This window comes from Equus caballus, chromosome 5, assembly GCF_041296265.1.
Source record: "Equus caballus isolate H_3958 breed thoroughbred chromosome 5, TB-T2T, whole genome shotgun sequence".
In the NCBI taxonomy this organism is placed as follows: domain Eukaryota; kingdom Metazoa; phylum Chordata; class Mammalia; order Perissodactyla; family Equidae; genus Equus; species Equus caballus.
In genome coordinates, this window is record NC_091688.1 from 54,335,094 (window position 1) to 54,478,126 (window position 143,033).

Genomic DNA, 143,033 nt, shown 5'->3' on the forward strand with positions numbered 1-143,033 from the left:
CCTTGCCCTAGAGCTGCAAGGTACAAAGTCTTGCCGTTTTTGCTCAAGGGGAGACAGGCCCAAATGCGTCTGGCTTCCAGCTTTTTGGGAAGATAAGAAACAACTCGCTCTCCACAGTGCTCTTAATTCCTACTGGGAACATCTCTTACAAAGGCCTGTGAAACGCTGTTTCTTCCCAGCCCTTGTCTCACTGAATTAGAACATCTGCTCTAGCATGTTCTGCATTGCAGTAGAGCTGCAAGGCACAAAGTCCTGCCTTGGTTCCTCAAGTGGAGAAAGGCCACAAAGCGTCTGGCTTCCAGCTCTTTGGGAAGCTAAGGAACAACTCGCTCTCCACAGTGCTCTTACAGCCTCCCAGGAACATCTCTTATAAAGGCCTGTAAAACGCAGTTTCATTCCAGCCCTGATCTCGCTGAAGTAGAAATTCTGCTCTGCTGTGTCCTACCTTGCCCTAGAGCTGCAAGGCATAAAGTCCTGCCTTGTTACCTAAAGGGGAGACTGGCCACAAACCGTCTGGCTTCGAGCTCTTTGGAAAGCTAAGAAAGAACACACTGTCCACAGTGCTCTTACAGCCTCCCGGGAACCTATCTTACAAATGCATGTGAAACGCAGTTTCTTCCCAGGCATGATCTCGCTGTATTAGAACTTCTGCTCTGCTGTGTCCTACATTGTACTACAGCTGCAAGGTCCAATGTCCTGCCTTGTTTCCTCAAGGGAAGACAGGCCCCAAATCTCTGGCCTCCAGCTCTTTGGGAAGCTATGAAAAAACTCGCTCTCCATAGTGCTCTTACAGCCTCCCGGGAACCTATCTGACAAAGGCCTTTGAAACGCAGATCCTTCCCAGCCCTGATCTCGCTGAAGTAGAACTTCTGCTCAAGCATGTTCTGCATTGCAGTTGAGCAGCAAGGCACAAACATCTGCCTTTTTTCCTCAAGGGAAGACAGTCCCCAAAGCGTCTGGATTCCAGGTTTTTGGGAAGCTAAGACACAACTCTTTCTCCACAGTGCTCCGAATTCCTACTGGGAATATCTCTTAAAAAAACCTGTGAACGCAGTTTCTTCCCAGCCCTGATCTCGCTGAAGTAGAACTCCTGATCTTGCATGTTCTGCATTGCAGTAGAGCTGCAAGGCACAAAGCCCTGCCTTGCTTCCTCAAGGAGAGACAGGCCCCCAAAGTGTCTGGCTTCCAGCTCTTTGGGAAGCTAAGAAACAACTCGCTCTCCACAGTGCTCTTACTTCCTGCTGGGAACATCTCTTACAAAGGTCTGTGAAATGCAGTTTCTTCCCAGCCCTGATCTTGCTGAAGTAGAACTTCTGCTCTGCCAGGTGATGCATTGCCCTAGAGCTGCAAGGCACAAAGTCCTGCCTTGGTTCCTCAAGGGGAGACTGGCCCCAAAGCATCTGGCCTCCAGTCCATGGGGAACCTACAAAAAAACTCGCTCTCCAGAGTGCTCTTACAGCCTCCCGTAACCTCTCTGACAAAGCCCTGTGAAACGCAGTTTCTTCCCAGCCCTGATCTCGCTGAAGTAGAACTTCTGCTCTAACATGCTCTGCATTGCAGTAGAGCTGCAAGGCACAAAGTCCTACCCTGCTTCCTCAAGGGGAGACAGGCCCCAATGCTTCTGGCTCCAGCTCTTTGGGCAGCTAAGAAACAACTCGCTCTCCACAGTGCTCTTACAGCCTACAGGGAACATGTCTTACAAAGGCCTGTGAAACGCAGTTTCTTCTCAGCCCTGATCTCGCTGAAGTAGAAGTTCTTCTCTAGCATGTTCTGCATTGCAGTAGAGCTGCAAGGCACAAAGACCTGCCTTGGTTCCTCAAGGGGAGACAGGCCCCAATGCCTCTGGTTTCCAGCTCTTTGGGAAGCTAAGAAACAACTAGCTCTCTGGAGTGCTCTTTCAGACTCCCGCAAACATCTCTTACAAAGGCCTGTGAAACTCAGTTTCCTCAGAGCCCTGATCTCGCTGATGTAGAACTTCTGCTCGGCTGTGTCCAACATTGCCCTAGAGCAGCAAGGCATAAAGTCCTGCCTTGTTTCCTTAAGGTCAGACTGGCCCAAAAGTGTCTAGCTTCCAGCTCTTTGGAAACGTAAGAAACAACACGCTCTGCACTGTGCTCTTACAGCTTCCCGAGAAACTATCATACATAGGCCTGTGAAACGCAGTTTCTTCCCAGCCCTGATCACACTGATGTAGAACTTCTGCTCTGCCATGTCCTACATTGCCCTACAGCTGCAAGGCACAAAGTCCTGCCTTGTTTCCTCAAGGAAAGACAGGCCCCAAAGCATCTGGCCTCCTGCTCTTTGGGAAGCAATGAAAAAACTCGCTCTGCACAGCGCTCTTACAGCCTCCCGGGAACCTATCTGACAAAGCCCTGTGAAACGCAGTTTCTTCCCAGCACTAATCTCATTGAAGTAGAACTTCTGCTCTGCTGTGTCCCCCATTGCCCTAGAGGTTCAAGTCAGAAACTCCTGCCTTGTTCCTCAAAGGGAGACAGGCTCCAAAGCGTCTGCCTGCCAGCTCTTTGGGAAGGTAAGAAACAACTCGCTCTCCACGGTACTCTTACTTACTACTAGGAGCATCTCTTACAAAGGCCTGTGAAAAGCAATTTCTTCCCAGCACTGACCTCGGTGAAGTAGAACTTCTGCTCTAGCATGTTCTGCATTGCAGTAGAGCTGCAAGGCAGAAAGTCCTGCCCTGCTTCCTCAAGGGGAGACAGGCCTCAAAGCGTCTCGCTTCCAGCTCTTTGGAAAGCTAAGAAACAACTGGCTCTCCACAGTGCTCTTACAGCCTCCCGGGAACCTATCTTACAAAGGCCTGTGAAACGCAGTTTCTTCCCAGCCCTGATCTTGCTGAAGTAGAATTTTTGCACTGCTGTGTACTACCTTGCCCTAGAGCTGCAAGGTACAAAGTCTTGCCGTTTTTGCTCAAGGGGAGACAGGCCCAAATGCGTCTGGCTTCCAGCTTTTTGGGAAGATAAGAAACAACTCGCTCTCCACAGTGCTCTTAATTCCTACTGGGAACATCTCTTACAAAGGCCTGTGAAACGCTGTTTCTTCCCAGCCCTTGTCTCACTGAATTAGAACATCTGCTCTAGCATGTTCTGCATTGCAGTAGAGCTGCAAGGCACAAAGTCCTGCCTTGGTTCCTCAAGTGGAGAAAGGCCACAAAGCGTCTGGCTTCCAGCTCTTTGGGAAGCTAAGGAACAACTCGCTCTCCACAGTGCTCTTACAGCCTCCCAGGAACATCTCTTATAAAGGCCTGTAAAACGCAGTTTCATTCCAGCCCTGATCTCGCTGAAGTAGAAATTCTGCTCTGCTGTGTCCTACCTTGCCCTAGAGCTGCAAGGCATAAAGTCCTGCCTTGTTACCTAAAGGGGAGACTGGCCACAAACCGTCTGGCTTCGAGCTCTTTGGAAAGCTAAGAAAGAACACACTGTCCACAGTGCTCTTACAGCCTCCCGGGAACCTATCTTACAAATGCATGTGAAACGCAGTTTCTTCCCAGGCATGATCTCGCTGTATTAGAACTTCTGCTCTGCTGTGTCCTACATTGTACTACAGCTGCAAGGTCCAATGTCCTGCCTTGTTTCCTCAAGGGAAGACAGGCCCCAAATCTCTGGCCTCCAGCTCTTTGGGAAGCTATGAAAAAACTCGCTCTCCATAGTGCTCTTACAGCCTCCCGGGAACCTATCTGACAAAGGCCTTTGAAACGCAGATCCTTCCCAGCCCTGATCTCGCTGAAGTAGAACTTCTGCTCAAGCATGTTCTGCATTGCAGTTGAGCAGCAAGGCACAAACATCTGCCTTTTTTCCTCAAGGGAAGACAGTCCCCAAAGCGTCTGGATTCCAGGTTTTTGGGAAGCTAAGACACAACTCTTTCTCCACAGTGCTCCGAATTCCTACTGGGAATATCTCTTAAAAAAACCTGTGAACGCAGTTTCTTCCCAGCCCTGATCTCGCTGAAGTAGAACTCCTGATCTTGCATGTTCTGCATTGCAGTAGAGCTGCAAGGCACAAAGCCCTGCCTTGCTTCCTCAAGGAGAGACAGGCCCCCAAAGTGTCTGGCTTCCAGCTCTTTGGGAAGCTAAGAAACAACTCGCTCTCCACAGTGCTCTTACTTCCTGCTGGGAACATCTCTTACAAAGGTCTGTGAAATGCAGTTTCTTCCCAGCCCTGATCTTGCTGAAGTAGAACTTCTGCTCTGCCAGGTGATGCATTGCCCTAGAGCTGCAAGGCACAAAGTCCTGCCTTGGTTCCTCAAGGGGAGACTGGCCCCAAAGCATCTGGCCTCCAGTCCATGGGGAACCTACAAAAAAACTCGCTCTCCAGAGTGCTCTTACAGCCTCCCGTAACCTCTCTGACAAAGCCCTGTGAAACGCAGTTTCTTCCCAGCCCTGATCTCGCTGAAGTAGAACTTCTGCTCTAACATGCTCTGCATTGCAGTAGAGCTGCAAGGCACAAAGTCCTACCCTGCTTCCTCAAGGGGAGACAGGCCCCATTGCTTCTGGCTCCAGCTCTTTGGGCAGCTAAGAAACAACTCGCTCTCCACAGTGCTCTTACAGCCTACAGGGAACATGTCTTACAAAGGCCTGTGAAACGCAGTTTCTTCTCAGCCCTGATCTCGCTGAAGTAGAAGTTCTTCTCTAGCATGTTCTGCATTGCAGTAGAGCTGCAAGGCACAAAGACCTGCCTTGGTTCCTCAAGGGGAGACAGGCCCCAATGCCTCTGGTTTCCAGCTCTTTGGGAAGCTAAGAAACAACTAGCTCTCTGGAGTGCTCTTTCAGACTCCCGCAAACATCTCTTACAAAGGCCTGTGAAACTCAGTTTCCTCAGAGCCCTGATCTCGCTGATGTAGAACTTCTGCTCGGCTGTGTCCAACATTGCCCTAGAGCAGCAAGGCATAAAGTCCTGCCTTGTTTCCTTAAGGTCAGACTGGCCCAAAAGTGTCTAGCTTCCAGCTCTTTGGAAACGTAAGAAACAACACGCTCTGCACTGTGCTCTTACAGCTTCCCGAGAAACTATCATACATAGGCCTGTGAAACGCAGTTTCTTCCCAGCCCTGATCACACTGATGTAGAACTTCTGCTCTGCCATGTCCTACATTGCCCTACAGCTGCAAGGCACAAAGTCCTGCCTTGTTTCCTCAAGGAAAGACAGGCCCCAAAGCATCTGGCCTCCTGCTCTTTGGGAAGCAATGAAAAAACTCGCTCTGCACAGCGCTCTTACAGCCTCCCGGGAACCTATCTGACAAAGCCCTGTGAAACGCAGTTTCTTCCCAGCACTAATCTCATTGAAGTAGAACTTCTGCTCTGCTGTGTCCCCCATTGCCCTAGAGGTTCAAGTCAGAAACTCCTGCCTTGTTCCTCAAAGGGAGACAGGCTCCAAAGCGTCTGCCTGCCAGCTCTTTGGGAAGGTAAGAAACAACTCGCTCTCCACGGTACTCTTACTTACTACTAGGAGCATCTCTTACAAAGGCCTGTGAAAAGCAATTTCTTCCCAGCACTGACCTCGGTGAAGTAGAACTTCTGCTCTAGCATGTTCTGCATTGCAGTAGAGCTGCAAGGCAGAAAGTCCTGCCCTGCTTCCTCAAGGGGAGACAGGCCTCAAAGCGTCTCGCTTCCAGCTCTTTGGAAAGCTAAGAAACAACTGGCTCTCCACAGTGCTCTTACAGCCTCCCGGGAACCTATCTTACAAAGGCCTGTGAAACGCAGTTTCTTCCCAGCCCTGATCTTGCTGAAGTAGAATTTTTGCACTGCTGTGTACTACCTTGCCCTAGAGCTGCAAGGTACAAAGTCTTGCCGTTTTTGCTCAAGGGGAGACAGGCCCAAATGCGTCTGGCTTCCAGCTTTTTGGGAAGATAAGAAACAACTCGCTCTCCACAGTGCTCTTAATTCCTACTGGGAACATCTCTTACAAAGGCCTGTGAAACGCTGTTTCTTCCCAGCCCTTGTCTCACTGAATTAGAACATCTGCTCTAGCATGTTCTGCATTGCAGTAGAGCTGCAAGGCACAAAGTCCTGCCTTGGTTCCTCAAGTGGAGAAAGGCCACAAAGCGTCTGGCTTCCAGCTCTTTGGGAAGCTAAGGAACAACTCGCTCTCCACAGTGCTCTTACAGCCTCCCAGGAACATCTCTTATAAAGGCCTGTAAAACGCAGTTTCATTCCAGCCCTGATCTCGCTGAAGTAGAAATTCTGCTCTGCTGTGTCCTACCTTGCCCTAGAGCTGCAAGGCATAAAGTCCTGCCTTGTTACCTAAAGGGGAGACTGGCCACAAACCGTCTGGCTTCGAGCTCTTTGGAAAGCTAAGAAAGAACACACTGTCCACAGTGCTCTTACAGCCTCCCGGGAACCTATCTTACAAATGCATGTGAAACGCAGTTTCTTCCCAGGCATGATCTCGCTGTATTAGAACTTCTGCTCTGCTGTGTCCTACATTGTACTACAGCTGCAAGGTCCAATGTCCTGCCTTGTTTCCTCAAGGGAAGACAGGCCCCAAATCTCTGGCCTCCAGCTCTTTGGGAAGCTATGAAAAAACTCGCTCTCCATAGTGCTCTTACAGCCTCCCGGGAACCTATCTGACAAAGGCCTTTGAAACGCAGATCCTTCCCAGCCCTGATCTCGCTGAAGTAGAACTTCTGCTCAAGCATGTTCTGCATTGCAGTTGAGCAGCAAGGCACAAACATCTGCCTTTTTTCCTCAAGGGAAGACAGTCCCCAAAGCGTCTGGATTCCAGGTTTTTGGGAAGCTAAGACACAACTCTTTCTCCACAGTGCTCCGAATTCCTACTGGGAATATCTCTTAAAAAAACCTGTGAACGCAGTTTCTTCCCAGCCCTGATCTCGCTGAAGTAGAACTCCTGATCTTGCATGTTCTGCATTGCAGTAGAGCTGCAAGGCACAAAGCCCTGCCTTGCTTCCTCAAGGAGAGACAGGCCCCCAAAGTGTCTGGCTTCCAGCTCTTTGGGAAGCTAAGAAACAACTCGCTCTCCACAGTGCTCTTACTTCCTGCTGGGAACATCTCTTACAAAGGTCTGTGAAATGCAGTTTCTTCCCAGCCCTGATCTTGCTGAAGTAGAACTTCTGCTCTGCCAGGTGATGCATTGCCCTAGAGCTGCAAGGCACAAAGTCCTGCCTTGGTTCCTCAAGGGGAGACTGGCCCCAAAGCATCTGGCCTCCAGTCCATGGGGAACCTACAAAAAAACTCGCTCTCCAGAGTGCTCTTACAGCCTCCCGTAACCTCTCTGACAAAGCCCTGTGAAACGCAGTTTCTTCCCAGCCCTGATCTCGCTGAAGTAGAACTTCTGCTCTAACATGCTCTGCATTGCAGTAGAGCTGCAAGGCACAAAGTCCTACCCTGCTTCCTCAAGGGGAGACAGGCCCCATTGCTTCTGGCTCCAGCTCTTTGGGCAGCTAAGAAACAACTCGCTCTCCACAGTGCTCTTACAGCCTACAGGGAACATGTCTTACAAAGGCCTGTGAAACGCAGTTTCTTCTCAGCCCTGATCTCGCTGAAGTAGAAGTTCTTCTCTAGCATGTTCTGCATTGCAGTAGAGCTGCAAGGCACAAAGACCTGCCTTGGTTCCTCAAGGGGAGACAGGCCCCAATGCCTCTGGTTTCCAGCTCTTTGGGAAGCTAAGAAACAACTAGCTCTCTGGAGTGCTCTTTCAGACTCCCGCAAACATCTCTTACAAAGGCCTGTGAAACTCAGTTTCCTCAGAGCCCTGATCTCGCTGATGTAGAACTTCTGCTCGGCTGTGTCCAACATTGCCCTAGAGCAGCAAGGCATAAAGTCCTGCCTTGTTTCCTTAAGGTCAGACTGGCCCAAAAGTGTCTAGCTTCCAGCTCTTTGGAAACGTAAGAAACAACACGCTCTGCACTGTGCTCTTACAGCTTCCCGAGAAACTATCATACATAGGCCTGTGAAACGCAGTTTCTTCCCAGCCCTGATCACACTGATGTAGAACTTCTGCTCTGCCATGTCCTACATTGCCCTACAGCTGCAAGGCACAAAGTCCTGCCTTGTTTCCTCAAGGAAAGACAGGCCCCAAAGCATCTGGCCTCCTGCTCTTTGGGAAGCAATGAAAAAACTCGCTCTGCACAGCGCTCTTACAGCCTCCCGGGAACCTATCTGACAAAGCCCTGTGAAACGCAGTTTCTTCCCAGCACTAATCTCATTGAAGTAGAACTTCTGCTCTGCTGTGTCCCCCATTGCCCTAGAGGTTCAAGTCAGAAACTCCTGCCTTGTTCCTCAAAGGGAGACAGGCTCCAAAGCGTCTGCCTGCCAGCTCTTTGGGAAGGTAAGAAACAACTCGCTCTCCACGGTACTCTTACTTACTACTAGGAGCATCTCTTACAAAGGCCTGTGAAAAGCAATTTCTTCCCAGCACTGACCTCGGTGAAGTAGAACTTCTGCTCTAGCATGTTCTGCATTGCAGTAGAGCTGCAAGGCAGAAAGTCCTGCCCTGCTTCCTCAAGGGGAGACAGGCCTCAAAGCGTCTCGCTTCCAGCTCTTTGGAAAGCTAAGAAACAACTGGCTCTCCACAGTGCTCTTACAGCCTCCCGGGAACCTATCTTACAAAGGCCTGTGAAACGCAGTTTCTTCCCAGCCCTGATCTTGCTGAAGTAGAATTTTTGCACTGCTGTGTACTACCTTGCCCTAGAGCTGCAAGGTACAAAGTCTTGCCGTTTTTGCTCAAGGGGAGACAGGCCCAAATGCGTCTGGCTTCCAGCTTTTTGGGAAGATAAGAAACAACTCGCTCTCCACAGTGCTCTTAATTCCTACTGGGAACATCTCTTACAAAGGCCTGTGAAACGCTGTTTCTTCCCAGCCCTTGTCTCACTGAATTAGAACATCTGCTCTAGCATGTTCTGCATTGCAGTAGAGCTGCAAGGCACAAAGTCCTGCCTTGGTTCCTCAAGTGGAGAAAGGCCACAAAGCGTCTGGCTTCCAGCTCTTTGGGAAGCTAAGGAACAACTCGCTCTCCACAGTGCTCTTACAGCCTCCCAGGAACATCTCTTATAAAGGCCTGTAAAACGCAGTTTCATTCCAGCCCTGATCTCGCTGAAGTAGAAATTCTGCTCTGCTGTGTCCTACCTTGCCCTAGAGCTGCAAGGCATAAAGTCCTGCCTTGTTACCTAAAGGGGAGACTGGCCACAAACCGTCTGGCTTCGAGCTCTTTGGAAAGCTAAGAAAGAACACACTGTCCACAGTGCTCTTACAGCCTCCCGGGAACCTATCTTACAAATGCATGTGAAACGCAGTTTCTTCCCAGGCATGATCTCGCTGTATTAGAACTTCTGCTCTGCTGTGTCCTACATTGTACTACAGCTGCAAGGTCCAATGTCCTGCCTTGTTTCCTCAAGGGAAGACAGGCCCCAAATCTCTGGCCTCCAGCTCTTTGGGAAGCTATGAAAAAACTCGCTCTCCATAGTGCTCTTACAGCCTCCCGGGAACCTATCTGACAAAGGCCTTTGAAACGCAGATCCTTCCCAGCCCTGATCTCGCTGAAGTAGAACTTCTGCTCAAGCATGTTCTGCATTGCAGTTGAGCAGCAAGGCACAAACATCTGCCTTTTTTCCTCAAGGGAAGACAGTCCCCAAAGCGTCTGGATTCCAGGTTTTTGGGAAGCTAAGACACAACTCTTTCTCCACAGTGCTCCGAATTCCTACTGGGAATATCTCTTAAAAAAACCTGTGAACGCAGTTTCTTCCCAGCCCTGATCTCGCTGAAGTAGAACTCCTGATCTTGCATGTTCTGCATTGCAGTAGAGCTGCAAGGCACAAAGCCCTGCCTTGCTTCCTCAAGGAGAGACAGGCCCCCAAAGTGTCTGGCTTCCAGCTCTTTGGGAAGCTAAGAAACAACTCGCTCTCCACAGTGCTCTTACTTCCTGCTGGGAACATCTCTTACAAAGGTCTGTGAAATGCAGTTTCTTCCCAGCCCTGATCTTGCTGAAGTAGAACTTCTGCTCTGCCAGGTGATGCATTGCCCTAGAGCTGCAAGGCACAAAGTCCTGCCTTGGTTCCTCAAGGGGAGACTGGCCCCAAAGCATCTGGCCTCCAGTCCATGGGGAACCTACAAAAAAACTCGCTCTCCAGAGTGCTCTTACAGCCTCCCGTAACCTCTCTGACAAAGCCCTGTGAAACGCAGTTTCTTCCCAGCCCTGATCTCGCTGAAGTAGAACTTCTGCTCTAACATGCTCTGCATTGCAGTAGAGCTGCAAGGCACAAAGTCCTACCCTGCTTCCTCAAGGGGAGACAGGCCCCATTGCTTCTGGCTCCAGCTCTTTGGGCAGCTAAGAAACAACTCGCTCTCCACAGTGCTCTTACAGCCTACAGGGAACATGTCTTACAAAGGCCTGTGAAACGCAGTTTCTTCTCAGCCCTGATCTCGCTGAAGTAGAAGTTCTTCTCTAGCATGTTCTGCATTGCAGTAGAGCTGCAAGGCACAAAGACCTGCCTTGGTTCCTCAAGGGGAGACAGGCCCCAATGCCTCTGGTTTCCAGCTCTTTGGGAAGCTAAGAAACAACTAGCTCTCTGGAGTGCTCTTTCAGACTCCCGCAAACATCTCTTACAAAGGCCTGTGAAACTCAGTTTCCTCAGAGCCCTGATCTCGCTGATGTAGAACTTCTGCTCGGCTGTGTCCAACATTGCCCTAGAGCAGCAAGGCATAAAGTCCTGCCTTGTTTCCTTAAGGTCAGACTGGCCCAAAAGTGTCTAGCTTCCAGCTCTTTGGAAACGTAAGAAACAACACGCTCTGCACTGTGCTCTTACAGCTTCCCGAGAAACTATCATACATAGGCCTGTGAAACGCAGTTTCTTCCCAGCCCTGATCACACTGATGTAGAACTTCTGCTCTGCCATGTCCTACATTGCCCTACAGCTGCAAGGCACAAAGTCCTGCCTTGTTTCCTCAAGGAAAGACAGGCCCCAAAGCATCTGGCCTCCTGCTCTTTGGGAAGCAATGAAAAAACTCGCTCTGCACAGCGCTCTTACAGCCTCCCGGGAACCTATCTGACAAAGCCCTGTGAAACGCAGTTTCTTCCCAGCACTAATCTCATTGAAGTAGAACTTCTGCTCTGCTGTGTCCCCCATTGCCCTAGAGGTTCAAGTCAGAAACTCCTGCCTTGTTCCTCAAAGGGAGACAGGCTCCAAAGCGTCTGCCTGCCAGCTCTTTGGGAAGGTAAGAAACAACTCGCTCTCCACGGTACTCTTACTTACTACTAGGAGCATCTCTTACAAAGGCCTGTGAAAAGCAATTTCTTCCCAGCACTGACCTCGGTGAAGTAGAACTTCTGCTCTAGCATGTTCTGCATTGCAGTAGAGCTGCAAGGCAGAAAGTCCTGCCCTGCTTCCTCAAGGGGAGACAGGCCTCAAAGCGTCTCGCTTCCAGCTCTTTGGAAAGCTAAGAAACAACTGGCTCTCCACAGTGCTCTTACAGCCTCCCGGGAACCTATCTTACAAAGGCCTGTGAAACGCAGTTTCTTCCCAGCCCTGATCTTGCTGAAGTAGAATTTTTGCACTGCTGTGTACTACCTTGCCCTAGAGCTGCAAGGTACAAAGTCTTGCCGTTTTTGCTCAAGGGGAGACAGGCCCAAATGCGTCTGGCTTCCAGCTTTTTGGGAAGATAAGAAACAACTCGCTCTCCACAGTGCTCTTAATTCCTACTGGGAACATCTCTTACAAAGGCCTGTGAAACGCTGTTTCTTCCCAGCCCTTGTCTCACTGAATTAGAACATCTGCTCTAGCATGTTCTGCATTGCAGTAGAGCTGCAAGGCACAAAGTCCTGCCTTGGTTCCTCAAGTGGAGAAAGGCCACAAAGCGTCTGGCTTCCAGCTCTTTGGGAAGCTAAGGAACAACTCGCTCTCCACAGTGCTCTTACAGCCTCCCAGGAACATCTCTTATAAAGGCCTGTAAAACGCAGTTTCATTCCAGCCCTGATCTCGCTGAAGTAGAAATTCTGCTCTGCTGTGTCCTACCTTGCCCTAGAGCTGCAAGGCATAAAGTCCTGCCTTGTTACCTAAAGGGGAGACTGGCCACAAACCGTCTGGCTTCGAGCTCTTTGGAAAGCTAAGAAAGAACACACTGTCCACAGTGCTCTTACAGCCTCCCGGGAACCTATCTTACAAATGCATGTGAAACGCAGTTTCTTCCCAGGCATGATCTCGCTGTATTAGAACTTCTGCTCTGCTGTGTCCTACATTGTACTACAGCTGCAAGGTCCAATGTCCTGCCTTGTTTCCTCAAGGGAAGACAGGCCCCAAATCTCTGGCCTCCAGCTCTTTGGGAAGCTATGAAAAAACTCGCTCTCCATAGTGCTCTTACAGCCTCCCGGGAACCTATCTGACAAAGGCCTTTGAAACGCAGATCCTTCCCAGCCCTGATCTCGCTGAAGTAGAACTTCTGCTCAAGCATGTTCTGCATTGCAGTTGAGCAGCAAGGCACAAACATCTGCCTTTTTTCCTCAAGGGAAGACAGTCCCCAAAGCGTCTGGATTCCAGGTTTTTGGGAAGCTAAGACACAACTCTTTCTCCACAGTGCTCCGAATTCCTACTGGGAATATCTCTTAAAAAAACCTGTGAACGCAGTTTCTTCCCAGCCCTGATCTCGCTGAAGTAGAACTCCTGATCTTGCATGTTCTGCATTGCAGTAGAGCTGCAAGGCACAAAGCCCTGCCTTGCTTCCTCAAGGAGAGACAGGCCCCCAAAGTGTCTGGCTTCCAGCTCTTTGGGAAGCTAAGAAACAACTCGCTCTCCACAGTGCTCTTACTTCCTGCTGGGAACATCTCTTACAAAGGTCTGTGAAATGCAGTTTCTTCCCAGCCCTGATCTTGCTGAAGTAGAACTTCTGCTCTGCCAGGTGATGCATTGCCCTAGAGCTGCAAGGCACAAAGTCCTGCCTTGGTTCCTCAAGGGGAGACTGGCCCCAAAGCATCTGGCCTCCAGTCCATGGGGAACCTACAAAAAAACTCGCTCTCCAGAGTGCTCTTACAGCCTCCCGTAACCTCTCTGACAAAGCCCTGTGAAACGCAGTTTCTTCCCAGCCCTGATCTCGCTGAAGTAGAACTTCTGCTCTAACATGCTCTGCATTGCAGTAGAGCTGCAAGGCACAAAGTCCTACCCTGCTTCCTCAAGGGGAGACAGGCCCCATTGCTTCTGGCTCCAGCTCTTTGGGCAGCTAAGAAACAACTCGCTCTCCACAGTGCTCTTACAGCCTACAGGGAACATGTCTTACAAAGGCCTGTGAAACGCAGTTTCTTCTCAGCCCTGATCTCGCTGAAGTAGAAGTTCTTCTCTAGCATGTTCTGCATTGCAGTAGAGCTGCAAGGCACAAAGACCTGCCTTGGTTCCTCAAGGGGAGACAGGCCCCAATGCCTCTGGTTTCCAGCTCTTTGGGAAGCTAAGAAACAACTAGCTCTCTGGAGTGCTCTTTCAGACTCCCGCAAACATCTCTTACAAAGGCCTGTGAAACTCAGTTTCCTCAGAGCCCTGATCTCGCTGATGTAGAACTTCTGCTCGGCTGTGTCCAACATTGCCCTAGAGCAGCAAGGCATAAAGTCCTGCCTTGTTTCCTTAAGGTCAGACTGGCCCAAAAGTGTCTAGCTTCCAGCTCTTTGGAAACGTAAGAAACAACACGCTCTGCACTGTGCTCTTACAGCTTCCCGAGAAACTATCATACATAGGCCTGTGAAACGCAGTTTCTTCCCAGCCCTGATCACACTGAGGTAGAACTTCGGCTCTGCCATGTCCTACATTGCCCTACAGCTGCAAGGCACAAAGTCCTGCCTTGTTTCCTCAAGGAAAGACAGGCCCCAAAGCATCTGGCCTCCTGCTCTTTGGGAAGCAATGAAAAAACTCGCTCTGCACAGCGCTCTTACAGCCTCCCGGGAACCTATCTGACAAAGCCCTGTGAAACGCAGTTTCTTCCCAGCACTAATCTCGTTGAAGTAGAACTTCGGCTCTGCTGTGTCCCCCATTGCCCTAGAGGTTCAAGTCAGAAACTCCTGCCTTGTTCCTCAAAGGGAGACAGGCTCCAAAGCGTCTGCCTGCCAGCTCTTTGGGAAGGTAAGAAACAACTCGCTCTCCACGGTACTCTTACTTACTACTAGGAGCATCTCTTACAAAGGCCTGTGAAAAGCAATTTCTTCCCAGCACTGACCTCGGTGAAGTAGAACTTCTGCTCTAGCATGTTCTGCATTGCAGTAGAGCTGCAAGGCAGAAAGTCCTGCCCTGCTTCCTCAAGGGGAGACAGGCCTCAAAGCGTCTCGCTTCCAGCTCTTTGGAAAGCTAAGAAACAACTGGCTCTCCACAGTGCTCTTACAGCCTCCCAGGAACCTATCTTACAAAGGCCTGTGAAACGCAGTTTCTTCCCAGCCCTGATCTCGCTGAAGTAGAATTTTTGCACTGCTGTGTACTACCTTGCCCTAGAGCTGCAAGGTACAAAGTCTTGCCGTTTTTGCTCAAGGGGAGACAGGCCCAAATGCGTCTGGCTTCCAGCTTTTTGGGAAGATAAGAAACAACTCGCTCTCCACAGTGCTCTTAATTCCTACTGGGAACATCTCTTACAAAGGCCTGTGAAACGCTGTTTCTTCCCAGCCCTTGTCTCACTGAATTAGAACATCTGCTCTAGCATGTTCTGCATTGCAGTAGAGCTGCAAGGCACAAAGTCCTGCCTTGGTTCCTCAAGTGGAGAAAGGCCACAAAGCGTCTGGCTTCCAGCTCTTTGGGAAGCTAAGGAACAACTCGCTCTCCACAGTGCTCTTACAGCCTCCCAGGAACATCTCTTATAAAGGCCTGTAAAACGCAGTTTCATTCCAGCCCTGATCTCGCTGAAGTAGAAATTCTGCTCTGCTGTGTCCTTCCTTGCCCTAGAGCTGCAAGGCATAAAGTCCTGCCTTGTTACCTAAAGGGGAGACTGGCCACAAACCGTCTGGCTTCGAGCTCTTTGGAAAGCTAAGAAAGAACACACTGTCCACAGTGCTCTTACAGCCTCCCGGGAACCTATCTTACAAATGCATGTGAAACGCAGTTTCTTCCCAGGCATGATCTCGCTGTATTAGAACTTCTGCTCTGCTGTGTCCTACATTGTACTACAGCTGCAAGGTCCAATGTCCTGCCTTGTTTCCTCAAGGGAAGACAGGCCCCAAATCTCTGGCCTCCAGCTCTTTGGGAAGCTATGAAAAAACTCGCTCTCCATAGTGCTCTTACAGCCTCCCGGGAACCTATCTGACAAAGGCCTTTGAAACGCAGATCCTTCCCAGCCCTGATCTCGCTGAAGTAGAACTTCTGCTCAAGCATGTTCTGCATTGCAGTTGAGCAGCAAGGCACAAAGATCTGCCTTTTTTCCTCAAGGGAAGACAGTCCCCAAAGCGTCTGGATTCCAGGTTTTTGGGAAGCTAAGACACAACTCTTTCTCCACAGTGCTCCGAATTCCTACTGGGAATATCTCTTAAAAAAACCTGTGAACGCAGTTTCTTCCCAGCCCTGATCTCGCTGAAGTAGAACTCCTGATCTTGCATGTTCTGCATTGCAGTAGAGCTGCAAGGCACAAAGCCCTGCCTTGCTTCCTCAAGGAGAGACAGGCCCCCAAAGTGTCTGGCTTCCAGCTCTTTGGGAAGCTAAGAAACAACTCGCTCTCCACAGTGCTCTTACTTCCTGCTGGGAACATCTCTTACAAAGGTCTGTGAAATGCAGTTTCTTCCCAGCCCTGATCTTGCTGAAGTAGAACTTCTGCTCTGCCAGGTGATGCATTGCCCTAGAGCTGCAAGGCACAAAGTCCTGCCTTGGTTCCTCAAGGGGAGACTGGCCCCAAAGCATCTGGCCTCCAGTCCATGGGGAACCTACAAAAAAACTCGCTCTCCAGAGTGCTCTTACAGCCTCCCGTAACCTCTCTGACAAAGCCCTGTGAAACGCAGTTTCTTCCCAGCCCTGATCTCGCTGAAGTAGAACTTCTGCTCTAACATGCTCTGCATTGCAGTAGAGCTGCAAGGCACAAAGTCCTACCCTGCTTCCTCAAGGGGAGACAGGCCCCATTGCTTCTGGCTCCAGCTCTTTGGGCAGCTAAGAAACAACTCGCTCTCCACAGTGCTCTTACAGCCTACAGGGAACATGTCTTACAAAGGCCTGTGAAACGCAGTTTCTTCTCAGCCCTGATCTCGCTGAAGTAGAAGTTCTTCTCTAGCATGTTCTGCATTGCAGTAGAGCTGCAAGGCACAAAGACCTGCCTTGGTTCCTCAAGGGGAGACAGGCCCCAATGCCTCTGGTTTCCAGCTCTTTGGGAAGCTAAGAAACAACTAGCTCTCTGGAGTGCTCTTTCAGACTCCCGCAAACATCTCTTACAAAGGCCTGTGAAACTCAGTTTCCTCAGAGCCCTGATCTCGCTGATGTAGAACTTCTGCTCGGCTGTGTCCAACATTGCCCTAGAGCAGCAAGGCATAAAGTCCTGCCTTGTTTCCTTAAGGTCAGACTGGCCCAAAAGTGTCTAGCTTCCAGCTCTTTGGAAACGTAAGAAACAACACGCTCTGCACTGTGCTCTTACAGCTTCCCGAGAAACTATCATACATAGGCCTGTGAAACGCAGTTTCTTCCCAGCCCTGATCACACTGATGTAGAACTTCTGCTCTGCCATGTCCTACATTGCCCTACAGCTGCAAGGCACAAAGTCCTGCCTTGTTTCCTCAAGGAAAGACAGGCCCCAAAGCATCTGGCCTCCTGCTCTTTGGGAAGCAATGAAAAAACTCGCTCTGCACAGCGCTCTTACAGCCTCCCGGGAACCTATCTGACAAAGCCCTGTGAAACGCAGTTTCTTCCCAGCACTAATCTCATTGAAGTAGAACTTCTGCTCTGCTGTGTCCCCCATTGCCCTAGAGGTTCAAGTCAGAAACTCCTGCCTTGTTCCTCAAAGGGAGACAGGCTCCAAAGCGTCTGCCTGCCAGCTCTTTGGGAAGGTAAGAAACAACTCGCTCTCCACGGTACTCTTACTTACTACTAGGAGCATCTCTTACAAAGGCCTGTGAAAAGCAATTTCTTCCCAGCACTGACCTCGGTGAAGTAGAACTTCTGCTCTAGCATGTTCTGCATTGCAGTAGAGCTGCAAGGCAGAAAGTCCTGCCCTGCTTCCTCAAGGGGAGACAGGCCTCAAAGCGTCTCGCTTCCAGCTCTTTGGAAAGCTAAGAAACAACTGGCTCTCCACAGTGCTCTTACAGCCTCCCGGGAACCTATCTTACAAAGGCCTGTGAAACGCAGTTTCTTCCCAGCCCTGATCTTGCTGAAGTAGAATTTTTGCACTGCTGTGTACTACCTTGCCCTAGAGCTGCAAGGTACAAAGTCTTGCCGTTTTTGCTCAAGGGGAGACAGGCCCAAATGCGTCTGGCTTCCAGCTTTTTGGGAAGATAAGAAACAACTCGCTCTCCACAGTGCTCTTAATTCCTACTGGGAACATCTCTTACAAAGGCCTGTGAAACGCTGTTTCTTCCCAGCCCTTGTCTCACTGAATTAGAACATCTGCTCTAGCATGTTCTGCATTGCAGTAGAGCTGCAAGGCACAAAGTCCTGCCTTGGTTCCTCAAGTGGAGAAAGGCCACAAAGCGTCTGGCTTCCAGCTCTTTGGGAAGCTAAGGAACAACTCGCTCTCCACAGTGCTCTTACAGCCTCCCAGGAACATCTCTTATAAAGGCCTGTAAAACGCAGTTTCATTCCAGCCCTGATCTCGCTGAAGTAGAAATTCTGCTCTGCTGTGTCCTACCTTGCCCTAGAGCTGCAAGGCATAAAGTCCTGCCTTGTTACCTAAAGGGGAGACTGGCCACAAACCGTCTGGCTTCGAGCTCTTTGGAAAGCTAAGAAAGAACACACTGTCCACAGTGCTCTTACAGCCTCCCGGGAACCTATCTTACAAATGCATGTGAAACGCAGTTTCTTCCCAGGCATGATCTCGCTGTATTAGAACTTCTGCTCTGCTGTGTCCTACATTGTACTACAGCTGCAAGGTCCAATGTCCTGCCTTGTTTCCTCAAGGGAAGACAGGCCCCAAATCTCTGGCCTCCAGCTCTTTGGGAAGCTATGAAAAAACTCGCTCTCCATAGTGCTCTTACAGCCTCCCGGGAACCTATCTGACAAAGGCCTTTGAAACGCAGATCCTTCCCAGCCCTGATCTCGCTGAAGTAGAACTTCTGCTCAAGCATGTTCTGCATTGCAGTTGAGCAGCAAGGCACAAACATCTGCCTTTTTTCCTCAAGGGAAGACAGTCCCCAAAGCGTCTGGATTCCAGGTTTTTGGGAAGCTAAGACACAACTCTTTCTCCACAGTGCTCCGAATTCCTACTGGGAATATCTCTTAAAAAAACCTGTGAACGCAGTTTCTTCCCAGCCCTGATCTCGCTGAAGTAGAACTCCTGATCTTGCATGTTCTGCATTGCAGTAGAGCTGCAAGGCACAAAGCCCTGCCTTGCTTCCTCAAGGAGAGACAGGCCCCCAAAGTGTCTGGCTTCCAGCTCTTTGGGAAGCTAAGAAACAACTCGCTCTCCACAGTGCTCTTACTTCCTGCTGGGAACATCTCTTACAAAGGTCTGTGAAATGCAGTTTCTTCCCAGCCCTGATCTTGCTGAAGTAGAACTTCTGCTCTGCCAGGTGATGCATTGCCCTAGAGCTGCAAGGCACAAAGTCCTGCCTTGGTTCCTCAAGGGGAGACTGGCCCCAAAGCATCTGGCCTCCAGTCCATGGGGAACCTACAAAAAAACTCGCTCTCCAGAGTGCTCTTACAGCCTCCCGTAACCTCTCTGACAAAGCCCTGTGAAACGCAGTTTCTTCCCAGCCCTGATCTCGCTGAAGTAGAACTTCTGCTCTAACATGCTCTGCATTGCAGTAGAGCTGCAAGGCACAAAGTCCTACCCTGCTTCCTCAAGGGGAGACAGGCCCCATTGCTTCTGGCTCCAGCTCTTTGGGCAGCTAAGAAACAACTCGCTCTCCACAGTGCTCTTACAGCCTACAGGGAACATGTCTTACAAAGGCCTGTGAAACGCAGTTTCTTCTCAGCCCTGATCTCGCTGAAGTAGAAGTTCTTCTCTAGCATGTTCTGCATTGCAGTAGAGCTGCAAGGCACAAAGACCTGCCTTGGTTCCTCAAGGGGAGACAGGCCCCAATGCCTCTGGTTTCCAGCTCTTTGGGAAGCTAAGAAACAACTAGCTCTCTGGAGTGCTCTTTCAGACTCCCGCAAACATCTCTTACAAAGGCCTGTGAAACTCAGTTTCCTCAGAGCCCTGATCTCGCTGATGTAGAACTTCTGCTCGGCTGTGTCCAACATTGCCCTAGAGCAGCAAGGCATAAAGTCCTGCCTTGTTTCCTTAAGGTCAGACTGGCCCAAAAGTGTCTAGCTTCCAGCTCTTTGGAAACGTAAGAAACAACACGCTCTGCACTGTGCTCTTACAGCTTCCCGAGAAACTATCATACATAGGCCTGTGAAACGCAGTTTCTTCCCAGCCCTGATCACACTGAGGTAGAACTTCGGCTCTGCCATGTCCTACATTGCCCTACAGCTGCAAGGCACAAAGTCCTGCCTTGTTTCCTCAAGGAAAGACAGGCCCCAAAGCATCTGGCCTCCTGCTCTTTGGGAAGCAATGAAAAAACTCGCTCTGCACAGCGCTCTTACAGCCTCCCGGGAACCTATCTGACAAAGCCCTGTGAAACGCAGTTTCTTCCCAGCACTAATCTCGTTGAAGTAGAACTTCGGCTCTGCTGTGTCCCCCATTGCCCTAGAGGTTCAAGTCAGAAACTCCTGCCTTGTTCCTCAAAGGGAGACAGGCTCCAAAGCGTCTGCCTGCCAGCTCTTTGGGAAGGTAAGAAACAACTCGCTCTCCACGGTACTCTTACTTACTACTAGGAGCATCTCTTACAAAGGCCTGTGAAAAGCAATTTCTTCCCAGCACTGACCTCGGTGAAGTAGAACTTCTGCTCTAGCATGTTCTGCATTGCAGTAGAGCTGCAAGGCAGAAAGTCCTGCCCTGCTTCCTCAAGGGGAGACAGGCCTCAAAGCGTCTCGCTTCCAGCTCTTTGGAAAGCTAAGAAACAACTGGCTCTCCACAGTGCTCTTACAGCCTCCCAGGAACCTATCTTACAAAGGCCTGTGAAACGCAGTTTCTTCCCAGCCCTGATCTCGCTGAAGTAGAATTTTTGCACTGCTGTGTACTACCTTGCCCTAGAGCTGCAAGGTACAAAGTCTTGCCGTTTTTGCTCAAGGGGAGACAGGCCCAAATGCGTCTGGCTTCCAGCTTTTTGGGAAGATAAGAAACAACTCGCTCTCCACAGTGCTCTTAATTCCTACTGGGAACATCTCTTACAAAGGCCTGTGAAACGCTGTTTCTTCCCAGCCCTTGTCTCACTGAATTAGAACATCTGCTCTAGCATGTTCTGCATTGCAGTAGAGCTGCAAGGCACAAAGTCCTGCCTTGGTTCCTCAAGTGGAGAAAGGCCACAAAGCGTCTGGCTTCCAGCTCTTTGGGAAGCTAAGGAACAACTCGCTCTCCACAGTGCTCTTACAGCCTCCCAGGAACATCTCTTATAAAGGCCTGTAAAACGCAGTTTCATTCCAGCCCTGATCTCGCTGAAGTAGAAATTCTGCTCTGCTGTGTCCTACCTTGCCCTAGAGCTGCAAGGCATAAAGTCCTGCCTTGTTACCTAAAGGGGAGACTGGCCACAAACCGTCTGGCTTCGAGCTCTTTGGAAAGCTAAGAAAGAACACACTGTCCACAGTGCTCTTACAGCCTCCCGGGAACCTATCTTACAAATGCATGTGAAACGCAGTTTCTTCCCAGGCATGATCTCGCTGTATTAGAACTTCTGCTCTGCTGTGTCCTACATTGTACTACAGCTGCAAGGTCCAATGTCCTGCCTTGTTTCCTCAAGGGAAGACAGGCCCCAAATCTCTGGCCTCCAGCTCTTTGGGAAGCTATGAAAAAACTCGCTCTCCATAGTGCTCTTACAGCCTCCCGGGAACCTATCTGACAAAGGCCTTTGAAACGCAGATCCTTCCCAGCCCTGATCTCGCTGAAGTAGAACTTCTGCTCAAGCATGTTCTGCATTGCAGTTGAGCAGCAAGGCACAAACATCTGCCTTTTTTCCTCAAGGGAAGACAGTCCCCAAAGCGTCTGGATTCCAGGTTTTTGGGAAGCTAAGACACAACTCTTTCTCCACAGTGCTCCGAATTCCTACTGGGAATATCTCTTAAAAAAACCTGTGAACGCAGTTTCTTCCCAGCCCTGATCTCGCTGAAGTAGAACTCCTGATCTTGCATGTTCTGCATTGCAGTAGAGCTGCAAGGCACAAAGCCCTGCCTTGCTTCCTCAAGGAGAGACAGGCCCCCAAAGTGTCTGGCTTCCAGCTCTTTGGGAAGCTAAGAAACAACTCGCTCTCCACAGTGCTCTTACTTCCTGCTGGGAACATCTCTTACAAAGGTCTGTGAAATGCAGTTTCTTCCCAGCCCTGATCTTGCTGAAGTAGAACTTCTGCTCTGCCAGGTGATGCATTGCCCTAGAGCTGCAAGGCACAAAGTCCTGCCTTGGTTCCTCAAGGGGAGACTGGCCCCAAAGCATCTGGCCTCCAGTCCATGGGGAACCTACAAAAAAACTCGCTCTCCAGAGTGCTCTTACAGCCTCCCGTAACCTCTCTGACAAAGCCCTGTGAAACGCAGTTTCTTCCCAGCCCTGATCTCGCTGAAGTAGAACTTCTGCTCTAACATGCTCTGCATTGCAGTAGAGCTGCAAGGCACAAAGTCCTACCCTGCTTCCTCAAGGGGAGACAGGCCCCATTGCTTCTGGCTCCAGCTCTTTGGGCAGCTAAGAAACAACTCGCTCTCCACAGTGCTCTTACAGCCTACAGGGAACATGTCTTACAAAGGCCTGTGAAACGCAGTTTCTTCTCAGCCCTGATCTCGCTGAAGTAGAAGTTCTTCTCTAGCATGTTCTGCATTGCAGTAGAGCTGCAAGGCACAAAGACCTGCCTTGGTTCCTCAAGGGGAGACAGGCCCCAATGCCTCTGGTTTCCAGCTCTTTGGGAAGCTAAGAAACAACTAGCTCTCTGGAGTGCTCTTTCAGACTCCCGCAAACATCTCTTACAAAGGCCTGTGAAACTCAGTTTCCTCAGAGCCCTGATCTCGCTGATGTAGAACTTCTGCTCGGCTGTGTCCAACATTGCCCTAGAGCAGCAAGGCATAAAGTCCTGCCTTGTTTCCTTAAGGTCAGACTGGCCCAAAAGTGTCTAGCTTCCAGCTCTTTGGAAACGTAAGAAACAACACGCTCTGCACTGTGCTCTTACAGCTTCCCGAGAAACTATCATACATAGGCCTGTGAAACGCAGTTTCTTCCCAGCCCTGATCACACTGAGGTAGAACTTCGGCTCTGCCATGTCCTACATTGCCCTACAGCTGCAAGGCACAAAGTCCTGCCTTGTTTCCTCAAGGAAAGACAGGCCCCAAAGCATCTGGCCTCCTGCTCTTTGGGAAGCAATGAAAAAACTCGCTCTGCACAGCGCTCTTACAGCCTCCCGGGAACCTATCTGACAAAGCCCTGTGAAACGCAGTTTCTTCCCAGCACTAATCTCGTTGAAGTAGAACTTCGGCTCTGCTGTGTCCCCCATTGCCCTAGAGGTTCAAGTCAGAAACTCCTGCCTTGTTCCTCAAAGGGAGACAGGCTCCAAAGCGTCTGCCTGCCAGCTCTTTGGGAAGGTAAGAAACAACTCGCTCTCCACGGTACTCTTACTTACTACTAGGAGCATCTCTTACAAAGGCCTGTGAAAAGCAATTTCTTCCCAGCACTGACCTCGGTGAAGTAGAACTTCTGCTCTAGCATGTTCTGCATTGCAGTAGAGCTGCAAGGCAGAAAGTCCTGCCCTGCTTCCTCAAGGGGAGACAGGCCTCAAAGCGTCTCGCTTCCAGCTCTTTGGAAAGCTAAGAAACAACTGGCTCTCCACAGTGCTCTTACAGCCTCCCGGGAACCTATCTTACAAAGGCCTGTGAAACGCAGTTTCTTCCCAGCCCTGATCTCGCTGAAGTAGAATTTTTGCACTGCTGTGTACTACCTTGCCCTAGAGCTGCAAGGTACAAAGTCTTGCCGTTTTTGCTCAAGGGGAGACAGGCCCAAATGCGTCTGGCTTCCAGCTTTTTGGGAAGATAAGAAACAACTCGCTCTCCACAGTGCTCATAATTCCTACTGGGAACATCTCTTACAAAGGCCTGTGAAACGCTATTTCTTCCCAGCCCTTGTCTCACTGAATTAGAACATCTGCTCTAGCATGTTCTGCATTGCAGTAGAGCTGCAAGGCACAAAGTCCTGCCTTGGTTCCTCAAGTGGAGAAAGGCCACAAAGCGTCTGGCTTCCAGCTCTTTGGGAAGCTAAGGAACAACTCGCTCTCCACAGTGCTCTTACAGCCTCCCAGGAACATCTCTTATAAAGGCCTGTAAAACGCAGTTTCATTCCAGCCCTGATCTCGCTGAAGTAGAAATTCTGCTCTGCTGTGTCCTACCTTGCCCTAGAGCTGCAAGGCATAAAGTCCCGCCTTGTTACCTAAAGGGGAGACTGGCCACAAACCGTCTGGCTTCGAGCTCTTTGGAAAGCTAAGAAAGAACACACTGTCCACAGTGCTCTTACAGCCTCCCGGGAACCTATCTTACAAATGCATGTGAAACGCAGTTTCTTCCCAGGCATGATCTCGCTGTATTAGAACTTCTGCTCTGCTGTGTCCTACATTGTACTACAGCTGCAAGGTCCAATGTCCTGCCTTGTTTCCTCAAGGGAAGACAGGCCCCAAATCTCTGGCCTCCAGCTCTTTGGGAAGCTATGAAAAAACTCGCTCTCCATAGTGCTCTTACAGCCTCCCGGGAACCTATCTGACAAAGGCCTTTGAAACGCAGATCCTTCCCAGCCCTGATCTCGCTGAAGTAGAACTTCTGCTCAAGCATGTTCTGCATTGCAGTTGAGCAGCAGGGCACAAACATCTGCCTTTTTTCCTCAAGGGAAGACAGACCCCAAAGCGTCTGGATTCCAGGCTTTTGGGAAGCTAAGACACAACTCTTTCTCCACAGTGCTCCTAATTCCTACTGGGAATATCTCTTAAAAAAACCTGTGAACGCAGTTTCTTCCCAGCCCTGATCTCGCTGAAGTAGAACTCCTGATCTTGCATGTTCTGCATTGCAGTAGAGCTGCAAGGCACAAAGCCCTGCCTTGCTTCCTCAAGGAGAGACAGGCCCCCAAAGTGTCTGGCTTCCAGCTCTTTGGGAAGCTAAGAAACAACTCGCTCTCCACAGTGCTCTTACTTCCTGCTGGGAACATCTCTTACAAAGGTCTGTGAAATGCAGTTTCTTCCCAGCCCTGATCTTGCTGAAGTAGAACTTCTGCTCTGCCAGGTGATGCATTGCCCTAGAGCTGCAAGGCACAAAGTCCTGCCTTGGTTCCTCAAGGGGAGACTGGCCCCAAAGCATCTGGCCTCCAGTCCATGGGGAACCTACAAAAAAACTCGCTCTCCAGAGTGCTCTTACAGCCTCCCGTAACCTCTCTGACAAAGCCCTGTGAAACGCAGTTTCTTCCCAGCCCTGATCTCGCTGAAGTAGAACTTCTGCTCTAGCATGTTCTGCATTGCAGTAGAGCTGCAAGGCAGAAAGTCCTGCCCTGCTTCCTCAAGGGGAGACAGGCCTCAAAGCGTCTCGCTTCCAGCTCTTTGGAAAGCTAAGAAACAACTGGCTCTCCACAGTGCTCTTACAGCCTCCCGGGAACCTATCTTACAAAGGCCTGTGAAACGCAGTTTCTTCCCAGCCCTGATCTTGCTGAAGTAGAATTTTTGCACTGCTGTGTACTACCTTGCCCTAGAGCTGCGAGGTACAAAGTCTTGCCGTTTTTGCTCAAGGGGAGACAGGCCCAAATGCGTCTGGCTTCCAGCTTTTTGGGAAGATAAGAAACAACTCGCTCTCCACAGTGCTCTTAATTCCTACTGGGAACATCTCTTACAAAGGCCTGTGAAACGCTGTTTCTTCCCAGCCCTTGTCTCACTGAATTAGAACATCTGCTCTAGCATGTTCTGCATTGCAGTAGAGCTGCAAGGCACAAAGTCCTGCCTTGGTTCCTCAAGTGGAGAAAGGCCACAAAGCGTCTGGCTTCCAGCTCTTTGGGAAGCTAAGGAACAACTCGCTCTCCACAGTGCTCTTACAGCCTCCCAGGAACATCTCTTATAAAGGCCTGTAAAACGCAGTTTCATTCCAGCCCTGATCTCGCTGAAGTAGAAATTCTGCTCTGCTGTGTCCTTCCTTGCCCTAGAGCTGCAAGGCATAAAGTCCTGCCTTGTTACCTAAAGGGGAGACTGGCCACAAACCGTCTGGCTTCGAGCTCTTTGGAAAGCTAAGAAAGAACACACTGTCCACAGTGCTCTTACAGCCTCCCGGGAACCTATCTTACAAATGCATGTGAAACGCAGTTTCTTCCCAGGCATGATCTCGCTGTATTAGAACTTCTGCTCTGCTGTGTCCTACATTGTACTACAGCTGCAAGGTCCAATGTCCTGCCTTGTTTCCTCAAGGGAAGACAGGCCCCAAATCTCTGGCCTCCAGCTCTTTGGGAAGCTATGAAAAAACTCGCTCTCCATAGTGCTCTTACAGCCTCCCGGGAACCTATCTGACAAAGGCCTTTGAAACGCAGATCCTTCCCAGCCCTGATCTCGCTGAAGTAGAACTTCTGCTCAAGCATGTTCTGCATTGCAGTTGAGCAGCAAGGCACAAACATCTGCCTTTTTTCCTCAAGGGAAGACAGTCCCCAAAGCGTCTGGATTCCAGGTTTTTGGGAAGCTAAGACACAACTCTTTCTCCACAGTGCTCCGAATTCCTACTGGGAATATCTCTTAAAAAAACCTGTGAACGCAGTTTCTTCCCAGCCCTGATCTCGCTGAAGTAGAACTCCTGATCTTGCATGTTCTGCATTGCAGTAGAGCTGCAAGGCACAAAGCCCTGCCTTGCTTCCTCAAGGAGAGACAGGCCCCCAAAGTGTCTGGCTTCCAGCTCTTTGGGAAGCTAAGAAACAACTCGCTCTCCACAGTGCTCTTACTTCCTGCTGGGAACATCTCTTACAAAGGTCTGTGAAATGCAGTTTCTTCCCAGCCCTGATCTTGCTGAAGTAGAACTTCTGCTCTGCCAGGTGATGCATTGCCCTAGAGCTGCAAGGCACAAAGTCCTGCCTTGGTTCCTCAAGGGGAGACTGGCCCCAAAGCATCTGGCCTCCAGTCCATGGGGAACCTACAAAAAAACTCGCTCTCCAGAGTGCTCTTACAGCCTCCCGTAACCTCTCTGACAAAGCCCTGTGAAACGCAGTTTCTTCCCAGCCCTGATCTCGCTGAAGTAGAACTTCTGCTCTAACATGCTCTGCATTGCAGTAGAGCTGCAAGGCACAAAGTCCTACCCTGCTTCCTCAAGGGGAGACAGGCCCCAATGCTTCTGGCTCCAGCTCTTTGGGCAGCTAAGAAACAACTCGCTCTCCACAGTGCTCTTACAGCCTACAGGGAACATGTCTTACAAAGGCCTGTGAAACGCAGTTTCTTCTCAGCCCTGATCTCGCTGAAGTAGAAGTTCTTCTCTAGCATGTTCTGCATTGCAGTAGAGCTGCAAGGCACAAAGACCTGCCTTGGTTCCTCAAGGGGAGACAGGCCCCAATGCCTCTGGTTTCCAGCTCTTTGGGAAGCTAAGAAACAACTAGCTCTCTGGAGTGCTCTTTCAGACTCCCGCAAACATCTCTTACAAAGGCCTGTGAAACTCAGTTTCCTCAGAGCCCTGATCTCGCTGATGTAGAACTTCTGCTCGGCTGTGTCCAACATTGCCCTAGAGCAGCAAGGCATAAAGTCCTGCCTTGTTTCCTTAAGGTCAGACTGGCCCAAAAGTGTCTAGCTTCCAGCTCTTTGGAAACGTAAGAAACAACACGCTCTGCACTGTGCTCTTACAGCTTCCCGAGAAACTATCATACATAGGCCTGTGAAACGCAGTTTCTTCCCAGCCCTGATCACACTGATGTAGAACTTCTGCTCTGCCATGTCCTACATTGCCCTACAGCTGCAAGGCACAAAGTCCTGCCTTGTTTCCTCAAGGAAAGACAGGCCCCAAAGCATCTGGCCTCCTGCTCTTTGGGAAGCAATGAAAAAACTCGCTCTGCACAGCGCTCTTACAGCCTCCCGGGAACCTATCTGACAAAGCCCTGTGAAACGCAGTTTCTTCCCAGCACTAATCTCGTTGAAGTAGAACTTCGGCTCTGCTGTGTCCCCCATTGCCCTAGAGGTTCAAGTCAGAAACTCCTGCCTTGTTCCTCAAAGGGAGACAGGCTCCAAAGCGTCTGCCTGCCAGCTCTTTGGGAAGGTAAGAAACAACTCGCTCTCCACGGTACTCTTACTTACTACTAGGAGCATCTCTTACAAAGGCCTGTGAAAAGCAATTTCTTCCCAGCACTGACCTCGGTGAAGTAGAACTTCTGCTCTAGCATGTTCTGCATTGCAGTAGAGCTGCAAGGCAGAAAGTCCTGCCCTGCTTCCTCAAGGGGAGACAGGCCTCAAAGCGTCTCGCTTCCAGCTCTTTGGAAAGCTAAGAAACAACTGGCTCTCCACAGTGCTCTTACAGCCTCCCGGGAACCTATCTTACAAAGGCCTGTGAAACGCAGTTTCTTCCCAGCCCTGATCTCGCTGAAGTAGAATTTTTGCACTGCTGTGTACTACCTTGCCCTAGAGCTGCAAGGTACAAAGTCTTGCCGTTTTTGCTCAAGGGGAGACAGGCCCAAATGCGTCTGGCTTCCAGCTTTTTGGGAAGATAAGAAACAACTCGCTCTCCACAGTGCTCTTAATTCCTACTGGGAACATCTCTTACAAAGGCCTGTGAAACGCTGTTTCTTCCCAGCCCTTGTCTCACTGAATTAGAACATCTGCTCTAGCATGTTCTGCATTGCAGTAGAGCTGCAAGGCACAAAGTCCTGCCTTGGTTCCTCAAGTGGAGAAAGGCCACAAAGCGTCTGGCTTCCAGCTCTTTGGGAAGCTAAGGAACAACTCGCTCTCCACAGTGCTCTTACAGCCTCCCAGGAACATCTCTTATAAAGGCCTGTAAAACGCAGTTTCATTCCAGCCCTGATCTCGCTGAAGTAGAAATTCTGCTCTGCTGTGTCCTTCCTTGCCCTAGAGCTGCAAGGCATAAAGTCCTGCCTTGTTACCTAAAGGGGAGACTGGCCACAAACCGTCTGGCTTCGAGCTCTTTGGAAAGCTAAGAAAGAACACACTGTCCACAGTGCTCTTACAGCCTCCCGGGAACCTATCTTACAAATGCATGTGAAACGCAGTTTCTTCCCAGGCATGATCTCGCTGTATTAGAACTTCTGCTCTGCTGTGTCCTACATTGTACTACAGCTGCAAGGTCCAATGTCCTGCCTTGTTTCCTCAAGGGAAGACAGGCCCCAAATCTCTGGCCTCCAGCTCTTTGGGAAGCTATGAAAAAACTCGCTCTCCATAGTGCTCTTACAGCCTCCCGGTAACCTATCTGACAAAGGCCTTTGAAACGCAGATCCTTCCCAGCCCTGATCTCGCTGAAGTAGAACTTCTGCTCAAGCATGTTCTGCATTGCAGTTGAGCAGCAAGGCACAAACATCTGCCTTTTTTCCTCAAGGGAAGACAGTCCCCAAAGCGTCTGGATTCCAGGTTTTTGGGAAGCTAAGACACAACTCTTTCTCCACAGTGCTCCGAATTCCTACTGGGAATATCTCTTAAAAAAACCTGTGAACGCAGTTTCTTCCCAGCCCTGATCTCGCTGAAGTAGAACTCCTGATCTTGCATGTTCTGCATTGCAGTAGAGCTGCAAGGCACAAAGCCCTGCCTTGCTTCCTCAAGGAGAGACAGGCCCCCAAAGTGTCTGGCTTCCAGCTCTTTGGGAAGCTAAGAAACAACTCGCTCTCCACAGTGCTCTTACTTCCTGCTGGGAACATCTCTTACAAAGGTCTGTGAAATGCAGTTTCTTCCCAGCCCTGATCTTGCTGAAGTAGAACTTCTGCTCTGCCAGGTGATGCATTGCCCTAGAGCTGCAAGGCACAAAGTCCTGCCTTGGTTCCTCAAGGGGAGACTGGCCCCAAAGCATCTGGCCTCCAGTCCATGGGGAACCTACAAAAAAACTCGCTCTCCAGAGTGCTCTTACAGCCTCCCGTAACCTCTCTGACAAAGCCCTGTGAAACGCAGTTTCTTCCCAGCCCTGATCTCGCTGAAGTAGAACTTCTGCTCTAACATGCTCTGCATTGCAGTAGAGCTGCAAGGCACAAAGTCCTACCCTGCTTCCTCAAGGGGAGACAGGCCCCAATGCTTCTGGCTCCAGCTCTTTGGGCAGCTAAGAAACAACTCGCTCTCCACAGTGCTCTTACAGCCTACAGGGAACATGTCTTACAAAGGCCTGTGAAACGCAGTTTCTTCTCAGCCCTGATCTCGCTGAAGTAGAAGTTCTTCTCTAGCATGTTCTGCATTGCAGTAGAGCTGCAAGGCACAAAGACCTGCCTTGGTTCCTCAAGGGGAGACAGGCCCCAATGCCTCTGGTTTCCAGCTCTTTGGGAAGCTAAGAAACAACTAGCTCTCTGGAGTGCTCTTTCAGACTCCCGCAAACATCTCTTACAAAGGCCTGTGAAACTCAGTTTCCTCAGAGCCCTGATCTCGCTGATGTAGAACTTCTGCTCGGCTGTGTCCAACATTGCCCTAGAGCAGCAAGGCATAAAGTCCTGCCTTGTTTCCTTAAGGTCAGACTGGCCCAAAAGTGTCTAGCTTCCAGCTCTTTGGAAACGTAAGAAACAACACGCTCTGCACTGTGCTCTTACAGCTTCCCGAGAAACTATCATACATAGGCCTGTGAAACGCAGTTTCTTCCCAGCCCTGATCACACTGATGTAGAACTTCTGCTCTGCCATGTCCTACATTGCCCTACAGCTGCAAGGCACAAAGTCCTGCCTTGTTTCCTCAAGGAAAGACAGGCCCCAAAGCATCTGGCCTCCTGCTCTTTGGGAAGCAATGAAAAAACTCGCTCTGCGCAGCGCTCTTACAGCCTCCCGGGAACCTATCTGACAAAGCCCTGTGAAACGCAGTTTCTTCCCAGCACTAATCTCGTTGAAGTAGAACTTCTGCTCTGCTGTGTCCCCCATTGCCCTAAAGGTTCAAGTCAGAAACTCCTGCCTTGTTCCTCAAAGGGAGACAGGCTCCAAAGCGTCTGCCTGCCAGCTCTTTGGGAAGGTAAGAAACAACTCGCTCTCCACGGTACTCTTACTTACTACTAGGAGCATCTCTTACAAAGGCCTGTGAAAAGCAATTTCTTCCCAGCACTGACCTCGGTGAAGTAGAACTTCTGCTCTAGCATGTTCTGCATTGCAGTAGAGCTGCAAGGCAGAAAGTCCTGCCCTGCTTCCTCAAGGGGAGACAGGCCTCAAAGCGTCTCGCTTCCAGCTCTTTGGAAAGCTAAGAAACAACTGGCTCTCCACAGTGCTCTTACAGCCTCCCGGGAACCTATCTTACAAAGGCCTGTGAAATGCAGTTTCTTCCCAGCCCTGATCTCGCTGAAGTAGAATTTTTGCACTGCTGTGTACTACCTTGCCCTAGAGCTGCAAGGTACAAAGTCTTGCCGTTTTTGCTCAAGGGGAGACAGGCCCAAATGCGTCTGGCTTCCAGCTTTTTGGGAAGATAAGAAACAACTCGCTCTCCACAGTGCTCTTAATTCCTACTGGGAACATCTCTTACAAAGGCCTGTGAAACGCTGTTTCTTCCCAGCCCTTGTCTCACTGAATTAGAACATCTGCTCTAGCATGTTCTGCATTGCAGTAGAGCTGCAAGGCACAAAGTCCTGCCTTGGTTCCTCAAGTGGAGAAAGGCCACAAAGCGTCTGGCTTCCAGCTCTTTGGGAAGCTAAGGAACAACTCGCTCTCCACAGTGCTCTTACAGCCTCCCAGGAACATCTCTTATAAAGGCCTGTAAAACGCAGTTTCATTCCAGCCCTGATCTCGCTGAAGTAGAAATTCTGCTCTGCTGTGTCCTACCTTGCCCTAGAGCTGCAAGGCATAAAGTCCCGCCTTGTTACCTAAAGGGGAGACTGGCCACAAACCGTCTGGCTTCGAGCTCTTTGGAAAGCTAAGAAAGAACACACTGTCCACAGTGCTCTTACAGCCTCCCGGGAACCTATCTTACAAATGCATGTGAAACGCAGTTTCTTCCCAGGCATGATCTCGCTGTATTAGAACTTCTGCTCTGCTGTGTCCTACATTGTACTACAGCTGCAAGGTCCAATGTCCTGCCTTGTTTCCTCAAGGGAAGACAGGCCCCAAATCTCTGGCCTCCAGCTCTTTGGGAAGCTATGAAAAAACTCGCTCTCCATAGTGCTCTTACAGCCTCCCGGGAACCTATCTGACAAAGGCCTTTGAAACGCAGATCCTTCCCAGCCCTGATCTCGCTGAAGTAGAACTTCTGCTCAAGCATGTTCTGCATTGCAGTTGAGCAGCAAGGCACAAACATCTGCCTTTTTTCCTCAAGGGAAGACAGACCCCAAAGCGTCTGGATTCCAGGCTTTTGGGAAGCTAAGACACAACTCTTTCTCCACAGTGCTCCTAATTCCTACTGGGAATATCTCTTTAAAAAACCTGTGAACGCAGTTTCTTCCCAGCCCTGATCTCGCTGAAGTAGAACTCCTGATCTTGCATGTTCTGCATTGCAGTAGAGCTGCAAGGCACAAAGCCCTGCCTTGCTTCCTCAAGGAGAGACAGGCCCCCAAAGTGTCTGGCTTCCAGCTCTTTGGGAAGCTAAGAAACAACTCGCTCTCCACAGTGCTCTTACTTCCTGCTGGGAACATCTCTTACAAAGGTCTGTGAAATGCAGTTTCTTCCCAGCCCTGATCTTGCTGAAGTAGAACTTCTGCTCTGCCAGGTGATGCATTGCCCTAGAGCTGCAAGGCACAAAGTCCTGCCTTGGTTCCTCAAGGGGAGACGGGCCCCAAAGCATCTGGCCTCCAGTCCATGGGGAACCTACAAAAAAACTCGCTCTCCAGAGTGCTCTTACAGCCTCCCGTAACCTCTCTGACAAAGCCCTGTGAAACGCAGTTTCTTCCCAGCCCTGATCTCGCTGAAGTAGAACTTCTGCTCTAGCATGTTCTGCATTGCAGTAGAGCTGCAAGGAAGAAAGTCCTGCCCTGCTTCCTCAAGGGGAGACAGGCCTCAAAGCGTCTCGCTTCCAGCTCTTTGGAAAGCTAAGAAACAACTGGCTCTCCACAGTGCTCTTACAGCCTCCCGGGAACCTATCTTACAAAGGCCTGTGAAACGCAGTTTCTTCCCAGCCCTGATCTTGCTGAAGTAGAATTTTTGCACTGCTGTGTACTACCTTGCCCTAGAGCTGTGAGGTACAAAGTCTTGCCGTTTTTGCTCAAGGGGAGACAGGCCCAAATGCGTCTGGCTTCCAGCTTTTTGGGAAGATAAGAAACAACTCGCTCTCCACAGTGCTCTTAATTCCTACTGGGAACATCTCTTACAAAGGCCTGTGAAACGCTGTTTCTTCCCAGCCCTTGTCTCACTGAATTAGAACATCTGCTCTAGCATGTTCTGCATTGCAGTAGAGCTGCAAGGCACAAAGTCCTGCCTTGGTTCCTCAAGTGGAGAAAGGCCACAAAGCGTCTGGCTTCCAGCTCTTTGGGAAGCTAAGGAACAACTCGCTCTCCACAGTGCTCTTACAGCCTCCCAGGAACATCTCTTATAAAGGCCTGTAAAACGCAGTTTCATTCCAGCCCTGATCTCGCTGAAGTAGAAATTCTGCTCTGCTGTGTCCTTCCTTGCCCTAGAGCTGCAAGGCATAAAGTCCTGCCTTGTTACCTAAAGGGGAGACTGGCCACAAACCGTCTGGCTTCGAGCTCTTTGGAAAGCTAAGAAAGAACACACTGTCCACAGTGCTCTTACAGCCTCCCGGGAACCTATCTTACAAATGCATGTGAAACGCAGTTTCTTCCCAGGCATGATCTCGCTGTATTAGAACTTCTGCTCTGCTGTGTCCTACATTGTACTACAGCTGCAAGGTCCAATGTCCTGCCTTGTTTCCTCAAGGGAAGACAGGCCCCAAATCTCTGGCCTCCAGCTCTTTGGGAAGCTATGAAAAAACTCGCTCTCCATAGTGCTCTTACAGCCTCCCGGGAACCTATCTGACAAAGGCCTTTGAAACGCAGATCCTTCCCAGCCCTGATCTCGCTGAAGTAGAACTTCTGCTCAAGCATGTTCTGCATTGCAGTTGAGCAGCAAGGCACAAACATCTGCCTTTTTTCCTCAAGGGAAGACAGTCCCCAAAGCGTCTGGATTCCAGGTTTTTGGGAAGCTAAGACACAACTCTTTCTCCACAGTGCTCCGAATTCCTACTGGGAATATCTCTTAAAAAAACCTGTGAACGCAGTTTCTTCCCAGCCCTGATCTCGCTGAAGTAGAACTCCTGATCTTGCATGTTCTGCATTGCAGTAGAGCTGCAAGGCACAAAGCCCTGCCTTGCTTCCTCAAGGAGAGACAGGCCCCCAAAGTGTCTGGCTTCCAGCTCTTTGGGAAGCTAAGAAACAACTCGCTCTCCACAGTGCTCTTACTTCCTGCTGGGAACATCTCTTACAAAGGTCTGTGAAATGCAGTTTCTTCCCAGCCCTGATCTTGCTGAAGTAGAACTTCTGCTCTGCCAGGTGATGCATTGCCCTAGAGCTGCAAGGCACAAAGTCCTGCCTTGGTTCCTCAAGGGGAGACGGGCCCCAAAGCATCTGGCCTCCAGTCCATGGGGAACCTACAAAAAAACTCGCTCTCCAGAGTGCTCTTACAGCCTCCCGTAACCTCTCTGACAAAGCCCTGTGAAACGCAGTTTCTTCCCAGCCCTGATCTCGCTGAAGTAGAACTTCTGCTCTAACATGCTCTGCATTGCAGTAGAGCTGCAAGGCACAAAGTCCTACCCTGCTTCCTCAAGGGGAGACAGGCCCCAATGCTTCTGGCTCCAGCTCTTTGGGCAGCTAAGAAACAACTCGCTCTCCACAGTGCTCTTACAGCCTACAGGGAACATGTCTTACAAAGGCCTGTGAAACGCAGTTTCTTCTCAGCCCTGATCTCGCTGAAGTAGAAGTTCTTCTCTAGCATGTTCTGCATTGCAGTAGAGCTGCAAGGCACAAAGACCTGCCTTGGTTCCTCAAGGGGAGACAGGCCCCAATGCCTCTGGTTTCCAGCTCTTTGGGAAGCTAAGAAACAACTAGCTCTCTGGAGTGCTCTTTCAGACTCCCGCAAACATCTCTTACAAAGGCCTGTGAAACTCAGTTTCCTCAGAGCCCTGATCTCGCTGATGTAGAACTTCTGCTCGGCTGTGTCCAACATTGCCCTAGAGCAGCAAGGCATAAAGTCCTGCCTTGTTTCCTTAAGGTCAGACTGGCCCAAAAGTGTCTAGCTTCCAGCTCTTTGGAAACGTAAGAAACAACACGCTCTGCACTGTGCTCTTACAGCTTCCCGAGAAACTATCATACATAGGCCTGTGAAACGCAGTTTCTTCCCAGCCCTGATCACACTGATGTAGAACTTCTGCTCTGCCATGTCCTACATTGCCCTACAGCTGCAAGGCACAAAGTCCTGCCTTGTTTCCTCAAGGAAAGACAGGCCCCAAAGCATCTGGCCTCCTGCTCTTTGGGAAGCAATGAAAAAACTCGCTCTGCGCAGCGCTCTTACAGCCTCCCGGGAACCTATCTGACAAAGCCCTGTGAAACGCAGTTTCTTCCCAGCACTAATCTCGTTGAAGTAGAACTTCTGCTCTGCTGTGTCCCCCATTGCCCTAGAGGTTCAAGTCAGAAACTCCTGCCTTGTTCCTCAAAGGGAGACAGGCTCCAAAGCGTCTGCCTGCCAGCTCTTTGGGAAGGTAAGAAACAACTCGCTCTCCACGGTACTCTTACTTACTACTAGGAGCATCTCTTACAAAGGCCTGTGAAAAGCAATTTCTTCCCAGCACTGACCTCGGTGAAGTAGAACTTCTGCTCTAGCATGTTCTGCATTGCAGTAGAGCTGCAAGGCAGAAAGTCCTGCCCTGCTTCCTCAAGGGGAGACAGGCCTCAAAGCGTCTCGCTTCCAGCTCTTTGGAAAGCTAAGAAACAACTGGCTCTCCACAGTGCTCTTACAGCCTCCCGGGAACCTATCTTACAAAGGCCTGTGAAATGCAGTTTCTTCCCAGCCCTGATCTCGCTGAAGTAGAATTTTTGCACTGCTGTGTACTACCTTGCCCTAGAGCTGCAAGGTACAAAGTCTTGCCGTTTTTGCTCAAGGGGAGACAGGCCCAAATGCGTCTGGCTTCCAGCTTTTTGGGAAGATAAGAAACAACTCGCTCTCCACAGTGCTCTTAATTCCTACTGGGAACATCTCTTACAAAGGCCTGTGAAACGCTGTTTCTTCCCAGCCCTTGTCTCACTGAATTAGAACATCTGCTCTAGCATGTTCTGCATTGCAGTAGAGCTGCAAGGCACAAAGTCCTGCCTTGGTTCCTCAAGTGGAGAAAGGCCACAAAGCGTCTGGCTTCCAGCTCTTTGGGAAGCTAAGGAACAACTCGCTCTCCACAGTGCTCTTACAGCCTCCCAGGAACATCTCTTATAAAGGCCTGTAAAACGCAGTTTCATTCCAGCCCTGATCTCGCTGAAGTAGAAATTCTGCTCTGCTGTGTCCTACCTTGCCCTAGAGCTGCAAGGCATAAAGTCCTGCCTTGTTACCTAAAGGGGAGACTGGCCACAAACCGTCTGGCTTCGAGCTCTTTGGAAAGCTAAGAAAGAACACACTGTCCACAGTGCTCTTACAGCCTCCCGGGAACCTATCTTACAAATGCATGTGAAACGCAGTTTCTTCCCAGCCCTGATCTCGCTGAAGTAGAACTTCTGCTCTAACATGCTCTGCATTGCAGTAGAGCTGCAAGGCACAAAGTCCTACCCTGCTTCCTCAAGGGGAGACAGGCCCCATTGCTTCTGGCTCCAGCTCTTTGGGCAGCTAAGAAACAACTCGCTCTCCACAGTGCTCTTACAGCCTACAGGGAACATGTCTTACAAAGGCCTGTGAAACGCAGTTTCTTCTCAGCCCTGATCTCGCTGAAGTAGAAGTTCTTCTCTAGCATGTTCTGCATTGCAGTAGAGCTGCAAGGCACAAAGACCTGCCTTGGTTCCTCAAGGGGAGACAGGCCCCAATGCCTCTGGTTTCCAGCTCTTTGGGAAGCTAAGAAACAACTAGCTCTCTGGAGTGCTCTTTCAGACTCCCGCAAACATCTCTTACAAAGGCCTGTGAAACTCAGTTTCCTCAGAGCCCTGATCTCGCTGATGTAGAACTTCTGCTCGGCTGTGTCCAACATTGCCCTAGAGCAGCAAGGCATAAAGTCCTGCCTTGTTTCCTTAAGGTCAGACTGGCCCAAAAGTGTCTAGCTTCCAGCTCTTTGGAAACGTAAGAAACAACACGCTCTGCACTGTGCTCTTACAGCTTCCCGAGAAACTATCATACATAGGCCTGTGAAACGCAGTTTCTTCCCAGCCCTGATCACACTGAGGTAGAACTTCGGCTCTGCCATGTCCTACATTGCCCTACAGCTGCAAGGCACAAAGTCCTGCCTTGTTTCCTCAAGGAAAGACAGGCCCCAAAGCATCTGGCCTCCTGCTCTTTGGGAAGCAATGAAAAAACTCGCTCTGCACAGCGCTCTTACAGCCTCCCGGGAACCTATCTGACAAAGCCCTGTGAAACGCAGTTTCTTCCCAGCACTAATCTCATTGAAGTAGAACTTCTGCTCTGCTGTGTCCCCCATTGCCCTAGAGGTTCAAGTCAGAAACTCCTGCCTTGTTCCTCAAAGGGAGACAGGCTCCAAAGCGTCTGCCTGCCAGCTCTTTGGGAAGGTAAGAAACAACTCGCTCTCCACGGTACTCTTACTTACTACTAGGAGCATCTCTTACAAAGGCCTGTGAAAAGCAATTTCTTCCCAGCACTGACCTCGGTGAAGTAGAACTTCTGCTCTAGCATGTTCTGCATTGCAGTAGAGCTGCAAGGCAGAAAGTCCTGCCCTGCTTCCTCAAGGGGAGACAGGCCTCAAAGCGTCTCGCTTCCAGCTCTTTGGAAAGCTAAGAAACAACTGGCTCTCCACAGTGCTCTTACAGCCTCCCGGGAACCTATCTTACAAAGGCCTGTGAAATGCAGTTTCTTCCCAGCCCTGATCTCGCTGAAGTAGAATTTTTGCACTGCTGTGTACTACCTTGCCCTAGAGCTGCAAGGTACAAAGTCTTGCCGTTTTTGCTCAAGGGGAGACAGGCCCAAATGCGTCTGGCTTCCAGCTTTTTGGGAAGATAAGAAACAACTCGCTCTCCACAGTGCTCTTAATTCCTACTGGGAACATCTCTTACAAAGGCCTGTGAAACGCTGTTTCTTCCCAGCCCTTGTCTCACTGAATTAGAACATCTGCTCTAGCATGTTCTGCATTGCAGTAGAGCTGCAAGGCACAAAGTCCTGCCTTGGTTCCTCAAGTGGAGAAAGGCCACAAAGCGTCTGGCTTCCAGCTCTTTGGGAAGCTAAGGAACAACTCGCTCTCCACAGTGCTCTTACAGCCTCCCAGGAACATCTCTTATAAAGGCCTGTAAAACGCAGTTTCATTCCAGCCCTGATCTCGCTGAAGTAGAAATTCTGCTCTGCTGTGTCCTACCTTGCCCTAGAGCTGCAAGGCATAAAGTCCTGCCTTGTTACCTAAAGGGGAGACTGGCCACAAACCGTCTGGCTTCGAGCTCTTTGGAAAGCTAAGAAAGAACACACTGTCCACAGTGCTCTTACAGCCTCCCGGGAACCTATCTTACAAATGCATGTGAAACGCAGTTTCTTCCCAGCCCTGATCTCGCTGAAGTAGAACTTCTGCTCTAACATGCTCTGCATTGCAGTAGAGCTGCAAGGCACAAAGTCCTACCCTGCTTCCTCAAGGGGAGACAGGCCCCATTGCTTCTGGCTCCAGCTCTTTGGGCAGCTAAGAAACAACTCGCTCTCCACAGTGCTCTTACAGCCTACAGGGAACATGTCTTACAAAGGCCTGTGAAACGCAGTTTCTTCTCAGCCCTGATCTCGCTGAAGTAGAAGTTCTTCTCTAGCATGTTCTGCATTGCAGTAGAGCTGCAAGGCACAAAGACCTGCCTTGGTTCCTCAAGGGGAGACAGGCCCCAATGCCTCTGGTTTCCAGCTCTTTGGGAAGCTAAGAAACAACTAGCTCTCTGGAGTGCTCTTTCAGACTCCCGCAAACATCTCTTACAAAGGCCTGTGAAACTCAGTTTCCTCAGAGCCCTGATCTCGCTGATGTAGAACTTCTGCTCGGCTGTGTCCAACATTGCCCTAGAGCAGCAAGGCATAAAGTCCTGCCTTGTTTCCTTAAGGTCAGACTGGCCCAAAAGTGTCTAGCTTCCAGCTCTTTGGAAACGTAAGAAACAACACGCTCTGCACTGTGCTCTTACAGCTTCCCGAGAAACTATCATACATAGGCCTGTGAAACGCAGTTTCTTCCCAGCCCTGATCACACTGAGGTAGAACTTCGGCTCTGCCATGTCCTACATTGCCCTACAGCTGCAAGGCACAAAGTCCTGCCTTGTTTCCTCAAGGAAAGACAGGCCCCAAAGCATCTGGCCTCCTGCTCTTTGGGAAGCAATGAAAAAACTCGCTCTGCACAGCGCTCTTACAGCCTCCCGGGAACCTATCTGACAAAGCCCTGTGAAACGCAGTTTCTTCCCAGCACTAATCTCATTGAAGTAGAACTTCTGCTCTGCTGTGTCCCCCATTGCCCTAGAGGTTCAAGTCAGAAACTCCTGCCTTGTTCCTCAAAGGGAGACAGGCTCCAAAGCGTCTGCCTGCCAGCTCTTTGGGAAGGTAAGAAACAACTCGCTCTCCACGGTACTCTTACTTACTACTAGGAGCATCTCTTACAAAGGCCTGTGAAAAGCAATTTCTTCCCAGCACTGACCTCGGTGAAGTAGAACTTCTGCTCTAGCATGTTCTGCATTGCAGTAGAGCTGCAAGGCAGAAAGTCCTGCCCTGCTTCCTCAAGGGGAGACAGGCCTCAAAGCGTCTCGCTTCCAGCTCTTTGGAAAGCTAAGAAACAACTGGCTCTCCACAGTGCTCTTACAGCCTCCCGGGAACCTATCTTACAAAGGCCTGTGAAATGCAGTTTCTTCCCAGCCCTGATCTCGCTGAAGTAGAATTTTTGCACTGCTGTGTACTACCTTGCCCTAGAGCTGCAAGGTACAAAGTCTTGCCGTTTTTGCTCAAGGGGAGACAGGCCCAAATGCGTCTGGCTTCCAGCTTTTTGGGAAGATAAGAAACAACTCGCTCTCCACAGTGCTCTTAATTCCTACTGGGAACATCTCTTACAAAGGCCTGTGAAACGCTGTTTCTTCCCAGCCCTTGTCTCACTGAATTAGAACATCTGCTCTAGCATGTTCTGCATTGCAGTAGAGCTGCAAGGCACAAAGTCCTGCCTTGGTTCCTCAAGTGGAGAAAGGCCACAAAGCGTCTGGCTTCCAGCTCTTTGGGAAGCTAAGGAACAACTCGCTCTCCACAGTGCTCTTACAGCCTCCCAGGAACATCTCTTATAAAGGCCTGTAAAACGCAGTTTCATTCCAGCCCTGATCTCGCTGAAGTAGAAATTCTGCTCTGCTGTGTCCTACCTTGCCCTAGAGCTGCAAGGCATAAAGTCCCGCCTTGTTACCTAAAGGGGAGACTGGCCACAAACCGTCTGGCTTCAAGCTCTTTGGAAAGCTAAGAAAGAACACACTGTCCACAGTGCTCTTACAGCCTCCCGGGAACCTATCTTACAAATGCATGTGAAACGCAGTTTCTTCCCAGGCATGATCTCGCTGTATTAGAACTTCTGCTCTGCTGTGTCCTACATTGTACTACAGCTGCAAGGTCCAATGTCCTGCCTTGTTTCCTCAAGGGAAGACAGGCCCCAAATCTCTGGCCTCCAGCTCTTTGGGAAGCTATGAAAAAACTCGCTCTCCATAGTGCTCTTACAGCCTCCCGGGAACCTATCTGACAAAGGCCTTTGAAACGCAGATCCTTCCCAGCCCTGATCTCGCTGAAGTAGAACTTCTGCTCAAGCATGTTCTGCATTGCAGTTGAGCAGCAAGGCACAAACATCTGCCTTTTTTCCTCAAGGGAAGACAGACCCCAAAGCGTCTGGATTCCAGGCTTTTGGGAAGCTAAGACACAACTCTTTCTCCACAGTGCTCCTAATTCCTACTGGGAATATCTCTTTAAAAAACCTGTGAACGCAGTTTCTTCCCAGCCCTGATCTCGCTGAAGTAGAACTCCTGATCTTGCATGTTCTGCATTGCAGTAGAGCTGCAAGGCACAAAGCCCTGCCTTGCTTCCTCAAGGAGAGACAGGCCCCCAAAGTGTCTGGCTTCCAGCTCTTTGGGAAGCTAAGAAACAACTCGCTCTCCACAGTGCTCTTACTTCCTGCTGGGAACATCTCTTACAAAGGTCTGTGAAATGCAGTTTCTTCCCAGCCCTGATCTTGCTGAAGTAGAACTTCTGCTCTGCCAGGTGATGCATTGCCCTAGAGCTGCAAGGCACAAAGTCCTGCCTTGGTTCCTCAAGGGGAGACGGGCCCCAAAGCATCTGGCCTCCAGTCCATGGGGAACCTACAAAAAAACTCGCTCTCCAGAGTGCTCTTACAGCCTCCCGTAACCTCTCTGACAAAGCCCTGTGAAACGCAGTTTCTTCCCAGCCCTGATCTCGCTGAAGTAGAACTTCTGCTCTAGCATGTTCTGCATTGCAGTAGAGCTGCAAGGCAGAAAGTCCTGCCCTGCTTCCTCAAGGGGAGACAGGCCTCAAAGCGTCTCGCTTCCAGCTCTTTGGAAAGCTAAGAAACAACTGGCTCTCCACAGTGCTCTTACAGCCTCCCGGGAACCTATCTTACAAAGGCCTGTGAAACGCAGTTTCTTCCCAGCCCTGATCTTGCTGAAGTAGAATTTTTGCACTGCTGTGTACTACCTTGCCCTAGAGCTGCGAGGTACAAAGTCTTGCCGTTTTTGCTCAAGGGGAGACAGGCCCAAATGCGTCTGGCTTCCAGCTTTTTGGGAAGATAAGAAACAACTCGCTCTCCACAGTGCTCTTAATTCCTACTGGGAACATCTCTTACAAAGGCCTGTGAAACGCTGTTTCTTCCCAGCCCTTGTCTCACTGAATTAGAACATCTGCTCTAGCATGTTCTGCATTGCAGTAGAGCTGCAAGGCACAAAGTCCTGCCTTGGTTCCTCAAGTGGAGAAAGGCCACAAAGCGTCTGGCTTCCAGCTCTTTGGGAAGCTAAGGAACAACTCGCTCTCCACAGTGCTCTTACAGCCTCCCAGGAACATCTCTTATAAAGGCCTGTAAAACGCAGTTTCATTCCAGCCCTGATCTCGCTGAAGTAGAAATTCTGCTCTGCTGTGTCCTACCTTGCCCTAGAGCTGCAAGGCATAAAGTCCTGCCTTGTTACCTAAAGGGGAGACTGGCCACAAACCGTCTGGCTTCGAGCTCTTTGGAAAGCTAAGAAAGAACACACTGTCCACAGTGCTCTTACAGCCTCCCGGGAACCTATCTTACAAATGCATGTGAAACGCAGTTTCTTCCCAGGCATGATCTCGCTGTATTAGAACTTCTGCTCTGCTGTGTCCTACATTGTACTACAGCTGCAAGGTCCAATGTCCTGCCTTGTTTCCTCAAGGGAAGACAGGCCCCAAATCTCTGGCCTCCAGCTCTTTGGGAAGCTATGAAAAAACTCGCTCTCCATAGTGCTCTTACAGCCTCCCGGGAACCTATCTGACAAAGGCCTTTGAAACGCAGATCCTTCCCAGCCCTGATCTCGCTGAAGTAGAACTTCTGCTCAAGCATGTTCTGCATTGCAGTTGAGCAGCAAGGCACAAAGATCTGCCTTTTTTCCTCAAGGGAAGACAGTCCCCAAAGCGTCTGGATTCCAGGTTTTTGGGAAGCTAAGACACAACTCTTTCTCCACAGTGCTCCGAATTCCTACTGGGAATATCTCTTAAAAAAACCTGTGAACGCAGTTTCTTCCCAGCCCTGATCTCGCTGAAGTAGAACTCCTGATCTTGCATGTTCTGCATTGCAGTAGAGCTGCAAGGCACAAAGCCCTGCCTTGCTTCCTCAAGGAGAGACAGGCCCCCAAAGTGTCTGGCTTCCAGCTCTTTGGGAAGCTAAGAAACAACTCGCTCTCCACAGTGCTCTTACTTCCTGCTGGGAACATCTCTTACAAAGGTCTGTGAAATGCAGTTTCTTCCCAGCCCTGATCTTGCTGAAGTAGAACTTCTGCTCTGCCAGGTGATGCATTGCCCTAGAGCTGCAAGGCACAAAGTCCTGCCTTGGTTCCTCAAGGGGAGACTGGCCCCAAAGCATCTGGCCTCCAGTCCATGGGGAACCTACAAAAAAACTCGCTCTCCAGAGTGCTCTTACAGCCTCCCGTAACCTCTCTGACAAAGCCCTGTGAAACGCAGTTTCTTCCCAGCCCTGATCTCGCTGAAGTAGAACTTCTGCTCTAACATGCTCTGCATTGCAGTAGAGCTGCAAGGCACAAAGTCCTACCCTGCTTCCTCAAGGGGAGACAGGCCCCAATGCTTCTGGCTCCAGCTCTTTGGGCAGCTAAGAAACAACTCGCTCTCCACAGTGCTCTTACAGCCTACAGGGAACATGTCTTACAAAGGCCTGTGAAACGCAGTTTCTTCTCAGCCCTGATCTCGCTGAAGTAGAAGTTCTTCTCTAGCATGTTCTGCATTGCAGTAGAGCTGCAAGGCACAAAGACCTGCCTTGGTTCCTCAAGGGGAGACAGGCCCCAATGCCTCTGGTTTCCAGCTCTTTGGGAAGCTAAGAAACAACTAGCTCTCTGGAGTGCTCTTTCAGACTCCCGCAAACATCTCTTACAAAGGCCTGTGAAACTCAGTTTCCTCAGAGCCCTGATCTCGCTGATGTAGAACTTCTGCTCGGCTGTGTCCAACATTGCCCTAGAGCAGCAAGGCATAAAGTCCTGCCTTGTTTCCTTAAGGTCAGACTGGCCCAAAAGTGTCTAGCTTCCAGCTCTTTGGAAACGTAAGAAACAACACGCTCTGCACTGTGCTCTTACAGCTTCCCGAGAAACTATCATACATAGGCCTGTGAAACGCAGTTTCTTCCCAGCCCTGATCACACTGATGTAGAACTTCTGCTCTGCCATGTCCTACATTGCCCTACAGCTGCAAGGCACAAAGTCCTGCCTTGTTTCCTCAAGGAAAGACAGGCCCCAAAGCATCTGGCCTCCTGCTCTTTGGGAAGCAATGAAAAAACTCGCTCTGCGCAGCGCTCTTACAGCCTCCCGGGAACCTATCTGACAAAGCCCTGTGAAACGCAGTTTCTTCCCAGCACTAATCTCGTTGAAGTAGAACTTCTGCTCTGCTGTGTCCCCCATTGCCCTAGAGGTTCAAGTCAGAAACTCCTGCCTTGTTCCTCAAAGGGAGACAGGCTCCAAAGCGTCTGCCTGCCAGCTCTTTGGGAAGGTAAGAAACAACTCGCTCTCCACGGTACTCTTACTTACTACTAGGAGCATCTCTTACAAAGGCCTGTGAAAAGCAATTTCTTCCCAGCACTGACCTCGGTGAAGTAGAACTTCTGCTCTAGCATGTTCTGCATTGCAGTAGAGCTGCAAGGCAGAAAGTCCTGCCCTGCTTCCTCAAGGGGAGACAGGCCTCAAAGCGTCTCGCTTCCAGCTCTTTGGAAAGCTAAGAAACAACTGGCTCTCCACAGTGCTCTTACAGCCTCCCGGGAACCTATCTTACAAAGGCCTGTGAAATGCAGTTTCTTCCCAGCCCTGATCTCGCTGAAGTAGAATTTTTGCACTGCTGTGTACTACCTTGCCCTAGAGCTGCAAGGTACAAAGTCTTGCCGTTTTTGCTCAAGGGGAGACAGGCCCAAATGCGTCTGGCTTCCAGCTTTTTGGGAAGATAAGAAACAACTCGCTCTCCACAGTGCTCTTAATTCCTACTGGGAACATCTCTTACAAAGGCCTGTGAAACGCTGTTTCTTCCCAGCCCTTGTCTCACTGAATTAGAACATCTGCTCTAGCATGTTCTGCATTGCAGTAGAGCTGCAAGGCACAAAGTCCTGCCTTGGTTCCTCAAGTGGAGAAAGGCCACAAAGCGTCTGGCTTCCAGCTCTTTGGGAAGCTAAGGAACAACTCGCTCTCCACAGTGCTCTTACAGCCTCCCAGGAACATCTCTTATAAAGGCCTGTAAAACGCAGTTTCATTCCAGCCCTGATCTCGCTGAAGTAGAAATTCTGCTCTGCTGTGTCCTACCTTGCCCTAGAGCTGCAAGGCATAAAGTCCTGCCTTGTTACCTAAAGGGGAGACTGGCCACAAACCGTCTGGCTTCGAGCTCTTTGGAAAGCTAAGAAAGAACACACTGTCCACAGTGCTCTTACAGCCTCCCGGGAACCTATCTTACAAATGCATGTGAAACGCAGTTTCTTCCCAGGCATGATCTCGCTGTATTAGAACTTCTGCTCTGCTGTGTCCTACATTGTACTACAGCTGCAAGGTCCAATGTCCTGCCTTGTTTCCTCAAGGGAAGACAGGCCCCAAATCTCTGGCCTCCAGCTCTTTGGGAAGCTATGAAAAAACTCGCTCTCCATAGTGCTCTTACAGCCTCCCGGGAACCTATCTGACAAAGGCCTTTGAAACGCAGATCCTTCCCAGCCCTGATCTCGCTGAAGTAGAACTTCTGCTCAAGCATGTTCTGCATTGCAGTTGAGCAGCAAGGCACAAACATCTGCCTTTTTTCCTCAAGGGAAGACAGACCCCAAAGCGTCTGGATTCCAGGCTTTTGGGAAGCTAAGACACAACTCTTTCTCCACAGTGCTCCTAATTCCTACTGGGAATATCTCTTTAAAAAACCTGTGAACGCAGTTTCTTCCCAGCCCTGATCTCGCTGAAGTAGAACTCCTGATCTTGCATGTTCTGCATTGCAGTAGAGCTGCAAGGCACAAAGCCCTGCCTTGCTTCCTCAAGGAGAGACAGGCCCCCAAAGTGTCTGGCTTCCAGCTCTTTGGGAAGCTAAGAAACAACTCGCTCTCCACAGTGCTCTTACTTCCTGCTGGGAACATCTCTTACAAAGGTCTGTGAAATGCAGTTTCTTCCCAGCCCTGATCTTGCTGAAGTAGAACTTCTGCTCTGCCAGGTGATGCATTGCCCTAGAGCTGCAAGGCACAAAGTCCTGCCTTGGTTCCTCAAGGGGAGACGGGCCCCAAAGCATCTGGCCTCCAGTCCATGGGGAACCTACAAAAAAACTCGCTCTCCAGAGTGCTCTTACAGCCTCCCGTAACCTCTCTGACAAAGCCCTGTGAAACGCAGTTTCTTCCCAGCCCTGATCTCGCTGAAGTAGAACTTCTGCTCTAGCATGTTCTGCATTGCAGTAGAGCTGCAAGGCAGAAAGTCCTGCCCTGCTTCCTCAAGGGGAGACAGGCCTCAAAGCGTCTCGCTTCCAGCTCTTTGGAAAGCTAAGAAACAACTGGCTCTCCACAGTGCTCTTACAGCCTCCCGGGAACCTATCTTACAAAGGCCTGTGAAACGCAGTTTCTTCCCAGCCCTGATCTTGCTGAAGTAGAATTTTTGCACTGCTGTGTACTACCTTGCCCTAGAGCTGCGAGGTACAAAGTCTTGCCGTTTTTGCTCAAGGGGAGACAGGCCCAAATGCGTCTGGCTTCCAGCTTTTTGGGAAGATAAGAAACAACTCGCTCTCCACAGTGCTCTTAATTCCTACTGGGAACATCTCTTACAAAGGCCTGTGAAACGCTGTTTCTTCCCAGCCCTTGTCTCACTGAATTAGAACATCTGCTCTAGCATGTTCTGCATTGCAGTAGAGCTGCAAGGCACAAAGTCCTGCCTTGGTTCCTCAAGTGGAGAAAGGCCACAAAGCGTCTGGCTTCCAGCTCTTTGGGAAGCTAAGGAACAACTCGCTCTCCACAGTGCTCTTACAGCCTCCCAGGAACATCTCTTATAAAGGCCTGTAAAACGCAGTTTCATTCCAGCCCTGATCTCGCTGAAGTAGAAATTCTGCTCTGCTGTGTCCTTCCTTGCCCTAGAGCTGCAAGGCATAAAGTCCTGCCTTGTTACCTAAAGGGGAGACTGGCCACAAACCGTCTGGCTTCGAGCTCTTTGGAAAGCTAAGAAAGAACACACTGTCCACAGTGCTCTTACAGCCTCCCGGGAACCTATCTTACAAATGCATGTGAAACGCAGTTTCTTCCCAGGCATGATCTCGCTGTATTAGAACTTCTGCTCTGCTGTGTCCTACATTGTACTACAGCTGCAAGGTCCAATGTCCTGCCTTGTTTCCTCAAGGGAAGACAGGCCCCAAATCTCTGGCCTCCAGCTCTTTGGGAAGCTATGAAAAAACTCGCTCTCCATAGTGCTCTTACAGCCTCCCGGGAACCTATCTGACAAAGGCCTTTGAAACGCAGATCCTTCCCAGCCCTGATCTCGCTGAAGTAGAACTTCTGCTCAAGCATGTTCTGCATTGCAGTTGAGCAGCAAGGCACAAACATCTGCCTTTTTTCCTCAAGGGAAGACAGTCCCCAAAGCGTCTGGATTCCAGGTTTTTGGGAAGCTAAGACACAACTCTTTCTCCACAGTGCTCCGAATTCCTACTGGGAATATCTCTTAAAAAAACCTGTGAACGCAGTTTCTTCCCAGCCCTGATCTCGCTGAAGTAGAACTCCTGATCTTGCATGTTCTGCATTGCAGTAGAGCTGCAAGGCACAAAGCCCTGCCTTGCTTCCTCAAGGAGAGACAGGCCCCCAAAGTGTCTGGCTTCCAGCTCTTTGGGAAGCTAAGAAACAACTCGCTCTCCACAGTGCTCTTACTTCCTGCTGGGAACATCTCTTACAAAGGTCTGTGAAATGCAGTTTCTTCCCAGCCCTGATCTTGCTGAAGTAGAACTTCTGCTCTGCCAGGTGATGCATTGCCCTAGAGCTGCAAGGCACAAAGTCCTGCCTTGGTTCCTCAAGGGGAGACGGGCCCCAAAGCATCTGGCCTCCAGTCCATGGGGAACCTACAAAAAAACTCGCTCTCCAGAGTGCTCTTACAGCCTCCCGTAACCTCTCTGACAAAGCCCTGTGAAACGCAGTTTCTTCCCAGCCCTGATCTCGCTGAAGTAGAACTTCTGCTCTAACATGCTCTGCATTGCAGTAGAGCTGCAAGGCACAAAGTCCTACCCTGCTTCCTCAAGGGGAGACAGGCCCCAATGCTTCTGGCTCCAGCTCTTTGGGCAGCTAAGAAACAACTCGCTCTCCACAGTGCTCTTACAGCCTACAGGGAACATGTCTTACAAAGGCCTGTGAAACGCAGTTTCTTCTCAGCCCTGATCTCGCTGAAGTAGAAGTTCTTCTCTAGCATGTTCTGCATTGCAGTAGAGCTGCAAGGCACAAAGACCTGCCTTGGTTCCTCAAGGGGAGACAGGCCCCAATGCCTCTGGTTTCCAGCTCTTTGGGAAGCTAAGAAACAACTAGCTCTCTGGAGTGCTCTTTCAGACTCCCGCAAACATCTCTTACAAAGGCCTGTGAAACTCAGTTTCCTCAGAGCCCTGATCTCGCTGATGTAGAACTTCTGCTCGGCTGTGTCCAACATTGCCCTAGAGCAGCAAGGCATAAAGTCCTGCCTTGTTTCCTTAAGGTCAGACTGGCCCAAAAGTGTCTAGCTTCCAGCTCTTTGGAAACGTAAGAAACAACACGCTCTGCACTGTGCTCTTACAGCTTCCCGAGAAACTATCATACATAGGCCTGTGAAACGCAGTTTCTTCCCAGCCCTGATCACACTGATGTAGAACTTCTGCTCTGCCATGTCCTACATTGCCCTACAGCTGCAAGGCACAAAGTCCTGCCTTGTTTCCTCAAGGAAAGACAGGCCCCAAAGCATCTGGCCTCCTGCTCTTTGGGAAGCAATGAAAAAACTCGCTCTGCGCAGCGCTCTTACAGCCTCCCGGGAACCTATCTGACAAAGCCCTGTGAAACGCAGTTTCTTCCCAGCACTAATCTCGTTGAAGTAGAACTTCTGCTCTGCTGTGTCCCCCATTGCCCTAGAGGTTCAAGTCAGAAACTCCTGCCTTGTTCCTCAAAGGGAGACAGGCTCCAAAGCGTCTGCCTGCCAGCTCTTTGGGAAGGTAAGAAACAACTCGCTCTCCACGGTACTCTTACTTACTACTAGGAGCATCTCTTACAAAGGCCTGTGAAAAGCAATTTCTTCCCAGCACTGACCTCGGTGAAGTAGAACTTCTGCTCTAGCATGTTCTGCATTGCAGTAGAGCTGCAAGGCAGAAAGTCCTGCCCTGCTTCCTCAAGGGGAGACAGGCCTCAAAGCGTCTCGCTTCCAGCTCTTTGGAAAGCTAAGAAACAACTGGCTCTCCACAGTGCTCTTACAGCCTCCCGGGAACCTATCTTACAAAGGCCTGTGAAATGCAGTTTCTTCCCAGCCCTGATCTCGCTGAAGTAGAATTTTTGCACTGCTGTGTACTACCTTGCCCTAGAGCTGCAAGGTACAAAGTCTTGCCGTTTTTGCTCAAGGGGAGACAGGCCCAAATGCGTCTGGCTTCCAGCTTTTTGGGAAGATAAGAAACAACTCGCTCTCCACAGTGCTCTTAATTCCTACTGGGAACATCTCTTACAAAGGCCTGTGAAACGCTGTTTCTTCCCAGCCCTTGTCTCACTGAATTAGAACATCTGCTCTAGCATGTTCTGCATTGCAGTAGAGCTGCAAGGCACAAAGTCCTGCCTTGGTTCCTCAAGTGGAGAAAGGCCACAAAGCGTCTGGCTTCCAGCTCTTTGGGAAGCTAAGGAACAACTCGCTCTCCACAGTGCTCTTACAGCCTCCCAGGAACATCTCTTATAAAGGCCTGTAAAACGCAGTTTCATTCCAGCCCTGATCTCGCTGAAGTAGAAATTCTGCTCTGCTGTGTCCTACCTTGCCCTAGAGCTGCAAGGCATAAAGTCCCGCCTTGTTACCTAAAGGGGAGACTGGCCACAAACCGTCTGGCTTCGAGCTCTTTGGAAAGCTAAGAAAGAACACACTGTCCACAGTGCTCTTACAGCCTCCCGGGAACCTATCTTACAAATGCATGTGAAACGCAGTTTCTTCCCAGCCCTGATCTCGCTGAAGTAGAACTTCTGCTCTAACATGCTCTGCATTGCAGTAGAGCTGCAAGGCACAAAGTCCTACCCTGCTTCCTCAAGGGGAGACAGGCCCCATTGCTTCTGGCTCCAGCTCTTTGGGCAGCTAAGAAACAACTCGCTCTCCACAGTGCTCTTACAGCCTACAGGGAACATGTCTTACAAAGGCCTGTGAAACGCAGTTTCTTCTCAGCCCTGATCTCGCTGAAGTAGAAGTTCTTCTCTAGCATGTTCTGCATTGCAGTAGAGCTGCAAGGCACAAAGACCTGCCTTGGTTCCTCAAGGGGAGACAGGCCCCAATGCCTCTGGTTTCCAGCTCTTTGGGAAGCTAAGAAACAACTAGCTCTCTGGAGTGCTCTTTCAGACTCCCGCAAACATCTCTTACAAAGGCCTGTGAAACTCAGTTTCCTCAGAGCCCTGATCTCGCTGATGTAGAACTTCTGCTCGGCTGTGTCCAACATTGCCCTAGAGCAGCAAGGCATAAAGTCCTGCCTTGTTTCCTTAAGGTCAGACTGGCCCAAAAGTGTCTAGCTTCCAGCTCTTTGGAAACGTAAGAAACAACACGCTCTGCACTGTGCTCTTACAGCTTCCCGAGAAACTATCATACATAGGCCTGTGAAACGCAGTTTCTTCCCAGCCCTGATCACACTGATGTAGAACTTCTGCTCTGCCATGTCCTACATTGCCCTACAGCTGCAAGGCACAAAGTCCTGCCTTGTTTCCTCAAGGAAAGACAGGCCCCAAAGCATCTGGCCTCCTGCTCTTTGGGAAGCAATGAAAAAACTCGCTCTGCACAGCGCTCTTACAGCCTCCCGGGAACCTATCTGACAAAGCCCTGTGAAACGCAGTTTCTTCCCAGCACTAATCTCATTGAAGTAGAACTTCTGCTCTGCTGTGTCCCCCATTGCCCTAGAGGTTCAAGTCAGAAACTCCTGCCTTGTTCCTCAAAGGGAGACAGGCTCCAAAGCGTCTGCCTGCCAGCTCTTTGGGAAGGTAAGAAACAACTCGCTCTCCACGGTACTCTTACTTACTACTAGGAGCATCTCTTACAAAGGCCTGTGAAAAGCAATTTCTTCCCAGCACTGACCTCGGTGAAGTAGAACTTCTGCTCTAGCATGTTCTGCATTGCAGTAGAGCTGCAAGGCAGAAAGTCCTGCCCTGCTTCCTCAAGGGGAGACAGGCCTCAAAGCGTCTCGCTTCCAGCTCTTTGGAAAGCTAAGAAACAACTGGCTCTCCACAGTGCTCTTACAGCCTCCCGGGAACCTATCTTACAAAGGCCTGTGAAATGCAGTTTCTTCCCAGCCCTGATCTCGCTGAAGTAGAATTTTTGCACTGCTGTGTACTACCTTGCCCTAGAGCTGCAAGGTACAAAGTCTTGCCGTTTTTGCTCAAGGGGAGACAGGCCCAAATGCGTCTGGCTTCCAGCTTTTTGGGAAGATAAGAAACAACTCGCTCTCCACAGTGCTCTTAATTCCTACTGGGAACATCTCTTACAAAGGCCTGTGAAACGCTGTTTCTTCCCAGCCCTTGTCTCACTGAATTAGAACATCTGCTCTAGCATGTTCTGCATTGCAGTAGAGCTGCAAGGCACAAAGTCCTGCCTTGGTTCCTCAAGTGGAGAAAGGCCACAAAGCGTCTGGCTTCCAGCTCTTTGGGAAGCTAAGGAACAACTCGCTCTCCACAGTGCTCTTACAGCCTCCCAGGAACATCTCTTATAAAGGCCTGTAAAACGCAGTTTCATTCCAGCCCTGATCTCGCTGAAGTAGAAATTCTGCTCTGCTGTGTCCTACCTTGCCCTAGAGCTGCAAGGCATAAAGTCCCGCCTTGTTACCTAAAGGGGAGACTGGCCACAAACCGTCTGGCTTCGAGCTCTTTGGAAAGCTAAGAAAGAACACACTGTCCACAGTGCTCTTACAGCCTCCCGGGAACCTATCTTACAAATGCATGTGAAACGCAGTTTCTTCCCAGCCCTGATCTCGGTGAAGTAGAACTTCTGCTCTAACATGCTCTGCATTGCAGTAGAGCTGCAAGGCACAAAGTCCTACCCTGCTTCCTCAAGGGGAGACAGGCCCCATTGCTTCTGGCTCCAGCTCTTTGGGCAGCTAAGAAACAACTCGCTCTCCACAGTGCTCTTACAGCCTACAGGGAACATGTCTTACAAAGGCCTGTGAAACGCAGTTTCTTCTCAGCCCTGATCTCGCTGAAGTAGAAGTTCTTCTCTAGCATGTTCTGCATTGCAGTAGAGCTGCAAGGCACAAAGACCTGCCTTGGTTCCTCAAGGGGAGACAGGCCCCAATGCCTCTGGTTTCCAGCTCTTTGGGAAGCTAAGAAACAACTAGCTCTCTGGAGTGCTCTTTCAGACTCCCGCAAACATCTCTTACAAAGGCCTGTGAAACTCAGTTTCCTCAGAGCCCTGATCTCGCTGATGTAGAACTTCTGCTCGGCTGTGTCCAACATTGCCCTAGAGCAGCAAGGCATAAAGTCCTGCCTTGTTTCCTTAAGGTCAGACTGGCCCAAAAGTGTCTAGCTTCCAGCTCTTTGGAAACGTAAGAAACAACACGCTCTGCACTGTGCTCTTACAGCTTCCCGAGAAACTATCATACATAGGCCTGTGAAACGCAGTTTCTTCCCAGCCCTGATCACACTGAGGTAGAACTTCGGCTCTGCCATGTCCTACATTGCCCTACAGCTGCAAGGCACAAAGTCCTGCCTTGTTTCCTCAAGGAAAGACAGGCCCCAAAGCATCTGGCCTCCTGCTCTTTGGGAAGCAATGAAAAAACTCGCTCTGCACAGCGCTCTTACAGCCTCCCGGGAACCTATCTGACAAAGCCCTGTGAAACGCAGTTTCTTCCCAGCACTAATCTCATTGAAGTAGAACTTCTGCTCTGCTGTGTCCCCCATTGCCCTAGAGGTTCAAGTCAGAAACTCCTGCCTTGTTCCTCAAAGGGAGACAGGCTCCAAAGCGTCTGCCTGCCAGCTCTTTGGGAAGGTAAGAAACAACTCGCTCTCCACGGTACTCTTACTTACTACTAGGAGCATCTCTTACAAAGGCCTGTGAAAAGCAATTTCTTCCCAGCACTGACCTCGGTGAAGTAGAACTTCTGCTCTAGCATGTTCTGCATTGCAGTAGAGCTGCAAGGCAGAAAGTCCTGCCCTGCTTCCTCAAGGGGAGACAGGCCTCAAAGCGTCTCGCTTCCAGCTCTTTGGAAAGCTAAGAAACAACTGGCTCTCCACAGTGCTCTTACAGCCTCCCGGGAACCTATCTTACAAAGGCCTGTGAAATGCAGTTTCTTCCCAGCCCTGATCTCGCTGAAGTAGAATTTTTGCACTGCTGTGTACTACCTTGCCCTAGAGCTGCAAGGTACAAAGTCTTGCCGTTTTTGCTCAAGGGGAGACAGGCCCAAATGCGTCTGGCTTCCAGCTTTTTGGGAAGATAAGAAACAACTCGCTCTCCACAGTGCTCTTAATTCCTACTGGGAACATCTCTTACAAAGGCCTGTGAAACGCTGTTTCTTCCCAGCCCTTGTCTCACTGAATTAGAACATCTGCTCTAGCATGTTCTGCATTGCAGTAGAGCTGCAAGGCACAAAGTCCTGCCTTGGTTCCTCAAGTGGAGAAAGGCCACAAAGCGTCTGGCTTCCAGCTCTTTGGGAAGCTAAGGAACAACTCGCTCTCCACAGTGCTCTTACAGCCTCCCAGGAACATCTCTTATAAAGGCCTGTAAAACGCAGTTTCATTCCAGCCCTGATCTCGCTGAAGTAGAAATTCTGCTCTGCTGTGTCCTACCTTGCCCTAGAGCTGCAAGGCATAAAGTCCCGCCTTGTTACCTAAAGGGGAGACTGGCCACAAACCGTCTGGCTTCAAGCTCTTTGGAAAGCTAAGAAAGAACACACTGTCCACAGTGCTCTTACAGCCTCCCGGGAACCTATCTTACAAATGCATGTGAAACGCAGTTTCTTCCCAGGCATGATCTCGCTGTATTAGAACTTCTGCTCTGCTGTGTCCTACATTGTACTACAGCTGCAAGGTCCAATGTCCTGCCTTGTTTCCTCAAGGGAAGACAGGCCCCAAATCTCTGGCCTCCAGCTCTTTGGGAAGCTATGAAAAAACTCGCTCTCCATAGTGCTCTTACAGCCTCCCGGGAACCTATCTGACAAAGGCCTTTGAAACGCAGATCCTTCCCAGCCCTGATCTCGCTGAAGTAGAACTTCTGCTCAAGCATGTTCTGCATTGCAGTTGAGCAGCAAGGCACAAACATCTGCCTTTTTTCCTCAAGGGAAGACAGACCCCAAAGCGTCTGGATTCCAGGCTTTTGGGAAGCTAAGACACAACTCTTTCTCCACAGTGCTCCTAATTCCTACTGGGAATATCTCTTTAAAAAACCTGTGAACGCAGTTTCTTCCCAGCCCTGATCTCGCTGAAGTAGAACTCCTGATCTTGCATGTTCTGCATTGCAGTAGAGCTGCAAGGCACAAAGCCCTGCCTTGCTTCCTCAAGGAGAGACAGGCCCCCAAAGTGTCTGGCTTCCAGCTCTTTGGGAAGCTAAGAAACAACTCGCTCTCCACAGTGCTCTTACTTCCTGCTGGGAACATCTCTTACAAAGGTCTGTGAAATGCAGTTTCTTCCCAGCCCTGATCTTGCTGAAGTAGAACTTCTGCTCTGCCAGGTGATGCATTGCCCTAGAGCTGCAAGGCACAAAGTCCTGCCTTGGTTCCTCAAGGGGAGACGGGCCCCAAAGCATCTGGCCTCCAGTCCATGGGGAACCTACAAAAAAACTCGCTCTCCAGAGTGCTCTTACAGCCTCCCGTAACCTCTCTGACAAAGCCCTGTGAAACGCAGTTTCTTCCCAGCCCTGATCTCGCTGAAGTAGAACTTCTGCTCTAGCATGTTCTGCATTGCAGTAGAGCTGCAAGGCAGAAAGTCCTGCCCTGCTTCCTCAAGGGGAGACAGGCCTCAAAGCGTCTCGCTTCCAGCTCTTTGGAAAGCTAAGAAACAACTGGCTCTCCACAGTGCTCTTACAGCCTCCCGGGAACCTATCTTACAAAGGCCTGTGAAACGCAGTTTCTTCCCAGCCCTGATCTTGCTGAAGTAGAATTTTTGCACTGCTGTGTACTACCTTGCCCTAGAGCTGCGAGGTACAAAGTCTTGCCGTTTTTGCTCAAGGGGAGACAGGCCCAAATGCGTCTGGCTTCCAGCTTTTTGGGAAGATAAGAAACAACTCGCTCTCCACAGTGCTCTTAATTCCTACTGGGAACATCTCTTACAAAGGCCTGTGAAACGCTGTTTCTTCCCAGCCCTTGTCTCACTGAATTAGAACATCTGCTCTAGCATGTTCTGCATTGCAGTAGAGCTGCAAGGCACAAAGTCCTGCCTTGGTTCCTCAAGTGGAGAAAGGCCACAAAGCGTCTGGCTTCCAGCTCTTTGGGAAGCTAAGGAACAACTCGCTCTCCACAGTGCTCTTACAGCCTCCCAGGAACATCTCTTATAAAGGCCTGTAAAACGCAGTTTCATTCCAGCCCTGATCTCGCTGAAGTAGAAATTCTGCTCTGCTGTGTCCTACCTTGCCCTAGAGCTGCAAGGCATAAAGTCCTGCCTTGTTACCTAAAGGGGAGACTGGCCACAAACCGTCTGGCTTCGAGCTCTTTGGAAAGCTAAGAAAGAACACACTGTCCACAGTGCTCTTACAGCCTCCCGGGAACCTATCTTACAAATGCATGTGAAACGCAGTTTCTTCCCAGGCATGATCTCGCTGTATTAGAACTTCTGCTCTGCTGTGTCCTACATTGTACTACAGCTGCAAGGTCCAATGTCCTGCCTTGTTTCCTCAAGGGAAGACAGGCCCCAAATCTCTGGCCTCCAGCTCTTTGGGAAGCTATGAAAAAACTCGCTCTCCATAGTGCTCTTACAGCCTCCCGGGAACCTATCTGACAAAGGCCTTTGAAACGCAGATCCTTCCCAGCCCTGATCTCGCTGAAGTAGAACTTCTGCTCAAGCATGTTCTGCATTGCAGTTGAGCAGCAAGGCACAAACATCTGCCTTTTTTCCTCAAGGGAAGACAGTCCCCAAAGCGTCTGGATTCCAGGTTTTTGGGAAGCTAAGACACAACTCTTTCTCCACAGTGCTCCGAATTCCTACTGGGAATATCTCTTAAAAAAACCTGTGAACGCAGTTTCTTCCCAGCCCTGATCTCGCTGAAGTAGAACTCCTGATCTTGCATGTTCTGCATTGCAGTAGAGCTGCAAGGCACAAAGCCCTGCCTTGCTTCCTCAAGGAGAGACAGGCCCCCAAAGTGTCTGGCTTCCAGCTCTTTGGGAAGCTAAGAAACAACTCGCTCTCCACAGTGCTCTTACTTCCTGCTGGGAACATCTCTTACAAAGGTCTGTGAAATGCAGTTTCTTCCCAGCCCTGATCTTGCTGAAGTAGAACTTCTGCTCTGCCAGGTGATGCATTGCCCTAGAGCTGCAAGGCACAAAGTCCTGCCTTGGTTCCTCAAGGGGAGACTGGCCCCAAAGCATCTGGCCTCCAGTCCATGGGGAACCTACAAAAAAACTCGCTCTCCAGAGTGCTCTTACAGCCTCCCGTAACCTCTCTGACAAAGCCCTGTGAAACGAAGTTTCTTCCCAGCCCTGATCTCGCTGAAGTAGAACTTCTGCTCTAACATGCTCTGCATTGCAGTAGAGCTGCAAGGCACAAAGTCCTACCCTGCTTCCTCAAGGGGAGACAGGCCCCAATGCTTCTGGCTCCAGCTCTTTGGGCAGCTAAGAAACAACTCGCTCTCCACAGTGCTCTTACAGCCTACAGGGAACATGTCTTACAAAGGCCTGTGAAACGCAGTTTCTTCTCAGCCCTGATCTCGCTGAAGTAGAAGTTCTTCTCTAGCATGTTCTGCATTGCAGTAGAGCTGCAAGGCACAAAGACCTGCCTTGGTTCCTCAAGGGGAGACAGGCCCCAATGCCTCTGGTTTCCAGCTCTTTGGGAAGCTAAGAAACAACTAGCTCTCTGGAGTGCTCTTTCAGACTCCCGCAAACATCTCTTACAAAGGCCTGTGAAACTCAGTTTCCTCAGAGCCCTGATCTCGCTGATGTAGAACTTCTGCTCGGCTGTGTCCAACATTGCCCTAGAGCAGCAAGGCATAAAGTCCTGCCTTGTTTCCTTAAGGTCAGACTGGCCCAAAAGTGTCTAGCTTCCAGCTCTTTGGAAACGTAAGAAACAACACGCTCTGCACTGTGCTCTTACAGCTTCCCGAGAAACTATCATACATAGGCCTGTGAAACGCAGTTTCTTCCCAGCCCTGATCACACTGATGTAGAACTTCTGCTCTGCCATGTCCTACATTGCCCTACAGCTGCAAGGCACAAAGTCCTGCCTTGTTTCCTCAAGGAAAGACAGGCCCCAAAGCATCTGGCCTCCTGCTCTTTGGGAAGCAATGAAAAAACTCGCTCTGCGCAGCGCTCTTACAGCCTCCCGGGAACCTATCTGACAAAGCCCTGTGAAACGCAGTTTCTTCCCAGCACTAATCTCGTTGAAGTAGAACTTCTGCTCTGCTGTGTCCCCCATTGCCCTAGAGGTTCAAGTCAGAAACTCCTGCCTTGTTCCTCAAAGGGAGACAGGCTCCAAAGCGTCTGCCTGCCAGCTCTTTGGGAAGGTAAGAAACAACTCGCTCTCCACGGTACTCTTACTTACTACTAGGAGCATCTCTTACAAAGGCCTGTGAAAAGCAATTTCTTCCCAGCACTGACCTCGGTGAAGTAGAACTTCTGCTCTAGCATGTTCTGCATTGCAGTAGAGCTGCAAGGCAGAAAGTCCTGCCCTGCTTCCTCAAGGGGAGACAGGCCTCAAAGCGTCTCGCTTCCAGCTCTTTGGAAAGCTAAGAAACAACTGGCTCTCCACAGTGCTCTTACAGCCTCCCGGGAACCTATCTTACAAAGGCCTGTGAAATGCAGTTTCTTCCCAGCCCTGATCTCGCTGAAGTAGAATTTTTGCACTGCTGTGTACTACCTTGCCCTAGAGCTGCAAGGTACAAAGTCTTGCCGTTTTTGCTCAAGGGGAGACAGGCCCAAATGCGTCTGGCTTCCAGCTTTTTGGGAAGATAAGAAACAACTCGCTCTCCACAGTGCTCTTAATTCCTACTGGGAACATCTCTTACAAAGGCCTGTGAAACGCTGTTTCTTCCCAGCCCTTGTCTCACTGAATTAGAACATCTGCTCTAGCATGTTCTGCATTGCAGTAGAGCTGCAAGGCACAAAGTCCTGCCTTGGTTCCTCAAGTGGAGAAAGGCCACAAAGCGTCTGGCTTCCAGCTCTTTGGGAAGCTAAGGAACAACTCGCTCTCCACAGTGCTCTTACAGCCTCCCAGGAACATCTCTTATAAAGGCCTGTAAAACGCAGTTTCATTCCAGCCCTGATCTCGCTGAAGTAGAAATTCTGCTCTGCTGTGTCCTACCTTGCCCTAGAGCTGCAAGGCATAAAGTCCCGCCTTGTTACCTAAAGGGGAGACTGGCCACAAACCGTCTGGCTTCGAGCTCTTTGGAAAGCTAAGAAAGAACACACTGTCCACAGTGCTCTTACAGCCTCCCGGGAACCTATCTTACAAATGCATGTGAAACGCAGTTTCTTCCCAGCCCTGATCTCGCTGAAGTAGAACTTCTGCTCTAACATGCTCTGCATTGCAGTAGAGCTGCAAGGCACAAAGTCCTACCCTGCTTCCTCAAGGGGAGACAGGCCCCATTGCTTCTGGCTCCAGCTCTTTGGGCAGCTAAGAAACAACTCGCTCTCCACAGTGCTCTTACAGCCTACAGGGAACATGTCTTACAAAGGCCTGTGAAACGCAGTTTCTTCTCAGCCCTGATCTCGCTGAAGTAGAAGTTCTTCTCTAGCATGTTCTGCATTGCAGTAGAGCTGCAAGGCACAAAGACCTGCCTTGGTTCCTCAAGGGGAGACAGGCCCCAATGCCTCTGGTTTCCAGCTCTTTGGGAAGCTAAGAAACAACTAGCTCTCTGGAGTGCTCTTTCAGACTCCCGCAAACATCTCTTACAAAGGCCTGTGAAACTCAGTTTCCTCAGAGCCCTGATCTCGCTGATGTAGAACTTCTGCTCGGCTGTGTCCAACATTGCCCTAGAGCAGCAAGGCATAAAGTCCTGCCTTGTTTCCTTAAGGTCAGACTGGCCCAAAAGTGTCTAGCTTCCAGCTCTTTGGAAACGTAAGAAACAACACGCTCTGCACTGTGCTCTTACAGCTTCCCGAGAAACTATCATACATAGGCCTGTGAAACGCAGTTTCTTCCCAGCACTGATCACACTGAGGTAGAACTTCGGCTCTGCCATGTCCTACATTGCCCTACAGCTGCAAGGCACAAAGTCCTGCCTTGTTTCCTCAAGGAAAGACAGGCCCCAAAGCATCTGGCCTCCTGCTCTTTGGGAAGCAATGAAAAAACTCGCTCTGCACAGCGCTCTTACAGCCTCCCGGGAACCTATCTGACAAAGCCCTGTGAAACGCAGTTTCTTCCCAGCACTAATCTCGTTGAAGTAGAACTTCGGCTCTGCTGTGTCCCCCATTGCCCTAGAGGTTCAAGTCAGAAACTCCTGCCTTGTTCCTCAAAGGGAGACAGGCTCCAAAGCGTCTGCCTGCCAGCTCTTTGGGAAGGTAAGAAACAACTCGCTCTCCACGGTACTCTTACTTACTACTAGGAGCATCTCTTACAAAGGCCTGTGAAAAGCAATTTCTTCCCAGCACTGACCTCGGTGAAGTAGAACTTCTGCTCTAGCATGTTCTGCATTGCAGTAGAGCTGCAAGGCAGAAAGTCCTGCCCTGCTTCCTCAAGGGGAGACAGGCCTCAAAGCGTCTCGCTTCCAGCTCTTTGGAAAGCTAAGAAACAACTGGCTCTCCACAGTGCTCTTACAGCCTCCCGGGAACCTATCTTACAAAGGCCTGTGAAATGCAGTTTCTTCCCAGCCCTGATCTCGCTGAAGTAGAATTTTTGCACTGCTGTGTACTACCTTGCCCTAGAGCTGCAAGGTACAAAGTCTTGCCGTTTTTGCTCAAGGGGAGACAGGCCCAAATGCGTCTGGCTTCCAGCTTTTTGGGAAGATAAGAAACAACTCGCTCTCCACAGTGCTCTTAATTCCTACTGGGAACATCTCTTACAAAGGCCTGTGAAACGCTGTTTCTTCCCAGCCCTTGTCTCACTGAATTAGAACATCTGCTCTAGCATGTTCTGCATTGCAGTAGAGCTGCAAGGCACAAAGTCCTGCCTTGGTTCCTCAAGTGGAGAAAGGCCACAAAGCGTCTGGCTTCCAGCTCTTTGGGAAGCTAAGGAACAACTCGCTCTCCACAGTGCTCTTACAGCCTCCCAGGAACATCTCTTATAAAGGCCTGTAAAACGCAGTTTCATTCCAGCCCTGATCTCGCTGAAGTAGAAATTCTGCTCTGCTGTGTCCTACCTTGCCCTAGAGCTGCAAGGCATAAAGTCCCGCCTTGTTACCTAAAGGGGAGACTGGCCACAAACCGTCTGGCTTCGAGCTCTTTGGAAAGCTAAGAAAGAACACACTGTCCACAGTGCTCTTACAGCCTCCCGGGAACCTATCTTACAAATGCATGTGAAACGCAGTTTCTTCCCAGCCCTGATCTCGCTGAAGTAGAACTTCTGCTCTAACATGCTCTGCATTGCAGTAGAGCTGCAAGGCACAAAGTCCTACCCTGCTTCCTCAAGGGGAGACAGGCCCCATTGCTTCTGGCTCCAGCTCTTTGGGCAGCTAAGAAACAACTCGCTCTCCACAGTGCTCTTACAGCCTACAGGGAACATGTCTTACAAAGGCCTGTGAAACGCAGTTTCTTCTCAGCCCTGATCTCGCTGAAGTAGAAGTTCTTCTCTAGCATGTTCTGCATTGCAGTAGAGCTGCAAGGCACAAAGACCTGCCTTGGTTCCTCAAGGGGAGACAGGCCCCAATGCCTCTGGTTTCCAGCTCTTTGGGAAGCTAAGAAACAACTAGCTCTCTGGAGTGCTCTTTCAGACTCCCGCAAACATCTCTTACAAAGGCCTGTGAAACTCAGTTTCCTCAGAGCCCTGATCTCGCTGATGTAGAACTTCTGCTCGGCTGTGTCCAACATTGCCCTAGAGCAGCAAGGCATAAAGTCCTGCCTTGTTTCCTTAAGGTCAGACTGGCCCAAAAGTGTCTAGCTTCCAGCTCTTTGGAAACGTAAGAAACAACACGCTCTGCACTGTGCTCTTACAGCTTCCCGAGAAACTATCATACATAGGCCTGTGAAACGCAGTTTCTTCCCAGCCCTGATCACACTGAGGTAGAACTTCGGCTCTGCCATGTCCTACATTGCCCTACAGCTGCAAGGCACAAAGTCCTGCCTTGTTTCCTCAAGGAAAGACAGGCCCCAAAGCATCTGGCCTCCTGCTCTTTGGGAAGCAATGAAAAAACTCGCTCTGCACAGCGCTCTTACAGCCTCCCGGGAACCTATCTGACAAAGCCCTGTGAAACGCAGTTTCTTCCCAGCACTAATCTCGTTGAAGTAGAACTTCGGCTCTGCTGTGTCCCCCATTGCCCTAGAGGTTCAAGTCAGAAACTCCTGCCTTGTTCCTCAAAGGGAGACAGGCTCCAAAGCGTCTGCCTGCCAGCTCTTTGGGAAGGTAAGAAACAACTCGCTCTCCACGGTACTCTTACTTACTACTAGGAGCATCTCTTACAAAGGCCTGTGAAAAGCAATTTCTTCCCAGCACTGACCTCGGTGAAGTAGAACTTCTGCTCTAGCATGTTCTGCATTGCAGTAGAGCTGCAAGGCAGAAAGTCCTGCCCTGCTTCCTCAAGGGGAGACAGGCCTCAAAGCGTCTCGCTTCCAGCTCTTTGGAAAGCTAAGAAACAACTGGCTCTCCACAGTGCTCTTACAGCCTCCCGGGAACCTATCTTACAAAGGCCTGTGAAACGCAGTTTCTTCCCAGCCCTGATCTCGCTGAAGTAGAATTTTTGCACTGCTGTGTACTACCTTGCCCTAGAGCTGCAAGGTACAAAGTCTTGCCGTTTTTGCTCAAGGGGAGACAGGCCCAAATGCGTCTGGCTTCCAGCTTTTTGGGAAGATAAGAAACAACTCGCTCTCCACAGTGCTCTTAATTCCTACTGGGAACATCTCTTACAAAGGCCTGTGAAACGCTGTTTCTTCCCAGCCCTTGTCTCACTGAATTAGAACGTCTGCTCTAGCATGTTCTGCATTGCAGTAGAGCTGCAAGGCACAAAGTCCTGCCTTGGTTCCTCAAGTGGAGAAAGGCCACAAAGCGTCTGGCTTCCAGCTCTTTGGGAAGCTAAGGAACAACTCGCTCTCCACAGTGCTCTTACAGCCTCCCAGGAACATCTCTTATAAAGGCCTGTAAAACGCAGTTTCATTCCAGCCCTGATCTCGCTGAAGTAGAAATTCTGCTCTGCTGTGTCCTACCTTGCCCTAGAGCTGCAAGGCATAAAGTCCCGCCTTGTTACCTAAAGGGGAGACTGGCCACAAACCGTCTGGCTTCGAGCTCTTTGGAAAGCTAAGAAAGAACACACTGTCCACAGTGCTCTTACAGCCTCCCGGGAACCTATCTTACAAATGCATGTGAAACGCAGTTTCTTCCCAGGCATGATCTCGCTGTATTAGAACTTCTGCTCTGCTGTGTCCTACATTGTACTACAGCTGCAAGGTCCAATGTCCTGCCTTGTTTCCTCAAGGGAAGACAGGCCCCAAATCTCTGGCCTCCAGCTCTTTGGGAAGCTATAAAATAACTCGCTCTCCATAGTGCTCTTACAGCCTCCCGGGAACCTATCTGACAAAGGCCTTTGAAACGCAGATCCTTCCCAGCCCTGATCTCGCTGAAGTAGAACTTCTGCTCAAGCATGTTCTGCATTGCAGTTGAGCAGCAAGGCACAAACATCTGCCTTTTTTCCTCAAGGGAAGACAGACCCCAAAGCGTCTGGATTCCAGGCTTTTGGGAAGCTAAGACACAACTCTTTCTCCACAGTGCTCCTAATTCCTACTGGGAATATCTCTTAAAAAAACCTGTGAACGCAGTTTCTTCCCAGCCCTGATCTCGCTGAAGTAGAACTCCTGATCTTGCATGTTCTGCATTGCAGTAGAGCTGCAAGGCACAAAGCCCTGCCTTGCTTCCTCAAGGAGAGACAGGCCCCCAAAGTGTCTGGCTTCCAGCTCTTTGGGAAGCTAAGAAACAACTCGCTCTCCACAGTGCTCTTACTTCCTGCTGGGAACATCTCTTACAAAGGTCTGTGAAATGCAGTTTCTTCCCAGCCCTGATCTTGCTGAAGTAGAACTTCTGCTCTGCCAGGTGATGCATTGCCCTAGAGCTGCAAGGCACAAAGTCCTGCCTTGGTTCCTCAAGGGGAGACTGGCCCCAAAGCATCTGGCCTCCAGTCCATGGGGAACCTACAAAAAAACTCGCTCTCCAGAGTGCTCTTACAGCCTCCCGTAACCTCTCTGACAAAGCCCTGTGAAACGCAGTTTCTTCCCAGCCCTGATCTCGCTGAAGTAGAACTTCTGCTCTAGCATGTTCTGCATTGCAGTAGAGCTGCAAGGCAGAAAGTCCTGCCCTGCTTCCTCAAGGGGAGACAGGCCTCAAAGCGTCTCGCTTCCAGCTCTTTGGAAAGCTAAGAAACAACTGGCTCTCCACAGTGCTCTTACAGCCTCCCGGGAACCTATCTTACAAAGGCCTGTGAAACGCAGTTTCTTCCCAGCCCTGATCTTGCTGAAGTAGAATTTTTGCACTGCTGTGTACTACCTTGCCCTAGAGCTGCGAGGTACAAAGTCTTGCCGTTTTTGCTCAAGGGGAGACAGGCCCAAATGCGTCTGGCTTCCAGCTTTTTGGGAAGATAAGAAACAACTCGCTCTCCACAGTGCTCTTAATTCCTACTGGGAACATCTCTTACAAAGGCCTGTGAAACGCTGTTTCTTCCCAGCCCTTGTCTCACTGAATTAGAACATCTGCTCTAGCATGTTCTGCATTGCAGTAGAGCTGCAAGGCACAAAGTCCTGCCTTGGTTCCTCAAGTGGAGAAAGGCCACAAAGCGTCTGGCTTCCAGCTCTTTGGGAAGCTAAGGAACAACTCGCTCTCCACAGTGCTCTTACAGCCTCCCAGGAACATCTCTTATAAAGGCCTGTAAAACGCAGTTTCATTCCAGCCCTGATCTCGCTGAAGTAGAAATTCTGCTCTGCTGTGTCCTTCCTTGCCCTAGAGCTGCAAGGCATAAAGTCCTGCCTTGTTACCTAAAGGGGAGACTGGCCACAAACCGTCTGGCTTCGAGCTCTTTGGAAAGCTAAGAAAGAACACACTGTCCACAGTGCTCTTACAGCCTCCCGGGAACCTATCTTACAAATGCATGTGAAACGCAGTTTCTTCCCAGGCATGATCTCGCTGTATTAGAACTTCTGCTCTGCTGTGTCCTACATTGTACTACAGCTGCAAGGTCCAATGTCCTGCCTTGTTTCCTCAAGGGAAGACAGGCCCCAAATCTCTGGCCTCCAGCTCTTTGGGAAGCTATGAAAAAACTCGCTCTCCATAGTGCTCTTACAGCCTCCCGGGAACCTATCTGACAAAGGCCTTTGAAACGCAGATCCTTCCCAGCCCTGATCTCGCTGAAGTAGAACTTCTGCTCAAGCATGTTCTGCATTGCAGTTGAGCAGCAAGGCACAAACATCTGCCTTTTTTCCTCAAGGGAAGACAGTCCCCAAAGCGTCTGGATTCCAGGTTTTTGGGAAGCTAAGACACAACTCTTTCTCCACAGTGCTCCGAATTCCTACTGGGAATATCTCTTAAAAAAACCTGTGAACGCAGTTTCTTCCCAGCCCTGATCTCGCTGAAGTAGAACTCCTGATCTTGCATGTTCTGCATTGCAGTAGAGCTGCAAGGCACAAAGCCCTGCCTTGCTTCCTCAAGGAGAGACAGGCCCCCAAAGTGTCTGGCTTCCAGCTCTTTGGGAAGCTAAGAAACAACTCGCTCTCCACAGTGCTCTTACTTCCTGCTGGGAACATCTCTTACAAAGGTCTGTGAAATGCAGTTTCTTCCCAGCCCTGATCTTGCTGAAGTAGAACTTCTGCTCTGCCAGGTGATGCATTGCCCTAGAGCTGCAAGGCACAAAGTCCTGCCTTGGTTCCTCAAGGGGAGACTGGCCCCAAAGCATCTGGCCTCCAGTCCATGGGGAACCTACAAAAAAACTCGCTCTCCAGAGTGCTCTTACAGCCTCCCGTAACCTCTCTGACAAAGCCCTGTGAAACGCAGTTTCTTCCCAGCCCTGATCTCGCTGAAGTAGAACTTCTGCTCTAACATGCTCTGCATTGCAGTAGAGCTGCAAGGCACAAAGTCCTACCCTGCTTCCTCAAGGGGAGACAGGCCCCAATGCTTCTGGCTCCAGCTCTTTGGGCAGCTAAGAAACAACTCGCTCTCCACAGTGCTCTTACAGCCTACAGGGAACATGTCTTACAAAGGCCTGTGAAACGCAGTTTCTTCTCAGCCCTGATCTCGCTGAAGTAGAAGTTCTTCTCTAGCATGTTCTGCATTGCAGTAGAGCTGCAAGGCACAAAGACCTGCCTTGGTTCCTCAAGGGGAGACAGGCCCCAATGCCTCTGGTTTCCAGCTCTTTGGGAAGCTAAGAAACAACTAGCTCTCTGGAGTGCTCTTTCAGACTCCCGCAAACATCTCTTACAAAGGCCTGTGAAACTCAGTTTCCTCAGAGCCCTGATCTCACTGATGTAGAACTTCTGCTCGGCTGTGTCCAACATTGCCCTAGAGCAGCAAGGCATAAAGTCCTGCCTTGTTTCCTTAAGGTCAGACTGGCCCAAAAGTGTCTAGCTTCCAGCTCTTTGGAAACGTAAGAAACAACACGCTCTGCACTGTGCTCTTACAGCTTCCCGAGAAACTATCATACATAGGCCTGTGAAACGCAGTTTCTTCCCAGCCCTGATCACACTGATGTAGAACTTCTGCTCTGCCATGTCCTACATTGCCCTACAGCTGCAAGGCACAAAGTCCTGCCTTGTTTCCTCAAGGAAAGACAGGCCCCAAAGCATCTGGCCTCCTGCTCTTTGGGAAGCAATGAAAAAACTCGCTCTGCACAGCGCTCTTACAGCCTCCCGGGAACCTATCTGACAAAGCCCTGTGAAACGCAGTTTCTTCCCAGCACTAATCTCGTTGAAGTAGAACTTCGGCTCTGCTGTGTCCCCCATTGCCCTAGAGGTTCAAGTCAGAAACTCCTGCCTTGTTCCTCAAAGGGAGACAGGCTCCAAAGCGTCTGCCTGCCAGCTCTTTGGGAAGGTAAGAAACAACTCGCTCTCCACGGTACTCTTACTTACTACTAGGAGCATCTCTTACAAAGGCCTGTGAAAAGCAATTTCTTCCCAGCACTGACCTCGGTGAAGTAGAACTTCTGCTCTAGCATGTTCTGCATTGCAGTAGAGCTGCAAGGCAGAAAGTCCTGCCCTGCTTCCTCAAGGGGAGACAGGCCTCAAAGCGTCTCGCTTCCAGCTCTTTGGAAAGCTAAGAAACAACTGGCTCTCCACAGTGCTCTTACAGCCTCCCGGGAACCTATCTTACAAAGGCCTGTGAAATGCAGTTTCTTCCCAGCCCTGATCTCGCTGAAGTAGAATTTTTGCACTGCTGTGTACTACCTTGCCCTAGAGCTGCAAGGTACAAAGTCTTGCCGTTTTTGCTCAAGGGGAGACAGGCCCAAATGCGTCTGGCTTCCAGCTTTTTGGGAAGATAAGAAACAACTCGCTCTCCACAGTGCTCTTAATTCCTACTGGGAACATCTCTTACAAAGGCCTGTGAAACGCTGTTTCTTCCCAGCCCTTGTCTCACTGAATTAGAACATCTGCTCTAGCATGTTCTGCATTGCAGTAGAGCTGCAAGGCACAAAGTCCTGCCTTGGTTCCTCAAGTGGAGAAAGGCCACAAAGCGTCTGGCTTCCAGCTCTTTGGGAAGCTAAGGAACAACTCGCTCTCCACAGTGCTCTTACAGCCTCCCAGGAACATCTCTTATAAAGGCCTGTAAAACGCAGTTTCATTCCAGCCCTGATCTCGCTGAAGTAGAAATTCTGCTCTGCTGTGTCCTACCTTGCCCTAGAGCTGCAAGGCATAAAGTCCCGCCTTGTTACCTAAAGGGGAGACTGGCCACAAACCGTCTGGCTTCGAGCTCTTTGGAAAGCTAAGAAAGAACACACTGTCCACAGTGCTCTTACAGCCTCCCGGGAACCTATCTTACAAATGCATGTGAAACGCAGTTTCTTCCCAGCCCTGATCTCGCTGAAGTAGAACTTCTGCTCTAACATGCTCTGCATTGCAGTAGAGCTGCAAGGCACAAAGTCCTACCCTGCTTCCTCAAGGGGAGACAGGCCCCATTGCTTCTGGCTCCAGCTCTTTGGGCAGCTAAGAAACAACTCGCTCTCCACAGTGCTCTTACAGCCTACAGGGAACATGTCTTACAAAGGCCTGTGAAACGCAGTTTCTTCTCAGCCCTGATCTCGCTGAAGTAGAAGTTCTTCTCTAGCATGTTCTGCATTGCAGTAGAGCTGCAAGGCACAAAGACCTGCCTTGGTTCCTCAAGGGGAGACAGGCCCCAATGCCTCTGGTTTCCAGCTCTTTGGGAAGCTAAGAAACAACTAGCTCTCTGGAGTGCTCTTTCAGACTCCCGCAAACATCTCTTACAAAGGCCTGTGAAACTCAGTTTCCTCAGAGCCCTGATCTCGCTGATGTAGAACTTCTGCTCGGCTGTGTCCAACATTGCCCTAGAGCAGCAAGGCATAAAGTCCTGCCTTGTTTCCTTAAGGTCAGACTGGCCCAAAAGTGTCTAGCTTCCAGCTCTTTGGAAACGTAAGAAACAACACGCTCTGCACTGTGCTCTTACAGCTTCCCGAGAAACTATCATACATAGGCCTGTGAAACGCAGTTTCTTCCCAGCCCTGATCACACTGAGGTAGAACTTCGGCTCTGCCATGTCCTACATTGCCCTACAGCTGCAAGGCACAAAGTCCTGCCTTGTTTCCTCAAGGAAAGACAGGCCCCAAAGCATCTGGCCTCCTGCTCTTTGGGAAGCAATGAAAAAACTCGCTCTGCACAGCGCTCTTACAGCCTCCCGGGAACCTATCTGACAAAGCCCTGTGAAACGCAGTTTCTTCCCAGCACTAATCTCGTTGAAGTAGAACTTCGGCTCTGCTGTGTCCCCCATTGCCCTAGAGGTTCAAGTCAGAAACTCCTGCCTTGTTCCTCAAAGGGAGACAGGCTCCAAAGCGTCTGCCTGCCAGCTCTTTGGGAAGGTAAGAAACAACTCGCTCTCCACGGTACTCTTACTTACTACTAGGAGCATCTCTTACAAAGGCCTGTGAAAAGCAATTTCTTCCCAGCACTGACCTCGGTGAAGTAGAACTTCTGCTCTAGCATGTTCTGCATTGCAGTAGAGCTGCAAGGCAGAAAGTCCTGCCCTGCTTCCTCAAGGGGAGACAGGCCTCAAAGCGTCTCGCTTCCAGCTCTTTGGAAAGCTAAGAAACAACTGGCTCTCCACAGTGCTCTTACAGCCTCCCGGGAACCTATCTTACAAAGGCCTGTGAAACGCAGTTTCTTCCCAGCCCTGATCTCGCTGAAGTAGAATTTTTGCACTGCTGTGTACTACCTTGCCCTAGAGCTGCAAGGTACAAAGTCTTGCCGTTTTTGCTCAAGGGGAGACAGGCCCAAATGCGTCTGGCTTCCAGCTTTTTGGGAAGATAAGAAACAACTCGCTCTCCACAGTGCTCTTAATTCCTACTGGGAACATCTCTTACAAAGGCCTGTGAAACGCTGTTTCTTCCCAGCCCTTGTCTCACTGAATTAGAACATCTGCTCTAGCATGTTCTGCATTGCAGTAGAGCTGCAAGGCACAAAGTCCTGCCTTGGTTCCTCAAGTGGAGAAAGGCCACAAAGCGTCTGGCTTCCAGCTCTTTGGGAAGCTAAGGAACAACTCGCTCTCCACAGTGCTCTTACAGCCTCCCAGGAACATCTCTTATAAAGGCCTGTAAAACGCAGTTTCATTCCAGCCCTGATCTCGCTGAAGTAGAAATTCTGCTCTGCTGTGTCCTACCTTGCCCTAGAGCTGCAAGGCATAAAGTCCCGCCTTGTTACCTAAAGGGGAGACTGGCCACAAACCGTCTGGCTTCGAGCTCTTTGGAAAGCTAAGAAAGAACACACTGTCCACAGTGCTCTTACAGCCTCCCGGGAACCTATCTTACAAATGCATGTGAAACGCAGTTTCTTCCCAGGCATGATCTCGCTGTATTAGAACTTCTGCTCTGCTGTGTCCTACATTGTACTACAGCTGCAAGGTCCAATGTCCTGCCTTGTTTCCTCAAGGGAAGACAGGCCCCAAATCTCTGGCCTCCAGCTCTTTGGGAAGCTATGAAAAAACTCGCTCTCCATAGTGCTCTTACAGCCTCCCGGGAACCTATCTGACAAAGGCCTTTGAAACGCAGATCCTTCCCAGCCCTGATCTCGCTGAAGTAGAACTTCTGCTCAAGCATGTTCTGCATTGCAGTTGAGCAGCAAGGCACAAACATCTGCCTTTTTTCCTCAAGGGAAGACAGACCCCAAAGCGTCTGGATTCCAGGTTTTTGGGAAGCTAAGACACAACTCTTTCTCCACAGTGCTCCTAATTCCTACTGGGAATATCTCTTAAAAAAACCTGTGAACGCAGTTTCTTCCCAGCCCTGATCTCGCTGAAGTAGAACTCCTGATCTTGCATGTTCTGCATTGCAGTAGAGCTGCAAGGCACAAAGCCCTGCCTTGCTTCCTCAAGGAGAGACAGGCCCCCAAAGTGTCTGGCTTCCAGCTCTTTGGGAAGCTAAGAAACAACTCGCTCTCCACAGTGCTCTTACTTCCTGCTGGGAACATCTCTTACAAAGGTCTGTGAAATGCAGTTTCTTCCCAGCCCTGATCTTGCTGAAGTAGAACTTCTGCTCTGCCAGGTGATGCATTGCCCTAGAGCTGCAAGGCACAAAGTCCTGCCTTGGTTCCTCAAGGGGAGACTGGCCCCAAAGCATCTGGCCTCCAGTCCATGGGGAACCTACAAAAAAACTCGCTCTCCAGAGTGCTCTTACAGCCTCCCGTAACCTCTCTGACAAAGCCCTGTGAAACGCAGTTTCTTCCCAGCCCTGATCTCGCTGAAGTAGAACTTCTGCTCTAACATGCTCTGCATTGCAGTAGAGCTGCAAGGCACAAAGTCCTACCCTGCTTCCTCAAGGGGAGACAGGCCCCAATGCTTCTGGCTCCAGCTCTTTGGGCAGCTAAGAAACAACTCGCTCTCCACAGTGCTCTTACAGCCTACAGGGAACATGTCTTACAAAGGCCTGTGAAACGCAGTTTCTTCTCAGCCCTGATCTCGCTGAAGTAGAAGTTCTTCTCTAGCATGTTCTGCATTGCAGTAGAGCTGCAAGGCACAAAGACCTGCCTTGGTTCCTCAAGGGGAGACAGGCCCCAATGCCTCTGGTTTCCAGCTCTTTGGGAAGCTAAGAAACAACTAGCTCTCTGGAGTGCTCTTTCAGACTCCCGCAAACATCTCTTACAAAGGCCTGTGAAACTCAGTTTCCTCAGAGCCCTGATCTCGCTGATGTAGAACTTCTGCTCGGCTGTGTCCAACATTGCCCTAGAGCAGCAAGGCATAAAGTCCTGCCTTGTTTCCTTAAGGTCAGACTGGCCCAAAAGTGTCTAGCTTCCAGCTCTTTGGAAACGTAAGAAACAACACGCTCTGCACTGTGCTCTTACAGCTTCCCGAGAAACAATCATACATAGGCCTGTGAAACGCAGTTTCTTCCCAGCCCTGATCACACTGATGTAGAACTTCTGCTCTGCCATGTCCTACATTGCCCTACAGCTGCAAGGCACAAAGTCCTGCCTTGTTTCCTCAAGGAAAGACAGGCCCCAAAGCATCTGGCCTCCTGCTCTTTGGGAAGCAATGAAAAAACTCGCTCTGCACAGCGCTCTTACAGCCTCCCGGGAACCTATCTGACAAAGCCCTGTGAAACGCAGTTTCTTCCCAGCACTAATCTCGTTGAAGTAGAACTTCGGCTCTGCTGTGTCCCCCATTGCCCTAGAGGTTCAAGTCAGAAACTCCTGCCTTGTTCCTCAAAGGGAGACAGGCTCCAAAGCGTCTGCCTGCCAGCTCTTTGGGAAGGTAAGAAACAACTCGCTCTCCACGGTACTCTTACTTACTACTAGGAGCATCTCTTACAAAGGCCTGTGAAAAGCAATTTCTTCCCAGCACTGACCTCGGTGAAGTAGAACTTCTGCTCTAGCATGTTCTGCATTGCAGTAGAGCTGCAAGGCAGAAAGTCCTGCCCTGCTTCCTCAAGGGGAGACAGGCCTCAAAGCGTCTCGCTTCCAGCTCTTTGGAAAGCTAAGAAACAACTGGCTCTCCACAGTGCTCTTACAGCCTCCCGGGAACCTATCTTACAAAGGCCTGTGAAACGCAGTTTCTTCCCAGCCCTGATCTCGCTGAAGTAGAATTTTTGCACTGCTGTGTACTACCTTGCCCTAGAGCTGCAAGGTACAAAGTCTTGCCGTTTTTGCTCAAGGGGAGACAGGCCCAAATGCGTCTGGCTTCCAGCTTTTTGGGAAGATAAGAAACAACTTGCTCTCCACAGTGCTCTTAATTCCTACTGGGAACATCTCTTACAAAGGCCTGTGAAACGCTGTTTCTTCCCAGCCCTTGTCTCACTGAATTAGAACATCTGCTCTAGCATGTTCTGCATTGCAGTAGAGCTGCAAGGCACAAAGTCCTGCCTTGGTTCCTCAAGTGGAGAAAGGCCACAAAGCGTCTGGCTTCCAGCTCTTTGGGAAGCTAAGGAACAACTCGCTCTCCACAGTGCTCTTACAGCCTCCCAGGAACATCTCTTATAAAGGCCTGTAAAACGCAGTTTCATTAAAGCCCTGATCTCGCTGAAGTAGAAATTCTGCTCTGCTGTGTCCTACCTTGCCCTAGAGCTGCAAGGCATAAAGTCCCGCCTTGTTACCTAAAGGGGAGACTGGCCACAAACCGTCTGGCTTCGAGCTCTTTGGAAAGCTAAGAAAGAACACACTGTCCACAGTGCTCTTACAGCCTCCCGGGAACCTATCTTACAAATGCATGTGAAACGCAGTTTCTTCCCAGGCATGATCTCGCTGTATTAGAACTTCTGCTCTGCTGTGTCCTACATTGTACTACAGCTGCAAGGTCCAATGTCCTGCCTTGTTTCCTCAAGGGAAGACAGGCCCCAAATCTCTGGCCTCCAGCTCTTTGGGAAGCTATGAAAAAACTCGCTCTCCATAGTGCTCTTACAGCCTCCCGGGAACCTATCTGACAAAGGCCTTTGAAACGCAGATCCTTCCCAGCCCTGATCTCGCTGAAGTAGAACTTCTGCTCAAGCATGTTCTGCATTGCAGTTGAGCAGCAAGGCACAAACATCTGCCTTTTTTCCTCAAGGGAAGACAGTCCCCAAAGCGTCTGGATTCCAGGTTTTTGGGAAGCTAAGACACAACTCTTTCTCCACAGTGCTCCTAATTCCTACTGGGAATATCTCTTAAAAAAACCTGTGAACGCAGTTTCTTCCCAGCCCTGATCTCGCTGAAGTAGAACTCCTGATCTTGCATGTTCTGCATTGCAGTAGAGCTGCAAGGCACAAAGCCCTGCCTTGCTTCCTCAAGGAGAGACAGGCCCCCAAAGTGTCTGGCTTCCAGCTCTTTGGGAAGCTAAGAAACAACTCGCTCTCCACAGTGCTCTTACTTCCTGCTGGGAACATCTCTTACAAAGGTCTGTGAAATGCAGTTTCTTCCCAGCCCTGATCTTGCTGAAGTAGAACTTCTGCTCTGCCAGGTGATGCATTGCCCTAGAGCTGCAAGGCACAAAGTCCTGCCTTGGTTCCTCAAGGGGAGACTGGCCCCAAAGCATCTGGCCTCCAGTCCATGGGGAACCTACAAAAAAACTCGCTCTCCAGAGTGCTCTTACAGCCTCCCGTAACCTCTCTGACAAAGCCCTGTGAAACGCAGTTTCTTCCCAGCCCTGATCTCGCTGAAGTAGAACTTCTGCTCTAACATGCTCTGCATTGCAGTAGAGCTGCAAGGCACAAAGTCCTACCCTGCTTCCTCAAGGGGAGACAGGCCCCAATGCTTCTGGCTCCAGCTCTTTGGGAAGGTAAGAAACAACTCGCTCTCCACGGTACTCTTACTTACTACTAGGAGCATCTCTTACAAAGGCCTGTGAAAAGCAATTTCTTCCCAGCACTGACCTCGGTGAAGTAGAACTTCTGCTCTAGCATGTTCTGCATTGCAGTAGAGCTGCAAGGCAGAAAGTCCTGCCCTGCTTCCTCAAGGGGAGACAGGCCTCAAAGCGTCTCGCTTCCAGCTCTTTGGAAAGCTAAGAAACAACTGGCTCTCCACAGTGCTCTTACAGCCTCCCGGGAACCTATCTTACAAAGGCCTGTGAAATGCAGTTTCTTCCCAGCCCTGATCTCGCTGAAGTAGAATTTTTGCACTGCTGTGTACTACCTTGCCCTAGAGCTGCAAGGTACAAAGTCTTGCCGTTTTTGCTCAAGGGGAGACAGGCCCAAATGCGTCTGGCTTCCAGCTTTTTGGGAAGATAAGAAACAACTCGCTCTCCACAGTGCTCTTAATTCCTACTGGGAACATCTCTTACAAAGGCCTGTGAAACGCTGTTTCTTCCCAGCCCTTGTCTCACTGAATTAGAACATCTGCTCTAGCATGTTCTGCATTGCAGTAGAGCTGCAAGGCACAAAGTCCTGCCTTGGTTCCTCAAGTGGAGAAAGGCCACAAAGCGTCTGGCTTCCAGCTCTTTGGGAAGCTAAGGAACAACTCGCTCTCCACAGTGCTCTTACAGCCTCCCAGGAACATCTCTTATAAAGGCCTGTAAAACGCAGTTTCATTCCAGCCCTGATCTCGCTGAAGTAGAAATTCTGCTCTGCTGTGTCCTACCTTGCCCTAGAGCTGCAAGGCATAAAGTCCTGCCTTGTTACCTAAAGGGGAGACTGGCCACAAACCGTCTGGCTTCGAGCTCTTTGGAAAGCTAAGAAAGAACACACTGTCCACAGTGCTCTTACAGCCTCCCGGGAACCTATCTTACAAATGCATGTGAAACGCAGTTTCTTCCCAGCCCTGATCTCGCTGAAGTAGAACTTCTGCTCTAACATGCTCTGCATTGCAGTAGAGCTGCAAGGCACAAAGTCCTACCCTGCTTCCTCAAGGGGAGACAGGCCCCATTGCTTCTGGCTCCAGCTCTTTGGGCAGCTAAGAAACAACTCGCTCTCCACAGTGCTCTTACAGCCTACAGGGAACATGTCTTACAAAGGCCTGTGAAACGCAGTTTCTTCTCAGCCCTGATCTCGCTGAAGTAGAAGTTCTTCTCTAGCATGTTCTGCATTGCAGTAGAGCTGCAAGGCACAAAGACCTGCCTTGGTTCCTCAAGGGGAGACAGGCCCCAATGCCTCTGGTTTCCAGCTCTTTGGGAAGCTAAGAAACAACTAGCTCTCTGGAGTGCTCTTTCAGACTCCCGCAAACATCTCTTACAAAGGCCTGTGAAACTCAGTTTCCTCAGAGCCCTGATCTCGCTGATGTAGAACTTCTGCTCGGCTGTGTCCAACATTGCCCTAGAGCAGCAAGGCATAAAGTCCTGCCTTGTTTCCTTAAGGTCAGACTGGCCCAAAAGTGTCTAGCTTCCAGCTCTTTGGAAACGTAAGAAACAACACGCTCTGCACTGTGCTCTTACAGCTTCCCGAGAAACTATCATACATAGGCCTGTGAAACGCAGTTTCTTCCCAGCCCTGATCACACTGAGGTAGAACTTCGGCTCTGCCATGTCCTACATTGCCCTACAGCTGCAAGGCACAAAGTCCTGCCTTGTTTCCTCAAGGAAAGACAGGCCCCAAAGCATCTGGCCTCCTGCTCTTTGGGAAGCAATGAAAAAACTCGCTCTGCACAGCGCTCTTACAGCCTCCCGGGAACCTATCTGACAAAGCCCTGTGAAACGCAGTTTCTTCCCAGCACTAATCTCGTTGAAGTAGAACTTCGGCTCTGCTGTGTCCCCCATTGCCCTAGAGGTTCAAGTCAGAAACTCCTGCCTTGTTCCTCAAAGGGAGACAGGCTCCAAAGCGTCTGCCTGCCAGCTCTTTGGGAAGGTAAGAAACAACTCGCTCTCCACGGTACTCTTACTTACTACTAGGAGCATCTCTTACAAAGGCCTGTGAAAAGCAATTTCTTCCCAGCACTGACCTCGGTGAAGTAGAACTTCTGCTCTAGCATGTTCTGCATTGCAGTAGAGCTGCAAGGCAGAAAGTCCTGCCCTGCTTCCTCAAGGGGAGACAGGCCTCAAAGCGTCTCGCTTCCAGCTCTTTGGAAAGCTAAGAAACAACTGGCTCTCCACAGTGCTCTTACAGCCTCCCGGGAACCTATCTTACAAAGGCCTGTGAAACGCAGTTTCTTCCCAGCCCTGATCTCGCTGAAGTAGAATTTTTGCACTGCTGTGTACTACCTTGCCCTAGAGCTGCAAGGTACAAAGTCTTGCCGTTTTTGCTCAAGGGGAGACAGGCCCAAATGCGTCTGGCTTCCAGCTTTTTGGGAAGATAAGAAACAACTCGCTCTCCACAGTGCTCTTAATTCCTACTGGGAACATCTCTTACAAAGGCCTGTGAAACGCTGTTTCTTCCCAGCCCTTGTCTCACTGAATTAGAACATCTGCTCTAGCATGTTCTGCATTGCAGTAGAGCTGCAAGGCACAAAGTCCTGCCTTGGTTCCTCAAGTGGAGAAAGGCCACAAAGCGTCTGGCTTCCAGCTCTTTGGGAAGCTAAGGAACAACTCGCTCTCCACAGTGCTCTTACAGCCTCCCAGGAACATCTCTTATAAAGGCCTGTAAAACGCAGTTTCATTCCAGCCCTGATCTCGCTGAAGTAGAAATTCTGCTCTGCTGTGTCCTACCTTGCCCTAGAGCTGCAAGGCATAAAGTCCTGCCTTGTTACCTAAAGGGGAGACTGGCCACAAACCGTCTGGCTTCGAGCTCTTTGGAAAGCTAAGAAAGAACACACTGTCCACAGTGCTCTTACAGCCTCCCGGGAACCTATCTTACAAATGCATGTGAAACGCAGTTTCTTCCCAGGCATGATCTCGCTGTATTAGAACTTCTGCTCTGCTGTGTCCTACATTGTACTACAGCTGCAAGGTCCAATGTCCTGCCTTGTTTCCTCAAGGGAAGACAGGCCCCAAATCTCTGGCCTCCAGCTCTTTGGGAAGCTATGAAAAAACTCGCTCTCCATAGTGCTCTTACAGCCTCCCGGGAACCTATCTGACAAAGGCCTTTGAAACGCAGATCCTTCCCAGCCCTGATCTCGCTGAAGTAGAACTTCTGCTCAAGCATGTTCTGCATTGCAGTTGAGCAGCAAGGCACAAACATCTGCCTTTTTTCCTCAAGGGAAGACAGTCCCCAAAGCGTCTGGATTCCAGGTTTTTGGGAAGCTAAGACACAACTCTTTCTCCACAGTGCTCCTAATTCCTACTGGGAATATCTCTTAAAAAAACCTGTGAACGCAGTTTCTTCCCAGCCCTGATCTCGCTGAAGTAGAACTCCTGATCTTGCATGTTCTGCATTGCAGTAGAGCTGCAAGGCACAAAGCCCTGCCTTGCTTCCTCAAGGAGAGACAGGCCCCCAAAGTGTCTGGCTTCCAGCTCTTTGGGAAGCTAAGAAACAACTCGCTCTCCACAGTGCTCTTACTTCCTGCTGGGAACATCTCTTACAAAGGTCTGTGAAATGCAGTTTCTTCCCAGCCCTGATCTTGCTGAAGTAGAACTTCTGCTCTGCCAGGTGATGCATTGCCCTAGAGCTGCAAGGCACAAAGTCCTGCCTTGGTTCCTCAAGGGGAGACTGGCCCCAAAGCGTCTGGCTTCCAGCCCTTTGGAAGCTAAGAAACAACTCACTCTCCACAGTGCTCTTATAGCCTCCCGGGAAAATCTCTTACAAAGGCCTGTGAAACACAGTTTCTTCCCAGCCCTGATCTCGCTAAAGTAGAACTTCTGCTCAATCATGTTCTGTATTGCAGTAGAGCAGCAAGGCACAAAGTCCTGCCTTTTATCCTCAAGGGAAGACAGGCCCCAAAGAGTCTGGCTTCGATCTCTTTGGAAATCTAAGAGACCATTCGCTCTCCACAGTGCTCTTACAGCCTCCCGGGAACCTATCTTACAAAGGCCTGTGAAACGCAGTTTCTTCCCAGACCTGATCTCGCTGTATTAGAATTTCTGCTCTGCTGTGTCCTACATTGTACTACAGCTGCAAGGCACAAAGTCATGCCTTGTTTCCTCAAGGGGAGACAGGCCCCAAATGTCTGGCCTCCAGCTCTTTGGGAAGCTGTGAAAAAACTCGCTGTCCATAGTGCTCTTATAGCCTCCCCGGAACCTATCTGACAAAGGCCTGTGAAACGCAGATCCTTGCCAGCGCTGATGTGGCTGAAGTAGAACTTCTGCTGAAGCATTTTCTGCACTGCAGTAGAACAGCAAGGCACAAAGTCCTGCCTTTTTTCCTCAAGGGAAGACAGGGCCCAAAGCATCTGGCTTCCAGGTTTTTGGGAAGCTAAGACACAACTCGTTCTCCACAGTGCTCCTAATTCCTACTGGGAACATCTCTTACAAAAACCTGTGAAACGCAGTTTCTTCCCAGCCCTGATCTCGCTGAAGTAGAACTCCTGATCTTGCATGTTCTGCATTGCAGTACAGCTGCAAGGCACAAAGTCCTGCCTTGGTTCCTCAAGGGAGGACAGGCCCCAAAGGGTCTGGCTGAAATCTCTTTGGGAAGCTGAGAAAAAACTTGCTCGATACAGTGCTCTTACAGCCTCCCGGGAACCTGACAAAGGCGTGTGAAACGAAGTTCTTCCCAGCCCAGATCTCGCTGACGTAGAACTTCTGCTGTGCCATGTTATGCATTGCCCTACAGCTGCAAGGCAAAAAGTCCTGCCCTGCTTCCTCAAGGGGAGACAGGCCCCAAAGCGTCTGCCTTCCACCTCTTTGGGCAGCTAATAAACAACTCGCTCTCCACAATGCTCTTACTTACTTCTGGGAACATCTCTTAGTAAGGCCTGTGAAACGCAGTTTCTTCCCAGCCCTGATCTCGCTGAAGTAGAATTTTTGCTCTAGCATGTTCTGCATTGCAGTACATTTGCAAGGCACAAAGTCCTGACTTGGTTCCTCAAGGGGAGACAGGCCCCAAAGTTTCTGGCTTCCAGCTCGTTGGGAAGCTAAGAAACAACTCGCTCTCCACTGTGCTCTTACAGCCTCCCGGGAACCTGTCTTGCAAAGGCCTGTGAAACACAGTTTCTTCCCATCCCTGATCTCGCTGAAGTAAAACTTCTGCTCTGCTTTGTCCTACATTGCCCTACAGCTGCTAGGCACAAAGTCCTGCCTTGTGTCCTCTTGTGAAGACAGGCCCCAAAGCGTCTGGCCTCCAGCTCTTTGTGAAGCTAAGAAACAACTCGCTCTCCACAGTGCTCTTACTTCCTACGGGGAACATCTCTTACAAAAGCCTGTGAAATGCAGTTTCTTCCTAGCCCTGATCTTGCTGAAGTAGAACTTCTGCTCTGACGTGTCCTGTATTGCCCTACAGTTTCAAGGCACAAAGCCCTGCCTTGGTTCCTCAAGGGGAGACAGGCCCCAAATCGTCGGGCTTCCAGCTGTTTGGGAAGCTAAGAAACAACTCGCTCTGCACAGTGCTCTTACAGCCTACCGGGAACATCTCTTACAAAGGCCTGTGAAACGCAGTTTCTTCCCAGCCATGATCTTGCTGAAGTAGAACTTCTGCTCCAGCACGTTCTGCATTGCAGTAGAGCTGCAAGGCACAAAGTCCTGTCTTGGTTCCTCAAGGGGAGACAGGCCCCAAAGCATCTGGCTTCCAGCTCTTTTGGGAGCAGAGAAACAACTCGCTCTCCACAGTGCTCTTACTTCCTACTGGGAACATCTCTTACACGGCCTGTGAAACGCAGTTTCTTCCCAGCCCTGATCTTGCTTAAGTAGAACTTCTTATTGCAGTGTCCTACATTGCCCTACAGCTGCAAGGCACAAAGTCCTGCCTTGTTTCCTCACAGGGAGACAGGCTTCAAAGCGTCTGGCTTCCAGCTCTTGGGAAGCTAAGAAACAACTCGCTCTCCACAGTGCTCTTACAGCCTACTGTGAACCTATCTGAAAAAGGCCTGTGAAACGCAGTTTCTTCCCAGCCCTGATCTCGCTGAAGTAGAACTTCTGCTCTGCCATGTTCTACATTGGAGTAGAGCTGCAAGGCACAAATTTCTGCCTTGTTTCCTCAAGAGGAGGCAGGCCCAAATCGTCGGGCTGCGAGTTCTTTGGTAAGCTAAGAAACAACACACTCTCCACTGTGCTCTTACAGCCTCCCGGGAACGTATCATACAAAGGCCTGTGAAACGCAGTTTCTTCCCAGCCCTGATCTCGCTGAAGTAGAACTTCTGCTCTGCTGTGTCCTACATTGCCATCGAGCTGCAAGGCACAAAGACCTGCCTTTGTTTCTCAAGCGGAGACAGGCCCCAAAGTGTCTGGCTTCCAGCTCTTAGGGAAGCTAAGAAACAACTCGCTCTCCACAGTGCTCTTACAGCCTACCGGGAACATCTCTTACAAAGGCCTGTGAAGCCCCGTTTCTTCCCAGCTCTCATCTCGCTGAAGTAGAACTTCTGCTCTGCTGTGTCCTACATTGCCCTAGAGCTGCAAGGCACAAAGTCCTGCCTTGGTTCCTCAAGGGCAGACTGGACACAAAGCATCTGGTATCGAGCCCTTTGGAAAGGTAAGAAACAACATGCTTTCTACTGTGCCCTTACAGCATCCTGGGAATCTATAATGCAAAGGCCTGTGAAACGCAGTTTCTTCCCAGCCCAGATCTCGCTGAAGTAGAACTTCAGCTGTGCTATGTTCTGCATTGCCCTACAGCTGCAAGGCACAAACTCCTGCCTTTGTTCCTCAATGGGAGACAGTCCCCAAAGCGTCTGGCTTCAAGCTCTTTGGGAAGCTGAGAGACAACTCGCTCTCCACAGTGCTCTTACTTCCTACTGGGAACATCTCTTACAAAGGCCTGTGAAACACAATTTCTTATCAGCACTGATCTCGGTGAATTAGAACTTCTGCTCTAGCATGTTCTGCAGTGCAGTAGAGCTACAAGACACAAAGTCCTGCCCTGCTTCCTCAAGGGGAGACAGGCCCCAAAGCATCTGGCTTCCAGCTCTTTGGGCAGCTAAGAAACAACTCGCTCTTCCCCAGTGCTCTTACTTATCTCTGGGAACATCTCTTAGTAACGCCTGTGAAACGCAGTTTCTTCCCAGCCCTGGTCTCACTGAATTACAACTTCTGCTCTAGCATGGTCTGTATTGCAGTAGAGCTGAAAGGCACAAAGTCCTGTCTTGGTTCCTCACGGTTAGACAGGCCCCAAAGCGTCTGGCTTCCAGATCTTTGGGAAACTAAGAAACAACTCGCTCTCCACAGTGCTCTTACTTCCTATTGGGAACATCTCTTACAAAGGCCTGTGAAACGGAGTTTCTTCCCAGCCGTGATCTTGCTGAAGTAGAACTTCTGCTCTGCTGTGTCCTACATTGCCCTTGAGCTGAGAGTCACTAAGTCCTGCCTTGGTTCCTCAAGGGGAGACTGGCCCCAAAGCGTCTGGCTTCCAGGTCTTTGTGAAGTTAAGAATCAACTCGCTCTCCACAGTGCTCTTACGTCCTACTGGGAACATCTCTTACAAAGGCCTGTGAAACACAGTTTCTTCCCAGTTCTGATCTCGCTGAAGTAGAAGTTATGCTCTCCTTGTCCTACATTGCCCTACAGCTGCAAGGCACAAAGTACTGCCTTGGTTCCTCAAGGGGAGACAGGCCCCAAAGCCTCTGGCTTCTAGCTCTTTAGAAGCCAAGAAACAACTCGCTCTCCACAGTGCTGTTACAGCCCACTGGGAACATCTCTTATAAAGGCCTGTGAAACACACTTTCTTCCCAGCCCAGATCTCGCTGAAGTAGAACTTCGGCTCTGCTGTGGCCTACATTGCCCTAGACCAGGAAGGCACAAAGTCCTGCCTTGGTTCCTCAATTGGAGACAGGCCAGAAAGCTTCTTGATTCCAGCTCTTCTGGAAGCTCAGAAACAAGTCGCTCTCCACATTGCTGTTATAGCCTACCGGGCACCGCTCTGACAAAGGCGTGTGAAGCAGAGTTTCTTCCTAGCCCTGATCTTACTGAAGTAGAAATTCTGCTCTCCCATGTCCTACATTGCCCTAGAGCTGCAAGACACAAAGTCCTGCCTTGGTTCCTCAAGGGGAGAGAGGCCCCATAGCGTCTGCCTTCCAGCTCTTTCAGAAGCTAAGAAACAACTCGTGCTCCACAGTACTCTTACAGCCTCCCGGGAACATTTCTTACAAAGGCCTGTGAAATGCAGTTTCTTCCCAGCCCTGATCTCGCTGAAGTAGAACTTCTGCTGTGCCGTGTCCTACATTGCCTTACAGCTGCAATGCTCAAAGTCCTGCCTTGTTTCCTCACAGCGAGACAGGACCCAAAGCGTCTGGCTTCCAGGTCTTTGGGAAAGTAAGAAACAACTTGCTCTCCACAGAGCTGTTACATCCTACTGGTATCCTCTCTTACAAAGGGCTATGATACCCAGTTTCTTCCCTTCCCTTATCTCGCTGAAGTAGAACTTCTTCTCTGCCACTTCCTACATTGCCCTAGAGCTGCAATGCACAAAGTTCTACCTTGTAACATCAACTTGAGACAGGCCCCAAAGCGTCTTGCTTCCAGCTCTTTGAGAATTTAAGAAACACTCGCTCTCCACAGTGCTCTTAGACCCTACTGCGAACATCTCATAAAATGGCCTGTGAAACGCAGTTTCTTTCCACCCCTGATTTTGCTGAATTAGAACTTCTGCTCTGCCTTGTCCCACATTGCCGTAGAGGTGGAAGGCACAAAGCCCTGCCTCCTTACCTCAAGAGGAGACAAGCCACAAACCGTGTTGCTTCCAGCTCTTTGAAAGCTGCGAAAGAACTCGCTATCCACAGTGCTCTTACAGCCTACCGGGAACCTCTCCTACAAAACCTGAAACGCAGTTTGTTTGCAGCCATGATCTCGCCGCCTTAGAGCTTCTGCTCTAAGACATGTCCTACATTGCTCTAGAGGTGGAAGGCACAATGCACAGAATCACTCCCTCAAAGGGTGACAAACCACACATTTTCTTGCTGCCCGCTCTTTGGGAAGATGAGAAACAACTGGCTCTCCACAGTGCTCTTGCAGCCTACCGGGAACCTCTCCTACAAAGGCCTGAAATGCAATTTGTTTGCAGCCATGATCTTGCTGCATTAGATCTTCTGCTCTAAGACATGTCCTACATTGCTCTAGAGGTGGAAGGCACAATGCACTGAGTCACTGCCTCAATGGGGCACAAGACACACTCTTTCTTGCTTCCAGGTCTTAGGGAAGCTAAGAAACAACTGGCTCTCCACAGTGCTCTTACACCCTACCCTGAACATCTCATAAAAAGGCCTGTGAAACGCAGTTTCTTTCCAGCCCTGATGTCGCTGAATTAGAACTTCTGCTCTGCCGTGTCCTACATAGCCCTAGTGGTGGAAGGCAGAAAGCACTGAGTCACTCCCTGAAAGGGAGACAAGCCAGCAACGTTGTTGCAGCTCTTAGGGAAGCGAAGAAACAACTCGCTCTCCACAGTGCTCTTACAGCCTACCGGGAACATCTCATCCAAAGGCCTGAAACGCAGTTCCTTTCCAGCACTGATCTCGCTGAATTAGAACTTCTGCTCTGCCGTGTCCCACATTGCCCTAGAGGTGGAAGGCACAAAGCCCTGCCTCCTTACCTCCAGGGGAGACAAGCCACAAACCGTCTTGCTTCCAGCTCTTTGGCAAGCTGAGAAAGAACTCGCTTTCCAAGGTGCTCTTACAGCCTACCGGGAAACTCTCCTACAAAGTCCTGAAATGCAGTTTGTTTGCATCCCTGATCTCGCCGCCTTAGATCTTCTGCTCTAAGCCATGTCCTAGATGGCTCTAGAGATGGAAGGCACAATGTACAGTGTCACTCCCTCAAAGGGTGACAAGCCACACATTCTCTTGCTTCCAGCTCTTTGGGAAGATGAGAAACAACTGCCTCTCCACAGTACTCTTGCAGCCTACCAGGAGCATCCCATACAAAGGCCTGTGAAACGCAGTTTCTTTCCATCCCTGGTGCCACTGAATTAGAACTTCTGCTCTTCTGTGTTCTACATTGCCCTAGAGGTGGAAGGCACAAAGCCCTGCCTCCTTACCTCAAGGGGAGACAAGCCACCAACCGTCTTGCTTCCAGCTCTTTGGGAAGCTGAGAAAGAACTCGCTATCCACAGTGCTCTTACAGCCTACCGGGAACCTCTCATACAAAGCCCTGAAACGCAGTTTGTTTACAGAGCTGATCTTGCCCCCTTTGATCTCTGCTCTAAGCCATGTCCTACATTGCTCTAGAGGTGGAACGCACAATGCACAGAGTCACTCCCTCAAAGGGAGACAAGACTCACACTGTCTTGCTTTCACCTCTTTTTGAAGATGAGAAACACTCTACACAGTGCTCTTACACCCCACCGGGAATATCTCATACAAAGGCCTGTGAAACGCAGTTTCTTTCCAACCCTGATCTCGCTGAATTAGAACTTATGCCCTGCCCTGTCCTACATTGCCCCAAGGTGGAAGGCAGAAAGCACTGAGTCACTCCCTCAAAGGGAGACAAGCCACCAACGGTCTTGCTTCCTGCTTTTAGGGAAGCTAAGAAACAACTCGCTCTCCACAGTGCTCTTACAGCCTACCGGGAACATCTCATCCAAAGGTCTGTGAAACGCAGTTTCTTCCCAGCCCTGATCTTGCTGAATTAGAACTTCTGCTCTGCCGTGTCCTACATTGCCGTAGAGGTGGAAGGCAGAAAGCACTGCCTCCTTACATCAAGGGCAGACAAGTCACAAACCGTCTTGCTCCAGCTGTTTGGCAAGCTGAGAAAGAACTCGCTTTCCACAGTGCTCTTACAGCCTACTGGGAACCTCTCCTACAAAGGCCTGAAATGCAGTGTGTTTCCAGCCCTAGTCTCGCTGCTGTTGATCTTCTGCTCTAAGCCATGTCTTACATTGCTGTAGAGGTGGAAGGCACAATGCACTGATTCACTGCCCCAATGGGACACAAGCCACACACTTTCTTGCTTCCAGCTCTTAGGGATGCTAAGAAACAATTCGCTCTCCACAGTGCTCTTACAGCTTCCAGGGAACAACTCATCCAAAGGCCTGTGAAACGGAGTTTCTTTCCATCCCTGGCATCGCTGAATTAGAACTTCTGTTCTGCCGGGTCCTACATTGCCCTAGAGTTGAAAGGCATGAAACCCTGCCTCCTTACCTCAAGGGGAGACAAGCCACAAACCGTCTTGCTTCCGACTCTTTGGTAAGCTGAGAGAGAACTCGCTTTCCACAGTTCTTTTACAGCCTACCAGCAACATCCCATACAATGTCCTGAAACGCAATTTGTTTCCAGCCCTGGTCTCACCGCCTTACATCTTTTGCTTTAAGCCATGTCCTACATTGCTCTTGAGGTGGAAGGCACAATTCACAGTGTCACTTCATCAAAGGGTGACAAGCCACAAACTGTCTTGTTTCCAGCTCTTTGTGAAGATGAGAAACAACTCCCTCCCCAGAGTGCTCTTAGAGCCTCCAGGAAAATCTCATACAAAGGCCTGTGAAACGCAGTTTCTTTCCAGCCCTGATGTCGCTGAATTAGAACTTCTGCTTTGCCGTGTTCTACATTGCCCTAGAGGTGGAAGGCAGAAAGCACTGACACACCCTCAAAGGGAGACAAGCCACAAACGGTCTGGCTTCCAGCTCTTACTGAAGCTAGGAAACAACTCACTCTCCACAGTGCTCTTACAGCCTACCAGAACTTCTCATCCAAATGTCTGTGAAACGCAGTTTCTTTAGAGCCCTGATCTCACTGAATTAGAACTTCTGCTCTGCCGTGTCCTACATTGCCCTAGTGGTGGAAGGCAAAAAGCCTTGCCTCCTTACCTCAAGGGGAGAGAAGACACAAGCCATCTTTCTTCCAGCTCTTTGGCAAGGTGATGAAGAACTCGCTTTCCACCGTGCTCTTACACCCTACTGGGAACCTCTCATACAAAGGGCTGAAACGCAGTTTGTTTCCATCCCTGATCTCGCCACCTTACATTTTTGGCTCTAATTCATGCCCTACATTGATCTAGAGGTTGAAGGCACAAGGCACAGAGTGACTGCATCAAAGGGTTACAAGCCACAAACTGTTTTGCTTCCAGCTCTTTGGGAAGATGAGAAACAACCCCCTCTCCATAGTGCTCTTACAGTATCCCAGGAACATCTCGTACAAAAGCCTGTGAAACGCAGTTTCTTTCCATCCCTGATCTCGCTGAATTAGAACTCCTGCTCTGCTGTGTCCTACATTGCCCTTGAGGTGGAAGGCAGAAAGCCTGCCTCCTTACCTCAAGGGGAGACAAGCCACAAACTGGCTTGCTTCCAGCTCTTTGGCAAGCTGAGAAAGAACTCGCTTTCCACAGTGCTCTTACAGCCTACCAGCAAACTCTCCTACAAATCCTGAAACAGAGTTTGTTTCCAGCCCTGATCTCGCCACCTTACATCTTTTGCTCTAAACCATGTCCTACTTTGCTCTAGAGTTGGAAGGCAGAAAGCACCTAGTCACTCCCTCCCAGGGAGACAAGCTACAAACGGTCTTGCTTCCAGCTCTTTGGCAAGCTGAGAAACAACTCGCTTTCCACAGTGCTCTTACAGCGTACCGGGAACCTCTCCTACAAAGGTCTGAAACGAAATTTGTTTCCAGCCCTGATCTCGCCGCCTTATATCTTCTGCTCTAAGCCATGTCCTTCACTGCTCTAGAAGTGCAAGGAACAATACACACTGTTGCTCCCTCAAAGGGAAACAAGCCACACACTGTGTTGCTTACAGATCTTTTGGAAGATGAGAAAAAACTCGCCCTCCACAGTGCTCTTACAGCCTCCTGGGAACATCTCACTCAAAGGTCTGTGAAACACAGTTTCTTTCCAGAACACATCTCGCTGAACTAGAACTTCTGCTCTGCCGTGTCGTACATTGCGCTAGAGGAGGAAGGCACAAAGCCCTGCCTCCTTACATGAAGGGGATACAAGCCACAAACCGTCTTGTTTCCAGCTCTTTGTCAAGCTGAGAAAGAACTCACTTTCCACAGTGCTCTTACAGCCTACTGGGAAGATCTCATCCAAATGCCTGAAACGAAGTTTCTTTCCAGCCTTGATCTCTCCACCTTAGGTCATCTGCTCTAAGCCATGTCCTACATTGCTGTAGAGGTGGAAGGCACAATGCACAGGTCACTGCATCAAAGGGTGACAAGCCGCACACTGTCTTGCTTCCAGCTCCTTGGGAAGCTAAGAAACAACTCTCTCTCCACAGTGTTCTGACAGCCTACCGGGAACAACTTATACAATGCCTGTGAAATGCAGTTTCTTTCCAGCCCTGACCTCGCTGGATTAGAACTTCTGCTTGCCGTATCCTACATTGCCCTAGAGGGTGAAGGCACAATGCACTGAGTCACTCCCTCAAAGGGAGACAAGCTACAAACGGTCTTGCTTTCAGCTCTTAGGGAAGCTAAGAAACAACTCACTCTCCACAGTGGTCTTACAGCCAACCAGGAACATCTCAACCAAAGGCCTGAAACGCAGTTTGCTTCCAGCCCTGATCTCGCCGCCTTAGATCTTGTGCTCTAAGCCATGTCCTGCATTACTCTAGAGGTGGAAGGCACAATGCACAGAGTCACTACCTCAAAGGTTGACAAGCCACGCACTGTCTTGTTTACAGCTCTTTGAGAAGATGAGAAACAACTATCTCTTCACAGTGCTCTTACAGCCTACTGGGAACATCTAATACAAAGGCCTGTGAAGCACAGTTTCTTTCCATCCCTGATGTCACTGAATTAGAACTTCTGCTCTGCCGTGTCCTACATTGCCCTAGAGGTGGAAGGCAGAAAGCACTGAGTCAATCCCTCAAAGGGAGAGAAGCCACAAACGGTCTTGTTTCTAGCTCTTTGCAAGCTGAGAAAGAACTCACTTTCCAGAGTGCTCTTACAGTCTACTGGGAACCTCGCCTGCAAAGTCCTGAAACTCAGTTTATTTCCAGCCCTGGTCATGCTGCCTTTGGTCTTCTGCTCTAAACCATGTCCAACATTGCTCTAGAGGAGCAAGGCACAAGGCACAGGGTCACTCCCTCAAAGGAAGACAAGCCACACACTCTCTTCCTTACAGATCTTTTTGAAGATGAGAAACAACTCGCTCTCCATAGTGCTCTTTCAGCCTCCCGGGAACATCTCAGCAAAAGGCCTGTGAAACGCAGTTTCTTTCCATCCGTGATGTCGCTGAATTAGAACTTCTGCTCTGCCATGTCCTACATTGCCCTAGTGGTGGAAGGCACAATGCACTGACTCACTCCCTCAAAGGGAGACAAGCCACCAACGTTCTTGCTTCCAGCTGTTTGCCAAGCTAAGAAACAACTCTCTCTCCACAGTGCTCTTACAGCCTAATGGGAACATCTCATCCAAATGCCTGTGAAACACAGTTTCTTTCCATCCCTGATCTCGCTGAATTAGAACTTCTGCTCTGCCGTGTCCTACATTGCCCTAGAGGTAGAGGGCAGAAAGTACTGAGTCACTCCCTCAAGGGAGACAAGCCACACATTTGCTTGGTTCCCGCACTTTGGGAAGATGAGAAACAACTCGCTCTCCACAGTGCTCTTACAGCCTCCCGGGAACATCTCATACAAATGCCTGTGAAGCCCAGTTTCTTTCCATCCCTGATGTCGCTGAATTAGAAGTCTTGCTCTGCCGTGTCCTACATTGCCCTAGAGGTGGAAGGCAGAAAGCACTGAGACACTCCCTCAAAGGGAGACAAGCGGCAAACGGTCTTGCGTCCAGCTCTTTGGGAAGCTAAGAAACAACTCGCTCTCCACAGTGGTCTTATAGCCTACCGGGAACATCTCATCCAAAGGCCTGAAACGCAGTTTGTTTCCAGCCCTGATGTCACAGCCTTAGGTCTTCTGCTCTAAGCCATGCCCTACATTGCTCTAGAGCTGGAAGGCACAATGCACTGTGTCACTCCCTCAAAGGCAGACAAGCCACACACTTTCTTACTTCCAGCTCTTTCTTAATATGAGAAACAACTCCCTGACAGTGCTCTTACAGCCCCCCGGGAACATCTCATACAATGGCCTGTGAAACGCAGTTTCTCTCCATCCCTGATCTCGCTGAAGTAGAAGTTCTGCTCTGCCGTTGCCTACATTGCCCTAGATGTGGAAGGCAGAAAGCACTGAGTCACTCCCTCAAGGGGAGACAAGCCACAAACGGTATTTCTTCCAGTTCTTCGGGAAGCTAGGAGACAGCTCGCTCTCCACAGTGCTCTTAAAGCCTACCGGGAACATGTCATCCAAACGCCTGTTAAACACAGTTTCTTTCCAGCCCTGATCTCACTGAATTAGAACTTCTGCTCTGCTGTGTCCTACACTGCCCTAGAGGTGGCAGGCACAAAGCCCTGCCTCCTTACCTCAAGGGGAGACAAGCCACAAACCGTCTTGCTTCCAGTTCTTTTTCAAGCTGAGAAAGAACTCACTTTCCACAGTGCTCTTACAGCCTACCGGTAACCTCTCATACAAAGGCCTGAAACCCAGTTTGTTTCCAGCCCTGATCTCACCGCCTTACATCTTTTGCTCTAAGCAATGTCCTACATTGCTCTAGAGGTGGAAGGCACAATGCACAGTGTCACTCCATCAAAGGGTGACAAGCCACACACTGTCTTGCTTCCACCTCTTTGAGACGATGAGAAGCAACTCGCTCTCCACAATGCTCTTACAGCCTACCAGGAACATCTCATACAAAGGCCTGTGTAACGCAGTTTCGTTCCAGCCCTTATGTCGCTGAATTAGAAGTTCTGCTCTGCCGTGTCCTACACTGCCCTAGAGGTGGAAGGCACAAAGCCCTGCCTCCTTACCTCAAAGGGAGACAAGCCACAAATGGTCTTGCTTTCAGCTCTTTGGCAAGCTGAGAAGGAACTCACTTTCGATAGTGCTCTTACAGCCTACCGGGAAACTCTCCTACAAAGGCCTGAAACGCAGTTTCTTTCCAGCCCTGATCTCCCCACCTTACGTCTTCTGCTCTAAGCCATGTCCTACATTGCTCTACACGTGGAAGGCACAATGCACTGAGTCACTGCCTCAATGGGATGCAAGCTGCACACTTTCTTGCTTGCATACCTTAGGGAAGCTAAGAAATAACTCACTCTCCACAGTGCTCTTACAGCCCCCCAGGAACAACTCATACAAAGGCCTATGAAACGGAGTTTCTTTCCAGCCCTGATCTCACTGAATTGGAAGTTCTGCTCTGCCGTGTCTTACATTGCCCTAGAGGTGGAAGGCACAAGCCCAGCCTACTTTCCTCAGGGAGAGACAAGCAACAAACTGTCTTTCTTCCAGTTCTTTGGCGAGCTGAGAAAGAACTCGCTTTCCACCTTGCTCTTACAGCCTACCGGGAACCTCTCATACAAAGGCCTGAAACGCAGTTAGTTTCCTGCCCTGATGTCGCCGCCTTAGATCTCTGCTTTAAGCCATGTCCTACATTGCTCTAGAGGTGAAAAGCACAAAGCACTGAGTCAGTCCCTCAAAGGGACACAAGCCAAAAATGGTCTTGCTTCCTGCTATTGGGGAAGCTAAGAAAAAACTCCCTCTAGACAGTGCTCTTACAGCCTACCGGGAACATATCACACAAAGGCCTGTGATATGCAGGTTCTTTCCAGCCCTCATGTCGCTGAATTAGAAGTTCTTCTCTGCCATGTCCTACATTGACCTACAGGTAGAAGGCACAATGCCGTGCCTCGTTTCCTCGAGGAGAGACAAACCATAAACCGTCTTGCTTCCAGTTCTTTGGCAAGCAGAGAAAGAATTCACTTTCCACAGTGCTCTTACAGCCTACCAGGAACATCTCATCCAAAGGCCTGTGAAACGCAGTTTCTTTCCAGCCCTGATGTCGCTGAATTAGAACTTCTGCTTTGCTGTGTTCTCCATTTCCCTAGGGGTGAAAGGCAAAACCCCTGCTTCATTTTTCTGGGAGAGACAATCCACAAACCGTCTAGCTTAGAGCTCTTTCACATGCTGAGAAAGAAATTGCTATATACAGTGCTCTTACAGCCTACCGGGAAACCCTCATACAAAGGCATGAAATGCAGTTTGGTTCCAGCCCTGATCTCGCTGAATTAGAAGTTCTGCTCTGCTGTGTCCTACATTGCCCTAGAGGTGGAAGGCAGAAACCACTGAGTCACTCAGTCAAAGGGAGACGAGCCACAAATGGACAGGCTTCCAGCTCTTATGGAAGCTAAGAAAGAACTCGCTCTCCAAAGTGCTCTTACAGCCTACCGGGAACATCTCATCCTAAGGCCTGTGAAACACAGTTTGCTTCCAACCCTGATTTTGCCACATTAGAAGTTCTGCACTCAGCAGTGTCCTAGATGGCTCCAGAGGTGGCAGGAACAAAGCACTGCCTCCGTCCCTGAATGGGTGACAAGCCACAAACCATCGTGCTTCCCCTTGAGGTCCTCATCCCAGTAGGAGTTCAGTTTGGTCCTGGCCTCTGTCACCATGTAGCCAGCCCTCCAGGCTCAGCTCGCAGCACGACATGACAAAGACTCACTCTGAGTTGTTTTTGCTCTCTCTCTCAGATACCAAGTACTTCTAAAACCAAGAAAAGAAGAAACCCCATTACGAAAAGTCGCTTTTCCACTTGATGAAAAACATCTAAAACAGCCAGTCCAGTTCCAGCCCCAACAGAACACCAGAGGGATCCTTTGCTGAAAATCCACATCAAAGCTGCAAACCACTCTCCGGGATGTTTACTGCAAAAGCCTGCATTGATGGGAGCAATCCCAGCCCCTCAGCCTCCAGTTGTGGTACATCAAGAAGGAGCCCAATGCCTAGATGCACACACGGTTTTGAGAGACCTTAACCCTCTCTCCTTTCAATTCCCATCCCATACATAACCAGAATCAGGAGCAAGTGGGCAAAGACAACATATCGAACCGGACGTTCTTTGCCACCAGCAGGGCTGTGCTAGGAGCAGGCAGCAGTAACCGTGCAGTGTTTTCTTTGAGAGTGTGCAGGCTGAATTTCATCATGAGGTCATTATCAGACAACTGCAGAATGTAGACCACTGAACAAGACAACTGTCCTTTCTTCCAACAGTCAGTGCCACCACAAAGATGACGACAAAGAGGAGAAGAGATATTTTCGGTTCCTAAGGACTGAAAGGATTATGTTATTGTGTTTTTTTAGTCCTTTGGGACCAAAAATATCTCCTCACCTTTTTATGGTTGTCTGTGGTGGTGGTGACGTGGCCTTGTTTGCAGGGGACAGGTCAGTCGTCCGGCTCAGTGGTCTACATTCTGAAGTTGTCTGACCATTTCCTTATGATTAAATTCAGACTCACCCTTCTGCCAAGAACACTATACAGTTAGTTTCTGCTGTGAGCGTCCTAGCGCAGCCCCCTGGAGACCAAGGATGTCCAGTTTATCCACCACCAGTACTGTGTGACTAGCATTGGTCACTTGGTTCTGGAGGGCCCACGAGATCGGTTCATTGTAAAGAGGCATTTTTTTTCGTTCTATCATTAGCAATTTGGTGAGTGGTACTTTGAGAGTGTATGAATATCCTCTTCTCTAAAGATCTTTCTCTGAAATTTTTACCATCGTTAATGAGCCCTGCTGTGTGTCACTTATCGTATTCCTGTTTGTACATTGCAGATTTTCTAATTTCATATTCCTCTATACTTGGAGCTGCTGGCACAGTGCTGTGGAAAAGAACTTTCCCTCCCCCTATCGTACCATTAAAGTTTCTGTTGTGACTGTCACTGTGGACTCGTGAATGTTTTACATTCATTAGCCTAATCCATTATACTCAGGATTGATTTTGTTGGATATGGATTTAAGTCAATAGAAATATTCTTGTTCCTCCTGTTCATACTTATGTGCCAAAGCTTCCCACATGAATAAAATTTCCTCAGTCATCTCCTATTGGGTAGAGTTGGTCCTGAAAAGACTTCCCGTGATGGAATCAGGACTCCCATGGGGTTGAATGTTTAACTCTCTTGTTCTGCTCCCTGATGCACGGACGGCTTGGCAGAATGTAAAGGACTTCCCCACAATGACACTTATTCAGTTTTTTAAAAATATTGTCTTGCTCTGTATGTTCTGTTGAGATGGAGAATGTAAATCCATTTTCTCCCAGTTGTATGTGAATTGGCTTTGAGGGGTGGGGAAGTTTTGGAAGGTCTGGAACTTGACAGGAATTTGCTTTTCTCTTTTTCAAGTCTTTTAGTTCTAAGAGGATAGAACTTGGAGTTCACCATTCCAGTCTATTTCTCCCAGGTATCTATGGTTTTCTCTCTGATCCTTTCTCAATATCTTTTCTTCACTTTTGTTCTGTTTGATACTTTCTTTATTCAATGTCTCTTATAATTTTGAACAAATATGCCGCCCTTATGAACCTTGCCATTTAGCCTTTTTTCAGAGAATTTTCTTTTGCTTCATTTTTTTCCTTGGTTCTGCCAATTCTGGCTTCTCATTTCCTGTTTTGTACCCAGTTCTCTTTTGAGTATTTCTTATGTGAAGCTTTGTTTCTTTGTATCCACAAATTCTTTGTCAGGAACATTGAAATCAGTTCGGGATGTCATTTTACAGTGACCCTATGTTCGATCTTTGCTTTTGAGGGGAATTCTTTCATGAGCTGAACTCTTTGACTCTCTAGTTCTGGATTTTCCTTCTGTCATCTTAGAACACCCGTCTGCTACATGATGTTCCCGTTAACATGCTTAGGTTTACTGAACGAGAAACAAACATTCTATCTAGGAACGGATGAGTGATTTGTTTGGCTTAGTCCATTTCTTAGGTCTGGATCTCTCTCTTTGGTGCAATTCGTCTAAGAGACGTGAGGTTTGGGGATAGGCGGGCTGTGTCTTCTGGATTTGGAGAATCTATTTTCTTCCTGTAGGACCTTTCATTTCTACCTCTTGCTTCATTCTTTCTTCACCACAAGCCTCCAAAGACATTAGGTCTTCTTCCAGGTCTCTCCCTGGCCCCAGCAGTTGTGCCTCCCCAAGATTGTCACCTCTGGTCCTCTGCACTGTGGAAGCCCTTCCTTTCAATTCCCCAGCGCCAGAGCTGTGGTGGCCCTGGTCTCAGGCCTGCTCTGTGTTTATGACAGCCCCTTTCCATGGAGGATTTCCCTGTGTTCCCTCCTGAGCAGGCCCTCCCTGCTGTCCTCTCCTCTATGTGCGTGGTCTTTGCTTATCCTTCCCCTGCTGTGTGGCCCCCAGACCTGGCTCAGTGAAAGCCAATTGAGTCCATAGTGTTCTCTGGCCCCTGGTGGTTTTGGTGCAAGGTTATGAGTGGTGTTTTGGACTCTTGTGAGATAATGGAAAATATCTTCTTTGCTCCTGGTTCCTGGCACATAACTCCTAAAACCTTGGTAGTTTCATAAGTGACAAGAAAGGAGCATCTCTTTTGCTAATATTTGGTCTTTGACCCCATCCCTGACACATGGCTCTGAAAACCCTTGTAAATCCCTAAATGACAGGAGCACCAGGAGCAGCTTTTGTTCTATTGAGGTGACTCTGGGTGGTCTCCCAGATGGCTCCTGGCTAGGGGTGACCACCAGAAAGACCCAGCCATGATTAGAAGCTTGGAAGTTTTAGCCCACACCCCACCCTCCAGAGAGGGGACAGGGACTGAAAATGGAGTTAATAATTGACCTTTCCTATAGGAAGAAGCCTCTAAATCATCCCAGTACTCAGGGGTTCGGAGGTCTTCCAGGGTGGTGTACATATTCGCACCAGGAGGCTGATACAACCCAACTCCACGAGGACAGAAGCTTCTATACTCACGACCCTTCCAGACCTCACCCTATGTATGTCTTCATCTGTCTTTGCATTGGTTAACCAAACCTGAGGAAGGGGCTGTGGGCACTTCTGCTTTGTAGCCAAGTGGGACAGAAGTTGTGGGTAGCCTGGGCACCTACTACATGCAATTGGCATGTGAAGTGTGGTGGGAACATTCTTGTGGGACTGAGCACTTTATTTGTGGGATGTGACACCATCTCCAGGGAGACAGTGTCATAATTGAGTGAAATTGTGGGACACCTGGTTGGTGTCCTGGAGAATTGCTTGGTTTGGGAAAAAACCCACACATTTGGTGACCGGAAGTGTCAGAGGTGAAGTGTTTTATGTGACAAATAAAGGAGACACACGGGAAAGAAAAACACAGGAGGAATGAACTGGGTTTTTTCTCTTACAACTCTCCATGTCAACTCCTAGTCCTTTGAAATAATGCTGAGAATTTCAGCTGCCGTCATCCTAGGTGGACCTGTACTCTCTACCATTCTTTTCAAATGCAGACTTTCTATAGTACACAGAAATGGAATTCTACAACAGAACATCCCTATCTTCATCGCCCAGCTTCAACAATTACCACCTGATGGCTGAACTTGTTTTAATATAATCCCACAGTTTCATCCCTTTTCCTATATTATTTAAAGCAAATTCCACAACGTCATCTACATCTGTAATTATAATAGAATGTCTCCCTAAATGATGACTCTTTTTGAAAATATTATCATAATAATATTACAATTATTCAGTAAATAATTTAAAATCGTTAATATCATGAAATAGACAGTGCTCATTTATCCCATTGTTATTTTTAGGTTGGTTTCTTTGAGTCAATATGCAAAAATATCCACAAACTATGATCAGTTGGGTATGTCTTTAAGCCTGTTGCATATACAGTTTCTCCCTCATTCTCTCTCTCTCTCACTCACTCTTGTTCTCTCCTCTTTTGTCAATTATTTGTGATGAAACTGAGGTGTTTGTTCTGTAGCATTCCCGCAGTCTGAATTTGGCTGATTTTGTACCCGGATATACTTTAACACGTTCCTCTGTCCTCCACACTTCGTCTCAGTGGGTGGTAGAATCTGGAACAGTGCTGTCTAATAGAAAGACAACGCAAGTGCCAAAAGCCAAATGTAATTTAATGAATGTAGGGCCGACTATCTGGCTCAGTGCTTAAGTTCTCACGCTGCCCTTCGGTGGACCAGGGTTTTGCTGGTTTAGAGCCTGGGCACGGACATGGCACTGCTCATCAGGGCATGCTGAGGTGTTGTCCCACATCACACGACCAGAAGGACCTACAACCAGAATACACAACTTTGTACTGGGGGACATGGGGTGAGAAGAAGAAGAAGAAGAAAAAAAAAAGAAGATTGGCAACATATGTTAGCTCAGATGCCAATCTCTAAAAAAGGAAAAAAACTTAGTAGCCACCTTGGAAACTAACATGTATGAGCAGTCAACAAAACAAAAGGCTCATCTTGTACACTGCTACTGTTGAGGGAAATAGTTCTACCAAAGTTATACAGTTGGGTCTAATAAAATAACATTCTACGTGTCTTCAGTTTGTAAGTTTACATTTAAATGTTATAAATTAAATAAAATTAAAATTCAGCTCCTCTGCACCCCTAGCGACATTCCAGATGTTCAATAGCCACACGTTTCTTGTGGCCACTGTGTTGGATCCTGCAGATGCAGACACTGATAAGATTCATGTTTGATAGGGTGACAAGTCTTCCTGAAAAGTGGTGTGTGCTCTGCCATCAGGGGACACGTCACGTCCTGTGTGCCTCTTCTAATGGTGTTAGCAGCCCTTCATGTGCAAGGCCCAGGACCATTCAGTGATGACGTGTAGCAAACTGGTGATATTCCATTGTCAGGTCTTATTACCTGGGACACTTGTAGAAAGAGAAAGCCCCTAAATAATTACTTAGTTATGGAACACACCAGTCTGTAAAGAGAACTGCACCTTAATGACCTGGTGCCCTAGCACCCTCGGTGGTCACCAGTTAGCTTCCTTTCTTTTTCTTTTTCTGGGTTGATATGAACTCTAGGATTCAGACACGTGGAAGCTGTTCAATCCATTGCAATATGGTCCTCACTGATGCTCCAATTATCCTCCCTTTCAGCAAAGAATGTGAGTTCAAGTTGGCCCCTTAACCCTTTTGATATCATGCTAATAATCTCTGAGACCTCTCCTGATATCAGTTTGACAGGGTGTTTCTATCTCATCTTGAATATTTACTGCTCCTTCCTCGACTCAGCCATTTCTTTAACAAACTCTGGTTTCTTTTTGTGCAAAATGGTCTTCCCCGATCCAACTGTGTATCCTAGAGGTGCTCATTGCCATTCAGTAGTTTCCAGTGGACAGAACTAAGAAATGCACATTTATGTTCATATGTATTCATGTACTCACATATCTTCACCAACACTGCCAATTCACTGCCAATTCTAATTTGGAACTACAGGGGTTTTTCGTTTTTTTTGCTGAAGAAGATTCACCCAAGCTAACATGTCTTGCCAATCTTCTTCTTTTGCATATGAACCACTGCCACAGCATGGCCACTGGCAGGTAAGTGGAGTAGGTCCGTACCTGGGAACTGGACTCAGGCTGCTGAAGTCGAACATGCCAAACTGAAGCACTAGGCAACGGGGGCTGCCCCTATTGGGATTTTATCGACTGTCTATCTTTCACCTGAATCTCCTTGCTCTAACAGCGAGGATTTTTGTTTTAAAGGACACTGGGAGTAATAGAATTAGAATATCCCAAAATGTCTCATTTACTTTTTCCCCTCATTTATGTAAACAGAAGAATGCAGACAATAGCAACAACACCACTAATAACACGCTTGAGGAAAGTGGCTTCTGGCTTTGTCACTCTCTTGGAGTATAGATAAATTATTGTGTTTGAGAGTCTCTTGGAATAGTTTTAATCCACATGGTTGTTGTACAATAGAGATATACAGTTGGGTTCACTTGTTGCATTGTGTTTTCAATGTCAAGAGGTGAAATTTCTGAAAATTTCATTTAGTTTTATAGTTACTTCACAATGAATATAGAGGGGCTGCCCCGTGGCTGAGTGGTTGGGTTCGTGTGCTCTGCTTTGGAGGCCCAGGGTTTCGCTGGTTGGGATCCTGGGTGTGGACATGGCACCACTCATCAGGCAACGCTGAGGTGGCATCCCACATGCCATAACTAGAAGGACCCACAACTAAAATACACAACTATGTACCAGGGGGCTTTGGGAGAAAAAGAAAAAATAAAATCTTAAAAAAAATGAATGTAGATTGCAACTGGAATCTAACCAAACAAGTTACATGCAAAGTAGTCTAGCCTTGACTGTAAGATCTGCAAATGTCTCAAGGGTCAGACAAAAGAGCTTCCTTTTACGGGGGGAGTAAACAAGGGGAGAAGAGCCACGTGTGGACAGATGAAAGGGGGCTTGATTGGACAGCAGATCAGGGAATGTGCCATCCTGAGACCAGCCTACACTCAGGTCAGGCTGCAGACGGGTCAAAATTCCAGGGCTTGGAGGAAGGAGAGAGACTTAAGCAGAGTTGGATTAACAATCATTCTGTTCTAATTGGTTAGTGTCTCCAGAAGTTCAGCTGATCATGTGTGAAGCAAAGAGTGGAAATGGGAGGGTCTGTGTCTGGCCTTGTCATAAGTAGACAAGGAAGGTGTCCATGCGTGTCATCTGAGTCACGTGGAAAGGGCAGTTCTTTGCAGTCAGCCATACTGACTGGGACACAAAGGGTCCCAGGATTTCTTAACCTGCCCTATTCTCCAGGATCACAAGGCTCAGGTAAAATTTGACCTTATCAGAGCCCAGTGCCTGGCACATAGTAAATACTCACTATACAGGAGTTCTTGTCAGCCCATCACTCAGCATTTTCATTATCTCCCATGTTCTCTTAAATGACTGCATAGCCTTTCATGGTGTGGACTGGTCATTATGCATTGAAACGTTTCCCAGTTGATGGACATGAAATTGGTTTCAACGTTTATGGTTACAAACAGTGCTGGAGGGGAGCTCCTTACACATATATCCCTCATCACTAGTACTCTTCTCTAGGATAGGTTCCTTGTAATGGAATTGCCTGATCAAAGTACTTGTGCATTTCTCCATTTTGCTAACTTACTCCTCAGTGCCCTGCAAAGAAGTGGTACCAAGTCACAGTCTCACCATTTATGAGAATATTCTTTTTTCCAACCTCTTGCCAACATGCATAGTACCAGGACCTGCAATTTCTTTCGCCAACAATCAACCCCTGTTGGGAGATTTGCCCACAGGAGTTAGCAAATAATTCGACTCTGGGCAAGCAGCCCAACTAACTGGCACCCTGGAAAAGCTGAAACCAGGACACTTTTTTTCCTCTGTTATCTGCTATCTCTGTCATCTCTGTTCTGTTAGATAATCTGGCAGCAGATAGCACTGCAAACTCATTGCTTGCTGGGGATGACAGTGTTTGTTGGCTTCACATGTCATTCTGGATTTTGTGGATGAGGGACGGATTCACAGGAGAGACTTGTCGTTTGGTTAACCTGACTTCCTCCCGGAGAGAGCCCAGTGAACTGGGAACCATCCATCCCATGGAGTGAGGCCCGCATGACTGGGCACGAGAAAAAATAAAACTCAGAAAACAAGGTCTTCAAGTTTAAAGGTTTGTTAAGGTGGGACTTTCAACAATGGATCTTTTCCCTTTTTCCCTATTTTTCATGACAACGGGTGGAGGGGTTGCATTGTTGGCACTTTCATTTTTGGGGAAATTTAATAAAGACTGGAGGTTTCTGTTGTTATGGAAGAATTTTGTCTGTGCCAGTAAGTGGTCCTTGCTTTAAAATCTTGGCAGGTGAGCTCCAGTGTACAAGGAGATTGTATAAATTTGACATAGGAAATAGAAATAGATGATGACTTCTCAGATAATGTCAATTTAGAATTAAGCACTGCATCTTTTTAATTTTTTCAGAGCTTTGTGTGAAGAGCCATTCCTAGAGAGTTTGAAATGACTTTCATGGTGTTCCTCAAGAGGCACCGGGTCAAGACAAGTGACACAAACATGCATGCAGGACTTACCCTGTGGTTGCAGACATTTTTGCTCCTGCCGGCATCAGATTATGTGTATCTGACGACAGAAACCCAGCAGAATAGAGACAGCATCTGTGTTAATTTTCTATTGCTGTGTAACAAATGACCACAAACGCAGCCGTTTAAAACAATGCCCATTTATTATCGTGGACTCTGTAGGTCAGAATCTGGGATGATGTGTCTGGATTCTCTGCTAAGGGTTTCAGGGCTGAAATCAAGGTGATGGCAGGCTACATTCTCACCCAGACTCAGGGTCCCTTCCAAGGTCATTCCCACATTGGCATAATTCAGTTCCTTGCAGTTGAAGGACTGAGGTCCCCATTTCCTTGCTGGCTGTCATTCAGGAGCCATTCTCTGCTTCTACAGACTGTCTGCATACTTTCTCAGGTGACTTTCTCCTTCCTCAGATCCTCTATGCTGTAATGTGGCATCGAGTCCTTCTCATGCTCCGAATGTCTCTGGCTTTGTCTTCTCCTATCACCCAGAGAAAACTCTCTGCATTTAACAACCCATGTGATTAGGCCTGGCCCACCCAGATAATCGCCCCATCCTAAAGAGAACTGTGCCATATAACATCATAATCACAGGACTGATATCTCATCTCCTTCACAGGTTCTGGGATTAGAGTGAGACGTATTTGGGAGGCCAGTCTAGAAATTCTGCCTACCACAATGTGCCCTTTGGCCCCCAGAAATCCCAAATACAAAATACATTCACACCTCCTTAAGGTTCCTAAAGTCTCATCCCATGACAGCATCAGTTCAATGTCCACATCAGGTGCTGCTGAGGCTCCTGAATAGAATCTATCAGGTACAGCTTCTGGGCACAATTCCTCTCCGTCTTGAGATCTGTTCTCAATAGACAATTGGTGGGACAGGCATTGGATAACAATTAGAGACATTCCAGTTCAAAAGAGGAGAAAAAAGAAGGTAAAAATGAGTCATTGACCCCAAAGACTTTCAAAATCAAGGTGGACAAACACTAGCAGGAGTTCCTTATGTAGGTTTCAAGGCCTCAGAATAATCCTCTTGGTTTGAGGGCTATGATATCCTGTCTTTATTTCCTGATATTTTTAATTTCTCTCTCTCTCTCTGTCTCTCTCCTTCCCTCCATCTTTCTTGTCTTTAATGAGTGTTGCTAGAGGTATGTCAAGTTTATCAATCTTTTTGCAGAACTACCTTCTGCTTTTGTTGATTCTCTTTATTGATTCTGTGTTTTCCACTTTCTGTGTTCCAGTGTTTTGCTTTATTATGTACTTCCTCCTACCTACTTTGCCATAGTTCACTTTACTTTTCCCATCTTCTCAAAGTGGGAGCTCCAAATATTGATCTAATTCCTCTCTTCTTTTCTAATATAAGCATTTAGTGATAGAAACGTTCCTCTAAGATCTTCTTCAGCCTCATCCTATCAGTTTTGATATGTGGCTTGTCAATCATCTCTCAGTTCAAAAGAGTTTCTAATTTCCAACCTCACTTCTTCTTTGACCTACAGGTTTTTTATAAGCATGTTGCCTGACTTCAAAATACTTGGCAATTTTTCAGATACCTATTATTAATTTCTAATTTAATTCTCTTATGGTGAAAATAACACACTCAGAGTCCTATTCTTTGATATTTTTGAGGCACATTTTATTGTTGAGCCTATAGTCTGTCTTAGGGAATGTTCCGTGTGAACTTGAAAAGAATGTGTATCCTCAGTTGTTGGGTGCAGCCTTCCATGAATCTCAAGCTCGTTCCAATCTTTTAGAGCATCACAGATGCTTATTTTTGGTCTTTCTCTATTGGCATGGCAAAGTCTGTCCTATGCCTGTCCCATCATTGTATTTTGGAAGCACAGTACTTGTCCAGTTTCACAGGTTCTCAGCTGGAGAGGAATTTTGCCTCAGGATGAATCGTAGCTCCAGTCTCATCCATACATGATTTAAATGATGCTTAGATGAGATTTTGGACTTTAGGCCTTAGAGATGCTGGAATGAGTTAAGGCCTTTGGGGCTACTTGGATGGAATGAATGTATTTTTGATAGCAGAGGGACATGAATTTTGGAGGGTCAGGGGCAGAATGCAATGGACTGAAATTTTGTGCTCTACCTTCAAAATTCCTATGTTGAACGCTTAACTCTAAATGTGACGGTATTTGGAGATGGGGTTTTAGGGAGGTAATTAGGGCTAGGTGATGTCATGAGGATGGGGCTCTCATGATGGGATCAGTGCTCTTCAAAGAAGAGACACCAGAAAGCTCTATGTCTCTGTCTTCCTCTGCCTCCCCTACCACCCCTCACCGACAAAGAGGAGGTCATGTGAACACACAGTGAGAAGGTCCATCTGCAAGACAGAAAAAAGAACTCTCATTAGAACCTAACCATGCTGACACCCTAATATCTGACTTCCAGCCTCGAGAACTACGAGAAAAGAAATATCTGTTAAGTGAAGCAGTCTGTGGTATGTTATCAATTGTCTGTCACTTGTCACTCCTTTTACTCTTTGTCATCATCTCTCTTCTTTTATTGCTAACTTTTTCTTATTGAGGTATAATTTACCTAGAAGAAAATGCACAAAACCTAAGGGTACAGCTCAAAGAATTTAGCATACGCAGGCCATGTGTAATCACCACCCAGAACAAGAAACAGAAGATTTTCCATCATCCTCTCAAGTTCTATCGCACTTCCTGCCAGTCAAGACCCATCCTCCACAGATAAACTATTCTGCATTCTCTCACCATAGATTAATTTCGCTTATTTTTGCACTTCATATAAATGCGATGATGCGGTCTCTCCTTATCGTTCTGTGTTCTTTGCCTCAATATCTGGTTTTGAGGTTCAATCTTGACAGGCTACCACGTCAATAATTTGGCTTTTTACTTGCCAAGAAATATTCTCTTTCATGGTTATAGCACAATTTCATTACCCATTTCTCCAATGATGGACAGATTCATTTTTGGTTATTATGCATGAAGCAACTGTGAATATTAATACATAATTTTTGGTGGAGATATTCACTTGCAGAGATACCCAGTCTCCTGGGTACATACACCTAGGAACAGAATTGCCTGGGGAAAGGGTAGAAACTGACAGAGACTCTCGCAAAGGAGTTGTATCCTTTTACATTTCCCCCTAAATACGGGACACTTCCAGTCTCTCTAGTATAGTCCCCAACACTTAGTATTCTCAGTCTTTTTAATTTTAGCCATCCTGCAGGCTGTGTAGCGGTTTGCCATCTTGGTTTTCCAAAGCTTACTGGCCAAGTGACTCTCTTATTATGTCGTGGCTTTTCTAATCTGCTCATTAATCAATGAGGTTGTGCGTAATTTTCCTTCAGACTTTATAAGTTCTTTGCATACTTTGGATTTACTGTTCCTCGTCGGATATAAGTATTGCAAGTAATTATTCCTAGTCTATGAATTGCTTTTTCACTTTTTAAACAGTCATGTATGATAAGCTAAAGAATCGATACTTTATGAAATCCACTTTGATCCATTTTTCATGTATAGTGAGTTCCTGGGTATTGTGTCTAAGAAATTTTTGCCTCTTCATTGTTCATGAAAATATTCGCAGGTTATTTCAAAGGCTTTATAGGTTTCACTTTCACATCTCCAACTAACTTCAATGTGCGGTGGGAAGTGGTTTTTCATATTAACTTATTTTTAAATAAATATTCATTTTTTCTAACACTTTTTATGGAAAAGTCTTTTATTTCCCCAGTGAAACGTATTGGTGACTTGTTAAAAAAAAAAATCTAATAATTGTGTGCGTATGTGGGTAAATATTTTACTCTTGACTCTTTCACATTGATTTGCTTGTGTTGTGTTTACTTGCACCAATATTATAATGTTGTAACTATTATAGCTTTAAAGTGAATTTTGAAATGTAGTAGAGTGTGTCCTCCAACTTAATTCTTCTTCAAGGTTGTCTTCGCTATTCTAGGTACTTTCCCTTCCATATACAATTTAGAATTAGCTTGAAAATCTACCCAAAAAGCGCCTGCTGCAATACTAATTGGGATAATGTTGATCTGTCATTCTAACAATATTAAAGCTTCCAGTCTATGAATTTCATAGATTTTGATCGATTTATTTAGATCTTTAATTTCTCTCAGTAATAGTTTTCAGGGGTCTTTATTATATGTGTTCTAAGGCATTTAATGATTGTGGGTGGTAATCTTTATATTGTTTTACTGAATTTCCTTTTCTCAGTAACTCATGGCTACAATGGAGAAATACAACCGATTGTTATACAAATGCTGCAGAGGTATAATTTAGGTACAATAGACTGCACCATTTTAAAGTATACAATTAAATGCATCTGACAGACTACACACTAATGAAACTACTGCTACGATTAGGACACAGGGCATTTCCCTTAGCCCATGACCTTCCTTGCGCCCCTTTGCAGTCCATCACTCCCTCAACCCCCAGCCCCAGGCAACCAGGGTCATTACAGATGGGTTTGCATTTTTAACGACTTTATATAATGGAACCATACACGTACTCTTTCATGTCTGCATTTCTTCATGCAGCATAATGACTTTTAAATCCATCCACGTTACTCCACACATAAACAGTTCATGCCTTTTTATTGCTAAGGGGTATTCCTTTGCATGGCTGTATCGTGTCTTTTTATAATTCGTCTATTAATGGACATCTGTGCAGTTTCCAGGATTTAGCCATTATGAATAAAGCTATTGTGGATATTCATGCGTGGATTGTTGTGTGGACATATTGTGTAAACACCTAGGAGTGGAACGGCTTTTCACATGACTGGTGTATGTTTAACTGCGGTGCAGCTGTTCAAAGTGGTTGTGCCATTTCTCATTCCCACAAGTGCAAGAGAATTCTAGTTGGCTTACACCCACACCACATGTGGTATTTCCAGTCTCTTTAGTTTTAGTCATGCTAATGGATGGGGAATGGTAACCATTGCAGTATGAATTTATTTCCCAGATGACAGAGTTGAGCAACTTTTCATGTGTTTTTTGGCCATTAACATATCTTCTTTTGAGAAGTATTTCCTCAAGTCTTTTGACCAATTCTCTTTTTGCATTATCTTATCAGACAAAATATGTGTAAGAAAGGTCCAGTGAAAACTACAGAACAATACTTCGAGAAATTAAAGAACTAAATTAATGGAGAGAGAAACTTGTTGTGGACTGGAAAACTCAAGATGCTTTAGACGTCAATTTTGCCCAAAGGGATCCACAGATCTATTACAATCCCAATCCAAGTTCCAGCAGGTTTGTTGGGACACTGACAAGCTGATTCTGAAACTTATATGGAAACGCAAATGATCTTGAATTATCAAAGCAATTTCACAAAAGTAGATGAAAGATGGATAGCTTACATTGCCTATTTCCAGAATTACTATACAAATCTTCCACCCAATTTAAAATTGGTTTGTCCTTTTATGATTTGGTTTTCAGAGCTCCTGTATAGTCTGGGTATAAGTCTTTTCTCACATAAGTGAGTTACAAATATTATCAACTCACAGTGGCTTGACTTTTCATTCACTTACCCGTGTTTTTTTCAAAAGCGAATGTTCTCAATTTTTGTGACGTTCAATTTCTCAGTGTTTTCTTTTATTGATTATGTTCTTTGTATCAATCTAAGAAATATTCATCTACCCTAGAGTCACAAAAACTTTCCTCTTTGTTTTCTTCTGAGGTATTACAGTTTTAACGTTTACCTTTAGATCTATTATCTATTTTGAGTTAATTTTTGGATATCCTGTGAGACATGACTTCTATTTATTTATTTACGTATTTTTCATGTGGATATAAACAACCACCAGCTGAAAAGCTTGAAAAAGATCATTATCATTTGTTGAAAACACTATCTTTCCCCACTGCAGTGTCTTTTTGCATTTGCCAAAGATCAGTCTCCTGGGGCTGGCCCAGTGGTGTACCAGCTAAGTTCGTGCGCTCCAACGGTGGCATGGGATTCACTGGTTCGGATCCTGGGCGGTGATCTGCTCACTGCTCCTCAAGCCACGCTGTGGCAGGCATCCCACATATAAAGTAGAAGAAGGACACAGATTTTAGCTCACGGACAGTCTTTCTCAGCAAAATGAGGAAGATTAGTGGTGGATGTTATCTCAGGGCCACTCTTACTCAAGAAAAAATAAATAAATAAATAAAAATTTAAAAAATCAGTCTCATTATAGCTAGTAGTTTACCTTTTGACTCTGTGTTCTGTTCCATCGATCTGTTGACTTATCATTACACCAATTCCGTACTGCTTTGAACAAAATAACTCTATAATAGTTCTTGAAATGAGGTAGAGCTAGCCCTCCAACATTGTTTTATTATTTTATAAATGTTTTGACTACGCTAGATCTTTGTCATTTTATATTAATTTAGAATCGCATCATTACTGTCTCCCGAAGATGCTGACTGAGATTTGAGTTGGCTTGGGTTGAATCTATAGACCCCATTGGGGAAAACCCACATCTCAAAAATAATGAGTCTTCTGACCCATGAACAGGGAAGTGGTCTTCATGTTTTAGGTCTTCATTAATTTCTTTCACCAATGCCTTGTACTTTCATTTGTTTGATGCTATTATTTTTTACATTTCAGTTGTGCACTGGAATTACATAGACATAAAATAGATTTTTGTATATTGACCTTGTATCCTGCTAGAAACAAATGCTTCAGAATCAAGCCAGATCTGGCAGAGACCACAGTTTTGGGGACTTGTGTGTTTGCCAGGTGAGAAGAATCTTCTTCAGATCAATTGAGGTTTTATCATGCGGCCAAAGAAGATAATCAACACCCATGTTGAGTCCTGTGCCCGGGAGGTGTTTGTAGGAGGGCTGTTGTGGACTAACGAATGTGAAAGGTTTTGTGAGTTCATCAGTAAGATTTCCTTAAAAGTAACCATTCGGTTGGTGAGGCTGCCAGTTTATCCTTGTATTCAGCTGCAATGCCAGTTACAAGATTTAGGGGCCAGTTTGTGGCCGTATTATTTCATTTAGTCTTCCATAATCTATTCCAGCATTATGTACTGCCAGAATCTTTCAAACGGTATGCAAAGATAAGCCCTCAAATATCATAAGTTCCCACTTAGACACTGCCTCCTATAGCATCTCTGAACTAGGTGTCCACTCCCTTCAGTCTGTAAGGATCGGAGCCCTGTGGCTGCAACAGAATCTGCAGTCCCTTTGCACCAGCTTCATTCCCCCCAAAAGAGGGTGAAAGACCTTCCGTTCAAATCATGCCATGACTGGTGTATGTAGCATATTTAAGTTATCTCTTTAGTCACTGAGCTTTCCAGCCAGCCATATAAAGCCTGCTCACCTGGATGACTCACGAGGTCTCATTCCCAGTGGGTCAGACGACTTGTCTCTGAAAGACCAAAGCATCTATTTGTCATTATGTCTCTCTCCTAAAGCTTATTCTTGCTGGGCTAAAACATGGCTTGCAACCACCTTTAAATGTGTTTTATTTATATCTGTTTAATCGTTTTCTAAAGGCAGTGTCCAAACTGACTTTCTTTGTACAGTCCAATGTTTTGTTTCCCAATGCTCTGCCCATTTGACAGGACACAAGAGTCAATATAAACATAGACTTATCCCATGGGTTTGTTACCAACCAACTCACGGTTGTGTACATTACACGTAATTCTATACATTGGGCTGACTGTCTCCTCCTTCATTGACCTGTTTCCTGTTGGGTGTTCAGGTGTTGTAATGTCGCTCACTACTTCCACTGACATCCCTGGAGGACAGTGTGCTAACAGTAAAAGCAGTTGTTTTACATTGATATTTATCAAAGTTATCATACTATCTTTACGACGGCATATTTGTGAGCATCATGAGTAATTAATATCTATGGCAGTCAATTCTTCAGTTAGGTCAAAAACTGCAATTTGGAAATGAGAAATAACTTCTCTATTATTTTGGGTTTTTTGAAAAAATACACCCTTTCCATTTCAGGTGTGTGTGCTGATGTGTAGATTCCTGACCTCCTTTGTAAAAGTCACTGTTGATCCAAGAGAATACAGAATGAATTCTATACAGAATGACTGCAGATCACGGGATAAACATTTAGTGTCCACGGGGTCCAAAATTTTGCCCAACATGTTTTTCTAAGATGCCATGTTCTTCTGAGCCAACTCATTTGAGACTGCAAAAGCCTCAAGCCATTTTCTCTGCCATCTTGTGGCCACTGCCATCAAATCTGTTTTGCCTCTTCTTATGGCACCTACAATGGGATTTGTTTTGTTTCCTGGCCCTAGAGACCCAGCCATTTTCCCAGCTTGCTTAAGCGCCCGAAGGACCTCTTGTTTCTGTAAGATCAATGGAAATCAGTGGCTCTCTTCATTATTTGGCATGTACGGTCATCATTTGGGTCATTTGGGGAAGGTGTTGTTTTCACAAGTCACTAGGTGCTGCTAAATGCAATTGATTTTCTCTCACTACATGACACTACACCCCAACCATGGATTGTATTCCTGAAAACATCACTTTCTGAGTGGGATCTTGAAAGTTTTTGAGATTCATTCCCGAATCACACATCGTTCAGTCATTTCGAGTCCATCTCTCTGTTGTTTCTCTTGATACGGCTACTATGTAAATAAGATCTGTGAAATGAAACACAGGAAGGAGGCCCATGCCAATATTTGGGACACTCAACTATGACGGTTGGTCGCCAGGACACTCTCTGGAGGAGATTCTCTAGACTTTTGGTGGTGAATAATGTCATGTAAACAGAAGTCGAATAACAATGAAGTATATTTGAAATCTGTAGAATGTTATAAATCAATGTTACTTCATTAAAAATAAAAGAAAAAAATTAAAATTAAAGAAAAAGCCTAGTTAGACTTGCCTCTTTATTTCTCCAGCTGGCCAGGACATAGACAGTAACTACTGAGATCAGCAGTTTTCTCTGGTGACATTGGTAGTGTTGACTGCTTGGAGCCAACATGGAGCCTAATTGCTTGTATCCTGAGAGGCTGAAATCTGGCTGAGGTCCTAGGTCACTGGGCCAGGAAAGGTCATCTATCTGCTGGAAAAAGAAGAAAGGGGAGAAGGACAACCAGTGAGGTCATCCCAAGGCAGCACTGGCCACTTCCTGCAATGACCCACTACCACTGCATTTTTCATGACTTCCTGGTTCCTAGACTGAGAGCTCTGTGAAGCTGGAATATTTTCTTCATCTCTGTATTCACGGCTCCCAGCACCAAGTCAAGCCCCGACGAGGCTCTCATGACGTTCATTCACTGATCGAATCAAAGTGGTTGTAAATCATCATCTCACTACATTCTTGTCCCAAATGTCCTGTCAGGAATGCCCTGCTCTGTCTCAGGATGTAGCAGATGCCCATCCTTAGAGAGGAGCCTGCCCTACACTCTCTAGACCCTATGACACTCACCTGGGGTCAGCTCTGATGATGATGGGACTGTCCTCAGGGCTTCCACTCAATGGTTCACCCTGTCATTAGGAAGAGATGTCCTCGGCCTCCCCTCCCATCCTCTGGGCTGCCACGACACCCAAGCTTACGACAGCTACCACATTGTGTTGAAACTATCTGCTTGTATTCTTCCTCTCACTGCTCTGATTTCCTCAGGGAAACCTCACTGATATCTGAGCTCCAAGTTCTTAACACAGCATAGGGGAAATTAAGCTCTCAACAAATATTTAAGAGATATTGTGTGTGAAGCCTCTCTCAACATAAATACAGAAGAATATTATTAGTATCACTGATTCCGATGCAAGGGTTCCCTAGCCATGGCCCTCCTGGCTTTAGGGCACAACTGTTTAAAGTAAGAATGGACATCTCCAGCCTTTCCTCAAACATCATTTATCCCTCTAAGCCCACACTTACTGGGAGGGCATCCACTGTGAGGGTGGCCCCAAGGTGGAGGCCTGGGGGGGGGTCTAGGGCAGAGCCTCATGGTCGCTTCCTCCTCTTCTTGGAATTGGTGCTTCCCAGAAGTAGAAACCAACCCCGATCCATCCTTGGATCTCCTTGGCAGGTGCACAGGTTCACTGTGGAGTAAGTTGCTCTCCCACTCCTCACTGTTCAGCTCAGGCCTGCTCAGGTGGAGCTGGGTGATGCTGTACACATCCCTCAGTTTCCCTTGACTTTTCTGAACTCAACTTGGCCTGATTCTCACCTCCTTTGGCAACCACTTGCTCCACCAGTACCTGACCATTCTTTGGGTTGTTCTCATCCTCCAAACCTGCTGATTTCCTTTCTTCCATCTGCTCTCTCAGTTCTGTGTTTTCAGCCTGTGCGCTCAGCTCAGGCTGCTGCAGGAGACACACAGAGAAGGGACCAAGGTCGGCTCTTGTCTGCAGTTCCCAGGGCACATTTAACACACAACTTAGTCCCTCATGCACTTAGAGAAAACTGAGCAGGAAAGGATTTTGAGAATTTGAATAACAACCTTATCTTACCGATGAGCAAACTGAGGCCCAGAGAGAACAGGAGATTTTCCCAGGCTCCTTCACCACCTGACGGTGGCAGAGCCGCTACACAAGCCTTGGCCACAAGATTCCATGTCCAAAAGCACCTACCACACCCTCCAGGAACCCACATCTGAATTTGAAGGGACATTGGATCAAACATCAGTATTTCCACTGTTAAAACAAAAATATCTGAAGGACCTTGTCGGGGAAAATTCTTTTATCACAGTTCTATAGTCTTCTCATGTATACTCAGTCAGTTTTCAAGCCTAGTTGACACAATGAGACCAGCACACACAAGTATTAAGTACAATTTATTACAGCGACAATTGAAATGTACTTGGGGGGGCCAGCCCTGTGGTCGAGCGGTTAAGTGTGCGAGCTTTGGTTTGGTGGCCCAGGGTTTCACTGGTTCGGAACCTGAGTGTGGACATGGCACCGCTCATCAGGCCATGCTGAGGCAGTGTCCCACATGTCACAACTAGAAGCACCCACGACTAAAATATACAATTATGTACTGGGAAGATTTGGGGAGAAAAAGCAAGGAGAAAAAAAAGATTGGCAACAGTTGTTAGCTCAGGCACCAATCTTTTAAAAAAAATGTATTTATGGGATCCTCTGTGAAACATCTAGCTCCTGTGTCAGAAAATCATCTTCCTGAGAGCAGGCGTGCTCTCTGCCTTGTCCACCCCGTCTCCCCAGGGCCTCCACAAGAGCCCGCCAGATAAACCTCTCAGGAAATACTTGCCAAGTGGATAAATAGGAGTTCCCAGGAATAACTAACTCTTGCTGATGTCTTCTGGTCCCAACCACATCTGCAGTCAGACCCTATCCCAGGTCTGTGTTGAAGCAACAAAAGCATGGCCTTAGGAAAGGCAGTCAGAGGTTCAAAGACCAGCTCCACCATGGACCCAGAATGCTTTTGTGGAGGATTTCATTACCCTCTTTGAGTGTATTTATCTCATGTATAATAGAGAAGAATGTAGAATGTGAAAGAGAGAAGGCAGCATTGACCACTAGAGTGGTGGTGGATGATTAAATGAGATATCATGCAGTAGACAGGGCTCCAATCCGTGACCACCACCTTCATAGCTAAAGACATCCACATCAGAGACAGTGTGGTGCTTGTTGAAAACGTCTGTGGTTAAGGCCCAAAAAACTGCATTTCAGAAAAAAATTCCAAGGACAATCTCATGCAAGGAAAGAGCCCCACCATTAAACAAACAATCTAGGATGGAAACCTCCAAAAGCTCTAGGGGCAGCGAGAATGACTCAGTTGGAGCACAGTAAGTCCCTTGTCCAAGGTGGCCTTTGTGTGGGAAATGGCCCCCTTTCCAGGAAGGGTTCTCACCTGATGTGGGACACAAAGAGGACCCTGCTTCCGCAGTCGGCGCTTTTAGTGCCTCCATTGTCCTTTAGGTTTCTCTGTTCTAATCGCTGTGGATTGCCATCCTCATCTGGGTCATTTCTGTCTGAAGACCTCTGTGATTTTATTGTCCTCTTGGAGAAAGAGATGGTGGAGATCAGTTCTGGTGCTCCACAGTTCTAGGCTTTCTCCTAAGCCGCCTAGGTGAGCGGAAAGAAATCACGACGGAGAGAAATCAGGTCAATAAAGAGGATCCCAGAGGAGCATGAGATCGCAAGGGCAGGCCCTCATGGGAGATAGTCAGAACCCCGACAGGGTCAATATCAGACCTATTCAGGTGGAGAGGACACACTGATCAATTCTGTGAGCAGAGGATCCAGTCACGTCCTTCCAGACTTCTGATCTACAGAACTGTGAGATAACAAATGTGTGTTGTTTTATACCACTGTTTTTGTAATCTGTTAACAGGCAGCAATAGAAAACTAATTCAGATGCTTGTCTCTATTCTGCTGATTTTTCAATTTTCAAAACATGTATGCTAATCCCCATAAACTAAAAAAGACCAAAGATCCACAGTAAAAACCTTGTGCCATGTAAATCTTGTGTTCCCCTCCCTATGACTGTTTCCAAACCCTTGTATCATGAAGGACACTATGAAGGGCATTTCAGGCGCTGGAGGAATGTGTCTTTAATGTGACCAACCAAATCTCTAAAAGAGTGAAGAGGCCACAATACTTCACTCCCCATAACATTCTCTACGAATCCATCATCTATCTCTATTTTCTATGTCAGATTATGTTTTAGCTCCTTGTTCTTCTGAACTCACCAGACAAGGTTTTATAGCAAGTACCAGTTCCTGGCATAGGCGAACCAATTCAAGGAGAGCAATAGAACAGCCACTATATTAAGTTCCCCAAACAAATTCTTTATACTGAATGCAATCTCTCCTCCTATTTGGACTAGAAATAAAGAACAGTTCTAATTTTTGAGCTCCATTTCTAATGAAAATTTCAACTTACAGGTCTCTATTTTTCCAGGTTTTATTCTGCTCAATTCCAGTCATGGACACCTCACTCCTTAGGGTTAGCGAGTTCCCAATGCTCTGCAGCCTGGACTCTCTCAGTGGAACTCAGGGGAACCCAACCTCAAACCTCATCTATGAACCAGGCCCTTACCCTCAAAATCCAGGACAGTGTGCAAACCCAACAGGCAATAGCATCCACCCAGGAGGAGTGATATGTTTGCACGTCTCTTGGCCCAGATTATCTGAGAGAACAGAGCAGTCATAACATAGAAGAGAACAGAGGAAAATCATATTGATTTCAGCTTTGCCAGGATGTCAGTGAAGTCAGACGGATGAGCATAAACTCATTGGAGGAACTCTCTCAATAAGGGTTTAATTGTTGGCAAAAATAGATGGTAGGTACAGGTGCTACCCAGTATTGGCAAGAGGGTGGAGAAAAGAATATTCTCTTAAATGATTGGGAATATGAAGTGGTAAAGCTTCTTTGCAAGGCAGTAGGGCAGGATTTAGCAAAACTATACATGTACAAATATATTTCTAAACCCAGCACTTCCCTTTACAGAGACAGATGCTAGAGTAATACTTACATAAGCAATGATAGAGATAGATACAGATATAGATACAGATATAGATATAGATATAGATATAGATATAGATATAGATATAGATATAGATATACAGATGTCCCATGCAGCATTGTTTGTAAAACGCTGGAACCAATTCCATGTCCATCAATTGGAGAACACTTATTTATAGTGGTCCATCCATACCGTGAAAGGGTCTGAAGCTGTTTGAACAAACAAGGCAGGTAATAACAATGCAGATGGGGATGGACTGGGAGGAGCTAAGATGTACTGAGTATTTACTCTGTGCCAGGCACTGGGCACAGTGCTTTCCCTGCACATCTCATTTAAACCTAGGACAACCCAGGGAGGAAGAACTCCTATTTGACCCATTTTTAAGTGAGAAATTGAGCCTCAGAAAATTCAAGAAACTTAGCCAACATCACACTGTCACCCAGTCAGGTTTGCACCTAAATCTTGTGAGACCAGGGTGCTCACTTTCCTGGTTCTTTATTTTAGGGATTTCCAGAGAGAAAGAAAAGTACCAGCCTCCGATGCCCTGAACTGATCTGACACTCACAGCCTGACCGTTTTGTTCTCATGCTGGAAATAAACAATCTCACATACAGAATATCAGCCTCAGACAAGATTACTCTCAGACCTGGATAAAACGAGACAAAACAAGGCTACCTCATAATTTTGTCCAGGCACAGACAAAGACAAGGTCAGTATGCAACCTACAAAATCCCAAACATCCTCCTCTTTTTCTAAGGAAATGGCTGTTACTTCTTTAGTCCAATCATAGAATTGCCCCTGCTGACAACAGTGTTCAGTATGGAACAAACCCTGCCTCCTTCTATCCTTCCCCGAATCACCCAGCCAAAGCCCAAATCCTATAATACGTTCCTTCTAACGCCCTCTTTCTTCGATCATGGGGTGTGTTCTTTCTGGCTGCAAGGAATAAAAGACCGAAGTTGTTTAAGAAGAAGTGTGTTCCTGGCGATTTGGCTTAAGGGAATTGATACCAGCTTTCCAGGATGAGCAGCTGTAAAAACCCAGCCTCAGGAAGAAAGGTTATGTTCTCTGTGAGATATCTAGGCTCTGAAACTCCACAACTTGTTTTCACCCTTAAAGAAAAAACAGATTCTTTCTACCTAATCCTTTTAGTAACCAACGTGAACGTTAGGAATTTAGGCAGGATTTTTCCACGTCTGATTTAAAGTAGAGAGACTGAGGACAAGGTTAAGAGAGAATCTAGTTAAGAGAGCATGTGCAGCACAAATATAGCTTAAAAGGACCTGGGATCAGTGAAAACCCAGTGTCCCTCGTGGGGCCTGACCACCCTCCCTTCATCTGACAGATGAACCAGCCCACCTATTACCCAACGAAAGACGGGTGCTGGTCCTCTCTGCCAGGTCTCTCTAGCCCCAAGCTGCCGCAGCCTGGGCTCTTCTCCCTTGTCTAACTGTGCCAGCCCCAGAAGACCTTGAGTCCAAGAACTGTGCGGCGATATCTACACTACCATTGTGTGATATCCTAAGAATCAGAAATTTCTGTTGGTGACAAAGTGACAGGACTGTCATATGCCCACATTCAGATGCAAAAGCTACATTTCTTGAAGAAATTAGTCAAGTAAAGACGTCATTATCCCACCCACCTTAAATGTATGACGTTTTGCAGTGCATGTCTCTGGATCACGTGGCAAGGGCTGTTCTAGCTGGTTTTGGTGACCGGCGGCCTCCATCAAAGGCATGGAGCACTTGGCCGGCTCTGTGGGGTCTCCTCCCACAAAGGTGCAGGGCCCCTCCCTCCCTTCCTTTTCCCAGGAAACTGCGGGACACTGTTCCCAACTCCTTTCCCCTGGTGAGTGTGAGAGCGTCATGACTGCTCGTTTCTTCCCTGGAAATCCTGTTCCTCATATCTGTCCTTACGAGACACACCTTTTGAGTTCATCTTTCTTCTCCTTTTATTCCCTTAAAATCTTGCTCCCATTTCTAGAACACATCCTTGGCCTGATCCTGAAAATCTTTTGTTGTTGCTCTTATTCCTTCTATGATAGTTTTAGTCTTCAAGAGCTCGTGTTCTAAATTGGTCTCTGGATGAAGCACCATCCACAGGAAGGAGCCCTAGCACCCCATGGCCGAAACCTGGAGGGTGATGACGTCACTTCCTTCTCAGTTTGCTGTCCTGCCATTGGCCGGGAGGGTGGAGTGGGAGGGGAAAAGTGCGGGCAGGAGGCGGTGCGTGGGTCAGAAGGAAGTAACAGTGAATGACACCAGGCCAGGGGCGGGTCTTATGCGGATAAGACAGGTCCAGGGGCTGCTGTTCAGACACCTGTTGGTCACAGACTCTATGACTTCCTGAGCCACAGGGATGGAGTCCAGGATGGTTGCCTGAATTTGAGAGCAACTTCTTTGCAGAGGACCCCAGGGACTGGGGGAGGGGATGCTAGAGACTGGGAGTGGACAGTGTAAGGCTATAAGGCTATGCCAGGGTGGCAGGGAATGATGTTTCACGCGCCGTGCCAGATAGCCCCAAAATGGAGGTGCTTCCTCAGGGTAAGGTTGCTGAATCGTACTTCATAGTTTGTTATCCCCGCCATTTTTCAAACCTTGAGGATCTGACTGTGTAAGATGTGACCCTGAGTCCTGGTGCATGGGCTGTGTCTTGTTTGGGATTTCATGAGAGCTGTCTTAATCCCGAGATGTTCTCCTAATCTTTCTTTCCCTCCAAATTGGCCACTCTAGCTCTTCTGCTGATCTAGTGCTGTGGGCACTGAGTTCTCTCCTGCTCCCTTCATGAGACCTGCCACAGACTCAGGGGAGGAACAGCACTGGCCAGGTCCAGGGTCTTTACTGTCCGTTGCTTGGCTCCCGTTGCTGCTGGCTAATGGTTTTTGTTTTGTTGTTGCTCTGTGAGTGAGTGTGTGTGTGTTTTGCCACGTGTTTACATTGGGCGTGAGCTTTTGGGGACACATGAGAAAGCTGACGCTGGGAACCTCTGGCCAACTTCTGTGGGTTCTGCTGCTTCTCTGGCTGTCTGTTCTCTCCAGGTTGTTGACCTCTGTTGGAGGCCACTGTCCCCTCACCTCTGCATTTCGGCATTTCCTGTCTACAGGCCTCTGACATCCTTGGAATGCTCTGGCCACCCAGCCCTTGAGGAGCTCTTGCTTATGAACCCACAAAATGCCTGGGGTAACTGGGAATCCTCTTCTCTGCCATGGTTATCAAACACACTTCCTTCTTAGAAGGTCCCAAGAGTTAGGACAATTCTGAGTCTCCCCAACCCCCACCCCCCAATAAAGCTTGGCACCTCAGTCCATGGCTCTAGAATGCACTGGATTCCAAGCTCCTCAGAGATACCCACTGTTGGTCCAGGGACAATAGGTCAGAGCTATGGTTGCCAGCACCATGTTTGTCACACAGGGCCTCCTCCAGTCCTGGCGCCACCACTCGTCTGGTTGGGGCCAGGGCCCACCTCCTTGGCTTTCCCCGTGGGTCACATGGATGTAATAGTGTCCCACACTTTCTACTGCTGTGCAGATGGAGATACCCCAACTGCTCACTTAGCACAGTTTGTGCTTCCTGGCATGATCTCCATTGACAGAATGATATATTATCTTCAACTGGATAACGCAATATGCAGAAGGCTGCATAAAACATAAACGTACACCTTAATGAATGGCTGTAAATTAAAATAACCCCCACCTAGATCAATACCTACAATTTATGAGACTTCCAGAAGCTTCACACATGCCCCTTCCTAATCACATTTTCTTCCCTGCCCGTAGCAGTAACCAAAGTCTTATGCTCATGGTGTTCCATTCCTTGTTTACTTCATAGTTTCATTTATGATGCACTCCGCACAGGTCTGGGTTTAACCTGTAATCGTACAGTATATATTCTCTTCTGTCTGGATTTTTTCACTAAAAATTATGGATTTAGGAGTCTTCAGTGATCCTCTATTTTCATGGCTAATGAACGACACCCCAATTTAGTCACCCATTCTATTGACGATGGACATTTGGGTTGTTTCCAGTTTGTGGCTGTTTCACACAATGAGGCCATGGTTCTTATTGTGCAGGTGTCCTGAACTCAGTGGATTACACAGCAAGGAGTGGAATTCTGGGGTCCTGTATTACGCCTGTCCAAGACTTTCTGAGGTTAAAAAACAAATTATAACGCAAAGCTTGCAGATTATAAAATTCATATGAACAGAATAGAAGAAACTGAACCCATGTGATGTACTGGATGTATAGATGCAAGCTTACATGTTCAAGTACTAATCAGTGTGTTTCTTTGTACATCCTCCCCACTCCATTCAAGTCTGACATTTCCACAAATCCAACTGGAGCGACCTGGGAGGCCTAGAACGTATTCAGCAGGGGGACCCCATGGCTCCATGAGGAGACCTGGCCTGCACTTTCTCTTCTCTTGGGAGCTCTTTATGCTTTGGACTCTCCATAACCACAAGACCAGGATTTGGCAAATGAAGGTCTGGGGAGCTGGGAGTTGGGAGGCTACAGTTCTGTTCTGGGTGAAAGATTCGGGCCCAGGCTTGGGGACATCCAGTGGAAAAAGAATCTCCAGAACCAGGAGGAGGAATGAGAGGCTGTTCCTGTGGGAAGAAAGGAGGCTGGTGGCTGAGAGACCAGGGTTAGCTGTGTGTGTGCAGAATCGGATAAGGGGGAAGTTCCAGAGAGAGGGGCTGCCATTCTGGGGCCAGGACTACAGCCACCTTGGTATTCAGGTCTCCATCCTCTACCTCTTCCTCCTTCTCCTCCTAATCTGCCCCTCCTCCCATATCCTGCCTCTCCATTCCCCTCCCCTCCCTCCTCCATCTCGTGATGGCACACAGGGGCCATAGGGAGCCACACAGAAGGCAGAGGAAAATGTTTTAAGTTATTTTAAAATCAGAAGAAAAGTCATTCTCTTTTGGTCAAAGAAAAGATTGGAACACATAATAATAATAATTCATTTCCCTTATGCTAACACAGTGGTAAAATATACTTTTTAATATTTTATCGATGAGGGGGCCAAGGAAGGCAAAAGTATGTAGGGCCCATGAAAGTCATCATGTGAATTGTGTGCTTTGTGTGCATTTGCAGTGTATTGTACCTGAAAGTAAAGACCTATACAGCCAACCAAACAGGGTGAAGGACTGAGCAGTTGTAGTGCAAGGCCTCTGTCCCTGGTGGTCTTTGGCAGAATCTCCCCTCCTCCAGGGAAGGGGTCCTACTTGGAGGGCCCAGAATAGATTCCTCCATCTGAGCCTTTAGTTCTTTCAGTCCCGCTTTGGTATCTCCTCTCCTCTTGGTGCTGGATGTTCTCAGTGCTCAGGGGGAGAATATTTTCTTGAAGACCACGGTTGCTGCCTCTACTATGGGGAGACATGAGGAAGAGATGCATTAGGCACCTTATCAATGACCCAATTTTCTCCACATCCATGTGGATGAGCTGGAGTGAGATAATGATTTAAAGAGATCAGATCACTCAAGAGGTTCCATCCAAACCTGGCAGCACAAAGGCAGCTCCTAAGTGAAGAGTCAGCCCTACTGTATGGCATGTGGGTAACTGCTTCCTCAGCCACATGGGCCCTGGATACGACTGTGGTGGGAGAGAAGGAGAGAGACAGCCATGAGGAAGCAGTGGGGGGGTCACCAAGTGTATGAGAAGAAAAACAAACAAGCAATGAATCAGTCTATTGAAAAGAAAGACGTGTGTTAATTATGCTGGAGGGAAGGAGGCTGTGATTCCTATCTTCTGGGTGGAATAAAGTCCCCTGAGATAACGCCTTGTAAGTCAGGAAGCTTCATGAGACCCCATATCACCTTAGAGTTGCTGACCACAAAGCACAAGGCTCACGATGTCAGAGCTCGGAGCTGCTCAGCTCCTCCCTGAGGGTCTACTTAGTTTATGACTAGGGTGACGTCCCACACTTTAGACTCACACACCATGGGCTATGACCAAGTCAGGAAGGATATATGCCATGTATGTACAATAATGTTTAGTAGCACAGCAGCTGGGGTCAGAAAGAGAGGTGTGGCATGAGAGAGAGTCATCTTCTAACCTGCATCCTATCCATGGTGTGTGAGTCTAAAATGTGGGACGTCACCCTAGTCATAAACTAAGTAGACCCTCAGGGAGGAGCTGAGCAGCTCCGAGCTCTGACATCGTGAGCCTTGTGCTTTGTGGTCAGCAACTCTAAGGTGATATGGGGTCTCATGAAGCTTCCTGACTTACAAGGCGTTATCTCAGGGGACTTTATTCCACCCAGAAGATAGGAATCACAGCCTCCTTCCCTCCAGCATAATTAACACACGTCTTTCTTTTCAATAGACTGATTCATTGCTTGTTTGTTTTTCTTCTCATACACTTGGTGACCCCCCCACTGCTTCCTCATGGCTGTCTCTCTCCTTCTCTCCCACCACAGTCGTATCCAGGGCCCATGTGGCTGAGGAAGCAGTTACCCACATGCCATACAGTAGGGCTGACTCTTCACTTAGGAGCTGCCTTTGTGCTGCCAGGTTTGGATGGAACCTCTTGAGTGATCTGATCTCTTTAAATCATTATCTCACTCCAGCTCATCCACATGGATGTGGAGAAAATTGGGTCATTGATAAGGTGCCTAATGCATCTCTTCCTCATGTCTCCCCATAGTAGAGGCAGCAACCGTGGTCTTCAAGAAAATATTCTCCCCCTGAGCACTGAGAACATCCAGCACCAAGAGGAGAGGAGATACCAAAGCGGGACTGAAAGAACTAAAGGCTCAGATGGAGGAATCTATTCTGGGCCCTCCAAGTAGGACCCCTTCCCTGGAGGAGGGGAGATTCTGCCAAAGACCACCAGGGACAGAGGCCTTGCACTACAACTGCTCAGTCCTTCACCCTGTTTGGTTGGCTGTATAGGTCTTTACTTTCAGGTACAATACACTGCAAATGCACACAAAGCACACAATTCACATGATGACTTTCATGGGCCCTACATACTTTTGCCTTCCTTGGCCCCCTCATCGATAAAATATTAAAAAGTATATTTTACCACTGTGTTAGCATAAGGGAAATGAATTATTATTATTATGTGTTCCAATCTTTTCTTTGACCAAAAGAGAATGACTTTTCTTCTGATTTTAAAATAACTTAAAACATTTTCCTCTGCCTTCTGTGTGGCTCCCTATGGCCCCTGTGTGCCATCACGAGATGGAGGAGGGAGGGGAGGGGAATGGAGAGGCAGGATATGGGAGGAGGGGCAGATTAGGAGGAGAAGGAGGAAGAGGTAGAGGATGGAGACCTGAATACCAAGGTGGCTGTAGTCCTGGCCCCAGAATGGCAGCCCCTCTCTCTGGAACTTCCCCCTTATCCGATTCTGCACACACACAGCTAACCCTGGTCTCTCAGCCACCAGCCTCCTTTCTTCCCACAGGAACAGCCTCTCATTCCTCCTCCTGGTTCTGGAGATTCTTTTTCCACTGGATGTCCCCAAGCCTGGGCCCGAATCTTTCACCCAGAACAGAACTGTAGCCTCCCAACTCCCAGCTCCCCAGACCTTCATTTGCCAAATCCTGGTCTTGTGGTTATGGAGAGTCCAAAGCATAAAGAGCTCCCAAGAGAAGAGAAAGTGCAGGCCAGGTCTCCTCATGGAGCCATGGGGTCCCCCTGCTGAATACGTTCTAGGCCTCCCAGGTCGCTCCAGTTGGATTTGTGGAAATGTCAGACTTGAATGGAGTGGGGAGGATGTACAAAGAAACACACTGATTAGTACTTGAACATGTAAGCTTGCATCTATACATCCAGTACATCACATGGGTTCAGTTTCTTCTATTCTGTTCATATGAATTTTATAATCTGCAAGCTTTGCGTTATAATTTGTTTTTTAACCTCAGAAAGTCTTGGACAGGCGTAATACAGGACCCCAGAATTCCACTCCTTGCTGTGTAATCCACTGAGTTCAGGACACCTGCACAATAAGAACCATGGCCTCATTGTGTGAAACAGCCACAAACTGGAAACAACCCAAATGTCCATCGTCAATAGAATGGGTGACTAAATTGGGGTGTCGTTCATTAGCCATGAAAATAGAGGATCACTGAAGACTCCTAAATCCATAATTTTTAGTGAAAAAATCCAGACAGAAGAGAATATATACTGTACGATTACAGGTTAAACCCAGACCTGTGCGGAGTGCATCATAAATGAAACTATGAAGTAAACAAGGAATGGAACACCATGAGCATAAGACTTTGGTTACTGCTACGGGCAGGGAAGAAAATGTGATTAGGAAGGGGCATGTGTGAAGCTTCTGGAAGTCTCATAAATTGTAGGTATTGATCTAGGTGGGGGTTATTTTAATTTACAGCCATTCATTAAGGTGTACGTTTATGTTTTATGCAGCCTTCTGCATATTGCGTTATCCAGTTGAAGATAATATATCATTCTGTCAATGGAGATCATGCCAGGAAGCACAAACTGTGCTAAGTGAGCAGTTGGGGTATCTCCATCTGCACAGCAGTAGAAAGTGTGGGACACTATTACATCCATGTGACCCACGGGGAAAGCCAAGGAGGTGGGCCCTGGCCCCAACCAGACGAGTGGTGGCGCCAGGACTGGAGGAGGCCCTGTGTGACAAACATGGTGCTGGCAACCATAGCTCTGACCTATTGTCCCTGGACCAACAGTGGGTATCTCTGAGGAGCTTGGAATCCAGTGCATTCTAGAGCCATGGACTGAGGTGCCAAGCTTTATTGGGGGGTGGGGGTTGGGGAGACTCAGAATTGTCCTAACTCTTGGGACCTTCTAAGAAGGAAGTGTGTTTGATAACCATGGCAGAGAAGAGGATTCCCAGTTACCCCAGGCATTTTGTGGGTTCATAAGCAAGAGCTCCTCAAGGGCTGGGTGGCCAGAGCATTCCAAGGATGTCAGAGGCCTGTAGACAGGAAATGCCGAAATGCAGAGGTGAGGGGACAGTGGCCTCCAACAGAGGTCAACAACCTGGAGAGAACAGACAGCCAGAGAAGCAGCAGAACCCACAGAAGTTGGCCAGAGGTTCCCAGCGTCAGCTTTCTCATGTGTCCCCAAAAGCTCACGCCCAATGTAAACACGTGGCAAAACACACACACACTCACTCACAGAGCAACAACAAAACAAAAACCATTAGCCAGCAGCAACGGGAGCCAAGCAACGGACAGTAAAGACCCTGGACCTGGCCAGTGCTGTTCCTCCCCTGAGTCTGTGGCAGGTCTCATGAAGGGAGCAGGAGAGAACTCAGTGCCCACAGCACTAGATCAGCAGAAGAGCTAGAGTGGCCAATTTGGAGGGAAAGAAAGATTAGGAGAACATCTCGGGATTAAGACAGCTCTCATGAAATCCCAAACAAGACACAGCCCATGCACCAGGACTCAGGGTCACATCTTACACAGTCAGATCCTCAAGGTTTGAAAAATGGCGGGGATAACAAACTATGAAGTACGATTCAGCAACCTTACCCTGAGGAAGCACCTCCATTTTGGGGCTATCTGGCACGGCGCGTGAAACATCATTCCCTGCCACCCTGGCATAGCCTTATAGCCTTACACTGTCCACTCCCAGTCTCTAGCATCCCCTCCCCCAGTCCCTGGGGTCCTCTGCAAAGAAGTTGCTCTCAAATTCAGGCAACCATCCTGGACTCCATCCCTGTGGCTCAGGAAGTCATAGAGTCTGTGACCAACAGGTGTCTGAACAGCAGCCCCTGGACCTGTCTTATCCGCATAAGACCCGCCCCTGGCCTGGTGTCATTCACTGTTACTTCCTTCTGACCCACGCACCGCCTCCTGCCCGCACTTTTCCCCTCCCACTCCACCCTCCCGGCCAATGGCAGGACAGCAAACTGAGAAGGAAGTGACGTCATCACCCTCCAGGTTTCGGCCATGGGGTGCTAGGGCTCCTTCCTGTGGATGGTGCTTCATCCAGAGACCAATTTAGAACACGAGCTCTTGAAGACTAAAACTATCATAGAAGGAATAAGAGCAACAACAAAAGATTTTCAGGATCAGGCCAAGGATGTGTTCTAGAAATGGGAGCAAGATTTTAAGGGAATAAAAGGAGAAGAAAGATGAACTCAAAAGGTGTGTCTCGTAAGGACAGATATGAGGAACAGGATTTCCAGGGAAGAAACGAGCAGTCATGACGCTCTCACACTCACCAGGGGAAAGGAGTTGGGAACAGTGTCCCGCAGTTTCCTGGGAAAAGGAAGGGAGGGAGGGGCCCTGCACCTTTGTGGGAGGAGACCCCACAGAGCCGGCCAAGTGCTCCATGCCTTTGATGGAGGCCGCCGGTCACCAAAACCAGCTAGAACAGCCCTTGCCACGTGATCCAGAGACATGCACTGCAAAACGTCATACATTTAAGGTGGGTGGGATAATGACGTCTTTACTTGACTAATTTCTTCAAGAAATGTAGCTTTTGCATCTGAATGTGGGCATATGACAGTCCTGTCACTTTGTCACCAACAGAAATTTCTGATTCTTAGGATATCACACAATGGTAGTGTAGATATCGCCGCACAGTTCTTGGACTCAAGGTCTTCTGGGGCTGGCACAGTTAGACAAGGGAGAAGAGCCCAGGCTGCGGCAGCTTGGGGCTAGAGAGACCTGGCAGAGAGGACCAGCACCCGTCTTTCGTTGGGTAATAGGTGGGCTGGTTCATCTGTCAGATGAAGGGAGGGTGGTCAGGCCCCACGAGGGACACTGGGTTTTCACTGATCCCAGGTCCTTTTAAGCTATATTTGTGCTGCACATGCTCTCTTAACTAGATTCTCTCTTAACCTTGTCCTCAGTCTCTCTACTTTAAATCAGACGTGGAAAAATCCTGCCTAAATTCCTAACGTTCACGTTGGTTACTAAAAGGATTAGGTAGAAAGAATCTGTTTTTTCTTTAAGGGTGAAAACAAGTTGTGGAGTTTCAGAGCCTAGATATCTCACAGAGAACATAACCTTTCTTCCTGAGGCTGGGTTTTTACAGCTGCTCATCCTGGAAAGCTGGTATCAATTCCCTTAAGCCAAATCGCCAGGAACACACTTCTTCTTAAACAACTTCGGTCTTTTATTCCTTGCAGCCAGAAAGAACACACCCCATGATCGAAGAAAGAGGGCGTTAGAAGGAACGTATTATAGGATTTGGGCTTTGGCTGGGTGATTCGGGGAAGGATAGAAGGAGGCAGGGTTTGTTCCATACTGAACACTGTTGTCAGCAGGGGCAATTCTATGATTGGACTAAAGAAGTAACAGCCATTTCCTTAGAAAAAGAGGAGGATGTTTGGGATTTTGTAGGTTGCATACTGACCTTGTCTTTGTCTGTGCCTGGACAAAATTATGAGGTAGCCTTGTTTTGTCTCGTTTTATCCAGGTCTGAGAGTAATCTTGTCTGAGGCTGATATTCTGTATGTGAGATTGTTTATTTCCAGCATGAGAACAAAACGGTCAGGCTGTGAGTGTCAGATCAGTTCAGGGCATCGGAGGCTGGTACTTTTCTTTCTCTCTGGAAATCCCTAAAATAAAGAACCAGGAAAGTGAGCACCCTGGTCTCACAAGATTTAGGTGCAAACCTGACTGGGTGACAGTGTGATGTTGGCTAAGTTTCTTGAATTTTCTGAGGCTCAATTTCTCACTTAAAAATGGGTCAAATAGGAGTTCTTCCTCCCTGGGTTGTCCTAGGTTTAAATGAGATGTGCAGGGAAAGCACTGTGCCCAGTGCCTGGCACAGAGTAAATACTCAGTACATCTTAGCTCCTCCCAGTCCATCCCCATCTGCATTGTTATTACCTGCCTTGTTTGTTCAAACAGCTTCAGACCCTTTCACGGTATGGATGGACCACTATAAATAAGTGTTCTCCAATTGATGGACATGGAATTGGTTCCAGCGTTTTACAAACAATGCTGCATGGGACATCTGTATATCTATATCTATATCTATATCTATATCTATATCTATATCTATATCTATATCTATATCTGTATCTATATCTGTATCTATCTCTATCATTGCTTATGTAAGTATTACTCTAGCATCTGTCTCTGTAAAGGGAAGTGCTGGGTTTAGAAATATATTTGTACATGTATAGTTTTGCTAAATCCTGCCCTACTGCCTTGCAAAGAAGCTTTACCACTTCATATTCCCAATCATTTAAGAGAATATTCTTTTCTCCACCCTCTTGCCAATACTGGGTAGCACCTGTACCTACCATCTATTTTTGCCAACAATTAAACCCTTATTGAGAGAGTTCCTCCAATGAGTTTATGCTCATCCGTCTGACTTCACTGACATCCTGGCAAAGCTGAAATCAATATGATTTTCCTCTGTTCTCTTCTATGTTATGACTGCTCTGTTCTCTCAGATAATCTGGGCCAAGAGACGTGCAAACATATCACTCCTCCTGGGTGGATGCTATTGCCTGTTGGGTTTGCACACTGTCCTGGATTTTGAGGGTAAGGGCCTGGTTCATAGATGAGGTTTGAGGTTGGGTTCCCCTGAGTTCCACTGAGAGAGTCCAGGCTGCAGAGCATTGGGAACTCGCTAACCCTAAGGAGTGAGGTGTCCATGACTGGAATTGAGCAGAATAAAACCTGGAAAAATAGAGACCTGTAAGTTGAAATTTTCATTAGAAATGGAGCTCAAAAATTAGAACTGTTCTTTATTTCTAGTCCAAATAGGAGGAGAGATTGCATTCAGTATAAAGAATTTGTTTGGGGAACTTAATATAGTGGCTGTTCTATTGCTCTCCTTGAATTGGTTCGCCTATGCCAGGAACTGGTACTTGCTATAAAACCTTGTCTGGTGAGTTCAGAAGAACAAGGAGCTAAAACATAATCTGACATAGAAAATAGAGATAGATGATGGATTCGTAGAGAATGTTATGGGGAGTGAAGTATTGTGGCCTCTTCACTCTTTTAGAGATTTGGTTGGTCACATTAAAGACACATTCCTCCAGCGCCTGAAATGCCCTTCATAGTGTCCTTCATGATACAAGGGTTTGGAAACAGTCATAGGGAGGGGAACACAAGATTTACATGGCACAAGGTTTTTACTGTGGATCTTTGGTCTTTTTTAGTTTATGGGGATTAGCATACATGTTTTGAAAATTGAAAAATCAGCAGAATAGAGACAAGCATCTGAATTAGTTTTCTATTGCTGCCTGTTAACAGATTACAAAAACAGTGGTATAAAACAACACACATTTGTTATCTCACAGTTCTGTAGATCAGAAGTCTGGAAGGACGTGACTGGATCCTCTGCTCACAGAATTGATCAGTGTGTCCTCTCCACCTGAATAGGTCTGATATTGACCCTGTCGGGGTTCTGACTATCTCCCATGAGGGCCTGCCCTTGCGATCTCATGCTCCTCTGGGATCCTCTTTATTGACCTGATTTCTCTCCGTCGTGATTTCTTTCCGCTCACCTAGGCGGCTTAGGAGAAAGCCTAGAACTGTGGAGCACCAGAACTGATCTCCACCATCTCTTTCTCCAAGAGGACAATAAAATCACAGAGGTCTTCAGACAGAAATGACCCAGATGAGGATGGCAATCCACAGCGATTAGAACAGAGAAACCTAAAGGACAATGGAGGCACTAAAAGCGCCGACTGCGGAAGCAGGGTCCTCTTTGTGTCCCACATCAGGTGAGAACCCTTCCTGGAAAGGGGGCCATTTCCCACACAAAGGCCACCTTGGACAAGGGACTTACTGTGCTCCAACTGAGTCATTCTCGCTGCCCCTAGAGCTTTTGGAGGTTTCCATCCTAGATTGTTTGTTTAATGGTGGGGCTCTTTCCTTGCATGAGATTGTCCTTGGAATTTTTTTCTGAAATGCAGTTTTTTGGGCCTTAACCACAGACGTTTTCAACAAGCACCACACTGTCTCTGATGTGGATGTCTTTAGCTATGAAGGTGGTGGTCACGGATTGGAGCCCTGTCTACTGCATGATATCTCATTTAATCATCCACCACCACTCTAGTGGTCAATGCTGCCTTCTCTCTTTCACATTCTACATTCTTCTCTATTATACATGAGATAAATACACTCAAAGAGGGTAATGAAATCCTCCACAAAAGCATTCTGGGTCCATGGTGGAGCTGGTCTTTGAACCTCTGACTGCCTTTCCTAAGGCCATGCTTTTGTTGCTTCAACACAGACCTGGGATAGGGTCTGACTGCAGATGTGGTTGGGACCAGAAGACATCAGCAAGAGTTAGTTATTCCTGGGAACTCCTATTTATCCACTTGGCAAGTATTTCCTGAGAGGTTTATCTGGCGGGCTCTTGTGGAGGCCCTGGGGAGACGGGGTGGACAAGGCAGAGAGCACGCCTGCTCTCAGGAAGATGATTTTCTGACACAGGAGCTAGATGTTTCACAGAGGATCCCATAAATACATTTTTTTAAAAAGATTGGTGCCTGAGCTAACAACTGTTGCCAATCTTTTTTTTCTCCTTGCTTTTTCTCCCCAAATCTTCCCAGTACATAATTGTATATTTTAGTCGTGGGTGCTTCTAGTTGTGACATGTGGGACACTGCCTCAGCATGGCCTGATGAGCGGTGCCATGTCCACACTCAGGTTCCGAACCAGTGAAACCCTGGGCCACCAAACCAAAGCTCGCACACTTAACCGCTCGACCACAGGGCTGGCCCCCCCAAGTACATTTCAATTGTCGCTGTAATAAATTGTACTTAATACTTGTGTGTGCTGGTCTCATTGTGTCAACTAGGCTTGAAAACTGACTGAGTATACATGAGAAGACTATAGAACTGTGATAAAAGAATTTTCCCCGACAAGGTCCTTCAGATATTTTTGTTTTAACAGTGGAAATACTGATGTTTGATCCAATGTCCCTTCAAATTCAGATGTGGGTTCCTGGAGGGTGTGGTAGGTGCTTTTGGACATGGAATCTTGTGGCCAAGGCTTGTGTAGCGGCTCTGCCACCGTCAGGTGGTGAAGGAGCCTGGGAAAATCTCCTGTTCTCTCTGGGCCTCAGTTTGCTCATCGGTAAGATAAGGTTGTTATTCAAATTCTCAAAATCCTTTCCTGCTCAGTTTTCTCTAAGTGCATGAGGGACTAAGTTGTGTGTTAAATGTGCCCTGGGAACTGCAGACAAGAGCCGACCTTGGTCCCTTCTCTGTGTGTCTCCTGCAGCAGCCTGAGCTGAGCGCACAGGCTGAAAACACAGAACTGAGAGAGCAGATGGAAGAAAGGAAATCAGCAGGTTTGGAGGATGAGAACAACCCAAAGAATGGTCAGGTACTGGTGGAGCAAGTGGTTGCCAAAGGAGGTGAGAATCAGGCCAAGTTGAGTTCAGAAAAGTCAAGGGAAACTGAGGGATGTGTACAGCATCACCCAGCTCCACCTGAGCAGGCCTGAGCTGAACAGTGAGGAGTGGGAGAGCAACTTACTCCACAGTGAACCTGTGCACCTGCCAAGGAGATCCAAGGATGGATCGGGGTTGGTTTCTACTTCTGGGAAGCACCAATTCCAAGAAGAGGAGGAAGCGACCATGAGGCTCTGCCCTAGACCCCCCCCCAGGCCTCCACCTTGGGGCCACCCTCACAGTGGATGCCCTCCCAGTAAGTGTGGGCTTAGAGGGATAAATGATGTTTGAGGAAAGGCTGGAGATGTCCATTCTTACTTTAAACAGTTGTGCCCTAAAGCCAGGAGGGCCATGGCTAGGGAACCCTTGCATCGGAATCAGTGATACTAATAATATTCTTCTGTATTTATGTTGAGAGAGGCTTCACACACAATATCTCTTAAATATTTGTTGAGAGCTTAATTTCCCCTATGCTGTGTTAAGAACTTGGAGCTCAGATATCAGTGAGGTTTCCCTGAGGAAATCAGAGCAGTGAGAGGAAGAATACAAGCAGATAGTTTCAACACAATGTGGTAGCTGTCGTAAGCTTGGGTGTCGTGGCAGCCCAGAGGATGGGAGGGGAGGCCGAGGACATCTCTTCCTAATGACAGGGTGAACCATTGAGTGGAAGCCCTGAGGACAGTCCCATCATCATCAGAGCTGACCCCAGGTGAGTGTCATAGGGTCTAGAGAGTGTAGGGCAGGCTCCTCTCTAAGGATGGGCATCTGCTACATCCTGAGACAGAGCAGGGCATTCCTGACAGGACATTTGGGACAAGAATGTAGTGAGATGATGATTTACAACCACTTTGATTCGATCAGTGAATGAACGTCATGAGAGCCTCGTCGGGGCTTGACTTGGTGCTGGGAGCCGTGAATACAGAGATGAAGAAAATATTCCAGCTTCACAGAGCTCTCAGTCTAGGAACCAGGAAGTCATGAAAAATGCAGTGGTAGTGGGTCATTGCAGGAAGTGGCCAGTGCTGCCTTGGGATGACCTCACTGGTTGTCCTTCTCCCCTTTCTTCTTTTTCCAGCAGATAGATGACCTTTCCTGGCCCAGTGACCTAGGACCTCAGCCAGATTTCAGCCTCTCAGGATACAAGCAATTAGGCTCCATGTTGGCTCCAAGCAGTCAACACTACCAATGTCACCAGAGAAAACTGCTGATCTCAGTAGTTACTGTCTATGTCCTGGCCAGCTGGAGAAATAAAGAGGCAAGTCTAACTAGGCTTTTTCTTTAATTTTAATTTTTTTCTTTTATTTTTAATGAAGTAACATTGATTTATAACATTCTACAGATTTCAAATATACTTCATTGTTATTCGACTTCTGTTTACATGACATTATTCACCACCAAAAGTCTAGAGAATCTCCTCCAGAGAGTGTCCTGGCGACCAACCGTCATAGTTGAGTGTCCCAAATATTGGCATGGGCCTCCTTCCTGTGTTTCATTTCACAGATCTTATTTACATAGTAGCCGTATCAAGAGAAACAACAGAGAGATGGACTCGAAATGACTGAACGATGTGTGATTCGGGAATGAATCTCAAAAACTTTCAAGATCCCACTCAGAAAGTGATGTTTTCAGGAATACAATCCATGGTTGGGGTGTAGTGTCATGTAGTGAGAGAAAATCAATTGCATTTAGCAGCACCTAGTGACTTGTGAAAACAACACCTTCCCCAAATGACCCAAATGATGACCGTACATGCCAAATAATGAAGAGAGCCACTGATTTCCATTGATCTTACAGAAACAAGAGGTCCTTCGGGCGCTTAAGCAAGCTGGGAAAATGGCTGGGTCTCTAGGGCCAGGAAACAAAACAAATCCCATTGTAGGTGCCATAAGAAGAGGCAAAACAGATTTGATGGCAGTGGCCACAAGATGGCAGAGAAAATGGCTTGAGGCTTTTGCAGTCTCAAATGAGTTGGCTCAGAAGAACATGGCATCTTAGAAAAACATGTTGGGCAAAATTTTGGACCCCGTGGACACTAAATGTTTAGCCCGTGATCTGCAGTCATTCTGTATAGAATTCATTCTGTATTCTCTTGGATCAACAGTGACTTTTACAAAGGAGGTCAGGAATCTACACATCGGCACACACACCTGAAATGGAAAGGGTGTATTTTTTCAAAAAACCCAAAATAATAGAGAAGTTATTTCTCATTTCCAAATTGCAGTTTTTGACCTAACTGAAGAATTGACTGCCATAGATATTAATTACTCATGATGCTCACAAATATGCCGTCGTAAAGATAGTATGATAACTTTGATAAATAGCAATGTAAAACAACTGCTTTTACTGTTAGCACACTGTCCTCCAGGGATGTCAGTGGAAGTAGTGAGCGACATTACAACACCTGAACACCCAACAGGAAACAGGTCAATGAAGGAGGAGACAGTCAGCCCAATGTATAGAATTACGTGTAATGTACACAACCGTGAGTTGGTTGGTAACAAACCCATGGGATAAGTCTATGTTTATATTGACTCTTGTGTCCTGTCAAATGGGCAGAGCATTGGGAAACAAAACATTGGACTGTACAAAGAAAGTCAGTTTGGACACTGCCTTTAGAAAACGATTAAACAGATATAAATAAAACACATTTAAAGGTGGTTGCAAGCCATGTTTTAGCCCAGCAAGAATAAGCTTTAGGAGAGAGACATAATGACAAATAGATGCTTTGGTCTTTCAGAGACAAGTCGTCTGACCCACTGGGAATGAGACCTCGTGAGTCATCCAGGTGAGCAGGCTTTACATGGCTGGCTGGAAAGCTCAGTGACTAAAGAGATAACTTAAATATGCTACATACACCAGTCATGGCATGATTTGAACGGAAGGTCTTTCACCCTCTTTTGGGGGGAATGAAGCTGGCGCAAAGGGACTGCAGATTCTGTTGCAGCCACAGGGCTCCGATCCTTACAGACTGAAGGGAGTGGACACCTAGTTCAGAGATGCTATAGGAGGCAGTGTCTAAGTGGGAACTTATGATATTTGAGGGCTTATCTTTGCATACCGTTTGAAAGATTCTGGCAGTACATAATGCTGGAATAGATTATGGAAGACTAAATGAAATAATACGGCCACAAACTGGCCCCTAAATCTTGTAACTGGCATTGCAGCTGAATACAAGGATAAACTGGCAGCCTCACCAACCGAATGGTTACTTTTAAGGAAATCTTACTGATGAACTCACAAAACCTTTCACATTCGTTAGTCCACAACAGCCCTCCTACAAACACCTCCCGGGCACAGGTCTCAACATGGGTGTTGATTATCTTCTTTGGCCGCATGATAAAACCTCAATTGATCTGAAGAAGATTCTTCTCACCTGGCAAACACACAAGTCCCCAAAACTGTGGTCTCTGCCAGATCTGGCTTGATTCTGAAGCATTTGTTTCTAGCAGGATACAAGGTCAATATACAAAAATCTATTTTATGTCTATGTAATTCCAGTGCACAACTGAAATGTAAAAAATAATAGCATCAAACAAATGAAAGTACAAGGCATTGGTGAAAGAAATTAATGAAGACCTAAAACATGAAGACCACTTCCCTGTTCATGGGTCAGAAGACTCATTATTTTTGAGATGTGGGTTTTCCCCAATGGGGTCTATAGATTCAACCCAAGCCAACTCAAATCTCAGTCAGCATCTTCGGGAGACAGTAATGATGCGATTCTAAATTAATATAAAATGACAAAGATCTAGCGTAGTCAAAACATTTATAAAATAATAAAACAATGTTGGAGGGCTAGCTCTACCTCATTTCAAGAACTATTATAGAGCTATTTTGTTCAAAGCAGTACGGAATTGGTGTAATGATAAGTCAACAGATCGATGGAACAGAACACAGAGTCAAAAGGTAAACTACTAGCTATAATGAGACTGATTTTTTAAATTTTTATTTATTTATTTATTTTTTCTTGAGTAAGAGTGGCCCTGAGATAACATCCACCACTAATCTTCCTCATTTTGCTGAGAAAGACTGTCCGTGAGCTAAAATCTGTGTCCTTCTTCTACTTTATATGTGGGATGCCTGCCACAGCGTGGCTTGAGGAGCAGTGAGCAGATCACCGCCCAGGATCCGAACCAGTGAATCCCATGCCACCGTTGGAGCGCACGAACTTAGCTGGTACACCACTGGGCCAGCCCCAGGAGACTGATCTTTGGCAAATGCAAAAAGACACTGCAGTGGGGAAAGATAGTGTTTTCAACAAATGATAATGATCTTTTTCAAGCTTTTCAGCTGGTGGTTGTTTATATCCACATGAAAAATACGTAAATAAATAAATAGAAGTCATGTCTCACAGGATATCCAAAAATTAACTCAAAATAGATAATAGATCTAAAGGTAAACGTTAAAACTGTAATACCTCAGAAGAAAACAAAGAGGAAAGTTTTTGTGACTCTAGGGTAGATGAATATTTCTTAGATTGATACAAAGAACATAATCAATAAAAGAAAACACTGAGAAATTGAACGTCACAAAAATTGAGAACATTCGCTTTTGAAAAAAACACGGGTAAGTGAATGAAAAGTCAAGCCACTGTGAGTTGATAATATTTGTAACTCACTTATGTGAGAAAAGACTTATACCCAGACTATACAGGAGCTCTGAAAACCAAATCATAAAAGGACAAACCAATTTTAAATTGGGTGGAAGATTTGTATAGTAATTCTGGAAATAGGCAATGTAAGCTATCCATCTTTCATCTACTTTTGTGAAATTGCTTTGATAATTCAAGATCATTTGCGTTTCCATATAAGTTTCAGAATCAGCTTGTCAGTGTCCCAACAAACCTGCTGGAACTTGGATTGGGATTGTAATAGATCTGTGGATCCCTTTGGGCAAAATTGACGTCTAAAGCATCTTGAGTTTTCCAATCCACAACAAGTTTCTCTCTCCATTAATTTAGTTCTTTAATTTCTCGAAGTATTGTTCTGTAGTTTTCACTGGACCTTTCTTACACATATTTTGTCTGATAAGATAATGCAAAAAGAGAATTGGTCAAAAGACTTGAGGAAATACTTCTCAAAAGAAGATATGTTAATGGCCAAAAAACACATGAAAAGTTGCTCAACTCTGTCATCTGGGAAATAAATTCATACTGCAATGGTTACCATTCCCCATCCATTAGCATGACTAAAACTAAAGAGACTGGAAATACCACATGTGGTGTGGGTGTAAGCCAACTAGAATTCTCTTGCACTTGTGGGAATGAGAAATGGCACAACCACTTTGAACAGCTGCACCGCAGTTAAACATACACCAGTCATGTGAAAAGCCGTTCCACTCCTAGGTGTTTACACAATATGTCCACACAACAATCCACGCATGAATATCCACAATAGCTTTATTCATAATGGCTAAATCCTGGAAACTGCACAGATGTCCATTAATAGACGAATTATAAAAAGACACGATACAGCCATGCAAAGGAATACCCCTTAGCAATAAAAAGGCATGAACTGTTTATGTGTGGAGTAACGTGGATGGATTTAAAAGTCATTATGCTGCATGAAGAAATGCAGACATGAAAGAGTACGTGTATGGTTCCATTATATAAAGTCGTTAAAAATGCAAACCCATCTGTAATGACCCTGGTTGCCTGGGGCTGGGGGTTGAGGGAGTGATGGACTGCAAAGGGGCGCAAGGAAGGTCATGGGCTAAGGGAAATGCCCTGTGTCCTAATCGTAGCAGTAGTTTCATTAGTGTGTAGTCTGTCAGATGCATTTAATTGTATACTTTAAAATGGTGCAGTCTATTGTACCTAAATTATACCTCTGCAGCATTTGTATAACAATCGGTTGTATTTCTCCATTGTAGCCATGAGTTACTGAGAAAAGGAAATTCAGTAAAACAATATAAAGATTACCACCCACAATCATTAAATGCCTTAGAACACATATAATAAAGACCCCTGAAAACTATTACTGAGAGAAATTAAAGATCTAAATAAATCGATCAAAATCTATGAAATTCATAGACTGGAAGCTTTAATATTGTTAGAATGACAGATCAACATTATCCCAATTAGTATTGCAGCAGGCGCTTTTTGGGTAGATTTTCAAGCTAATTCTAAATTGTATATGGAAGGGAAAGTACCTAGAATAGCGAAGACAACCTTGAAGAAGAATTAAGTTGGAGGACACACTCTACTACATTTCAAAATTCACTTTAAAGCTATAATAGTTACAACATTATAATATTGGTGCAAGTAAACACAACACAAGCAAATCAATGTGAAAGAGTCAAGAGTAAAATATTTACCCACATACGCACACAATTATTAGATTTTTTTTTTTAACAAGTCACCAATACGTTTCACTGGGGAAATAAAAGACTTTTCCATAAAAAGTGTTAGAAAAAATGAATATTTATTTAAAAATAAGTTAATATGAAAAACCACTTCCCACCGCACATTGAAGTTAGTTGGAGATGTGAAAGTGAAACCTATAAAGCCTTTGAAATAACCTGCGAATATTTTCATGAACAATGAAGAGGCAAAAATTTCTTAGACACAATACCCAGGAACTCACTATACATGAAAAATGGATCAAAGTGGATTTCATAAAGTATCGATTCTTTAGCTTATCATACATGACTGTTTAAAAAGTGAAAAAGCAATTCATAGACTAGGAATAATTACTTGCAATACTTATATCCGACGAGGAACAGTAAATCCAAAGTATGCAAAGAACTTATAAAGTCTGAAGGAAAATTACGCACAACCTCATTGATTAATGAGCAGATTAGAAAAGCCACGACATAATAAGAGAGTCACTTGGCCAGTAAGCTTTGGAAAACCAAGATGGCAAACCGCTACACAGCCTGCAGGATGGCTAAAATTAAAAAGACTGAGAATACTAAGTGTTGGGGACTATACTAGAGAGACTGGAAGTGTCCCGTATTTAGGGGGAAATGTAAAAGGATACAACTCCTTTGCGAGAGTCTCTGTCAGTTTCTACCCTTTCCCCAGGCAATTCTGTTCCTAGGTGTATGTACCCAGGAGACTGGGTATCTCTGCAAGTGAATATCTCCACCAAAAATTATGTATTAATATTCACAGTTGCTTCATGCATAATAACCAAAAATGAATCTGTCCATCATTGGAGAAATGGGTAATGAAATTGTGCTATAACCATGAAAGAGAATATTTCTTGGCAAGTAAAAAGCCAAATTATTGACGTGGTAGCCTGTCAAGATTGAACCTCAAAACCAGATATTGAGGCAAAGAACACAGAACGATAAGGAGAGACCGCATCATCGCATTTATATGAAGTGCAAAAATAAGCGAAATTAATCTATGGTGAGAGAATGCAGAATAGTTTATCTGTGGAGGATGGGTCTTGACTGGCAGGAAGTGCGATAGAACTTGAGAGGATGATGGAAAATCTTCTGTTTCTTGTTCTGGGTGGTGATTACACATGGCCTGCGTATGCTAAATTCTTTGAGCTGTACCCTTAGGTTTTGTGCATTTTCTTCTAGGTAAATTATACCTCAATAAGAAAAAGTTAGCAATAAAAGAAGAGAGATGATGACAAAGAGTAAAAGGAGTGACAAGTGACAGACAATTGATAACATACCACAGACTGCTTCACTTAACAGATATTTCTTTTCTCGTAGTTCTCGAGGCTGGAAGTCAGATATTAGGGTGTCAGCATGGTTAGGTTCTAATGAGAGTTCTTTTTTCTGTCTTGCAGATGGACCTTCTCACTGTGTGTTCACATGACCTCCTCTTTGTCGGTGAGGGGTGGTAGGGGAGGCAGAGGAAGACAGAGACATAGAGCTTTCTGGTGTCTCTTCTTTGAAGAGCACTGATCCCATCATGAGAGCCCCATCCTCATGACATCACCTAGCCCTAATTACCTCCCTAAAACCCCATCTCCAAATACCGTCACATTTAGAGTTAAGCGTTCAACATAGGAATTTTGAAGGTAGAGCACAAAATTTCAGTCCATTGCATTCTGCCCCTGACCCTCCAAAATTCATGTCCCTCTGCTATCAAAAATACATTCATTCCATCCAAGTAGCCCCAAAGGCCTTAACTCATTCCAGCATCTCTAAGGCCTAAAGTCCAAAATCTCATCTAAGCATCATTTAAATCATGTATGGATGAGACTGGAGCTACGATTCATCCTGAGGCAAAATTCCTCTCCAGCTGAGAACCTGTGAAACTGGACAAGTACTGTGCTTCCAAAATACAATGATGGGACAGGCATAGGACAGACTTTGCCATGCCAATAGAGAAAGACCAAAAATAAGCATCTGTGATGCTCTAAAAGATTGGAACGAGCTTGAGATTCATGGAAGGCTGCACCCAACAACTGAGGATACACATTCTTTTCAAGTTCACACGGAACATTCCCTAAGACAGACTATAGGCTCAACAATAAAATGTGCCTCAAAAATATCAAAGAATAGGACTCTGAGTGTGTTATTTTCACCATAAGAGAATTAAATTAGAAATTAATAATAGGTATCTGAAAAATTGCCAAGTATTTTGAAGTCAGGCAACATGCTTATAAAAAACCTGTAGGTCAAAGAAGAAGTGAGGTTGGAAATTAGAAACTCTTTTGAACTGAGAGATGATTGACAAGCCACATATCAAAACTGATAGGATGAGGCTGAAGAAGATCTTAGAGGAACGTTTCTATCACTAAATGCTTATATTAGAAAAGAAGAGAGGAATTAGATCAATATTTGGAGCTCCCACTTTGAGAAGATGGGAAAAGTAAAGTGAACTATGGCAAAGTAGGTAGGAGGAAGTACATAATAAAGCAAAACACTGGAACACAGAAAGTGGAAAACACAGAATCAATAAAGAGAATCAACAAAAGCAGAAGGTAGTTCTGCAAAAAGATTGATAAACTTGACATACCTCTAGCAACACTCATTAAAGACAAGAAAGATGGAGGGAAGGAGAGAGACAGAGAGAGAGAGAGAAATTAAAAATATCAGGAAATAAAGACAGGATATCATAGCCCTCAAACCAAGAGGATTATTCTGAGGCCTTGAAACCTACATAAGGAACTCCTGCTAGTGTTTGTCCACCTTGATTTTGAAAGTCTTTGGGGTCAATGACTCATTTTTACCTTCTTTTTTCTCCTCTTTTGAACTGGAATGTCTCTAATTGTTATCCAATGCCTGTCCCACCAATTGTCTATTGAGAACAGATCTCAAGACGGAGAGGAATTGTGCCCAGAAGCTGTACCTGATAGATTCTATTCAGGAGCCTCAGCAGCACCTGATGTGGACATTGAACTGATGCTGTCATGGGATGAGACTTTAGGAACCTTAAGGAGGTGTGAATGTATTTTGTATTTGGGATTTCTGGGGGCCAAAGGGCACATTGTGGTAGGCAGAATTTCTAGACTGGCCTCCCAAATACGTCTCACTCTAATCCCAGAACCTGTGAAGGAGATGAGATATCAGTCCTGTGATTATGATGTTATATGGCACAGTTCTCTTTAGGATGGGGCGATTATCTGGGTGGGCCAGGCCTAATCACATGGGTTGTTAAATGCAGAGAGTTTTCTCTGGGTGATAGGAGAAGACAAAGCCAGAGACATTCGGAGCATGAGAAGGACTCGATGCCACATTACAGCATAGAGGATCTGAGGAAGGAGAAAGTCACCTGAGAAAGTATGCAGACAGTCTGTAGAAGCAGAGAATGGCTCCTGAATGACAGCCAGCAAGGAAATGGGGACCTCAGTCCTTCAACTGCAAGGAACTGAATTATGCCAATGTGGGAATGACCTTGGAAGGGACCCTGAGTCTGGGTGAGAATGTAGCCTGCCATCACCTTGATTTCAGCCCTGAAACCCTTAGCAGAGAATCCAGACACATCATCCCAGATTCTGACCTACAGAGTCCACGATAATAAATGGGCATTGTTTTAAACGGCTGCGTTTGTGGTCATTTGTTACACAGCAATAGAAAATTAACACAGATGCTGTCTCTATTCTGCTGGGTTTCTGTCGTCAGATACACATAATCTGATGCCGGCAGGAGCAAAAATGTCTGCAACCACAGGGTAAGTCCTGCATGCATGTTTGTGTCACTTGTCTTGACCCGGTGCCTCTTGAGGAACACCATGAAAGTCATTTCAAACTCTCTAGGAATGGCTCTTCACACAAAGCTCTGAAAAAATTAAAAAGATGCAGTGCTTAATTCTAAATTGACATTATCTGAGAAGTCATCATCTATTTCTATTTCCTATGTCAAATTTATACAATCTCCTTGTACACTGGAGCTCACCTGCCAAGATTTTAAAGCAAGGACCACTTACTGGCACAGACAAAATTCTTCCATAACAACAGAAACCTCCAGTCTTTATTAAATTTCCCCAAAAATGAAAGTGCCAACAATGCAACCCCTCCACCCGTTGTCATGAAAAATAGGGAAAAAGGGAAAAGATCCATTGTTGAAAGTCCCACCTTAACAAACCTTTAAACTTGAAGACCTTGTTTTCTGAGTTTTATTTTTTCTCGTGCCCAGTCATGCGGGCCTCACTCCATGGGATGGATGGTTCCCAGTTCACTGGGCTCTCTCCGGGAGGAAGTCAGGTTAACCAAACGACAAGTCTCTCCTGTGAATCCGTCCCTCATCCACAAAATCCAGAATGACATGTGAAGCCAACAAACACTGTCATCCCCAGCAAGCAATGAGTTTGCAGTGCTATCTGCTGCCAGATTATCTAAGAGAACAGAGATGACAGAGATAGCAGATAACAGAGAAAAAAAAGTTGTCCTGGTTTCAGCTTTTCCAGGGTGCCAGTTAGTTGGGCTACTTGCACAGAGTCCAATTATATGGTAACTCCTGTGGGCAAATCTCCCAACAGGGGTTGATTGTTGGCAAAAAAAATTGCAGGTCCTGGTACTATGCGTGTTGGCAAGAGGTTGGAAAAAAGAATATTCTCATAAATGGTGAGACTGTGACTTGGTACCACTTCTTTGCAGGGCACTGAGGAGTAAGTTAGCAAAATGGAGAAATGCACAAGTACTTTGATCAGGCAATTCCATTACAAGGAACCTATCCTAGAGAAGAGTACTAGTGATGAGGGATATATGTGTAAGGAGCTCCCCTCCAGCACTGTTTGTAACCATAAACGTTGAAACCAATTTCATGTCCATCAACTGGGAAACGTTTCAATGCATAATGACCAGTCCACACCATGAAAGGCTATGCAGTCATTTAAGAGAACATGGGAGATAATGAAAATGCTGAGTGATGGGCTGACAAGAACTCCTGTATAGTGAGTATTTACTATGTGCCAGGCACTGGGCTCTGATAAGGTCAAATTTTACCTGAGCCTTGTGATCCTGGAGAATAGGGCAGGTTAAGAAATCCTGGGACCCTTTGTGTCCCAGTCAGTATGGCTGACTGCAAAGAACTGCCCTTTCCACGTGACTCAGATGACACGCATGGACACCTTCCTTGTCTACTTATGACAAGGCCAGACACAGACCCTCCCATTTCCACTCTTTGCTTCACACATGATCAGCTGAACTTCTGGAGACACTAACCAATTAGAACAGAATGATTGTTAATCCAACTCTGCTTAAGTCTCTCTCCTTCCTCCAAGCCCTGGAATTTTGACCCGTCTGCAGCCTGACCTGAGTGTAGGCTGGTCTCAGGATGGCACATTCCCTGATCTGCTGTCCAATCAAGCCCCCTTTCATCTGTCCACACGTGGCTCTTCTCCCCTTGTTTACTCCCCCCGTAAAAGGAAGCTCTTTTGTCTGACCCTTGAGACATTTGCAGATCTTACAGTCAAGGCTAGACTACTTTGCATGTAACTTGTTTGGTTAGATTCCAGTTGCAATCTACATTCATTTTTTTTAAGATTTTATTTTTTCTTTTTCTCCCAAAGCCCCCTGGTACATAGTTGTGTATTTTAGTTGTGGGTCCTTCTAGTTATGGCATGTGGGATGCCACCTCAGCGTTGCCTGATGAGTGGTGCCATGTCCACACCCAGGATCCCAACCAGCGAAACCCTGGGCCTCCAAAGCAGAGCACACGAACCCAACCACTCAGCCACGGGGCAGCCCCTCTATATTCATTGTGAAGTAACTATAAAACTAAATGAAATTTTCAGAAATTTCACCTCTTGACATTGAAAACACAATGCAACAAGTGAACCCAACTGTATATCTCTATTGTACAACAACCATGTGGATTAAAACTATTCCAAGAGACTCTCAAACACAATAATTTATCTATACTCCAAGAGAGTGACAAAGCCAGAAGCCACTTTCCTCAAGCGTGTTATTAGTGGTGTTGTTGCTATTGTCTGCATTCTTCTGTTTACATAAATGAGGGGAAAAAGTAAATGAGACATTTTGGGATATTCTAATTCTATTACTCCCAGTGTCCTTTAAAACAAAAATCCTCGCTGTTAGAGCAAGGAGATTCAGGTGAAAGATAGACAGTCGATAAAATCCCAATAGGGGCAGCCCCCGTTGCCTAGTGCTTCAGTTTGGCATGTTCGACTTCAGCAGCCTGAGTCCAGTTCCCAGGTACGGACCTACTCCACTTACCTGCCAGTGGCCATGCTGTGGCAGTGGTTCATATGCAAAAGAAGAAGATTGGCAAGACATGTTAGCTTGGGTGAATCTTCTTCAGCAAAAAAAACGAAAAACCCCTGTAGTTCCAAATTAGAATTGGCAGTGAATTGGCAGTGTTGGTGAAGATATGTGAGTACATGAATACATATGAACATAAATGTGCATTTCTTAGTTCTGTCCACTGGAAACTACTGAATGGCAATGAGCACCTCTAGGATACACAGTTGGATCGGGGAAGACCATTTTGCACAAAAAGAAACCAGAGTTTGTTAAAGAAATGGCTGAGTCGAGGAAGGAGCAGTAAATATTCAAGATGAGATAGAAACACCCTGTCAAACTGATATCAGGAGAGGTCTCAGAGATTATTAGCATGATATCAAAAGGGTTAAGGGGCCAACTTGAACTCACATTCTTTGCTGAAAGGGAGGATAATTGGAGCATCAGTGAGGACCATATTGCAATGGATTGAACAGCTTCCACGTGTCTGAATCCTAGAGTTCATATCAACCCAGAAAAAGAAAAAGAAAGGAAGCTAACTGGTGACCACCGAGGGTGCTAGGGCACCAGGTCATTAAGGTGCAGTTCTCTTTACAGACTGTTTTGTTCCATAACTTACTAGTTATTTAGGGGAAGTTTGTCTTTCTACAAGTGTTGCAGATAATAAGACCTGACGATGGAGTATCACCGGTTTGCCCCACGTCATTACTGAATGGACCTGGGCCTTGTACATGAAGGGCTGCTAACACCATTAGAAGAGGCACACAGGACGTGACGTGTCCCCTGATGGAAGAGCACACACCGCTTTTGCGGAAGTCTTGTCACCCTATCAAACACGAATCTGATCAGTGTCTGCATCTGCGGATCCAACACAGTGGCCACAAGAAACTTTTGGCTACTGAACATTTGGAATGTCGCTAGGGGTGCAGAGGAGCTGAATTTCATTTTTTTTGAATTTATAACATGTAAATGTAAACTTACAAACTGAAGACAGGTGAAACGCTATTTTATTAGACCCAACTATATAACTTTCGTGGAACTATTTCCCTCAACAGTAGCAGTGTACAAGATGGACATTTTGTTTTGCTGACTGCTCATACATGTTAGTTCCAAGGCAACTACTAGGTGTTTTTCCTTTTTTGGAGATTGGCACCTGAGGTAACATCTGTTGCCAATCTTCTTCTTCTTCTTCTTCTTCTTCTTCTTCTTCTTCTTCTTCTTCTTCTTCTTCTTCTTCTTCTTCTTCTTCTTCTTCTTCTTCTTCTTCTTCTTCTTCTTCTTCTTCTTCTTCTTCTTCTTCTTCTTCTTCTTCTTCTTCTTCTTCTTCTTCTTCTTCTTCTTCTTCTTCTTCTTCTTCTTCTTCTTCTTCTTCTTCTTCTTCTTCTTCTTCTTCTTCTTCTTCTTCTTCTTCTTCTTCTTCTTCTTCTTCTTCTTCTTCTTCTTCTTCTTCTTTTTCTTCTTCTTCTCCCCTCAGCCCCCCAGTACATGGTTGTGTATTCTGATTGTAGGTCCTTCTGGTGATGTGATGTGGGACACCACCTCAGCATGCCCTGATGAATGATGCCATGTCCGTGCCCATGCTCTAAACTAGCAAAACCCTGGGCCACCAAAGGGGAGCATGGGAACTTAAGCACCGAGCCAGATGGCCGGCCCTAAATTTATTAAATTACATTTGGTGCTTGCATTGTCTTTCTATTAGACAGCACTGCTCCAGACTCTACCACCCACTGAGGGGAAGTGTGGAGGACAGAGGAACGTGTTAAAGTGTATCCAGGTATAAAATCAGCCAAATTCAGACTGTGGGAATGCTACAGGACAAACACCTCAGTTTCATCACAAATAATTGACAAAAGAGGAGGGAAGAACAGTGAGAGAAAGAGAGTTAGAGAGAGAATGAGGGAGAACCTGTATATGCAAGAGGCTTAAAGACATATCCACCGATCATAGTTTGTGGATATTTTTTGCATATTGACTCAAAGAAACCAAATAACAGTGGGATAATTGAACACTGTCTATTTCATGATATTAAAGATTTTAAATTATTTATTGAATAATTGTAGTATTATTATGATAATACTTCCAGAAAGAGTCATCATTTAGGGAAACATTCTATTGTAATTACAGATGAACATGATGTGTGGGATTTGCTTTAAATAATATAGGAAAAGGGATGAAACTGTGGGATTATATTAAAACAAGTTCAGCCATCAGGTGGTAATTGTTGAAGCTGGGCGATGAAGATAGGGATGTTCTGTTGTAGAATTCCATTTCTGTGTACTATAGAAAGTCTGCATTTGAAAAGAATGGTAGAGTACAGGTCCACCTAGGATGATGGCCGCTGAATTTCTCAGCATTATTTCAAAGGACTAGGAGTTGACATGGAGAGGTGTAAAAGAAAAAACGCAGTTCATTCCTCCTGTATTTTTCTTTCCTGAGTGTCTCCTTTATTCGTCACACAAAACACTTCACCTCTGACACTTCTGGTCACCAAATGTGTGGGTTTTTTCACACACCAAGCAATTCTCCAGGACACCAACTAGGTGTCCCACAATTTCACTCAATTCTGACACTGTCTCCCTGGAGATGGTGTCACATCCCACAGATAAAGGGCTCAGTCCCACAAGAATGTTCCCACCACACTTCACATGCCAATTGCATGTAGTAGGTGCCCAGGCTACCCACAACTTCTGTCCCACTTGGCTACAAAGCAGAAGTGCCCACAGCCCCTTCCTCAGGTTTGGTTAACCAATGCAAAGACAGATGAAGACATACATAGGGTGAGGTCTGGAAAGGTCGTGAGTATAGGAGCTTCTGTCCTCGTGGAGTTGGGTTGTATCAGCCTCCTGGTGCGAATATGTACACCACTCTGGAAGACCTCCGAACCCCTGAGTACTGGGATGATTTAGAGGCTTCTTCCCATAGGAAACGTCAATTATTAACTCCATTTTCAGTCCCTGTCCCCTCTCTGGAGGGTGGGGTGTGGGCTAAAACTTCCAAGCTTCTAATCATGGCTGGGTCTTTCTGGTGGTCACCCCTAGCCAGGAGCCATCTGGGAGACCACCCAGAGTCACCTCAATAGAACAAAAGCTGCTCCTGGTGCTCCTGTCATTTAGGGATTTACAAGGGTTTTCAGAGCCCTGTGTCAGGGATGGGGTCAAAGACCAAATATTAGCAAAAGAGATGCTCCTTTCTTGTCACTTATGAAACTACCAAGGTTTTAGGAGTTGTGTGCCAGGAACCAGGAGCAAAGAAGATATTTTCCATTATCTCACAAGAGTCCAAAACACCACTCATAACATTGCACCCAAACTCCCAGGGGCCAGAGAACACTGTGGACACAATTGCCTTTCACTGAGCCAGGTCTGGGGGCCACACAGCAGGGGAAAGATCGGCAAAGACCACGCACATAGAGGAGAGGACAGCAGGGAGGGCCTGCTCAGGAGGGAACACAGGGAAATACTCCAC